At 41.8% G+C, this 144179-nt stretch overlaps 2 protein-coding genes across 6 annotated transcripts in view; both read right to left on the bottom strand.

Annotated features, from left to right (window-relative positions):
* Positions 1-50429: 50429 nt before the first annotated feature.
* Positions 50430-120945, bottom strand: DICER1 (dicer 1, ribonuclease III). 4 transcript variants are annotated; one of them, XM_032287507.1, is made up of 29 exons: positions 120732-120945; positions 105927-105992; positions 104893-104993; positions 97459-97647; positions 96642-96804; positions 95636-95766; positions 94005-94139; positions 93422-93582; positions 90547-90715; positions 88528-89000; positions 81936-82068; positions 80779-81021; positions 79971-80125; positions 77406-77538; positions 76477-76552; positions 75597-75736; positions 72602-72781; positions 72168-72381; positions 71894-72047; positions 70629-70811; positions 70246-70351; positions 69317-69492; positions 67545-68325; positions 64004-64159; positions 59994-60882; positions 58051-58319; positions 55392-55554; positions 55228-55303; positions 50430-54863 (listed from the first exon to the last, which is right to left on the bottom strand). In XM_032287507.1, the coding sequence occupies exons 4-29, from the start codon at positions 97600-97602 to the stop codon at positions 54698-54700; spliced, it is 5769 nt and encodes a 1922-aa protein (XP_032143398.1). In that variant the 5' UTR covers positions 97603-97647; positions 104893-104993; positions 105927-105992; positions 120732-120945; the 3' UTR covers positions 50430-54697. The 4 variants fall into 4 exon arrangements, with proteins under 4 accessions (XP_032143398.1, XP_032143399.1, XP_032143401.1 ...); XM_032287508.1 differs by having other exon boundaries at positions 104893-105992; positions 120732-120881; XM_032287510.1 differs by lacking the exon at positions 105927-105992 and having other exon boundaries at positions 120732-120872.
* Positions 120946-135117: 14172 nt separating this feature from the next.
* Positions 135118-144179, bottom strand: part of CLMN (calmin) — a 130710-nt gene continuing 121648 nt past the window's right edge. The window contains exons 13-14 of one of the 2 annotated variants that reach the window (XR_004271709.1): positions 141301-144179; positions 135118-136550 (exon numbers count right to left, since the gene is read on the bottom strand). The exon at positions 141301-144179 is cut by the window's right edge and continues 661 nt beyond it. The gene's annotated coding sequence lies outside the window, so the exon portion shown is untranslated. The other variant, XM_032287505.1, reaches the window with a different exon arrangement.

The following is a 144179-nucleotide window of genomic DNA, read 5'->3' as shown; positions in this document are numbered from 1 at the left end:
TTTGCTTTGTCAGAGGGTAAAATCTGTTGTGTAGCAAATGTCTCCGAGTTCACCAGTAATAACCCCCCAAGAGACCATGCTGAGGAAGTTATATGCTACCAAATAATAAAATATCCCCATCTACATTCAGAAGCTTTGGACAGCAAAGAGAGACCGCCAGAGCTCAGAAAACCTTCAGACAGGATCTGTCTGGCTTGTCCAGCCTTGCTCACAGTGACTCAATACATCACAAAAGGGGTTGGCAGGGCAGGGAAGCCAGGCACAGCCAGATTTCCTCCATGTAAAAGTCCATCAACTGAAAGATTTAACAACAGCTTTTGGAAGGGGGAGGGCGAGCAAAAAAACTCCACAGTGCCAAACATACATGAAGATGGAACATGTATCTGGACCAACAAAATGTTAAAAAGCGGAGGGAAGAGAAAGAACATCCATTTGTGCAAAGAAATTATGGCAGATTCCTGCCCCTTGAGACCTGCAAAGTCATCATTTCCAGCCCCCTCCCTGGGGGCATGCTTTTTAAATAAATCTCCAAAGATCAACATATAGTATGAATCACACACTCTAAATTAAAAAAAAAAAAAAAAAAAAAAAGGAATGCTCCAGTTCCAACAAATCTAAGGGCCCTGGACAGCTAGCGCAGCAAGAACCACAGTGCTCCGAGCTACACGCAATCTAATCTGTCCTCTGAGCCCCCTGCACTGCCACCCACCTCACAGAGCATCCCCACAGCCATCCAGCACTGACCACATGTCCCTGGATGAGAGGACTCTCGTGGAAAGGGAGGAAATTAACAAGCCTCCATGGAGCACAGGCCCTGTGTCAGCGTTTTGCCAGATGCTCTCATTGCCAAGACAGAACGAGACCCAATCCTCGCCCTCAGTGAGAGGAGATGAAAAGATGATTATCACTTGCTGAGTGCCTCTGCACCAGCCACTGAGCTGGGTGCCATGTATGTGATGTCCCCTTTGATCCTGGCATTGGCTGCACTGGATAATGATTATCCCCATTCTACAGACGGGGAAATAAAGGCTGGGTGAAGCTAAGTTGCTGTTCCAAGCACAAGCAGTCAGTGAAGGGTGGAGCTGGAATACAAACTCTGCCCTATCCCCAGGGCCTGCCACGCTACTTCTGCCACCCCATGCGTCTCTTTCCCCAGAACCCACAACCCAAAGAGACATCAGCAGACACTGGACAAGTACTCCACTCTGACACACCTCAGCCCTCAGCACCCCTTCCATGTACCTTCTGGACAACAGCCCTTCCAATGTATCCAATCTGTCCACTTCCCTTAATTTCCACTGATGAGCTCTCAGACAGGCCCCCATGGCCATGGTCATAGGAGACCACCATGACCTCCCAAATAGCTCTGAGCTTCTGTTATCACCCGCAAAGGTCCAGTCTTCACATGGCAGTCAGCTCAGTCTTTGTAAAACCCAAACCTGAAAATGCCCTTCCTCTGTTAAAAAATGCTCTAATGGATTCTCCTTGCCCTGGAGATAAAATGCTCCTCCTGGGACCCGAATGATCTGCTCACCTCTCTGGCTGTCCCTGCCTTGAACCACTGAATAAGCCTTGACATTTCTGCCTTCTCCTCATTCTTTCAATTTGTGCACCTTTGTCCAGCCTCAGAGCCCTCGCACATGCTGTTCCTGGAACACCATTCCCCTCCACGAGTCAAAGCCTCTTCATCTTGTTCCTTTCCTTGGACATGGCTGCAACAATCATCCCATCCAAAGTTTCATTCTCTCCCAGAACCCTGCTCCTCCTTAAAGTTATAACAGATATCTAGAATTGGATCTGCTTTGCTCACCATTGTGCTGTTCATGATGCGGAGTTGATGCCAAATAAATATCTTGAGTGAATGCATGAATTAATGAATAGAAACAGTGTTGCTGCTCACCATGATGTTTCCTTTGCTAACCAGCTGGGAGTCATTCCTTATCCCTGTATCTCAGGCAGCCACTCTCCAATCAATGGAGTTGACAATTTTGATGGAATTTGGGTCAAATTGTGGTATATTCATACCATGGACTACTACTCAATAATAAGAAGGAAGAAGCTATTGATGCATGCAACAATTTGATGAATTTCAAGGGAATTAAGCTAAGTGAGAAAAGCCAGTCTCAGAAGGTTACATACTGCATGATTCCATTGACATAACATTGAGAAAACGACCAGCTCACAGAGATGGAGATGAGATAAGCAGTTAAGGGGTTGGGCCTATGAGGACGGGTGTGACTGTAAAAGGAACACAGTAGGGAGTACTCTTCTTGGGACATTGTGTATCTTGATTGTGATGGTGGTTACATGACTCTATAGGTGGGATAAAATGCCACAGAGCCATATACAAACACATACAGAAAAATGAAACCACATGAGTGTGCATAAAAACTGGTGAAATCCAAGTACAGTCTGTAGTCTGGTTAATTACATTGTGAAGAAAGATGTCTGGTTTTGATGAAGCACTAGAGTTACATAAGATGTCGCCACTGGGGAAGCTGGGTGAAGGGTGCACATGACACTTTGTACTATTTTTGAAACTTTTTGTGAGTCTATAATTATTTCAAATGAAACAGAAAAAGAAAACGAAGGTGGAATCCGTGTGCCACCCCAGGCCCAGACTCTCCATCCCCACCTGCCCTACTTTCATCCATGGGTTTTGTTGGAAGCAGATGCTCGGTGCCACAAAGAAAAATTAGCATTGAGACATAGGATCTCTTAACAAAGCAATTTTTACTTCCTGCACTGCAGGAACGGTACCCTCACTTGCCCTCTTGCTATGACAGTACAATGAACAAAGGAAAAGCAGACATATTTATCCCTTATGCATTTGGGGTTGTCCTTACTGCTGTGTCTGATCTCCATTGGTTGGAGCCAGACCTCACAATCGAAACTAAAACCTGATTGGCTAATAACTTAAAACGTTTTGAAACAGGTAAGGGGCATAGGCTTTGAGCTGGGATATGTCTGTGACCATGTCCAGCACAGATATCTTGGTTAAAGTATAAGGACATAGAATATACTATGTGCCCATAAGCATGGCATGTTTAACAGCCACATAGGATAGGGCTTAACAAAGAGTTATTAGCACACTTGATTATTTATTCTTTAGCAAGAAAGGAAATTTTGAAGAGGAACTTTTAATTCCCACAGGTTTCCAGGTAATTTCTGCTCCTCCCACTGCAGTGCTCCCTCAGTACCTACCCCAGATGGCTACTTCTCAGCCAGGGCACCTGCAAACGACACAGATCTATGGACAAGTCCCACTGCCCCTATGGACAGAAGAGATGGGTACCCACGGCCACACCTCTCCAGTGTGGTTGAGTAATGCACACGTACAAATTAGGCACCCATGCCTGGCATCTCATTTTGCACCAGATTCTGAGGGAGGGTCCAGTATGTTTTCATGGATCTGCCTCTAATCAATTGCTACACCCAGGCTGGGGACCTCTCTCTACGTCTCAAAAGAGGCATTGGCAGAAATGGCCAGATGAGAAGCCTGCACTGGAAACCTTCCTTGCACACTCATCCTCATAAACCCAGAGATGAGGAATCTTTAATTGAACCAAAGAGGCCAAACCTTTCATCTACCAACTGTGCTGTAGGCCACAGGCAGAAAAGACACTGGTTTCAGTTAAGGGTAGAAACGGTGCCAGCGATCGCTGTATTAGACCTAAGACAACTACACGAGGAAGCCCGCTGGGGTTTGTGGCTCAGGGATGAGATGGCAAGTCGGGTTTGAGCTCAGTCCAGACTCTGGCAGGAAAAAGCAAGAAAAAGAAAACAATTCCCAACTTGCAGCCACAGAGCAAGCAGCAACTGCATTTACTCTAAGACGAGACTGTGCAGGCACAGCGCTGTCTTAACCCTTGGCTGGACTCTAAGCCTTGACTGTCCACACAGGCAAAAGGCTGACAGAGACTGGTGAGTGTCTGAGGTGAACCGGGTAACTGGATTGGCCTGGTATAGAGGAATGTGCCCTGGATGAGAGTCCACGGGATCCTACTCTTGGCTCTGCCCCGACTCACCATGTGATGCTAAGTGAGCCCCTTTCCTTCTCTGGGCCTCAGTTTCCCCATCTTCAAAGTGCACTGACTTCTGAGGTGTTTGTCAGATGTAAATGTTTACCAAACTGGGATTCTTCCACCACAGCTCTGTGGGCGCTTTGCGCCTGGTAATTCTCTGGTGGGGGCTCCCCTGAGACAGTCAGCAGTATCCCTGACCTCCACTCACTGGTGGATGAGCAATGTGTCTCCCCGGCCCACAGCTTGATAACAAGAAAACTAGCCCCAGACACAGCCAAATGTCCCCTGTGGGGTAAAACTGCCCTGTCCTGGACTAGTGGACACTCCTATCAAGGAGGAGGGAGGAGGTGCCGCGGACCCCTGCCTGCTGGAGGAAGCCACCCACCTTCCCCTCAAACTCTGGCTCCCAGCTCTGCTGTGACACCTCCTATGACAGGGGCTCCCAAGCAGGGTGCTCCCTCCGGGACAGCACTCTTCATTCCAAAGCTCTCAAGGTCCCTTTAAGTTGAATTGCAACGTTCTTCACTGTTTGTTTGGAATCATCTAGAACCAGCCTGGGCCCTCCCCTGTGTCCCAGGCCCCTGGCTCTCTGAAGACAACCCTTATCTTCTCCACTGCACCCCTGGGGGAGGGCAGGTGCACGTCACTAGAAGGAGGGCAGGAGTGGGGAAGCCGGGCACCCGCATGATCTGGTAAGGAGAGGTCGCCCCACGCCCAACTGCCCTATGCCAAGTTCTGCTGCCTCCTCCTGAGTTCGCACCAGTGGGCTCAGTGTCCTCACCTGCTGGTGCCTGCCCCGCCCTCCACACACACTGTGAGACCCCAGAAATGATAAGAAGCCAAAAAAGCTCTACAAACAAAAATACTGCACAAATGGGGTGAACGCTTCAGGGTGGTTCTTCTCCCCCGGTTTTGGATTGCACCTAAAATCCCCTGATGTGGAGCAAGAAGTAGGCAACCCAAGAAGTCCTTTATCTGCAGGAAGCAGCCCAGATCAGAGGGGCCCTTCGTGACCCCAAGGCCCCATCCCTCCCCAGGCCTGGCATTCACTGTCACCTGGCATGGAGCATCCACCTCCATTTCCATCTCGGTGATTCTCCGACTTCCCCATCAGGTCACTGCTGGCCCCATGAGGTGGGCTCCTTGCCTCATGGACACAGGGGAGGGCCCAGACTGGTTCTAGATGTTTCCAAACAGTGAAGAACCCTGCAGTTCAACCCAAAGGGACCTTGAGAGCTTTGGAATGAAGAGCGCTATCCCAGAGGGAGCACCCTGCTTGGGAGTGCCTGTAGTAGGAGGCGTCAGAGCAGAGCTGGGAGCCAGGGTCTGTCTCCCCAGCACCCTGACAACATGTCCCGCAAGAGACATATAGTACCCTTTGGTGACAAGAGTACACAAAACAGAATTCCTTGTGGCAAACAAATCTTCCCTCCACCGCGGGAAGTGGTCCAGGGGAAGCAGCAAAGTTAGAACAAAGGCCCCGTGGTGTGCGGCTTGGAGAACCCAGTGGGCTGTGTCCTAAGGATCGGGGTCAAACAAACCAGCCACTCGCAATCCTGATGCTGAAGGCTCGAGACACGCGGGGGTGGGAGCAGGAGACGGACCAACGCTAACAGCGGCAAAGACCCTGGGGGCTACCCAGCCTCTGTCCTGAGACATGCTGATGTATTTATCAGCTGCTACGACCCTGTAAATTAATATTAGTAAGTACATAAATAAGGATTTGAAAAATGTTTACTTTGTTCTAATGTGTGTGGTATAGAAACCAGGTGATATTAACTGCGGTGGAAATGGCTTAGAAAACCCTTCCAGCAATTGCCCAGTGGCGGTCTGTTTTCAGCAACCGGGTGATCCTTCCACGTGGCTGTCACTAACTCACGCCCCTCTCTGAGCCATGACTTGACATGGGAATCCCCAACTCTTCCAGCAGCCTGCCCTGTGAGAGCCACGAGAACCCAGGCCCTTCCGTGTGCTGCGGCCAGCAGGCGGATGGCAGCACCGCTCCTGCCCATGCGAGACCGTCGGACCCCCACATGCCCCTGACCCCCCCCCACCGCCGCCCCCACTCCAGCCCGCCCCCTGCCTGTGCTGCCTCCAGGCCTCTGCCTGGGCTTTTCTTCCTGCCTGGAGTCCTCTTCCTCGAGTATTTAGGTGAATGAGGTCCCCAGCTTTTCTGGGTTTTTCTGCACAGGTTAACATCTGTTCAACCTTCCCTGGCCATCCTTCCTGAAACCTTAGCACCCCCACTGCAGACACCCCATCCCTCTCCTCAGCCCTGTCTTCACCCCAGTGCGTATTCCAGCTGCATCCCACAAACTGTGAATGAGTGACTGAGGAACGCAGGCTGGGAGACTCCTCTGGGGACCCTAAAGGGACTCCGTGGAGAGCCCCGGGACCCCAGGAGAGGGTGGCTCTCCCAGAACTCTTAGGCCCACCATAAGGAAAGTGTAACAGGATTTAAAAAGGCAAGGGGAAGGGAGCTTTCTGGAGTGTCAGAACTTTCTAGTATTTCAGCCATTTTTCACAAGAACCTATGAGACAGGTGTTTCACTCCCACACCGGAGAGGTGAAAACCAAGGTCTGGAGAGCTTAGGCTCAAGGTCCCGGGCTCTGAAAACACAGAGCCAGGGGAAACTCAGGTGGCCCCGCTCCGCAGGCCTGCCCTCTCTCGGGCCCAGCCTCCACATCTAGGAAGCAGCAAAAGTGCAGAACAGAAGCCAAACCTTCCCAGGCTGTGAGCCTTCTTCTCATCCGCAAAGGTCCAGATCTTGGAGCACTGGAGAGCAGGGACCAGACACTCTGGGGCTGGAGACCTGTGTCCCCTGCCGACAGGAGCCAAAGACCCATGCCCCGCCTGGGACCCACCCCCTAAGCTGTCTGCTCCCATCAGGACAAGTCCTCTGACGTACAAAACCCAGGCCTTGCCTTGGGCTGGTTTCAGGTTTCTACAACACAGTAAATCGGCGTGTTTTTATTTCTCCATCTGTAAACATCTCTCCATCTAATACGGTAACTGCTGTTTATACAGAGCTATAAAAACAGAGGTCAGAGCACAATAAGATTATAGTCTTACTTCAATACATCCAATCCATAATAAAATACAATCTTACAAACGATCCAGAGGACCCGTTTAGGGGTTCCTTAAGAATTAATGTCTGTCATATGTAAGGATTCTATTCTATAATATTTTCCACAGCTGTCAGGACCCATTTAAAAGGCAATATCCTTTTGCTGGCATTTGATTTAGGCTCTGTTTATACCATGTGGAGGATTGTTAATTCCGCGATGTCTGACTCAGGGGTGTTTGATTACACGGAGGCCACCACCAACAGGGTGACACATGATGTGGTGTGAGGCCGAGGAGCAGGGCTGCAGCCAGGCCCCTGTCCTGATGAAGTGCGTCTGCAGGGATGGGACCCAGCGGTGGGGAAATGAGACGCTCTGTTTTCCAGGCAGCGTGGGCTGGTGGCAGGAAGCGCTCTGGCGACAGATGAATAGGACTTGCTCCAGCCATGTGCTCGGTGACGGGCATGAGAGTTCCTTTGCTGCTCAAAGACTTATTTCGCTATTAAGTGGAAAGCAAGCCCTGGACCTGAGGAGGTGCTCTGGGCTGAACTGTGTCCCCCTAACCCCCACCTTTCCAAAATATCTATGTTAGAGTCCTAACCTCAGCACCTCAGAATGTGCGTTTGGGGATGGGACCCTTAAAGAGGTGATTAAAGTAAAATGTGCTCATATGGGCCGGCCATAATCCAATCCGACTAGTGTCCTTCTAAGAGGAGATTAAAACACAGACAGGCACAGAGGGAAGACCCCGTGAAGATGGGGGAAGGCAGCCGTCTGCAAGCCAAGGAGAGAGGCCTCAGGGAAACCAGCCCTGCCAGTACCTTGGTCTTGGACTTCCAGCTCCTGAATTGTGAGACAGGACATTTCTGTTGTTTAAGAGCCCGAGTCTAGGATGCTTGGTGCTGGCAGCCCTGGCTAATGAACACTAAAGGATCTTGGGTGGTTCCAGGATACATGGGCACTGCTTTGCCTGGTGTTTGACTATGCTGTTGTCATTAGAAGCAGCGCTATCTGTGGGAAGGTGCCTTTTCTGCCCGGACTATGGAAGGAGACCACAAGTAGAAGAGGCTTTCGCTCCCCTTGAAGGGGAAGCCCTTGACCCTGCTGTCTTGACTCCCGTGACAATCTCATTCCATACCACACCCACTGAGGACCCCAAAATGTTTTATGCCGGCCCAGCTCTCTCCCCAGAGCCTCAGAGCAAACATCCCACTGCTGGCTTCACACGCCTTCCTGTGTGCCTACAAGTTCCTCCCATCCAAGGTGGCCAAAACCCCATTCCCAGGCCCCCTGCAAACCTCCTCCCTTTAATGGCTGTCACCATCTCAGAAATTGCATGTTTTATTGCTCGGGCCAAATACCTGAAAGTTCTCCCACACTCCTCCTTCCACCACACTCACTTCATCAGCACGGCCATCCCATCAGCTCCCCCTTCACCATGTGTCCAGAATGCAGCCACTTTCCGCCCCCTCCAAGGCACCATCCTCCTACAGCCGCCACCATCTGCCACCTCCTAACCCCTCACTGGACTGTAATACTTTCCTATTGCCACTAAAACAAGTTAACACAAACTCGGTGGCTTAGAACAGCACACATGTATTCTCCTACCCTCTGGAGGTCAGCCGTCCAGCATGGGTCTCCTGGGTCTGTATGTAGGGTGTCAGCAGGGCTGGTACCTTCTGAAGGCTCCAGGGGAAATCCAGTCCTTTGCTTCCTCCAGCTGCTAGAGGCTGCCCACGCTCGTGGCTCCTGGCCCCTTCTTCCACCTACAAAGCCTACTGTGTGCCCCCTCCTCCTGGGTTGTCACATCCTTTCCATGGACTCTGCTTCACTCCTGCCCCTCTGCAATGTCTTCACCACTCAGCTGCCTTTGTGATCGTTTTAAAATGCAAATCACACCACTTCCTGATGGAGAGAGCCTCCTAGTGCCCTAAAGACCCCTGGTGCTCTAACTCCAGAGAGCTGTGACCTCTCCTGACATTCACTCCTCAAAAACCCTTCTAGTTCTTTTGGCAACATGCCAAGCATGCTCCACCCTGAGGGCCTTTTTCTTACTGTCCCTCTGCACACTTTCCCCAGAAACTCCTTGCCTGTAGGAGTCTGCCAAAAAGCCCCTTAGTCAGAGAGTTCCTCCTTGACCACGCTACCTAAATTACAACCTAATCCTCCATCTGCCAGCTCCCTCCGTCTCTCCATCCTCTTCCATGGCTGCATTTTTCTGCATGGGATTTATTGTTGCCTGAGCATACTTATTTGCTGATATTCTGTCTTCCCCACAAGGGTGTAAGCTCCATGGGAACAGAACATGGTCCGTCTCCTTCCCACTGCATCCCCAGCTCTGGCTGGCACAGGGGGACATATGCTCATAGTTGTGGTTGAATAGACAGATGTGCATTTTGAATGATCTGTGGTTAAGGTTGAGACCTGAAAAAAGTCATTCCCGTGGTTCTTGAACCAGAAAATGTTTGAGTTAGAAGGCATTTCAGGATTGCCTTGTCCCATATAATCCACACAGGAACTCCCTTGGGGTTCTGCCCAGCAGGAGTCCACTTGCCCTCAGGTTCAAGAGCTGAGCTTCCCCACTGCTCTAGGATGCCCTGGAAAGCATCTTTATCTTTTGAGTTCTAGGATTCCAGTAAAGAGTCTGATACAGATTGGGTTGCATAGATAGATGGATGAGGATGTAGAAGGATATATTGGTGAAAACAAAATAAAAATGGATGGATGGATGGATGGATGTAAGGAAGGAAGGAAAGTGGGTGGCTAGATGGATGGAGAAATAGATGAAAGAAAAATTAGTATATGGATGGAAGGATAAATGGCAGGTGGAAAGAAAAGATGGATACATGGATGAGTGGATAAAAATGAATAGATAGGTGAAAAAGTGGAAGGAAAGAAGAAAAATGGATGGATGGAAGGCTAGTTGGGAGGGAGGATGGAATAAAGGAAGGAAGAAAAGAGGGACAGATGAATGGGTGAAAAACGGAAGGAAGGAAGGAAAGAAGGGAGGGAGGGAGGGAGAGAGGGAGGGAAGGAAGAAATAAAAGGTAGATGGGGGCAGATGGATAGATGGATGAAAATCAGTGACATGGAACTCACCCCATTCTAAGGCAGTCTCTGGTCTCTGGAGAGAACTGGCAGACAAAAAGCCCTTTTTGTGCTGCACTGATGTCTATTTCCCTGCCTTACAGAATTACTGTTTTCCCAACAACATCCTTCTTTTCCATTTTTGTAGGTTTAGGCAGGGATAAAGAGTAACAAAGTTTTTTCTCCATCCTCTGTTCCATGCTCCCCTCTAATACCTCGGTAGAGCACTTACCTACCGGGCTGCAAGGCTGTTGGGTGCATTGCCCCCCTAATACCACAGGCTCTCAATTTCTAGCACAAAGCTCAGGACACCAGGAAACATCTGGTGAAGGAAGGCTGAGGTCATAAAGGACAGCAATATCCCAGCCCATAGCAGGGTCCCCATACCTGGCCTACTACAGTCACTCAGTCGTGACTCCATTCCAAAAGGGGCCTCCCACAGGGTGGCCATGAGGAGACGGAGCTTGTAAGCCCCTTAAAATGAAGCCAAGGTCATATACTTCATGTCTGCCCATTGCAAGAGTTCATCAAGAAAGACAGTACTGGTGTGTATTAAAAAACCACAATGGATTAAGTACCAGGCTCACATTTTCACCTGTTTAACTCCCAGAACAAACCAGCATCACCACCCCCATTCTGTGGATAGGGGAAATGGAAGCTAGTTGAAAATGGTTTGCCCACAGCCAGATAACTAGTTTATGGTGGAACAAGACTTGAACCCAGGTCCCCTGCCTGGCTCTGTCTCCGCACCTCCACAGCTGGTGGAATGAGAGGTGAATCCCCAGCAGTTACGTGCAGAAGGGGCTGATGGCAGGACACCCTGGGCCATTTAGCCTTTACTCCCCTGGAGGTCACTGAATAGCCCAGGGAGGGAAGCCCCAAAGATGACCTGGCACAGGGAAGGTCCTGCACAGAGGGGAACCAAAGTACATGGCAGAAAGACGGCTGGCCATGGGCACAAATAAAAATGTGGTGGAAGTGGCCTGCTCATGGGCATCCTGTCCTCCCGAAACCACCCTGTTTGGCTGTTCTGCTCCTACCTTCCCTGGAGCCCATTTCATCCCTCCCAGCTCCCTGGCTGAGCCCCTCCTGAGCTACACCGCAAGGCCAGAGGGGTTCATTTGAGTCAGCCTCAAGCTGCACGATCCTGGGTTCTTCCTATTGGCATTCACTCCTGAGAAAGTGGATTAGTCAGGAGTATCCAGAGGGCAGAGAACAGAACCAATAGGAGAGGGGTGTGGGTGGGTGTGTGGGGGCGTGTGTGTGTGTGTGTGTGTGTGTGTGTGTGTGTGTGTGTGTGTGTGAAGGGATTTCTTCTAAGGAATTGGCTCACATGATTATGGAGACTAGCAAATCCAAAATCTGCAGAGTGGACCGGCATCCTGGAGACCCAGGAAGAGTTGGTGTTGCGCTTCAAGGCCGTGGGCTACAGAATCTCCTCTTTCTCAGAGGAGGTCGATTTTTCGTCCTATTCGGGCCAGCGACCAGTTGGATGAGGCCCACGCACGTGATGGAGCGCAGGCTGCTTTATTTAAAGTCCACCCATTTAAGTGTTAATCCCATTCAAAAACACCCCCACAGAAACCTTCAGAATAATATTTGACCATATCCATATCTGGGCATTTAGGCTGACACATGTGATTAACCATCACAAAAGGTAAAAACACTCATCCGATAAGCAGCTCCTGGGATCCTCACAAAACACAGGGCTCCACCCCTCACCAGCCGGGGAGAACCTTGGACAAGTCACCTCGGGTGTCTCCACTGTGCACTCCACCGACAGTGGGAATAAGAGTCCCCACCTTGAGGCTGGCCGAGGATCAAAGAAGATGGTGCCCCTATTGGTCAGCAGAGTGGCTGGCACACGGGGGCGACCAGGAGACAGACTCAGCAGCATCATGCCCCTTTGGCTGCCACGCAGAGGGCCACCCTACCACCCCCAGGCCCCGCCTTTCAGCTGCTGGTCTTCTCTGCCTCTGTCACCTGTGGCTGATTCTCAAGCTCCATCCCCTGCCCTCATCCTTCTCAGAAGTAAGCTGGCTGCAGCCCACCCTTTCTACTCACTCTCCGATACTCCCACCACTGGCTTCTGATTCAGCCCAGCCCTGAGGAAGTGTTTGTGTTTAAGACACCGCTTCCTGGCATCGCCCACATGGTCCACATGGCCACCAGCTCAGCTCCCCTTGGGCTGCCTTCCCCTGCCCCTCACCATGCAGGCACACAGACACACACATGCACACCCACACATACACACAAGCACACAGGCCAGGCTCAGCAGCTCTCCAGACTTGCAAAGAACATGTTGGGTGTGTAAAGCCCCTTTTAGTTGCCACAGTGACATAAGGGCTGGACCTCTTTGAGGACCGGCCTCCTGGACCAAATGCAGTCACTCATCGCTTAACAATGGGGCTACATCCTGAGAAATTCATTATTAGGCGATTTCATCTTTGCGTGAACATCATAGAGGGTACTTACGCTCTATGTAGGTGACTATCCACCCAGGCTATACAAGCTAGCCTATTCATTGTGCAACATGCTACCATACTAAATACTGTAGTAAGTATTTATGCATCTAAACATCTCAAAACATAGAAAAGGTACAGTAAAAATATAGTCTAATAAATAGGAAATGGTCCACCTGTCTAGGGCACTTACCACAAATGGAGCTTGTGGGACAGGACATTGCTCTGGCTGAGTCTGAGAGTGAGTGGTTAGTGAATGGGAAGGCCTAGGACCGCTCACTGCTTTAGATTTTATCAACACTGGACACTTACGCCACACTAAATACATCAAAAATATTTTCCTTTCTTCAATAATCATTAATCTTAGTGTACTGTAACACTTTTACATTATAAACTTTTACTTTAAAGCTTTTTTAGTCTTTTGTAACAGAACTTAGCTTAAAAGACAAACACATTGTACAGCTGTAAAAAATACTTTCTTTCTTTATATCCTTATTCCTAAGATTTTTTCTATTTTTAAAATTTCTAACTTTTTTTAACTTTTAAATATTTTTGTTAGAAACCAAGACACAAGCACATGCATTATTGGTCTAGGCCACACAGGGTCAGGATCATCAGTGTCACTCACTGTCTTCTGCCTCCACATCTTGTTCCACTGGAAGGTCTTCAGGGACAGTAACATGCACAGAGCTGTCCTCTCCTGTGATAACAACGCTTTCTGGATACCTCCTGAAGGACCTGCCTCAGGCTGATTTACAGTTGACTTTTTTAATAAGTAGAAGGAGTACACTCTAAGGTCGAGTGTGGTGGCTCACGCCTGTAATCTCAGCACTTTGAGAGGCCATGGCAGGCAGATCACAAGGTCAGGAGTTCGAGACCAGCCTGGCCAACATGGTGAAACACCGTCTCTACTAAAAATATCAAAATTAGCCTGGCATGGTGGCATGCACCTGTAATCCCAGCTACTTGGAAGGCTGAGGCAAGGGAATCGCTTGAACCCAGGAGGCAGAGGTGGCAGTGAGCTGAGATGGCACCATTGCACTCCAGCCTGGGCATCAGAGCAAGACTCTGTCTCAAAAAATATATATATATATATATATATATATATATATATATATATATATATACAAAAAATTAGCCAAGCATGGTGGTGGGTGCCTGTAATCCCAGCTGAGGCAAGAGAATCCCTTGAACCCAGGAAGCAGGGGTTGCAGTGAGCTGAGGTCACACCACTGCACTCCAGCCTGGGCGACAAGAGCAAAACTTTATCTCAAAAAATTAATAACAATAATAAAGAAGGAGCATACTCTAAAATAAGAATAAAAAGTATAGTGTAGTAAAGATATAAACCAGTAGCAGAGCTGTTAATTATCATTATCGAGTATTGTACACAGTCCACAATCACACGTGCTAGACGTCTATACCACTGGCAGCCCAGGAGGTCTGCTGACACCAGCATTGCCGCAGACATGTGAGTCATGTGTCATGTTACGATGTCTCTAGGCCGTAGGAAGTTTTCAGCTCCATGATCATCTCAGGATCATCTCATGTGTCATGTTACGATGTCTCTAGGCCGTAGGAAGTTTTCAGCTCCATGATCATCTCAGGATCATATATTCAGTATGTTGTCACCAAAACCTCATTATTGGATACATGACCATAGTTCTAAATATTATATAATTTTGTTCAAAAATTGTTTACAGACGCCTTCTCTGAGCCAGGCACTATGTGCCCTCTAGGCATACACCGACAGAAAGAAAAAGATGTGACGTCTTCTTCTTGGCCTCCTGATGACGCCTGCAGGGGTCATGCCAGCTGAGGGGCCAACTGGACGCCTGACACAGACCTGGGTCCTCCCAGGCCAGTGCCTGGACAGGTTGGGCTCACGCCTTCATTCCCTAGCCACTGAGACCCCGAGTGTGTAGGGGGCTTGGCGGTCATTGTCCTGGCCGTGAGCTGCCCCTTGGACAGGACCTCGGACTGTCCTGCTCTGACCCACCTTTGCTAGAGCCCCAACTTCAGGCATGGCTGGTCAGTGACCCCAGGAACGCTTCTCCACAGAGGAGTGGCTCCCTCATGCTGAAGACAGCAGGACACTAACTCCATGTCATCCGTCACCAAGCACGTGTGAGGGCATCTCTGTGCCAGGCCCAGGGCCACTAAGAGGTGTCACCATAGCCTGACTTTCAGAAAAAAAGGATGAAAAACAAACCCACCCAGTGGATCTATCCTCCCAGGGCTAGCGACTAAGTCAGTGCATTGGGTCAAATGTACCCACCCTTACCTGCACACACCGTGGGGTGTCTCCTCCAAGCCTGAGGCTCACAGATGCCTCCCAGCAAGCCCAGTGCCGCCCTTCCCACCTCCCAACCAATCACGCTTCCCCACTGGAGCACCAGGCCGGGGACCGGCTGGCATTTGGAGCTGCACTTTAGCAAAAAGCTGTGTATAATCCTCAGAGTCCATGGGGCTGTGGCTTCAGGAAGTTCCCAAGACCGGGGTCTGTGAGAGGGACAGTGGCCTCTCCACTTGCTATTTCCCGCTCACCCCCAGGCATCGCCCCTGATGCCTGCAGAGAGAGAGAGAGGGGAATTCCCTGCCGCATTTAAATTGGCTTTGAATCCCATTTTTCGCTGATTGTGAATGTGAATATAAAATAATGGCCAGAGAGTGCGATGACACTGTGAGTCCCCAAATCCCCATTCAGAGGAACGTGTTCTCTGATGTGGGTCACAGTTCTATATGGGTCTGTGATCTATTCTGTGATACTTTTGTGTATGAATGCACACATCAAGGGCTTCAGCTGTGCAGCTATGTCATGAGGGCTGCATTATGTAAAATATCTAACCTCACAGAGCCAGGTGACAAGGACAGCCATGGAGACCCCGCCACTGAGTGTGAGGATGATCATGTTACTACTCTCCTTGGGGTCTATATAAGGAGCAGGTGATGGGAGGCCCCCTCCAAGGCCCATCCCAGCTCTATCTCCTGTATACATGAAATGGTACAGAAAAGCTCCATGCAGAGCCCCATGGCCCATCCCAGACTTTGGTTAGGGCCTCAGAGACACACCATGATAGGTACGAGCCAGGCTCTGATGTCAGACAGACCTGGTTTCTAATCCTGGCTCTGCTACTTACAGGCTGTGTAACTTTGAGGAAATCACTTAACCACTCTGGGCCTCATTTCTTTCATCTGCAAAACAGAACAGATGACAATCACAGGTGACCACACAGGGTGGGGTGAGCGTGAAAACTGATCACACAGGTAAAGAACATACTGGTGGCCGGGCGTGGTGGCTCACGCCTGTAATCCCAGCACTTTGGAAGGTGGAGGTAGGCAGATCACATGAGATCAGGAGCTCGACTCCAGCCTGGCCAATATGGCGAAAACCCATCTGTACTAAAAATACAAAAATTAGCCAGGCCTGGTGGCAGGCACCTGCAATCCCAGCTACTCAGGAGGCTGAAACAGGAGAATTACTTGAACCCAGGAGGTGGAGGTTGCAGCAAGCTGAGATCACGCCACTGCACTCCAGCCTGGGCAACAGAGTGAGACTCCATCTCAAAAAAAAGAAAGAAGGAAAGAAAAGAGAAGGACATACTGGCAACTGCCTGGCACATAGTAAGAGTGGCCTACATTCCTTGTTGTTATTGGTATTGTTGAAACGTGCCCCCAGGGCGCATGTGTGCAGCCCCCATCTCCAGCTACCGGCCAGCTGCAGGCCCGAGTGGCACACAGCAGCGTTTTGCTTCTGAAAACATTTTGGTGCAATTTTCTGACCCGCAAAAATATTTTTACAGTGGAAACGCATGTCTGGCTTGGCACTGCTCAGTCTCACTGGCTTGTTTAGCTTCTCAGGAAAATAAACAAAGGTGAATTTGTGGACACGAGGGGATGGACTCAAATCAAACAAATGTGGCACTCGCCAGCCCCCCATGTACTCCCACCCATCAGGGCAGCAGAACCTCAGACCAGGTCACCTGACCCAGCAGACTAAATAACCTCCCCTCCCCACATCTCCTGGGAGGCCACTGAGCGCAGAGCCCCGCAGCCTGGAGAGCCGCCAGTGCCCCAGGGCATGCATCCACCTTTCATTTCTCAGAGCAGGTAACAAAGCCCAGGGTGGAAGGCGACCTACCCAAATCACATGGCAAGACTTTGTTGGCTCATTTGTTAGTTTGTTTAGATGTCTGATATAATTCACCGAGCACATGCTTAATCTAAGGAAGCCAGTGCCATCCCTTTTTTACAAGAGGAGAATGTGGTTTGGGGAGGTTACCCAACACGCCCTAGGTCATGGTGCACGCGGCCTGGAGCCTCTGCTTCCTTCCTTCCCTCTGTGGCTGCGAACCCTGTGCCCTGTTTTCCAATCAGCTGACTTTGTCCAGAAAGACGGCAGGAAATTAAAGAACAAGCAGAAGCCTTGACATAAAACAGGGTTCCCAGCATCATCATTTAGTAAGTGTGCAGCCAGGGACAGGCCACAAAGGCCTCTGCATTCCACAGGCATCCTCTCTAAAGTGACAGGTCCATCCAGTGGAATACTATGCAGCGAGGAACAGGATCCAGCTATGAGTACACACGTCAGCCTGGCTGACTCTTACAGACAGCACATGGAGGGATACACAAGGGACCCCACAGGGGCTGGAAATGGCTCACATCATGGTGTGGGGGTGGTAATCTGGGGTCTACATAGGTAAAAATTCACCCAGCTGTACCCCCCAGAGATCCACGCTCTTTAATATGTACAAATCAGGCCTCCATACAAATAATCACAATGAAATAAAACAATGATGACAAAAGCGCCTGCTTCTCAGTGGTGAGTTACGCCGCGGTAAGAAGGCAACGCAACACTTCTGTTGTCTTGATCAGCATTTTGAAGTCACACATTTTGCCCCTTTACTTCCTGACTGACTGAATGACGAGGTAGATTCGTCGGCAATTCCGCCATATATTCATTTATTTATTCACTCAGCACACCAGTGGGTCTCCACAGAGGGAACTCAGAGCAGGTGCAGACACAATCTGTGGGCATTGCAGCAAAACCTTCCTGGCCCCACTGGGACCGTGAGCAGGGGGAAGGGACCAGAGAGGAGGCCAGTCCAGCCGGGAAGAGATTAGAAGACAAAGTCTTGGGTCTTCAGGTGGTTCCTGGCAAGTCTCTCCAATTAGATCATCCATGTCCAGAGTCCTGTCGAGTCCTGTGAGGCTGTCATTGGCATGCTTGTGACCACGTCTCCTGCCCACGTGTTCCAGGGCCCCAGGGTTTGTAGACACTGAGACACCCGATGCCTTCAAGGCCACCCTGAAGGAGCTCCTGGGCCCTGCTACAGCCAAGCTCAGCTGGAGGGCTCTGCAGGGCATCCAGGCAGGCAGACCCAAGTGACATGAGGCATATGAGGGTCTGGACCAGGAGAGCCCTGGGGCCCTGGGTGGGTGGGAGGCGCTCCATGAACTGATTCTAGCAGAGATCCTGGAGGTGGAGGCGGATATTTGTTTCCTAGAACTGCTATGAAAAAAAACAACCCTCAAAATAAGCAGCTTAAAACAATTGAAATCTACTCTCTCACAATTCCAGAGGCTAGAAGTTCAGAATCAAGGCGTCATTATGGTATGCTGTCTCTGGAGGCTGGAGAGAATCCTTCCTTCCTTCTTCCAGGTCCTGGGAATCCATGGCAATTATTGGCCAATGGCAATCTCGCTCCAATCTCTGTCTCCGTCTCCCCATGGCCTCTCCTCTCTGTGTGCCTCTGTGTCTCCCCATGGCCTCTTATCAACAGACCCTGTGTTTAGTTCCCATCTTAACCCACTATGACCTCACCTTAGCGTGAACTACATCTGCAATCACCTGATTTCCAAATGTGGCCGCACTCACAGGTATCTGGGGCCAGGACTTCAGCATATTTTTCAGGGGACACCATCAACCCACAACAATGGAGGAGCCCAAAGCAAGAAGGGGCCAGGAGCCTCCCACACTGCTCAGACAGGCAGCCCACTCGCAAGCATGTCGCCTGCCCACCCTCGACATCTGCGGACCAGCTAGAGGACCGCCCTCTGTGCCACCTCTCAGGGCTGTCCAGTAGTGAACCCCTTGCCTGTAAACTCTGGCCCATTGGCTCTAAACTGTTTGTAAAGTTTTAAATAAACACTCACAGCCCTTCTGCAGTCTGGTGACTCACCACTCACTCAGGGCTTTGGCAATTGTCAGCAAACTCCACAGCCCCCAGACCCTGAAAACAAATGAAAGGGCAGAGCCACCCACAGAGGCCCAGGAGGAGGGTTCCCATGGTGACAGCTCAAACCAGTGTTCCTCCCAGCACCCTGCCAGGGCCAAACCCACTGTGGGGACCTAGGGATGCAACTGAGGAAGGTGGGGAGAAGCATGTTCCTCTTCTGGCTGAGATGCTGCCTGGAGGGTGGGAACTCAGTATCCTTCCCTTGCCAGCCTCAGTTTCCCATGTTGTACAGGCAGGTCCAGTTCAGGCCTGTAATGGGATGGTTCAGTGAAAAGTTCTGCATCCCCTCAGGTGGGCTGGGCCTGGAAACGAGCCCTTCTGCTTGCCGTAATGGAGGTCATCGGACCTCAGTTTCCCCATCAAAAAGGTGGATGACTGATTTACCCCGTGTCGCGTCTGGCCAATATCCTTTTACAGCCCCAGTCATAAGGTGACCACCTGTGTAAAAATTTAGACCCCAGATGGGGTTAGTTTGGCTGCTAAAGGGTGGGTTTTAAATGCTTTAAATATGGTAGCCAGTATTTTTAAATGGGGGAATTGCATATGGAAATCTGGATTTCAAGCTTTCCAGGAAAAATCGCATCTGGCATCAGGGGCCAGCATAGCCTTCTGGGCTGGGTTCAGCACCTGCTTCTTGGTGGGCACGTGCCAGGCCCCCTTCCCCAGGTTCCTCGGGCCTGAAGACAGCTCTGCTCAACTTTGTCCTTCTGCTGCTGTTTCCTCATCACCAGACACTGATGTGAATCTTTACCAAGTGGGAAAGCAAGCGCTCAGTTTAAAAAGCAGGGAGTTTCCTTTTTCTTTTCCTTTTTTTTTTTTTTTTTTTTTGAGACAGAGTTTCACTCCAGTTGCCCAGGCTGGAGTGCAGTGGTGCGATCTTGGCTCACTGCAACCTCCGCCTCCAGGTTAAAGGAATTCTTCTGCCTCAGCCTCCCAAGTAGCTGGGATTACAGACACCCGCCACCACGCCCAGCTAATTTTTTGTATTTTTAGTAAAGACAGGGTTTCACCATGTTGGCCAGGCTGGTCTAGAACTCCTGACCTCAGATAATCCACCTGCCTTGGCCTCCCAAAGTGCTGGGATTACCAGTGTGAGCCACCACGCCAGGCCTAAAAGCAGAGAGTTTCTAAAAGAGTGGTGAGATGGGAGGAATGGCTTAGATATTTTCTGGACATATAAGACTTCTTGTCAGTCACCCGGCCAACCCAGCAACGGCATGGAGACCTCCTAGGTTACAAGCCACCCACTGCTTTCCCCAGCATCATGCTTCTGGAAGGTTCCACCAAAGTGCACCAATCAAAGTGGCCATTTGCTAGAGGTTCAAGTACAGCTCCAGGCTCCTCTAGGAGTGGGAACCCCAGCCTGCACTCTCTCACTGCAAGGCCTCAGGCAAGTTGCTCAACCTCACTAAGCCTCAGCTTCCTCATCTATAAACATTCCCCTATATGTACAAGGGAACGAGAGGGTAGAGACAACTCATGAAAAATGATTCCCGCGCTGATCGACAGCTATGTGACTTGTTGTTACAGTTGTTTTTCTATTGCTGCCGTTGGAAGATGGCTTATGTCTCAGTGGCATCTGCCCAAATGCAGACTCTGAGACCAGGATTCAGTGCAGATATTTTATGTGTGGCAGAGGCAGGATTCCAGGAAATACCAGTAGAGGAGTGGGAAAATAAGACAAAGTAGGCAAAGCAGCCAGGAAAGTCACAGCCACTGTGTTGTCATTACCTCTGTGGACAACTGACATCCAACTGTGCTGGGGAGCTCCAGCCCAGGAAGCACTCACAAGTCACAGTTCTCCATGCACCCCAGCCTATGAGCAAGGGAGCTGCGGTATTGATACACCCACTCTCGACGCTCAGTGGCTGAAGGCTGCTGCCAGAGGTTGTTCATCTCCCGGCCTTCCTGGCCAGCACGGAGGTGAGCAGAGTGGGCTTCTGCAGCCAGAGAAAGCCCTCAAACACAGAAAGGATGCTGCCGAGTTTGGAGGCTGGGTGGTGAGCTCGGAAGTGCTCAGGGTGAGGAGATCTGGACAGGGCGCTGAGAACACCTGCTAGACTCACGTTTGTCATTTACATGGATGCAAAATTTGCATTCGCTTCCATCATATGCCCATGCTTGGTGTAATGTAACAGTATATCGGTCTCCCCTTCCCCACCACGGATGGAGAAAAGCTGATATTATAGAAAATGTCTATGCTTATCCTGCATCTCCTATACTCCCTGGCACACTTGCTGGACACAAACACACCTGAGAGAGCCATGACCCAGTGCAGAAAAACTGGATGTACCTTATCTCATTTGAAACCCCTGTCAATCTTGTTCAGTAGGCATGCTTTATCCGCATCTCACAGGTGAGAAAACTGAGGCCTAGGATGTTCCGTAACTTGCTCACACTATTGAAGATGTGAAAACCACCAGACAACAGCCCTTCAGCAGCAAAGACCCCATGGAACCCAGGGTGTTGAGTGGCTCCCCTAGAATCCTGTTCAGGGAAATAGCCCAGTGAAATCAGAGGTCTCCTGGGAGGGAGGAGTGGTGAGAGCTGACTTACGTCTTAGAAAGACCCCTATGGGGTCCTCCCTGCACAGGGAAGGGATCCAAACAGATTGAGCAGGGGCAGGAGAGCAGCAGGAGACACAGCTTCACAATCCAGGGAGAGAGGCAGCTGTCCTGGGCTAAGGGGGAGGAGGGCCAGACCAAGGCCTGTGATAGAGGAGGAATTGGCCAGTCCTGGGGATCCTTGGGCAGTAAGGAAACGATGAGGAAAGTGACAGGCATGACTCCCAGTTTCCAGTTTGGGCAGCAGGGAAGATGGTGGGGCCCATTACTCCAGGAAGCAGGAGGAGGAGGACGCATGGATCTGAAGGGGCTGCAAGGCGATCAGCTCTCATTGAATTGATGTTGGAGGCCTCCACGGGAGAGGTCCAGGACAGATAGGGGTCTGGAAACAAGAAAACTTTCTCTGTCCTAAAAACTCGGATCTGAGGATCCACTGGAGTAATTAAGGCCATAGGAGTAGAAGATGTCACCCAGAGAGAAGAAGGGGAGGGAGGGGAGGAGAGGAAAACCCAGGACAGACGCTGGGGAGCCTCCTCATCCAGGGCCAGGCTGATAATGTCTCCATGTGGGAGACTATGCTGGGGTACAGAGGCCCAGGGAGAACCCAAAGGCAGGAGGAGGTGGCCACCAGGAGCAGAGCGGTAGGCTCCTGGAACTCCCTGGGGCAGCACACAGCGGTTGCTCTAAAAAGACTTACTTGGCCAGGTGTGGCAGCTCACGCCTATAATCCCACCACTCTGGGAGGCTGAGGCAAGTGGATTGCTTGAGTTCTAGAAGTTCAAGACCATCCTGGGCAACAAGGCGAAGCCCCGTCTCTACCAAAAATACATACACACGTGTGCGCGCGCGCACACACACACACACACACACACACACACACACACACAGAAAAAAAAAACAAAACAGCCAGTCATGTTGGTGCATGTGTGTCTGTGGCCCCAGCTACTCGGCAGGCTGACGTAGGAGAATCACTAGATCTCGGGAGGGAAAGGTTGCAGTAAGCTGTGATCACAACACTGCACTTTAGCTTGGGTGTCAGAGCCAGACCCTGTCTCAAAAATAAATAAAAATAAATAAAAATAACTTTTAAAAAACTTTCTTGGTTGAAGGAATACATGTATGAATTGCATTTTCTTAGTGCTTTGCAGCTTCCAAGTTCTCCTATAACCACAGGCCCTTTTGACCATTATAAGAGGCAAGCAACACTGATTCCACACAACAAACTGAAAACCCTAGAGAGCAGCAACTGCAGGGCTGGGCGGAGAGCTGAGCTTGTAGGTGCTTCGCAGAGTAATTTCTCTGGTCTTAATCCTGCATAACAGTTGGGCCCTTCCTGGGCTCCCTGCTGCTCTGTCTGGCCCTGGGGGCCAAATAGGGCAACTAATTGGTGCTCTGGGGTTAAGCGCTTTCCCAGAGCCCAGCTCTGCACCCCCTCCCACCACCTCTCACACTCCTAAACACCAGGTTAGTTGCTCGGACCAAGTGGGATATTTGCGTGTGAGAACTGATTGGTTTTTGACAAATCCAGCTTGGCCTCTTTTTAGCACCTACTCATCCCCTAGGGGCTGGAAACCTGATATTTTAATGATTTGCTCCAGACCCTTTAGGAGGTGGGGAGGTGATTTTGTGGAGCTGAATTCCCCATGGAGGTAGGCCTGGTAGATGTAATTAGCAGGTGAGGATTCGATGGGCTGGGAAATCAGGTGCTGTCAGCACAGGCATGGCCCTTGCTGTTAACCCATTTCAAATACCTCTTCCTCTCATTTCCCAGCAATGGAGGGGTAGGCCTCCCAGCCCAGGGACAAGAGGGAGACTGTAGGAGAGGGCTGTTTTGTCTTGGGACTGGACAAACTTTTCCCTTCTGCTCCTGTTTGGTCCCAACTTGCCTGTTTTCCTTCAACCCTTTGTCTTTATTTTCTAAAAGATTTTTTCTACATCCTTTTGATTCTCTCTTAGAATCACAGAATCTCAGGAGAAAGAAGCTAAAGCTCCACCCCTTCATCTTATAAATGCAGAAACTAAGGTCTGTGAAGATAAAGAACTTATCCGACATTACAGTTAGTTAATCTGATCATTATCATCACCACCATTCTCATTATCACCACCATCATTATCATCATATCATCCTCACCATCACCACCATCATACTCATCATTTTACCACCACCACCACCACCCTATCACCATCACCACCGCCACCGCCACCGCCATCACCACCGCTGCCACCACCGCCACCATCACCACCACCAGCACCACCACCACCACCATCACCACCACCACCACCACCACCACCACCATCACCATCACTATCACCATTACCACCAGCACCATCATCACCATCACCACCACCACGACCACCACCACCACCATCACCATCATCACTATCACCATTACCACCACCACCATCACCACCACCATCACAATCACCATTATCACTATCACTAACATCATCACCACCACCCTATCATACCATCACAATCACTGTCACCACCACCATCATCATCACCACCATCATCATCACCATCATCACCATCACAATCACCATCATGACAACCAACCACCATTATGATCACCATCACCATCATCATCATCACCACCATCATCACCCCATCATCATTACCTCATTACAATCATTATTTATTTGTTTATATCCAACATTATTCCCCCCCAAATTTAGAGTGCCGCAGCCACCACAAGATCTTGGGTCTCCAGACTCCTTCCTTAGGGTGCTCCCTGCCTCAGCTCCCACACCCATTGCAGCTCCCCACTCCCACACCACCTCTTCTTCCTTCTCCCCTCTGCACACAGGAGGCAGCTGTACCCTGCACTTCTCCACCCACTTCCCATTTAGGTCTCTTGCATACACCCGGCTTTTGAAAATCCCCTCTGTCCTCACTTCTTCCTTTTGCTTAGGGGATGGCTGACACAGAAGGATCCCAGAGGAGAAGAATGCAAAGCAGGGAAGAGGAGGGGAAAATAGCAGACAGGAAGAGAGTGGTGTGTGGAATGAAGTATAAAGCCCCCAGGCAAGCAGCTCCCTGTCTCTACCATAGGCCGTGGGGCACATGAGCTGAGCCGCTCGCCCTCTCTGCTCACTTCCTTTGGTCTCTCATTTAGAGAATGGTCTGGAGGAGGGTGGAAGGTTGATGCTGGAGGATCTGAAAGCCTCGTACAGCTCTGACATTCCACAATTCCAGCAGCATGAGGAGGAGGGTGGAGGCCCCAAGTCAGGCATCCCCTAAGGACAGCAGAGGAAACACTCATCACAGTTCCCAGCCCCCAAAACATGCTCACCCCCGGGGCTGGGCTATCTCCACACTCCTCTGAGAGACTGGGGCTTTATCTGCCAGCTCTACTGCCAGGTCATTTCTTTCCTTGGGCGCCTCTCACTGGAGCTTTGTTGGGTGGGGCCAGCCCAGCTCACACATGGAAGTCACCTGTGCCCAACATCAGTAGGGACAGACACACCGACAGTGACGCCCTCCAGGCACATACCCTCCTGGGTGAGCTTCTGCCCCACTAAGTCCCCAGCCTCTCCTCCCCGCGCCCAGTTTCCCCACCACATCCTCTTCCCCACTCTCCATTCTCCCAGTCTGACTCTTTGCAGCCTGACACTTGGAAACACAGGATCAACTTCTTTTTTTTTTTTAAGACGGAGTTTCACTCTTGTTACCCAGGCTGGAGTGCAAGGGCGCGGTCTCGGCTCACCGCAACCTCCACCTCCCGGGTTCAGGCAATTCTCCTGCCTCAGCCTCCTGAGTAGCTGGACTACAGGCACGCGCCACCATGCCCAGCTAAGTTTTTTTTTTTTTTGTATTTTTAGTAGAGATGGGGTTTCACCATGTTGACCAGGATGGTCTCGATCTCTTGACCTCGTGATCCACCTGCCTCGGCCTCCCAAAGTGCTGGGACTTCTGCTGGGTTTGGCCAGAAAATGTCCATCCATCACAGCTGTGTCTTTGAAAGGAGCTTGAAGTTCAGAATCCCTCCTCCACGAGCTTCCCAGCAGGAAAGAAGGCTGGCTTCCCTCTCCTCCCCTTCTCTCCCATTCCCTCCCCAGGGTGATGAGCAAAGGGACACAGATGACTTCAAGACACCCAATGGCCCCTGTGAGTCTAGGGCAGTGACTCAGCCGAGGCCTGGGTTATGCCTGGCAGAGCGAATCTGACAACCTGGCCAGACTGCCTTCCCCTAATGAAGCCCTTCCTGAGAACAGGCCAGAGCCAGGATGACATCCAGAGACCTGCTCAGTCATGGAATAACTGACCTGGTCATGTCTCGGCCAAGAAATGATCTCCCAGTCCAGCCTGGCGGTTCTGGGCAGCTCTGGTTGGTGTTCATGGCTCCCAAAGGCTAAGACATTTGGGGAAAATGAATCCAGGGAAGCCCTAAAATAAATGAGGGCACAGCCAAAAGCAGCACCCCTTCCCCTCACTTAGGGGTTAGGGACAGCTGGCAAGTGAATAATCACCTGTGAGACCCAGAATGTGAGAGAATGACAGATACGTCTGTTTCACCTGCCCTGCGTGCCAGGCTCACTGCTGAGAGCTCAGACCAGTGCTGCTGCGGCTGTGGCAACCTTACAGGTGAGAAGGACACTGAGGCCTGGACATGTGGTTCCCAAGGTCATACAGGGGCTCAGTGGCACTGTGGGGACTCCAGCCAGCCCCGCCTGACTGCAGTGTTCTGCGGCTCCATTACACAGAGCTCAGACCACTCACTCCAACCAGCACACTCATCATAGCAACACAAGAACCAAGAGACCCTGGGTAAGTGGCTTGCCTACGTCCTACAGCAAATGGAGGTGCCCAGTGCTGTGCGGCCCATGTGGAGTGTGGGTGGGGTCTGGGGAAGAGATGGTTGAAGGGGGAAGGATGGAGCAGGGTCAGAGCTGTGGGGACCAGCTAAAGAGCTGGGCAAATAGGCTGTCAGAGGGGTACAGGGCACGGAGGAAGCGAGGGAGATGTCATCAAATGACAGGGGACTTGGCATGATCTAAGCCATGTTTTTTTGCAAAAATTCTGGCAGCTGCATGGGACAGGGTTGGGAGGAGAGGAGAGCTGAGGATGGGGTGACCTCTGGGGAGCTATGACAGGGGTCCACATCATCAGAGGCAGGGCAGAGCCTGGGCCGTGTCGGTGAGGGGGAGCTGTGACAGGGGTCCACGTAGTCAGAGGCGGGGCAGAGCCTGGGCCGTGGTGGTGAGGGACATGGTGAGAGCCATGACTAAGAGGAGGGGAAGGTGGCCTGAGGTTTCCAGAGATGGCAAAAAGCAGGACCGCTAGTCAAGCAGGAAAAGTGGCGGAAACAATGGGAGCCCCTTGCAGGCTCTGGGCTCAGGGAAGAGCTGGATAGGCCTTGAGAAGACCAGGCTTAAAGGCCAGGCTGGAGATGTGGCTTCAGAATCCACGCGACACGTTCCGCGCTCATTCGTTTACTCATTCCATAAATCACGTGTGGAACGTTTCCTGTTTCAGGCTCTGGACTAGATGCAGAGGGAGATGATGGAGATGCCTTGAGAATGGTCCTTGCATAGCAGGAGTTCAGGTCCCAGTCCCATGAGGGACAGAGAGTCCTCACCTCTTCCTTCCTCTCAGAAGTGACCCAGGAGCCCCTTCTCCATCCAACCCACTCTCCCATCCCCAGCCATTCGCTTCAGACCCAGGGAGCTTCCCTGGCTTCTCTGACTTTAGCCCATCTCTTCTGCTTTGACCAAACCCTTGGGAAAGCCCTTTCCTCCACCGTGGCTGCGGTTTCTCCCACTGCGTCACTCCCTGTGTGCCTGGGCACACCACATCCTCAACTGAATTGGGTCCCTTCTGTGGCAGGAGCCACCAACCCCCGCTCAGGGCCCAGGGCACCGAAGGCCCCCCAAAGTCAATGACCATCTTCCCTAGCATGCCGGGCACCTTCCGTAACATCCAGACAGTCATGACACTGTTCCAACGTTTAAATTTTTACTCACATATAATAGTTGTATATATTCTGAGGGTACCTGTGATATTTTGATATCTGTATACAATGCCAAGTTGTCATTTAAAAAAAAAAATCAAAGTAACCCAGCTTTCCAAAATTGGAGATGAAGAGCATTGTTTGGAACCAGCACCTCCATTTTGCTTTCTCACTCATTCCAAAGCTGACTCTGGTCGCATTAGGCAATAGACAACCCAGAGATGCAGAATCTACCCCCAAGTGGCTTAGCATGGAGCACCAGGGATGTAAAGAATAAGGCTGATAACATGTGACAATGCACTGAGGAATGACCAGGTCTACCAACATGAGGAATCCAGGAAGGCTTCCCAGAGGAGGCACACTGTCTGACGAGCTGGACAGGGTTAGCCAGGTGAAGGAGAAGGCATTTCTGCAGACCAGAGGCAGAGAGTTTGAAGCTGTGACAATGAATGGATTAGCTCATTTGGGGGACATCTGCCAACCTGTTCATAACATACAGACTAAGCTAGGCTATTGAGTTGATCAGACCCCGGGGTTCCCAATTGCGTCATTAGTTCAAATCGGCAGTCCTTCTTGGCAACATTCCCAGCCCTTAAGCCATCTGGCACTGGCACCCAGTCGGCTTCCTGAGTCTGAACTCTGCCTGGAGCACACCCTGCCCCCACCAAGACCCTGAAGTCCTGCCCAGCCTGAGGGAGCCACCCGCCTTCCAAGGCGCCCTCCTGATTCTACTCCCACCACCTCCCCCAGGAACCATCACTCCCTCCTTTCAAACTTTGGGACACCTTTAGTACCTTCCATGGGGTGCAAACTGTGTTCTGGTTGGTCATTCTGGATATTCAAGTGCTTCCTTACCCCTTTGGGGCAGGCAGCACAGCTCAGTGGATGAGACTGTGGGCTGTGGTCATAATGTCCGGGGTAGCGGGAGGGAAAGACTAGAAAGCTTCCTGGAGGAGGTGACCAAACTCTTGACGAGGGAATAGGAGTTTACAAGACAAAGGAGGGAGAGAAAAGGGAAATTCAGGTAGAGAAAGTAGCATGAGCAAAGATTGCCCACACGAAAATACTTGGCATATTTGGGAAATGGTAAGAAGTTGGGTGAGGTAAAAGCATGGTGGGGTTGAAGTTAAAGAGGACATAGAGTCCCAGGCCTTAGATCGAGGTGGACTGCCCGCACAGTGCCTAAGGAGGCGGCTACAATCCCGCCTGACCTGAGATACACTGTGGCTGCCCAACCTCCTGGATGGCACATGCCTCAGCTGGCTCAGCCACCCCCCAAACGACAATGGTCCCTCTGCAGGGTTTTCTGACCTCCCCTCACAGTGGGGGACATTCTCACTGGACCCAGCTCAGCCCTCCTTCTTCTGGGGGCTCCAAGTCTGCGATTCTATCAGCCCTCATTTTTTTTTCTTTTCATTCACTCACTGATCATTATCCTCCAACCCTTCCGACGCTTCAGACAGGCCGTCCGTTTAATTTTGTAAAACTAAACAGCATGCTTGGTTTTTTCAGGATACACTCTGAGCGTGATATGTTCTGCGGAATGTTTTTCAGAGCAGTGAAAAATTTAATTTCTTCCCCCAGCATCAAGATGTGTCAAACATAATTTATGCCTGGACATAATTCATCCCTAAAGATAAATATTGAAACCCAAGAGAGGAGAGACGGCTGCAGAATTTCCAGGGGTAGGGGGTTGGAGAGGGGGTCTCCCTCCTGATGCCACCACTGAAGGGGTAAAAAAAAAATTGTAAACTAAACGAAAGTAAAGTAGCTCACTCCAGGTCTGCTCCCAGCACTGCCGTGGAATTTTTTTTTTTTTTTTTACAGGCCTCTTTTGTGTCTGTTGAACTGTTGCTCTGTCTTGCATAAAATCTCTCGCAATAGAAGTCCTCAATTAAAGTCACCTGCTGGTCTTTGTCAGCAGAGCTTGACGCTGTCAAATAATGCGGAGTCCCTTAAGCCAATACAAGTCATTAAGGAGGAGGCGAATTAGAGATCCGACATGGGGGACAGGAGCCATCCATAATCAATTGATATCTTCCTCTGCTGGAGGCGGGGTCCCAGGGAGCCCCCGCTCCCCATCCTTATCCGCAGGGGCCTCCACCCCTGGATCCAATTAGACTGTGGCTCAGCGGGTCTGAGGTTGCGCTGAAAAGCCATCAGTAGGCGAGCCCATTAATAACTCGCCAGTGCCCTGCGTATTGTAATTGTCAGGCTGCAATTTACAGTAATCCTCCAATGCAAAAGCCTAAATCGCTGCAGCTGATTGGAAATTCATACACCCATTTGAAAGAGAAAAACACAAGATGCATGGGTTAAAAGGCCAGAGCATGCAAGTGTGTGTGTTGAGTGACAGACATTTTAGTACTAGCCTGGGACCATATTTTAAAAGGTCACTGAAAACTCTTGGCTTGGGCCCTCTGACAAACAATGAACGTTCCATATATTTATTTGCCATCTCTTTGTTTTTACAGCAAGCAGAATAAATGAGTTAAATGACGTTGTGCGGGCCTGCATATTGTCAGCACAGGTTATAAGTCATTATTAAACTCCATCAAATCAAACCAAACCCGGTCAAGGCAATGAGACTAAAAGTTATTTGCATTCCTTCTGTCATAAAAAATCATATCCCCTTACTGAAGACTTTCGTTTCTTTATTAAATGCAGCCACAGGAGTATTTCAGGTCTGGCTACATAAGCTCAGGAAAACCTTCCCGGTATAACTCAGTATAACAGCTTAGACCCGATTCCACTAAAAAGTCCCAGTTGAACGTATCTGGGCACTCAATCAAGACATACATATTACTTTTAAATAAGATTAGCCTTTTTATTTTGCTGCTTAAGTTAAAACTTTTCATGTCATTCTCTACTTTTATGTAAACTCCAATATAATTCTGTTTTAGCAAAATACTTCAAACAAATTAAAAACCTCAAGTCGAACGTGTCCTTAACAAAAACTTTCTTAATGGCATCTCAACGTGTCTGCTGACACTAAAACACTTTTAAATAAGATGGATTTTTCCTCCATTTCCCTGCGTTTGTAATGACGGCTACACGGCGCGCACCTTGGGTTACAATGGCAAAAGCAGTTATCTGTCCTCCAAATATTATTTGACCAATCACGTCCCAGCGACCTACACCATCTGTTTAAAAAATTGTCTTTCCCTACCTGTCTCCAGTTGGGTTCTACATTAATTGCAAAAAGGAAAGTGATCAGTGGGGGATATTTTGGAGGAGGCAGGTACAGGGAAGCACAGGGTGGGTAGGAAGCAGGGGAAAGTGTGGTTCCACTGAAGGGCACTCGCATGGCAAGGCAGGGGATTGTTGGCCCCCTATGTGAACTTCTTTCTGATATTTACAGTCTACATATCTGATATAAGCCCACTTAAAATTTGCCTCTATCCTACTAGTTTCTTATCCTAACATATATTCTTACATATACAAAAATCTACCTCTTGATTTGGCTGTGACTCTCAGTATTATCAAAGTATGATCATCTTTCTGTTGTTGAGAAATGGTTGGGATGAAACTACGGAGTCGATGACTGAGCAACGCTTCCATTTCTAATCCAAAAATGATGTCTGTGCCATTGTTGGGAACATGGGAATTTGGAAAGGCAACTGCCATGAAGAGTGAACCAGAAGCAGGTTCAGTGCCTACTCATTTTACTCTTTGATCAAAGGAAAGAAAATTGATTATTTGTCCATGGTGCCTTCCTTTTTCTACCCACCCAGTGTATGCAGTGGTATCTTCGGGCTGAAGCAGAAATACAGTCTTAGCTACAAGCCTACATCTGATTCTTTTATCCAGAATAAGGGTACTTCCTGCCCGCACCAGGGGCTTCTCAGCTTACTTCCAGATTTCTAATATGTCACCTCATTGCAGCTGATGACATCCCTCCAAGACAGGTAAGAATTATCATGCCCATTGGACAGTCATCAAAAAGAAAAGGCTCAAAGAGTTTGAGGTCATATTCGTGGCATGGCAGGCAGAATCTAAATTGGCCCAAGATTCCTGCTCCCTGATAGGCACGCATTGCATGTCTACCCTTTGTGTGCAGGCAGGACTTGGGAATGTGATGAGCTGTCCCTGCAATTGTAAGGTTACCTTATGAGGCAAAGGTGATAGAGTTTTGCAGATGTAATTAAGGTCCCTAATCAGCTGAGTCTAAGTTAATCAAAATGGAAATTAGCCTACATAGGCCTGACCTAAGCAGGTGAGTCTTTTAAAACAGAATTCAGGCCTTCCCTGAAAAGGGAGATTTAAAGTGAGAGAGCAGCTCTCCTGCTGGTCTTGAAGCAGCCGGATTCCAGGAGTTCTGCGTCTACAAGGAAATGGTTTCTACCAAGAACCATATGAGCTTGGAAGGATCTGGAGCTCAGAGGAGACCTCAGGTCCAGCAATACATTGGTTGCAGCCTTGTGAGATCCTGAGTGGAAGACTCCAGCTCAGCTGTGCCCAGACTCATGCCACACAGACAGTATGACATAATGAGTGTGTTTTGAGCCTTTAAATTTGCGGTAATTTGCTATGTAACAAGAGAAAACAAATACACCTGTGACCAGCAACCAAGCAGGCTTGCTTTAACATCCACACTGTGACATTCCAACCCCCTTTGTGAACTCCTTTTTGATATTTACAGTCTACACATCCAATATAAGCTTACTTTACATTTGCTTCTACCCTACTCTTTTCTTATCCTAAAATACATTCTCATATACAGAAAACCTACTTCTTGATTCGGCTGTGACTCTCAGTATTATCAAAGAGCTTTCTTATAACACACACACAAAGAAACTACAATAGTTTTTCTTTTCCAAGGGCCTTGAACAGCAGCATACCTGGCACCAGTATGAAGCTTTTTTGTTAAGCCCATAAACGTTAGTAAGTTATGAGAAAAGCCATACCTTTAAAAACACCTGACTAAATATTTCATAAATGCAACACACAGCAAATTCCTGCAGTGGATTCGCTGGATTTACAACCATCAAACTGCATTAAACTTACAATATCAAGATTTATCACCTATAAAATGGAGCCTCGTTTTGGTAGTATCTCACATTCAATCCCAAAGGATCTCAAATACCTTCGACCCTTCACCAGGGCACTTCACCGTAATTCATAACGAGGTAATCAAATACCTCACTGTAAGGCAGCCACCACCACCTTAGAGGATTAACTCACCTATCAAGGAAGTGTAGGCAGGGCTGGGACAGAAGGCAGCCGCTGCTTTACCAAGTGCAGAAATGGTACCAAGATCCAGATCGTAGGGGGCAAATACCACACAGAACCACGGGTGTGGAATTGGGCCATCCTGACAGGCTTCTGGTCCCAGTGGTTTCAGACATGAGCTTTTGGTGGTAGCACGCATTCTGCCCATACAATGTTCCAAGAAAGCTCCACCAATAGAACAGATACAATGGGAAGAAACAGCTCTGGCTGAATTAGGGAGAAGAGAGGAAGACCCAGTCACCACAGTGACTCTCTTCTGGACCTCTTGGCATTCTGCAGCCCATTGTTGGGGATTCTGTTTCTCCTTAGTGATTCCCCACTTTGGCTACACATGAAGATCATCTGGAAAGCATTTTTTAAAAGGCAGATGCCCGGGTTTCACCCCAGAGTCTCTGATTTTGTTGGCATTCACTGGTCTAGTTGGGCCCCATGTGAGCTTTAAGGAGCCTGAGATTCCAAGAGGGCAAAAGATTTGCTAAAGGGAGTACAGGTGGAAAACTACAATCCACAGAGAGCCTATCCTCAGAATGTTTGCAGGATGTCATTATGCACGCTGAGATTGTAACCTTGGGTTAAAATGTGTGAGTAAATTTTAAAGATTATAGTGATCACATACCTAAATAATTCCTCAAAAGCATTCAGGTCTTTGTGATAGAGGCGAATTACATGATCAGCATTTTAGGAGTGTCATTTAAAGAATAATTTGGTCTACTGAAGAGACCACAAATGTCCACGCCAACATGAACCAACAACTACTACGGTGAGACACTGTGAGAACTACTCATCCCTCAAAACCCGGCTCAAGTATCACCCTGACTGTGAATGCTCCCTTCACCTTCTGACCTTCTGTGCGCCCTGGTCCGTCCTTACTAGAAGGGACATTGGATTAAAATTATATGGTTATACACAATGATCCCCATCATAATTTGAGCCCGGAATATGAGCTCCATGATTCATTTTCAGGGATATCATTAACATCCTTATATGTCTTTACTCATTTGAAGAATGGAAATAACAGTAGTACCTACTCTTATACGAAATAGAAAAAAGTATTTAGAACATTAAGCACTCAATCAATGTTATTTATCATTATTATTTACACTTGGCTGTGGCTGTCAATCATATCACGCTATCTTATTGTCTTTAAGGGAAATATTATCCAAAACTAGCAGGTTTCCTTAAGATGTGTCGCCTTACTCCACTCCCCCCATCCCGGGGATGTAAGCTTCTAAGTACGTGACAGACATGTCTGTTGCACTAAATCCCACTGACTCTGCAGTGCCTGGTCACTGAGGATGCTGAGTTGCTATTTGTAAATGAAGAAATATGTTCAGTAAAACAGCAGCAAGATCATAACCCCGGCTTATAGGAACTTAGTCTTGACCAGACATTATTCAAATCTCCCTTTTTTTTTTTTTTTTTTTTTTTTTTTTGAGACAGTGTCTGGCTCCATCACCCAGGTTGGAGTTCAGTGGCACGATCTTGGCTCATGGTAAGCTCTGCCTCCTGGGCTCAAGTGATCCTTCCACTTCGGCCTCCTGAATAGCTGGGACTACAGGCACTCACCAGCATGCTCAGCTAACTTTTGTAGAGATGGGGTTTCGCCATGTTGGCCAGGCTGGTGTCAAACTCCTGAGCTCAAGCAATCCTCCCACCTCAGCCTCACAAAGTGCTGGGATGACAGGGATGAGCCACAATCCCTGGCCCAAATCTTCCTTAATTCTGCACTCACAAATTGAATTTTTGTGGCTTTGAGTATTATACTCTGTTAGTGGATCTTAGGGGCCAATCCCATTTTATAGATGAGGAAGGAGATAGAGGCCACGAGAGGCGAATACCTCGGCTGGGGAGTGGCATCTCCAGGGCTACTCCAGGTGCAGGGTCCCAGGCACAAGCGGATGCTCCTTTCAGTGTCCTGGTACAGGAGGGTTAAGTCAGAGTGTCCTGGGGCTGTGTCTGGGACGCAGGAGTTCCAGATGCCTAGAAATGCTCAGACCACGAGTTGCCAGTGCCTCCGCTTTGTCAACAAAATTGGCTTTAGTGAGCTTCAGTACTGGAAAACCTAGATTTTCTATTTATAAACATAACCTCAAGTTGGAATTCTGGCTTGTTGGGAGGACTGATTCAGCCCTTTATTCCAAAAAGGTAAATAGAAGTTGTTTTTTTAAAAAAAAAAAAAAAAAAAAAACCGACCGCCAAACGAAACCCAAAGTGGGCCTTACGGATCTTAAAACAACTTAAAGCTCAAACACACTTTCCCATAAAAGCCACTTACGTCCCACTGTCTGCCCACACTTGAGCCTGGCCTCTCAATGAGAGAAATCGAAGTGCAATGCCCCCTGTTGCACAAGAGCTGGCGGGCTGTCATCTCGCTTGTCTTCACAGAACGGCGTGTGACCTGGGGCTGTACCCCTCTAACAGGTCAGCCCGCTGGGATCTGACGGGACAGGGAGGTAACAGAGTTCAAAGCTGCGATCATAGAGTGCTTTCTGCCTCCTCCTTACGAACCACCTGGCTCACCTAGGTCCACTTCATGCCCAGTACTTAGTCACTGCCTCATAAATAAACCGAACCAATGAATCTGACCTCATTCCCAAGAGGAATGTGATGGCAACAGCACAACCACCTTTCCGGCACAGATGCTGTAACAGGAGAGCATGGACCGTTAGGTGAATGGGGCAAGGGGAAAATGAGAGGGTACTGCTAACAAAAACACTGGATTTTATTCCCATAGGATAACCGTATTCGTCTGTTTTCACACTGCTATAAAGAAATAACACTGCGTATAAAAGAAAGAGGTTTCATTGACTCACAGTTCCACATGGCTGGGGAGGCCTCAGGAAACTTAGAATCATGGCAGAAGTTGAAGGAGAAGCAAGGAACTTCCTCACATGGCGGCAGGAGAGAGACCAGTGAGCAAGAGCTGGGAAAACTGCCTTATAAAACCATCAGATCTCGTGAGAAGTCACTATCGCGAGAACAACATGGGGGAAAACACCGCGGTGATCCAGTCACTTCCTACCTGGTCCCTCCCTTGACATGTAGGGATTTATGGGGATTGCAATTCTAGGTGAGATCTGAGTGGAGACACAGAGCCAAACCATATCGATAATTACGGGTGGACTTGGCTGTGGTCCATCTTCCCCAGTGGGATGTAAATGTCTATAACGAGGGCAGGAACGTCGTGTTACTCATTGTTCCAGAAGAATGCCTGCACGTAGAACGTGGTTAATAAATATTTAAGTGAATAGATGAACTGAGTTACCTAGTAGTCAAAACATAAAAAGGTCTGCTACGAGATTCATAGTGTCCATTCAAACCAAATGTTTAGGAAAAGCACAGGCTTTTCTGGACATTTCTCCACTGGGCCCTCTGATTTTTACATGTCCCAGTTTACTACATCAGACTAACCAGAAGACCCCGCTCCTCCCACCACCCCTCCACACCGCCCTGCACCAGGGACCGCCACACACCGACATTTAGAAGGGTCCCAGGTCCCACGCCCCTTGGTGCAAACATTAAAAGAAACAACAACAACAAAACCAGAAAACTTCCCCACCCTCTGTACTCTGCTGGTTGCCCCTGCCCCAACCATGCCAGCGGACCACAGATAATGCACAAGTGAGCACTCTGAGATCCACACGGACAAGGTTCTTCTGCATTTGGGTGTGGTGGTGACTGTCACAACCCTTGTATTCCAGTGGCTCCCGGACATGTGAAGAGATGGTGTCAACAGGGTGAGATGCGTTGTGAGAAGGGCCAGGGACTGCAGCAGGGACCAGAGGGCAGGCTCAGGCCGAGGGTAGGATTGGGTGTGGGAAGATGGGCAGGACTGGATGAGGAAAGGGGTGGAAGGGGGAGGGAAGGGAGTGCCTCAGGCAGAGTCCACAGCACAGAGAGAGGTGCAGACATGGGGTCATTAGGAAGCCGATGCCCATCACCCTGAGAGGGTAGGGTGCAACTCCTCTGGGGAGGAGAACTTAGTGAATTACATTCTTTGCCACTGTCAGGGGTCAACACCTGGACACGCAAAACTAGTACAGAACACACACTTTGTACAGAACACACACTTTGGACTTGAAGCCTCAGCCTCACTCACTCACGGAGTGAAAGAAACCACTACCTTCCCAGTCACTTTGTCCACTGACCACATGACTGGATAAACCTCCTCGCCTTTCCCATCCTGCCCCCATGGCGCCCTACAGCCTAACAGAAGTGGTTTTACCGAGGTAAAGGAGCACTTCTTTTTCTTCAAAAAAGTGACTGCAAAACAGGATGGAGAAAAGCAAAGAGGTTAAAGCCAACACTGCTTTGGCAAGTGGGGTTTGGCAGACTATTATTTAAAGTGGCATGCCCATGGTTTATCTTACCAGGACTGGTGCACATGGCTCTGAAATGACCACCATGCGAGCTAACTGTTTGGGCTAATGGGGCATAGGGAACAGAGTAAGCGTAGGACCCATATTCAGTTCCCCTCCAATGAGGAAAAGTGTGATGAATCTTATCCTCCTTTGAAAAACAGAAATAAAAGACCCACATAAACCAGGGAATTCTTAGATGAGGGTTCAGATGCTTTTGTTTTGGGTGGACATGGGTTCAAGGCACGGCCCTGACTCTTACTGGGATCTCAGGCAAATTCCTTCAGTTCTCCATATCTCATTTTCCCATCTGTAAAGTGAGGACTGTAGTGACAATTAGCACTCATTATGGACAACTGTCAGGGCACTGCACCCAGCATCTTTTTTATTAGACTTTAAGTTCTGGGGTACATGTGCAGATCCTGCAGGATTGTTACATAGGTATACACATGCCATGGGATTGCTGCCTCTATCCCCCCATCACCTACATTAGATATTTCTCCTAATGTTATCCCATCCCAACCTCCCCACTCCCTGCTATTGCTCCCCTAGTCCCCCACCCCCCAACAGACCGCAGTGTGTGATGTTCCTCTTCCTGTGTCCATGTGTTCTCATTGTTCAACACCCACTTATGAGTGAGAACATGCAGTGTTTGGTTTTCTGTTCTTGTGTCAGTTTGCTGAGAATGATGGATTCCAGATTCACCCATGTCCCTGCAAAGGACATGACCTCATTCTTTTTTTTTTAAATATATTTTATTGCACTTTAGGTTCTGGGGTGCATGTGCAAAACATGCAGGACTGTTGCATAGGTACATACATGTCAATGTGGTTTGCTGCCGCCATCCCCCCATCACCTATATCTGGCATTTCTCCCCCTTATCCCTCCGCAACCTCCCTAACCCCCACTGTCCCTCCCCATTCCCCTCCAACAGACCTCAGTGTGTGATGCTCCCCTCCCTGTGTCCATGTGTTCTCATTGTTCAATACCCACCTATGAGTGAGAACATGAGGTGTTTGTTTTTCTGTTCTTGTGTCAGTTTGCTGAGAATGATGGTTTCCAGATTCATCAATGTCCCTGCAAGGACACAAACTCATCGTTTTTTATGGCTGCATAGTATTCCATGGTGTATATATGCCACATTTTCCTTGTCCATCTATTATCGATGGGCATTTGGGTTGGTTCTAGGTCTTTGCTATTGCAAACAGTGCCACAATGAACATGTGTGTGCATGTGTCTTTATAACAGAATGATTTATAATCCTTTGGATATAGTAATGGGATTGCTGGGTCAAATGGAATTTCTATTTCTAGGTCCTTGAGGAATCCACACTGTCTTCCACAATGGCTGAACTAATTTACCCTCCCACCAACAGTGTAAAAGTGTTCCTATTTCTCCACATCCTCTCCAGCATCTGTTGTCTTCGGATTTTTTAATGATCACCATTCTAACTGGCCTGAGATGGTATCTCAATGTAGTTTTGATTTGCATTTCTCTAATGACCAGTGATGATGAGCATTTTTTCCTATGTTTGTTGGCCTCATAAATGTCTTTTGAAAAGTGTCTGTTCATGTCCTTTGCCCACTTTTGAATGGGTTTGTTTTTTTCTTGTAAATCTGTTTTAGTTTTTTGTAGATTCTGGATATTAGTCCTTTGTTAGATGGGTAGATTGTAAATATTTTTTCCCATTCTGTTGGTTGCCGGTTTACTCTAATGATTGTTTCTTTTGCTGTACAGAAGCTCTGGAGTTTAATTAGATCTCATTTGTCTATTTTGGCTTTTGTTGACAATGCTTTTGGTGTTTTAGTCATGAAGTCCTTGCCTATGCCTATGTCCTGAATGGTTTTGCCTAGGTTTTCTTCTAGGGATTTTATGGTGTTAGGTCTTATGTTTAAGTCTTTAATCTATCTGGAATTAATTTTAGTGTAAGTTGTCAGGAAGGGGGCCAGAATATGTTTTCTGTACATGGCTAGCCAGGTTTCCCAACACCATTTATTAAACAGGGAATCCTTTCCCCATTACTTGTTTTTGTCTGGTTTCTCAAAGATCAGACGGTTGTAGATGTGTGGTGTTGCCTCTGAGGCCTCTGATCTGTTCTATTGGTCTATATCTCTGTTTTGGTACCAGTACCATGCTGTTTTGATTACTGTAGCCTTGTAGTATAGTTTGGAGCCAGGTAGTGTAATGCCTCCAGCTTCGTTCTTTTTTATTAGAATTGTCTTGGCTATGCAGGCTCTCTTTTTGTTCCATATGAAGTTTAAGGTGGTTTTTCCAGTTCTATGAAGAGGGTCATAGGTAGCTTGATGGGGATAGCATTGAATCTATAAATTACTTTGGGAAGTATGACCATTTTTACAATATTGATTGCTCCTAACTATGAGCATGGAATGTTTTTCCATGTGTTTGTGTCCTCTTTTATTTCCTTGAGCAGTGGTTTGTAGTTCTCCTTGAAGAGGTCCTTTACATCCTTTGTTAGTTGTATTCCTAGGTATTATATTCTCTTTGTAGCAATTGTGAATGGGAGTTTATTCTTGATTTGGCTCTCTTTAAGTCTGTTATTGATGTATAGGAATGCTTGTGATTTCTGCACATTGATTTGTATCCTGAGACTTTGCTGAAGTTGCTTATCAGTTTAAGGAGATTTTGGACTCAGACTATGTGGTCTTCTAAATATACAATCACGTCATCTGCAAATAGAGGCAATTTGACTTCCTCCTTTCCTAATTGAATACTCTTTATTTCTTTTTCTTGCCTGAACTTCCAATACTATATTGAATAGGAGTGGTGAGAGAGGACATCCTTGTCTAGTGCCAGATTTCAAAGGCAGTGCTTCCAGTTTTTGCGCATTCAGTATGATGTTGGCTGTGGGTTTGTTGTAAATAGCTTTTATTATTTTGAGATACGTTCCATTGATACCTAGTTTATTGAGAATTTTTAACATAAAGGTCTGTTGAATTTTGTCAAAGGCCTTCTCTGCATCTATCGCGATAATCAAGTGGTTTTTGTCTTTGGTTCTGTTTATGTGGTGGATTACATTATAGACTTGCATATGTTGAACCAGCCTTGCATCCCCAGAATGAAGCCTACTTGATCGTGATGGATAAGCTTTTTGATGTGCTGTTGCAATTGGTTTGCCAGTATTTTATTGAAGATTTTTGCATCTATGTTCATGGATATTGGCCTGAAGTTTTCCTTTTTTGTTGAGTCTCTGCCAGGTTTTGGTATCAGGATGATGTTGGTCTCATAAAGTGATTTAGGAAGGATTCCCTCTTTTTCGATTGTTTGGAATAGTTTCAGAAGGCATGGTATCAACTCCTCTTTGTATGTCTGTTAGAATTCGGCTGTGAACCCATCTGGACCTGGGCTTTTTTTGATTGTGTAGACTATTAATTGCTGCCTCAACTGCAGCCCTTGTTGTTGGTCTATTCAGGGTTTTGACTTCTTCCTGGTTTAGGCTTGGGAGGGTGCAAGTGTCCAGGAATTTATCCATTTCTTCCAGGTTTACTGGTTTGTGTGCATAGAGTTGTTTGTAGTAATCTCTGCTGGTAGTTTGTATTTCTTTGGAATTGGTGGTGCTATCCCATTTATCATTTTTTATTGCATCTATTTGATTCTTCTCTCTTTTCTTTTTTACTAATCTGGCTATTTTGTTGATCTTTTCAAAAAACCAGATCCTGGATTTATTGATTTTTTGAAGGGTTTTTTGTGTCTCTATCTCCTTCAGTTCTGCTCTGATCTATTTCTTGTCTTCTGCTAGGTTTTGAGTTTTTTATTTTTTTATTTTTATTTTTTTTTATTTTGCTCCTCTAGCTCTTTCAATTTTGATGATAGCGTGTTGATTTTAGATCTTTCCTTTCTTCTCATTTGGGCATTTATTGCTATAAATCTCCCTCTAGACAGAGCTTTAAATGTGTTCCAGAGATTCTGGTACATTGTGTCTTTGTTCACGTTGGTTTTGAAGAACATCTTTATTTCTGCCTTCATTTCATTGTTTATCCAGTCAACATTCAAGAGCCAGTTGTTCAGTTTCTGTGAAGTTGTGCGGTTCTGAGTTAGTTTATTAATCCTGAGTTCTAATTTGATTGTACTGTGGTCTGAGAGACTGTTATGATTTCTGTTCTTTTGCATTTGCTGAGGAGTGAATTACTTCCAATTATGTGGTCAGTTTTAGAGTAGGTGTGATGTGGTGCTGAGAAGATTTTATAGTCTGTGGATTTGGGGTGGAGAGTTCTGTATATGTCTATTAGGTTTGCTTGGTCCAGATCTGAGTTCAAGTCCTGGATATCCTTGTTAATTTTCGGTCTCATTGATCTGTCTAATATTGACAGTGGAGTGTTAAAGTCTCCCACTATTATTTTGTGGGAGTCTAAGTCTCTTTGTAGGTTGTTAAGAACTTGCTTTATGTATCTGGGTACTCCTGTATTGGGTGCGTATATATTTAAGATTATTAGCTCTTCTTGTTGCATTGATCTTTTTATCATTATGTAATGTCCTTCCTTGTCTCTTTTGATCTTTGTTGGTTTAAGGTATATTTTATCAGAGACCTAGGATTGCAACTCCTGCTTTTTTTTTGCTCTCCATTTGCTTGGTAAAAATTCCTCCATCCCTTTATTTTGAGCCTATGTGTGTCCTTGCATGTGAGATGGGTTTCCTGGATACAGCACACTGGTGGTTTTTGACTTTTTATCCAATTTGCCAGTCTGTATCTCAATTTGAACATTCAGACCATTTACATTTAAGTTAATATTCTTATGTGTGAATTTGATCCTGCCATTTTGATGCTAGCTGGTTGTTTTGCCCATTAGTTGACACAGTTTCTTTATTGTGTCAATACTTTTTACCATCTGGTGTGTTTTTGGAGTGGCTGGTACTGGTTATTCCTTTCTATGTTTAGTACTTCTTTCCAGAGCTCTTGTAAGGCAGGCCTGGTGATGACCAAATCTCTCAGCAATTGCTTGTTTGTAAAGGATTTTATTTCTCCTTTGCTTATGAAGCTTAGTTTGGCTGGATATGAAATTGTAGGTTGAAAGTTCTTTTCTTTAAGGATGTTGAATATTGGCCTCCACTCTCTTCTGGCTTGTAGGGTTTCTGCCAAGAGATCTGCTGTGAGTCTGATGGGCTTCCCTTTGTGGGTAACCCAACCTTTCTCTCTGACTGCACTTAACATTTTTTCCTATATTTTAACCCTGGTGAATCTGATGATTATGTGCCTTGGGGTTGCTCTTCTTGAAGAGTATCTTTGTGGTGTTCTCTGTATTTCCTGGACTTGAATATTGGCCTGCCTTGCTAGGTCAGGGAAGTTTCCCCTGGATAATATCCTGAAGAGTGTTTTCTAGCTTGGATTCATTCTCTCCATCACATTCAGGTACACCTAACAAACGTAGATTAGGTCTTTTCACATAATCCCACATTTCTTGGAGACTTTGTTCATTTCTTTTCACTCTTTTTTCTCTAATCTTGCCTTCTCATTTTATTTTATTGAGTTGCTCTTCAATCTCTGATATCCTTTCTTCTGCTTGGTCGATTCGGCTATTGAAACTTGTGCATGCTTTGCAAAGTTCTCGTGTTGTGTTTTTCAGCCACATTAAGTCATTTATATTCTTCTCTAAGCTGTTCATTCTCATTAGCATTTCATCACACATTTTTTCAAGGTTCTTAGTTTCTTTGCATTTCGTTAGAACATGTTCTTTTAGCTCAGAGAAGTTTGTTATTATCCACCTTCTGAAGCCTGTTTCTGTCAATTCATCAGATTCATTCTCCATCCAGCCTTGTTCCCTTACTGGTGAGGAGTTGTGATCCCTTGGAGGAGGAGAGGCATTCCGGTTTTGGGTGTTTTCATCCTTTTTGTGCTAGTTTCTTCCCATCTTTGTGGATTTATCCACCTGTCGTCTTTGTAGTTGGTGACTTTCCAATGGGGTCCCTGAGTGGATGTCCTTTTTGTTGATGATGTATTTATCTCTGTTTTTTAGTTTTCCTTCCAACAGTCAGGCCCCTCTGCTCTGGGACTGCTGGAGGTCCACTCCAGGCCCTGCTTGCCTGGAGATCACCTGCAGCAGCTGCAGAACAGTAAGGGTTGCTGCTAGTTTCTTCTTCTGTTATTTTCATCCCAGAAGGATAACTGCCTGATGTCAGCCTGAGATCTACTTTATGAGGTGACTCTTTGGATATATGGGGGTCAGGGAGCTGCTTGAGGAGACAGTCAGTCCCTTATAGGAGCTCAAGTGCTGAGCTGTGAGCTCTGTTGTTCTGTTCGGAGCTGTTGGGCAGATATGTTTAAGTCTGCTGCAGCAGAACTCATAACCACCCTTTTCCCCAGGACAGGTGTTCTGTCCTGGGATGGTAGGGCTTTATTTAAAGTTCCTGACATGCTGCTGCCTTTTTTTCAGAGCTGCCCTGCCCAGCCAGGAGGTAGCCTAGTCACAGTCTGCCAGCAGAGGGATTGCTGAGCTGCCGTGGGCTCTGCTCAGCTGCTGTGTGAACTTCCTTGTGGTTTTGTTTATAGAGTTATAGTTAGAACTGCCTCAGTGATCACAGTCGGCCTTGGTAATGGCAGACTAACTCTGTAATGGCAACTGCCTCAGTAATGGCAGATTACTTCGGTAGTGGTGGACTGCCTCAGTAATGGGGGATGCCCTTCCTCCAACAGAGCTGGACCGTCCCAGGTCCAGCTGTTCTTGCTGCGAAACTCTCAACCCAGAGCATTTCAGATTGCTGGCTTTGTGGGGGTGAGACCTGCTGAGCCAGATCACCTGGCTCCCTGTTTCAGCCCCCTCTTTTTCAGTTGAATGGGTGGCTCTGTCTCCCAGGCATTCCTGGTGCCAGCTGAAATGGCTGCCCAGATTTGTGTGAGTTTTTGTGCAGAGACCCACTGCACTGGCTGAAACAGCAGTGCTGGAAACTCATGGTGCTTTTCAGCCCAGGAATCTCCTGGTCTGTGGCCAGTAATAACTCATTTGGAAATGCAGTGTTCACTCACCCTCTGCATTGTTCTCACTGGGAACTGCACTCCAGAGCTGTTCCTATTCAACCATCTTGGATCTGCCAAACTCATTCTTTTTTATGGCTGCATGATATTCCATGGTGCATATGTGCCACATTTTCTTTATCCCGTCTATTCATGATGGGCATTTGGGTTGGTTCCAAGTCTTTGCTATTGTAAACAGTGCTGCAATGAACATACATGTGCATGTGCCTGTATAATAGAACAATTTATAATCCTTTGGGTATATACCCAGTAATGGGATTGCTGGGTCAAATGGTATTTCTATTTCTAGATCCTTGAGGAATCGCCCCACTGTCTTCCGCAATGGTTGCATTAATTTACACTCCCACCAACAGTGTAAAAGTTCCTATTTCTCCACATTCTCTCCAGCATCTGTTTTACTTGAACTTTCATCTAATTGGAATGACTCTTGGCTCCTTATTGTAAAGGCAAGGTTATGAGACTAAAGCAGGTAAAGTAACTTGCCCAAATCCCACAGTGCTGGAAACCAGATAGGCTGACTCTAGTCCTCAATCAGAATCTCTATGAGCCACTTTCCTCCAAAAGCAACCACTTTAATAATTGCTTTCAGGAATAAATGGCATAAAATAGATAAAACGTTGGGCACAGACATGGCACTTACTACATATTTGACAAGTCTTAGCCAGGTGAGCCACAAGTCTCTATATAAAATCCTTGCCTTGAGCCCAGTGTGTTTTGCAATTAGAATTTCTTGAATTTTAGAAAAGTAATTCAGTATGTATGCCGTCTATTATGTGATAGCCCCAGCAGCGTCTGCAGCAGGGCCAATAATGAGACATGTTAATATTGCTGTTGCCAAATCTAGGATTAGACACAGCAAATGGGACAGACACTATACGTAGGCTCAACTCAGTATAGGTCAGGTGTTGCTTCCATGTAAGTTCTGGAAATTTGATTTTCCGTGTGTTTTGGACTTCAGAATTATGAGCCTGTATTAGCACCCAAGACACCTGGTGTCCTTCCATATGCACGAGGAGGTATGTATGAGGGTATTAGCTACACCTTTGCTCCTAACAAATTAATGTGAGAACATTACAAGTACCTATCAGGGAATAAGCTAAACCAGTAAGGGAGTCTCCATACAATGAAATAGTATGTGAATGTTACAAAGAAACAGCTGGCTTTATGAGTGTGTGTTCATACACACATAAGTAAAAAGTCATTATGCTGCATGTATTAAGATTAGTGCACTTTATGCATTTACTGTATGTTTAACCTCAATTATAAAGAAAATAAATCCTAGAGAGATTTGATATGGAATGTTCTCAAATATGTTAGCTAAAAAAGCGATAGGTAGAAGTGTGCTGAATGTGCTACTATGTAAAAGCGGTAGGGACATAGCCAGTCACTTATTTGTGTAAAATGTCTGAAAAATATACTCAAAGAAACTAAGTAATATTGGTTGCCTTTGGGGAAAAGTACTACATAAAGAGAAATACTTTTCATGGTAGGGCTTTTTGTACATTTTTTAGGTGTTTTTAACCACGTGGTTGTAGTTCCTATAGGAAAAATATTCTTTAAAAAAAGCTTACACCTGTAATCCCAACACTTTGGGAGGACAAGGTGGGCAGATGGCTTGACTCCAGGAGTTTGAGACCAGCCTGGACAATATGGCAAAATCTTGTTTCTACAAAAAATACAAAAATTTGCTGTGTGTGGTGGTGTGGGCCTGTAGTCCCAGCTACTTGGAGGGTTGAGGTAGGAGATTACTTGAGCCAGGATGCTGAGGTTGCAGTGAGCTGTGTTCGCGCCACTGCACTCCAGGCTGGGTGATAAAGTGAGACTCTACCTCAAAAAAATAAATAAAAAATTAAAAGCTTACTACCTGTACTATTGAGATTGAGCAAGTTCTCCAAACCCACTCTCCCTGATCCAGGGAAGGGCAAGGAAACTGACTACAGTGGCACTAGGGTTGTGATCAATTTCCAAAGTTGGGGAGAACGTGCTGATACTCTGTAGCTTTGAGAGCTCAGGCCCAAAGATCGGGATGAATAAGTGTGAACGCCTAATCCAAACTACAGGGGCCTACGAGCAAGGTCTAGGAGGTATGAATCAGGCAGGGCACAGAGCTCAGTATAGGTTTTGAGTAAATATCTAAGGGGATAATGTGCACACACGTGTGTACGTTGCTCCCGGCTCCCCACCACTCAGCATCCTGCAGGTGACTGCTGATCTCCAATGCTAATTACCGAAAATGGTTGCTTTAGAGTCAGAGAGGTAAAAAGGAAAACAAATCATTTTTAGCCCTATGGTGATACAGTGCTCCTTATTTTAAGGTTTGGTTTAGCCACATGGGTTAGATAACTGACCATATATTCACATTCTCAAATTTGGGCTGGGTGCTTAGTACTGGATCTAAAGCAGGAAGCAAGATGAGGTCCTAGCCTCATGGGGCATCCTTTCTAGTATGGCGTGGGGGACAGCCAGATACAAAGTGATACAGTGCAATGCAAATCCATGATAGTGATGGGGGGCTACTTTATATTAATAAGGGCTGTCCTCTGAGAGTAATTGAACGGGACCCTGAATGATAGAAGCCAACCACGCTAACACATTTCCACTAAAGATGAGTGTTTTCTGGATGCCAGCTCTGCACCAAACGTCTTCCCTGCATTCTTTCACTTAATCCTCATGACCACCCTGTGGGTTCTAGTTATTACTATAGTCACTAATGTAGAGGAGTGCACAGAAAGTATTTTTTCCAAGGTCATACAGTCAAGGACCAGAGAAGACTTCACAAACAGGAAGTCCGACCCCAGAGCCTCCCATGAACTCTGTACTAGGATGAGCTTAGTGTGCAGTGAAACCAGGAAAATCCTCGTGACTACAGCACACCGAGAGAAGACGACTCAGCCATTGACAGGTCAGATCGCACACGCTTTGTAAGCCATAGGAGGAGTTTAGGTCTATTTTGATTTCTATTTTAACTAGATTATTCTGGCTACAAAGTGGAAAATAGAACAGAGAGGGGCGAAGGGTGGAAGTAGGAAGACCCTATTAGGAGGCTCTGACATAATCCAGGTAAAAGCAATGGTTGATCGATCAGGGTGCTGGCAGTGGAAATGGGATTATGCTTTACCTAGGAGGCCAAATAAACAATTTGCTGATGGACTGATAGGATGCAGGACACAAGAGAAGGACAAGAACCAAGTATGACCCTTCGTAAGCTTTTAGTTTGGGCAGCTGAGATGGGTGGCAGGACTGTTTGCAGAGCGCCCTTTCAGTAGGAGAGCAGTAGAAAAATGTGAGGGTTCAACAAATGGTGCTGGAGAAACTGGATATTCACATGCAAAAGAATGAAGCTGGACCATTACCTTATATTCTAAACAGAGGGTCCCCAACATATGATGGTCCAAGTGACTTTTTTACTTTCTGATGGTGCAAAAGTGATACGTATCCAATAGAAACCATACTTCCAGGACCCGGCCGGGTGTGGTGGCTCACACCTGTAATCCCAGCACTTTGAGAGGCTGAGGTGGGCGGATCACAATGTCAAGAGATTGAGACCATCCTGGCCAACATGGTGAAAACCCATTTCTACTAAAAACACAAAAATTAGCTGGGCACGGTGGCGCACGCCTGTAGTCCCAGCTACTTGGGAGGCTGAGGCAGTAGAATCACTTGGACCCGGGAGGCGGAGGTTGCAGTGAGCCAAGATTGCACCACTACACTCCAGTATGGTGACAGAGCAAGACTCCGTCTCAAAATTAAATATATGAAAAAATAAATATAGGCTTTGTGCTAGACAATTACGCCCAAGTGTAGGCTGATGTGAATTCTGAGCACATTTACGTTAGGCTACACTAAACTATGATGTTCAGTAGGTTAGGTGGATTAATGCTTTTTTTTTTTTTTTTTGAAACAGGGTCTCACTCCGTTGCCCAGGGTTAGAGTACAGTGGCACAGTCATGGCTCACCCCAGCCTTGACCTCCTCAGGCTCAGGTGATCTCTCCCACCTTACCCTCTTGAGTAGCTGGGACTACAGGCATGCACCACCACACCCAGCTAATGGCATTTTTAGTAGAGATGAGCTTTTGCAATGTTGCCCAGGCTGGTCTTGAACTTCTGAGCTCAACCAATCTGCCCACCCTGGCCTTTCAAAGTGCTGAGATTACAGGTATGAGCCAAATGCATTTTCATACTTACGATGGGTTCCCTGGGACATAACTCCATCGTGAACAGGGAAGCATCTGTACGAAAGATCAAAGACCCAATTAAGAGCTAAAACCATAACACTCTTATCCAGAATATATATATATAGAACTTCTAAAACTCAACAACAGTAAAAATCCAAAAATGGGTAAAAAGGACTTGAATAGATAATTTTCCAAAGAGACAAATGGCTAATAAGCCATTAAAAGATGCTCAACATCCCTAATCATTAGGGAAATGTAAATCAAAACCACAGTAAGATACCACTTTACATCCATTAGGATGGCTCTAATCAAAAACACAGAAACAAGTATTGATGAGGATGTGAAGAAACTGGAACTTGGTGCATTACGGGTGGGAAAGTAAAACAGTTCAGTCACTACAGAAAACAATACGGAGACTCCTCAAAAAATTAAGCATTATTACCATACAATCCAGTAATTCTACTTCTGGGTATATAAAGAACTGAAACCAATGACCCAGATATGTCTACACTAACGTTCACAGCAGCATTATTCACAATAGCTGATGGGTGGAAGCAACCCAAATACCCACTGGAAGATGAATAAACAAGATGTGGTCTATACATACAATGGGATATTATTCACCTTAAAAAGCAAATTCTGACACGTCATGGTATGGATGAACCATGAAGACTTCAGGCTAAGTGAAGTTAAGTCTGACACAAAAGAATGAACATTGTCTGATTCCACTTATATGAGCTACTTAAAAAAATTAAATTCAGGCAGGGTGATCCCAACATTTTGGGAGGGCCGAGGAGGGCAGATCACAAGGTTAAATTCCATCAAGACCATCCTGGCTAACAAGGTGAAACCCTACCTCTACTAAAAATAGAAAAAATTAGCTGGGTGTGGTGGCACACGCCTGTAGTCTCAGCTAGTGGGGAGGTGAGACAGGAGCATTGCTTGAACCTGGGAGGCAGAGGTTGTAGTGAGCCGAGATCACACCACTGCACTCCAGCCTGGGCAACAGAGAGACTCATCTGAAAAAAAAAAAAAAAAAAAAAAAGTAAATTCAGAGACAGAACAAAGTAGAATGAGGGGTAGCCAGGAATTTGGAAGGAAGGGGGATTAGTGTCTAATGGGTAGAGTTTCAATTTGGGATAAAAAGTTCTGGAGATGAGGGTGCTGAGGACTGCAAAACCCTGCAAATGTACTTTCTGCCATTAAACTGTACACTTAAAAATGGCTCAAATGGTAAACTTTGTGTATTTTACCACATACACACAAAAACGCCCTCTAAAAGTTGTTCATAAACTGCCTTGCAGACCAGTTAGAAAGCACTCTCTCCTGGCCTGCACATCTACCTGCTCCTTCCATCTTTGCAAGGCGCACAGACCTGAGCTGGCTGTGACTGGGCATTTACCATTTCATCTAAAACACACATTGCGCTCGTAGATCTGCACACACACAAATTCAATCCCATCTGGATTCTTTTCACGCACATCACAATCTGCAAAATGATACATTCAGCATGGCTGTGTTCTTTATTACCAGCCATGACAGCTGCAGACGTGAGCAGTTGCTTGTCTTGGAGGGTAGGGTCAATGCTGGCAGGAAGGACCTGTGGCCCTAAGGCTTGGCCTGAACTATCTAGAGAATTCAGGGCAGTAACACCAACACACACAAGTATGTAGCACTTGCCCAAATTCCTCAGGATTAAAATACAGATACTTTTTTCTCCTCTAGTTTAGAGCAGAGAGAGAGGAAAGGAAGAGACTAATTTAAACTTACAAAGGAAAACTAAACATTTTCTCATTCTAAAAAACTTGTTACCATCTTGTTCCTACAACCAAATGATTCATATTAGTGCTTGGTTTACTGAGTTACAAAAAAAAAGCTGGGTCAAAAGGCTAAAATGACAGAATTATTTTTTAATCAACGGTATTAGAAATGTGTCCTAAAAACTTGGAAACTAAACATTCTGTCCATTTGATTTTAGAAAAGCCAAGTTCACCTAAAGAATGTGTCAAACATATCATCTAAATAATCCAAGACCTAGAATGCATCAATCGATATGACAGAATTTCCAAAAAACAGATTGGCATTACTTAAGTCTTCAAAAAAGACAGCTGTTACTATATAATTCTACAGGCGGACATGAAGCAGAACTTGGTAAAAAAAAAATGTTGTATTATAATATGCATATGATTCACCATGGAATTAAAACATTATAAAGATCATTTCTGCTACTATTATTTAAATATTATTACCCATTTGAACTGAAAAAAGATGAAAGGACACAAAGTGAACAGACGATAACTTTATTGGAGATTTACTTGGCTACAATTATTACAAAAAAAAACAACTAAAGGTAATTGTGATCCATAAGGTGCAGACTGCAAATTTCTGCAGCACGATTACTGTATGAATTAATGACATCATGTTCCTTAAAAAACAGCTGCAGCATGTGATGGTAAATATTTTACTGTCAATCAAATTATATGCATTAGTTTTACTTGATTTTAGTAATTTTACTTCACTATTTACAGCAGAAAAGCCAGAAATTTACTTCCTGTTCACCTTTGCATTTTTGCTAAGTAACCTGCTGCTGCAGTGAATTCTTAGTGCATCTATAAAATTTAAATTGTCTGTGGTTGATGTCCAAATAAAAATGGACTAGAAAAAAAAAAACAAGTAATGATTAAAATATATTTACAAGTTAGTTGTGAAAAATCACTTTCGCTGCTAGTGGAAAATACAATGGTCTCAATGCACATTTTCTAGATATTGCTATTGGTGTCTCCAACAACTTTTAAAATCATTTTAATAGTCTTGGTCTTAAACGTATCTTTAAAACTTTTCATGTACAATATAAAATAAGGAAATTTATCTGGAAATAATTAAATTCCTGAAAAGTAATCAGTGGTTGGAAAAATACAATTATTCAAATGTAATTAAAACAACCATAGAGGTAATAAACACGATATGAGTTTCTCTTCTGCAGATAACGCAAATGGGTTAAGGACTCTTAACATCATTTCAGATGCAGTTTAAAAAAGGTATCAAGGTCTCAGTTTGGTGGCTTAAATTTTGTGTAAAGGGATTAGACACCCTAACAGAGCAAGATCCAATGTTTTAAATCACCGGGGCCTTGTGCATGAACTGCGCTTGGTCTGGATTCCAGGGGGCCTCTGAAGTCCCCACCTGCCTCCAGTGAGCCACTGAAGGAGCTGACTGCCAGGTGAACACCTGGATTCATGAACCAAAGCAGCCGCAAGCTTTGTGTTGTCAAGGCAGGGTATCAGAGTCTTTCTGAGGGCAAAGTATTATTAACAAATAAAAATATCAGTATATTAAAAGACAATTACAGGAGTGTTAGAGGTCATTCTAAATTTCATCACTTCACATAATATAAATGAAAAAAGAAAGAAATGTAACAAACATTTTAAAAACATAATTAAGAGTTCAGTTAACAAATCTTTTTCATACTTTCACGAACAGTAAAAATGCCACAGACAAAAATGACCTATTTAAGTTGTGCGAGTATATGACACATTGCAGGCATCATAATTATCTTTTTCAAATTCCATAAATCAAAACAGCAGCAAGGCCAAACCACATTTTTTTCCTCTCTGTTAAGCATATTTTCTTGAAATGAGGTAAAGCATGGTACCAAGTGCAATGCTTATCTGTGCTACATGAACAGAACAGAAGGGAAAAAGCTATTATAAAACGCAGCATAGTTAGGACTGCGGAAAGTATATTATAAAAGAAATTTTAAAAATTTTACAAATGAAGGTTTATGTCAACTAACTTGCACACAATCCTCATAAGGAATTTCTGCAGTTGCTTTTTCAAGATACGCCTCCCCAGTCCTTTACACATGTGCTCAGAGCATAACCACACCCCACAGGAAGGTTTTCCATACTACATTCGGTCTCACATTGCAATCACAGGAACAGAAGGATGGCATATAGGGTTGTACAGTGGGGCAACATAGAGTGACTTCTTTTTCTTAATTGACAGATGCAAAACATTTCAACAAGCTAAACAGAGGAAAACTTTACAGCATTAAAAATCAGCAGCACAAAAGCATTCATAACCATTTCATATGTCTCACTCATACTTTTTTGTTTTTTAACTTAGTAACCAGGGGATCATAGAATGCTTCAAACTGTGAGTCAAATTAAAATCCACTACTATTTTTCTCCAACAAAAAGTGAAACAGCTAAAGTTTGCTGTTGATAAAACATTTTGAATGGTAGAAGGAAATTTGAACCCCTGAGAATGTATGACCTAATCATGTCTAAGTCAGAACATTTTAGTACTAACAAAAAAATATTCTTCTTAAGGTTACAAATATATTGAGGCATTTTTCTTCCACTGGGAATCATCACTGTGAAAACAATCTGATTTTGGTGCCAGGAATCAAAAGAATCCCGTAACAATGGGATACATGCATCAGACACAATGCAAAGTCCTCAGCTCCTGGCATCAGGTAGTTTATAAATATTAAGAGATTTGTGATTAAACTTGATCACAAATCACCCTCACCATAAAATTCACATCCAGCCTTACTTGTTAACTGTATATTTTTACAGTTATATTCAAGAATTGCTTTGTTTTAACTGGCCATATCTTACATTAAGGTGTTTTAAAAACTCAAATAGACATCTAAGGTTCCAAATCAGAATTAAATATTTTTAAAACAAGTCACCTAAACTAATTTGCTCAAAAACTCATTTAATAATTTAGATCTCAATTTAAGTTTAAGATTGGAGACCACAAAAAACACTGGAGGAGCTCAATATCCCCCTCACTCAGGGTTCCTTAGAAAGCAGAGCTGACAGTTTTCTGTGGGTGCACTTGCAGAGAGGCATTTCTCTGTGGGTGGATGATGCAGATAAAGCAGGAAGGACAGTATTCAAATGTCACTTACACATAAATGCAGCATTCCACAAAGCATCAATTTCAGAATCATGTGCTGGAAACTATGAGACACCTTTGCTCAGCTTTCTTAAATTTCAAGCATAATTAACAGGGCAATTAATTGCAGCAAACCTCTACTGGTATGTTGATGGGAGTGCAAGACTGACCCACAGCTTTTTAAAAGGTAAATTAAGAGGTATTATAGTTACAGTGCAAAAAAAAAAAATTTAAATTTCAAGCATAATACATAAACATAGCACCAAACAGGGGAAAACGCATGCAAAAGAAAAGAAGAACTGAGGTATTTAAGTGAAGAGTGCCTACAAGTCTAATTAAAGAAACTTAGGCAAATGCCTAAAAAAGTTTTTTTTTTTTCCTTTTCCAAAGATGGAAATAATGAGCTAGTTTATCTAAATTAACGACCTAAACCACGTATCAAAATTATGGCAGTTTATCGCAAACGTTAAACGTTCATGGCATTAACAGCACAGCTTTGGTAGGTGAAATATGCATGCAACATTATGAAAAGTACAGTAAGAAATTTATGTGAGGAGACTAAGGGTAAAGGTGCTCTGTTCTGCTTCTTTAAATAAGTAACCAATCAATTATAAAATCTGCAGCATATTTTAGGTGTGATATGTCTAAGGTTTATTTTGTTAGAGCAACAGCCTGCAAGGCAAAATTATTTGCCATAAACATTTCCATCAGTGGAACTACCTAGCAGGAGGTCTTTAGTAAAATGGGGTAGTTAGTCAAAGGTCATTTTTATGATAAAAAATATCCATAGACTACCTATTCTGGTTTTTAAAATGACTTCAGTACACATATGACAGAAATTTTAGTATGATCTTGCAATAAGTTACAACTACACTAGTGAGTTGTAAGTATCACGCTGTCTTAACGTCTAATACATAAGAAAATGAAGGGAATGTAAAACAGTTTGTTCCAAAAAGATCAGAGATTAAAGAATATCCATGAAGGTTTTACTTTTAAGGCAAGAACCTTTTTTATGCAAGACTATGTGGCATCGGAAAACTAAACTGTGATTCACCAACATGCCAGTCAATGTTCATTAAAAATCTGTCCCTTACTATCAGGTGCAACAGCGACCAGGAACATCACCTTACACAGTATAATGTGGAAAGAAAAGACAACATTGGCGCACTTCTCTCGAAAACCTTATTCTATTCAGCTTATCAACTACTGCAGGACTGGCACTACTGCACACATGGAGAGCTGGAGAAGAATCTACATCATCCTAGAGACTGCTGGAGGTTTAAGCTCCACGGCCTTCTAACACTAATAAAAGCTGACATAAATTACACTGAAAAAAAAAAAGCCAACAAAAACCTGTCAATTATTTTGAACACTTGCTAAATGTCATCATTAAAGCACTCTTGTGATTTAAACAAAGCAGAAGTGAAGAAAGAAGATAAGATTGTGTTTGCGCAAAAAACTAAAACTACAATTAGTTCCAAAATTTTATACATATGTTAAATGTTTTATTCTGTTATCTATCTTGTTATTAAAGAAACGTTAAATTCTGCCTTCAACTCTTTCTGCTCAAAATCAACTTTAAGTCATCCTTTCCTATTTAAATAATTTTCCCCTTAATTTTTTTTGTTTTGGATTTAAAAAGGGGTTTCAGCTGTTGGGAACCTGAGGTTGATTAGCTTTGAGGCTTCGGAGGGCTCTTCTTGCTGCTGCAGATTTGGCAATCCTGTAACTTCGACCAACACCTTTAAATTTCCCCTTTCCTACTACTTCCACGGTAACTCTGACCTTCCCGTCGTAAGTTCTCTCAGCTGGGCTGTAAAAAAATCCAAACATCTCGAATTAGAAGTCAGAAGTATTTATTATCACTGTCAATCAGCATTTAGTGTGTACTCTCAGGCCCAGAGTGCCACGTATAAGCTGACACCACACAAAGGAAACACGCGTTACGACTTATTGCAATTGCATGCCCCCGACAGACAGGGCTGCCATCTAGTCTTTTTTTCAGCATTATTTCATAAAAACAGAAGGAAAAAAGGAAATCAATCAGATTACAAATAGAAAACTGACACCAGCACGCCACTGTGTAAATATTTCTCAGAATCATTACAGTATCTTTGTGAACTTTTCCCCCTTGATATTTTTAAGTTAATTTTTTTCCATGTACATTTTTTGCTTACCTAAATTTGGCAGTTTCTGGTTCCATTTCAAGCAATTCTCGCACAGGGGAACGGGGTACATTTGCAGAAAACTTTTCTGCAAACAAAATGAGAGAATAATATGAATATTATCTTTGAAGTTGTTTTTAATTTGTGGGTTTCTTTCTCAAGGGAGCCAATAATACCTATTAGTGGCCGCATCATGGGATAGTACACCTGCCAGACTGTCTCCAGTGACATCCCACTATCCATGTAAATGGCACCAGCAAGTGACTCAAAAATATCCCCCATGGCCTTTGGAACTTCAATATCCTCTTCTTTTTCTTCATCCTCCTCAGATCTCCTAAGCTATTAACAGAGAGAAAAGTGACTTGTAAGCAAAAAAGGCCACTTTTACAGGCAGTCCACAGATGTGTGTTTCTTTTCTTGGATATAATACGATTTTTGTTACTTCTTTAATAAGGGGAAAAATACAATTTATGGTATGCCTACTATATTGTAGTAGTAAAACAAACATCCTTTAAAAAAATGTTTTTCAAACTTCTCAAGAAAAAAATCCCCACCCCATTTACTATTCTGTACCCAGCATATGAAAAAAGATTACTTCTAAATTTAAACAACTTTAACACAGAATTAGAAATAGTGAATAAAAGTATGAAAAAATTCAAGTTCACTCATAATCAAATAACTGTACTTGAAAACAGTTCTACCCCCTAGCTGCTTGGCAAACATTCAACAGTATTAATTGGGTCTGGTGCTGCTATGGTTGGGGAGCAGAAATCGCTATTGTAGGGAATTAGGGGAATTCTACTTGAAAGATATTTTCCTCCAAGCTCCCTCTTCATTAAGCCACTAGATATGTGTTCACTATAACAGAATGTCTGACATAACAGGTATGCAAATTAATAAAATCTTACATCTGTATCAAAAGCCTTTGAAAAATTCACAATTCTTTGATGCAGTAATTGCATCTCTAAGAACTTATTTTGTGGAGGTAACTAGATACATAAATGTATTTATCACATTCATGATTATTAGACATCCTAACTAAAAACTACTTTACCCAGCCTTAAAGAACCCTTTAAATAAATCAGCCACGTGCTGACTGGCATGTAGCTCCTGAGCATCACGATAGCAATCAGCACGCAGAAAGTCAGCCACAATATATTACAAGGGAAAAGAACAGGCTATAGTATGCTACACCTAATAGAATTCCATTTTACATTTTACATATCTTTATATCTATAAACATCTGCAATTCATCCCAAAATGTTAATATGGCTTATTTCTGAGGTAGTATGATTGGGCAAATTTAATTAGCTTTCTTTTTATTTACTTGTACTAATTTTTCTAAAAATCAACACAAATCATTTGTGAAAGAAATAAAGAGAAAGTGGGAAAATACTAACTTCTAATAGGTTGTTTAGCCAAACAAAGTTCTATATAATACATTTATACTGCTAACTGCTTAAAAAAAAGACTTATTGTTCATATATTACGGTTTTGAGATAGAAAGGAATTTTAAAACTTACGAAGTTTAATTCTCTATTTTTACAGCTGAGGAAATGGAGGCCCAGAGAGGTAAAGAGACTTTCTTAAGATCAAATAATAAGTTAGAAATGCCAGACCATGACATTTCCCATCAGTTCTTGTAACTTCTATACATATGTTTATATAAACAAAGGGAAGGAAAGAATGAACAAAAACTAACAAAACCAATATGGCCCACTGACATCCATCTAATTTTAGCTAATTCCTCAAATTTCAAGCTTAACTATTTCTAAAGAATGAGACTAGATAACACTTGGAAGTCTACGAGATGTTCCTACCTTCTCGCCTCACAGCATTCCATGCTCTGGCTCAGACTGTTCATCTTGGACAAGAGCACAAAGGCACGGTGAAGTAAGAGCAGGGCCTACTAACTCCTCCAGTGCACATCTGGGCAGCTGGCAGGGTGTGACACTTGGCCCTGCGGCTAGACTTCAAACCTACTCTTAATTTTTCTCATACAAAGAGAAACTCACTACTCCCCAGCAAAAGTTTGGTGCAATTAAAAAGGGGAAGGTACGAACTAAAGCAAGGACAACTAAAACAGCTACTAGTGTAAAGGCTATATTTCTTGACTTCTTATAAGAAAATCCACAAAAATAAGAAAACCAAAGGAATTGAAATGGGAAGAAGAGGAAATGAGAGTCTCTCTGGGGGACACAGGTATGCAGATGAATGTAAGAGACTGGAAAGATCTAAGCAATATCCTTTCCTACAAAAACTCAAAATAGCTCACAAACACATTAGAATTAGCTCTGTCACCAGAGAGCCTTTGGCTGAACTTACAATAGAAGCCTCCCAAATTCCAATGGTCAAAAATTTAGAAGTTTGTTTTTTAAATTAGATTTTCCTACTTCAAGTAGAAGCAGAATGTACATTTATGATACTTCCCTGAGATATTAGCAAATATTTCGGATCCATTTAAAAAAGACGAAATGACACTGGGCTTTCACTAAAGTTAAACTTGCCTTGGGGCCAGGCAGCGGACGTCACTTCTTGGGCACACCTCCATGCTGGAAGCCCTCATGAAGGTGTGGGAAGAGTAAATAACTGAAAGGCCCTGGCTCCTTCTCTTCACCTGAGTGACCACGCAGCCCACAGTGGGGGCAGACAAGTTTAAGAGGCCTACCTGCAAGCTGCAGTTCACTCAGCACTCCCCAGAGAACACGCAGCACACCAAGTCCCACACCCCTGACCTCCCGATGTCCCTTTACACTACTATGCAGTCAGAACTCTGAAACTACTGAGACTCCTAGTCAGACTGCTTTTTTCAGCATAGTTTTGAACAGCACTAACCTCAGAATCCATTCCTTGCATTTCGTTCTTCTCAAGCTGAAACTGCACAAAGTCATCGATGACATGGAAGAGCTCAGGAGAGACAGCTTTGAAGTACTTGTGGTAGTCATACTTTACAGCCAGCGATGCAAAGATGGTGTTGTTGACCAGGGCAGACCGCAGGTCCGTCAGGACACCCGGGGAGTGCTGCCGCGGGTCTTCATAAAGGTGCTTGGTTATGAGGTAGTCCAAAATCGCATCTCCCAGGAATTCTAAGCGCTGGTAACAATCTGAGAGGATCCAAAGTGGAACCATGAGCTCATGCAGAAGCATTTACACTATCCCCACATGTGCAACTGATCCCCAAACCCCAAAAAGATTTGCATTTACATTTTCATACATATATTCTTCAATATGGAAATTATTTGACATATGATACTTACTAATAAAAAGCCTCTGGAAACTAAATTTTAGTGGCAAATTAAGCACGTTTCTTATATAAATTAGGGTCATAAAATCTTCAAGTGGTCAAAAGACTAATGCTTGTTAAGAAGGAAAAAAAACCTCACAAGTGCTATCATGATCACTGAACGCTTTTCTGTGGCACTGCGCTGTCTGGGCAGGTGCTGGGGCCTTCCTCTCCAGTCTCCCTCACACATCATCACTTCAGTGAAACCAGGGCCGCACACACCTCCCCATGTGGCTATGCTGTGCTGCCACCGCTAAAGTCTCGTTTATACTCTGGAATGTGTGTAATACCATTCCTGGTATACCACTCCTGGGTAATTTTTGTTACACAAGATGACAGGAAAAGGAGACCCTCTTCTTAACTTGAGCTATTATAGAAATGAATTTACCACAAACCAAGAGATTGAGAAAGAAGACTTGTGAAAGTGAGCAAAGGCAGGTAAACTGGTTAGCAAAATGTGAAAATGATTAATGTTAAATCAACACCTCGATTTTCTAGCTTCTCACAGTGATTAAAATAATCCATTCAGCTGACGAAACTGAGGCAGGGACAGATGGTGACCTGTCCCATAATAAGCAAAGAGTTAAGAGGCAGAGACTGTGCTAGGCTAGAACCCAGGTCTCCGAAACTTCCAACAGGGTGTAGTTGAAAGCCACGCATCATTTCTTCATCATGAAAATTAGGCTTCAGTTTCAACAGTCTTTCTAGTCCAGAGTCATATCGTTTTTCACTTTTTGGTTTATATATTTTGCTGATCACCTTAACCTACATTGTTTTTGTTACACAAATTACAAACTTTATACTTCGCTTTGGTATTCTCAATTCAGGCACTTATTCTTCCTATACAGAAATCTGTAAACGTCAGCTGTGTTTCACAAGCTGAAGCTGATTTGGGTCTGAGGGGCTTGTTCTCCCTTCTAATCTAGTGGATTGAGAGCCTATTAAAGGAGGGAAAAATACAGAGCGCAATGAGAAGTAGATGACAGCAGAGTCTCAGCAAGGGCCATGCAACCTTCTCGGGAAATCATTGCTTTTAATCTTTTAATCTATCCATCTCTAGAAAGACCCTAAGGGAGGGGTCTTTTTGTCCAGGAAGAACAATAAAAGGCTGTGGAAATACATCCAGAATATACAACTAAATCAAGAACCAAAAGCAGCACTGAATGGGCAAGAGAAAGGTATTTGGAGGATAAAATGGGGAAAACACACCAAAATACTAAGGCTCGAATTTCTCTAATTAGGCAGCATATAAAATGACATTGATCAGGGTATATAAGATAGCCATACACCCAACAACCAAAGTTATAAAGCAATACGTACTCCCCAAATAACAGGGAAAATAAAGAATTCTTTCTTTTCCTTTTGTTCCCCCCATCCCTCGAATATTAAGCACCAACACTGTACATGCATACATCACTTTTTACAAGGCCAACACAATGCAATAAACACAAAGTCTCATTTTCCCAGAAATGAAGTTTGGTCGTGGGCTCCTTACCAGTGATAGTATTGTAGTGGTAGGAGGCATGTGTAAAAGCCTGGAGAAGGTAAGCCTTATTCTTGAATCTGTAGTTGATTTTCTTTTCAAAATTTTCAAACCCCGATATAAGGTGATTCAGTGTTTTATCTGCATCTGGATGATCAAACATACATCTTGGTGGAATCTTCAAACAACCATATTCCAAGTCTTTCAATACAGAAGAGCGTGAACTGGCCACAGAAGCAGCAGCACAGCTCACTGAAAGGTTCTTTTGTTGGCTGTTGAAATTCTCCCGAGTAGGGCACAGGGCCTTTTCCCGATCAGTCCTTTTAATTACCGGGAGCACCTTCAGCCCCAAAGAACAGAGGAAAAGCTGAGCAGCCCTCTCCCCACAGCTGGTTAAATAGCAGCCCAGCAGGGCTTCCACACAGTCCGCTATGCTTTTGTCAGCAATACACTGCTCAGTGTGCAAGTCGTAAGAAATGGACTGCTTTCCCGTGTCAACACCACAGTTTTCTTCTGATGGATTCCAGAACCCCACCACAAAGTCATCTTCTTCAACAGCTTTGCTCGGATCCAGATAGCACATTGCATCCCAAGAGCTATAGTCAAAATCCTCAAAATCTGATGAAAATGGCATACTACCTAAGGAGGATTTTTTGGGCATTTTCCATTCATATGCAGAATCAGTGGTTGAAAAAGGAGAAAGAGAGATTTTCTTTACAAAAGCTCCTGACCCCATTAACATGTTATCTATAAATCTAATATGTTCCTGATCGTACTCCAGGAAATCATCCTCACAGTCAGCCTCCTCCTTCGGAGCCCTCCATATCAGGCTCTCCTCCTCCTCATCCTCCTCCTCGTAGTCCTCATCCAGTTTGCCATTCGCCAGCATGCAGTCTTTTGTCTGAAACAAGGGAGAATGGGGAAGGAGGGGAGACATAGCTGCTGTTTGTAAAAGGTTTTGAAATTCAATAAAAGCAAGGGTCATGGATAATTTCAAATGACAACCACAAATACTAAAAGGCAACTTTAAAATCATGGCCATTTGTTTTCAATTAACATAAAATAAGTTATTTAATCATATAAACAAAGTAAAACATGTTCTTTGAATGTTCGCCTCCTAAGTTATAAAATGACCTTTATCCAGTATGAAGCTTTAAGGATTTTGAACATGGATATAAAGTTAAAATTAATGTCCACAATGCAAAACTGCAACTAAGAAGTCTAACTCCAGCAGGATACACAATGAAAGCACTCATAAACTGATCACAGATATCTTCAATTTTGCTGACAAAGTTTGAAAATGTGGTAATTTGATTTTCAAATTAATCAAATGAAATTCTGGATGTAGAAAAGTATTACCTTTGCAATTAAGAATATAAAAACCAAATAAAATTATTTTTAAAACACTAAAAATGTACAATAGGATTTTATAATAAAGTTTTTGTCCCTATTTGTACTTCAAATCAAAGTAAACTTGCTACAATAAAAAACTACATTGCTTTGTTTAAAAAATAAAAGTGATCACTACACTAAGCTATGAATTTGAGAAATTATGCTTTTTCCCTCCACTCTGAGCTACAGTAATCAGGGGAACAGATTATAGCATAGCTGACAAAAATAGAAGAAAATTTAGACTAACATGAAACACAACAATCCAATTTCTGTCAAAAGATCTTTGCTAATTCCAATTTCTTTGGCAAAAGCTTATTTGTGAGTGACAATCTTAATAATGGGCTAGATTTTAGTAATGATGTAACTATTTTGCAATCCTAGAAAGATGCCAAATTTCTGTTATGCAACTTTTTTAAAAAAGCAAAAAACTTTACTTGGTGGATGGAGGCGAAGGGTGTGTGTCAATGTTGATTGTAACAACTTTCCAGAATGTTCTGACAAAAAAAGTTACAATCTTCAAGCATTTTTTAAATACTGCAAATATTTTATTTTAAACCAGACTCAAAAGAGGTATAAACACTATATTTGTCTGAAAAGAAATAGCAGTAAGCCAAGCCATAACTACATACCTTTTCATTGTTTTAATTAAGAAAAAAACACCTTTTCACAAACAAGGAAGAACACCAAAAGAAACTGCAGTGGCAGACCTCAGGGAACTATCTTCTGCTAAAAGTCTTATACTTTTCCAAGGCAACATGAAGATGCTTTTGATTACTGTTTGGTCCTTAATACAAAAAAGGGCTAAATTGCAATTTTTAAATAAGACACTATGTTTTTTAATTGAAAAAAAACAAAACAAACAAAAAAAAACCCTTCTGTATCTTTGGAAAGGTGCTACCATAAGCCAAAAGTGGCAGAGCACAAAAATCACAAAGGGCTGACTTTCATCACAAACTGTGTGATCCTGGGCAGAGCCTTTTAGTGCCTCTGGGTTTCAGATTATTCACCTACAAAAGAGTGGGGTTCTACCTCGTAAAATGTTTTTCAAGAGCACTTCAAGCCTTTTAAGAAAAAACAGCAGCATGAAATCCTTTTCTCTGACAGTTCAAGTCAACTTCGACACTCTCTTCTAGTAAGAGGCGTTTTAGCATGCAAAGGTTTCAGTTAAGCCCATTTGCTGAAGGGCCAGATAAAGGCAGGAAGAACAGCAATGCAACCAGCCAAAACCACGGTGTATCTTTTCAATATAATGCAAGGGCCTATATTTCAATAAAAATAAGTTACTAAATAAAAATCGGAACAGTATTTCTAATGAATTCCAATAACCAAAGTGCCAACAGACACAATTAAGAAAAATAAATTGAACTCTGCGTTGTATCTTAAAAAACAAAACAAAACAAAACATGGCATGCCAATGTCGCCTTTATGCTACAAGTTTTTAAAAGAGCCAAATATGTTATGAAAAGTATTAACAAAGAAGGACGACTACTACTGGAATGTTATTTGTAGAAATAAACTACTATTTCCAAAGCTCAAAATCTATACATTTTCCTCTAAGGTTCTACATATTTCTAAATTAATAACAAATAATTGTTCTGACATAACTTGCATTAAAATATTCCCTTAATGCTTTTCCAAATAAGTTCTAATTTTGTAATAAGACAAATATTACATGAGTTAAAAATATCCTCAATAAACACGTGAAAATCAGAATAGTGTCACAGAACATGATACCTGGAAATACTTAAAGGCAGATATATAGGATACATGTGTCAGAAAGTAGGCGTGAAGAAAATGTATATTCAGAAAATATAACCAGTGAAAGAAACAAATGGTATTATCATTGTTGGCCTGAAGTAAAAATGAAGTAATAATGAGCCAATTTATCTTTAATGCAAAATAAAACTCCAGGAAATGAAAAGTGTCTGAAGCATCGCCTTTAACTTTGGAAGAGGCAACAGAACTCTCCCAGTCAACCACCACCGCATTGACTTCTGCAGCTCAGAGGCCCTCCCAGGTGCCCTCTGGTGGCCTTCAAGACAAGACAAAATGAAGCGGCTGTTGCTGATATTTGGAGTCTTAAGTCACCAGAAAGATTTAAATTATTTCCAGAAAATAATAATCTTTATGGATGATTTTTTTTAAGTTCACAGGAGTCCTGACTGGGAAAACCCTGAGCTACAAAAGCAAGACTCAAGATAAACTGAAATGAATTATTTCACAGACAGACTGGAGATAACAGGTCACTGAAAAGTCATTTCACTGAACAGAGCTAAGGATCTAGGATAAACTGTAATAACAGCAAAGTGAATTTTTTTTTTTTTTTTAAAAAGCAAAACCCAAAGTCAAAACATCACATACTGTTATGCCTTTGGAAAATAAATAATCACATACTCTTATGCCTTTGGAAAATAAATAATAAAAATAATAAATAATTCCTCCATCAAAATTATAACACTATTTCTGAATTCTGTGAAAAGACAGTGTATTTGAAGGAATTAATTGAATATATCAAATACCTACTCTATTATAAACTTACCAAGAAAAGGAAACAAAAATTAATAAAACAAAATTCTCTGGCTCACCAAAAAGTAAATCCCTCTAGTTACACACACACACAAAAATCTTACCATTTCATCTTTTTCCCATTTATCTGTGTTGCTTTTGTCTTGATTTACTACATAACCAGGAGGAAGCCAATTCACAGGGGGATCAAATATTGACACCACCATGCGGCTGGGCAGTCCCTTCTTTTTTCCAAGGCGATACAGATTACAGTTGCTGACCTTTAGCAGAAAATGTTAGGACATGTATCCATAAATGATCACTGCTGGAATTCATTCAAGGCATATTAACATATCCTCAATTAAATGTTCTTCAAATTAATTAATTAATTATAGGTCATCAATTAATTATAAGGGTTCTACAGTTTTTCTACCCATTCATGTTATAAAAAGAGTATTATGTTATAACAGCCATGGAAACTGGCAACTTGGGAGCAGGGGCAAGGGTGCTAAATATTTCTGAATATAAGATGCAGAGCACAAAAAATAATGTATGTAACTATGCAAATTCCTTATGAATGACTGAGAAGAAACAGTTCAGACAATATCAAAGCCTTGAAAATACAACCTGATGATATAAACTGCAAACTGCTAATTGGAATTATCAAAGTAAAAAAGAACCCATATAAAAAGTCAAGATGTCACGATATCTTCAATGAAATGGGGGGATGATACCATCAGCTCTAGCTGCAAAGTGAAAACTGGCACCAAACAGAACTCAAAGAATGCTATATTCCTAGAATTGAAGCCACAAATAGGATTTCAACTGTAACGCTCTCTCAAATATTATTCCTTTGTTTTACAGGGGTTTTATTCAAATTTTTAAAACTGAAGCAAAAGGTTTCTGTTTATTCACATCAGTGAAACAGCTTTACTGTCTATCCTCTTGGACTGGTTTTTCCTAATGCCTCTATCTCCTTCCTAATTTGCTCACATCATTACTGTCAAGTTATTACTTGGAAACTAGGGTCTAGAATTGTCAATCCCATTTTCATAAGCCTGAGTTTCTTATTAAGTACTTCATGAACCCTCTTCCCATGTAACTCAACTACTGTTTAACAGACACCTACCATGAGAGGCACTCGATTAGGCAACCTCAAGGGAATCAGAGCAGCAGGACAGAGAGGCAGTCCTCTCGACACACAGGCTGGCAGGGAAAAGGAGTATACACGTGTGACCACTATGGCCGAAAGTACTCTGTCACTGCCTGAAATGTAGCAGGCTGAAATAAATGCTAGCTTCCCTTTCCAAGCTAAGAGAACAAAGCATCACCAGTGCCAAGAGGAGGATAAAGTGAAACGGGGACTCTGAAGGGAGGGAAATCACATTCCAAGTTGACAGAAATGATGGGCAGGATGGACAAGAAACAGCTACGTAAGGTCTCAGATATGGGGCAAAATTCCAAACAGGTATGACAGGGGTGAGCTCTCTGCAGACGGCAGGACAGAGCAAGGGCCCCAAGGCTGGGGGTGTGAGCGTGGAGTCCATCCAATGAGCTGCAAAGGGCTTCCACCTGCCTAGGATCCAAAACGCATCAGGGCTGAAAGAGCCTGAACAGCAGGCTGAGGGAGTGATCATTCTTTCTGCAGAAATAAGGAGTCCAAGGTTTCTGACCAGACAAATGGATGAGCTTTGTAACAGAAAGTCACCTCTGTCTTATCCTATCCAGCAGAGTATCCTATCCTACTGCCTATGCCACACTCGTCGATGCCTCTGATACTTTCTTCCTGCAACGACCTCTCGGAAATCTCACCCATTCTCAGAGCCTCCACATGACAACTACTCTACAAAACCCTATCTTAATCCCACAGCCTCAATTATCTAAACATTTCACTAAACATTTCCACTTCATATTCTGAGGTCTAAAACCCCAACCCTAACCTTGACTTCCCCTATTTCTCCCTACCTCCCTGGCCCTGGCCCTGGCCCTGCCCCCAAGTTTCGTTTCCATGGCTGTTATGGCTGCCCCTCCAGTCCACCTCAAGAGCATCCTGGGAGGCTTCAGAAACACTCCTGACTCTCCTGGGATGATTAGTTAGGTGACCCGACGTGAGCCTATTCGACTGTCTTTAGTGAGAATTTCTTCATCTGCAGAATAGGGATGTGTCGGCTCCTTCCCAGAGTCTTGGAGAAGATTAAACGAGAGAACACTTGTGAAATGCTTGGTGTGGCACCTGGTGTGACAGTACTATCAGGAATGGCTAGTGTGATGGGGAAGGGTGAGGTCTCCAAAGCCAGGCTGTCTGGATTCAACCCAGGCTGGGCCACTTTCACAAGCTAGCTTCTCTAGCCTATCCTCACCTATAAAATGGGGAAAATAAAAGTCAGAATCGTAAGAATTAAATTAGGTTTATATATATGTGTGTGTGTGTGTGTGTGTGTGTGTGTGTGATTACAGTATCTTTTATAGTGCAGAGTAAGCACTTCTAAAGTGTTAGCTGAAATTATTTCTTCTGAAATTCTCACTCACCTCAGCCCCTTCCTCTCTACCAGAACTCTAGTGCTATCCCATTTTCTGCTTCTGCTGTTGGTTTCGATTTGCTTTTCAACTCACACTACATTCTGCTACCAGATTAATCATTTTAAACTACCACTTTATTAATATTAATAGTTCCTTGCTCAATGTTCCTTCAACAGTGCCTTCTATTGAAGTTCCATTCAAAACACATGCAAACCTTAGCCCAGCATTCAAGGCCTCTCACACACAGCTTCACCCTACCTGCCTTTGCAAGCCTTTTCTCAGGTATTTCCACATTCCTGACTGCTGCCACAGCTGCTTCCCTCATGCTGACACGCTCTGCCATCTGTTCACTTTGCTTTTGCACTGTAAACCTGCCTCCTCCATTAATGTCATCCTTGATTCACAAGTGATGCTCCTTCCTTCCTTCTGAAGGCTGAGGGTGATCAGCAGCTTTCTAAGGTATTTGTCCAGGAGGCTCATGTTGCCTTATGACACTTTTTTCCACCATCACTTTAGTATCTTACCTTCATTTTTTAAGTCTTACTCCATGCTGAGTTTAAGAGCACACACTTCCTCTGAGCTATCGAGCGTTTATTACTCAGAACTCTGGTGTCATCCTCTTCCCGCTGGAGAGCTGCCAAGCTATTTGAAGCCTATTATTACTCTCTCCCCACCACTCTCCAAAATCTTGAAGATGAGCTCCTCCATAAGACCCGTGTCTTACTCATGTCTGTATGCCTTGTAAACCAAGATGTACCCTCTCAAGTAAGTGTTTAACTCAACAAAGCAGAAGCTCCTTGACTGACTACAATGCACATTTCTTCATAACACCCTCAGGATCAAGAGGTGCACACACTTTCATAGTTTCCTTTGAACTGGATTTCAGTCAATAAATAAGGCACATGGAGATCAGCTAAGCCCCAAAACCTGAATGTGTGATCGGTGTAAAGCAATACTCATGAACTGCCAGGTGGTTCTACCACAGGCTTTAGCTGGCTCTGGTGGAACAAGGGAGCAGCTGTGCTCGGCTGGCGTAGCAATTTCTGAGCATGATACTTTCTCATTCTCTGAAATTATCCAACACAGCAAACCACTTTCAGGTACACTAAATAATTAACTGCTCAAAATAAAAGAATCACATCTTACCTTTTTGCTTCTCATATATGAAAGGCGGCCCTCATGAGCATCAGGGTAAGTGCAAAATAGATATGTGGTGATGGCATGCTTTAAAAAGGAGTCGCCAAGCATTTCAAGCCGCTCCAGGTTAAATCCATCACTAGCGTTTGACAGAGTCAAAGCCTGAAGAATAAGTCCAGGATTGGGGCCAAGAGTCCTTGAGGAGTACCCAAGAGAAGGGCTCTGCTCAGAATCCATCCTGCCCTTGAGCACTTGAATAGCGTCTGTCGTACCAGGGATTACGGCCATCATGGGACTTCCATCTGAGGTAGATTTGTTAGCATTTCCATCAAGGTATTTATTACTCAGGAGAGTACATTCATCACTGGGCTGGGGCTGGTTCTCATAATGGTATAAATTCTGAATGGAATATGAGGTAGTTGGTTGCACGGGTATTTCCTGCTTGTAGTAATTCAGCTGATTTCCTTGGCAAAAGTCTCTGTTAGCTAAATCATAACTGCCATTGGCAAGATTTTGATTGTAAGAAAGACCATTAATTGCTGTAAGATCTGCTGAAACTTCCACATGGAGCTTACCAGGGGACTCGCTGAGCAACATTCTGCAGTTCACAGACATTTGGTCATGATTTTCTGGAGAAGAGGTTCTATTAGCACCTTGATGTGCAGCATTTTCAGGGACAATTGTGCTGTGCTTACAGTAATTATCATTTTCAGCTGAAGAGGAGTTAGAAATTGAGATGAAAGACTTGCTGTCGATAGATTTTTTCCACCCGAAGTCTAAGTTAGGGTATCTGCAAAGACATTTTTATAACTTTTCATCAGATTCTTCAAAACAGCTAGGCTGAAAGCGACAGCAATTTGAATTTAAAAACAAAAACAAAAACAAAGATGTCTATAAATGTACTCTCACTTTAGAAGAGAAGCAAGTTCCCAGGCCAGAAATTAACATTATTTGGAATTCAGCACAATGTAAATTATAAAGTGGGACATGGTTTTCTCTACTGCTTGAATCCCTGGCTCTAGACTATGGGGCCTAGAGCACAGTGTGGTAGTTAAGAAGGTCATGAAGCTTGGGAGCATCCTGCAGGACCTCATATATGAGGGCCTAGCTTCATGGGCTGGAACCCCAGGCACTCTGGTTCACCCAGACTAACTTTGGGCAACTTACATAAACTCTCTGTGCCTCAACTTCTGCACCTGAAAACAGGGCTAACAATTACTAACTCACAGCACTGTCTTAATGATTAAATGAGCTAACTAACACAAGGTACAGCATTTAAGCTAGTGTTTGGCACTGTAGTAACTACTTACAAATATTGTGGTTATTCCTATTATATTTTAAAATTCCTTCAATCCCTAGAATAGTCTTGGTATTGCCAACTGGATAACCAAAATTAATGGGAATCCTTAAACCAATAGTTTCTTTAGAATGCAGAGACTTTCTTCCCATTAGTAAATGGGAAGAAAATAATGAAGACAAAGAACATGCTGAGACTATTGCTTTTTAACATATATTTGGATTTTTAAGAGAAAAACAGACTGAAAATGCTGACACAGTAACAAAGAATGGTTTCATTCTCACTCCAGCCGTTATGGCTGAAGAAGTAATGGTTATTTCTGACCTTAAGGCTCTCATTTCCCTCTGAGACTTGACAAGAGCATAAGATATCCGTATTTTCTTTTTACTTAATAATTATTTATATACAATTTTAACTTAATTCTGTTCTTTTGCAAACAGGATCTCGTAATCTGTGTTCTTCCTGGCTGACTGCACAGGCATACCTAAAATCTGCAGGAAGTGATCTAACTCCCACACCAGCATCGCTGGCAGTCTGGGCTCTTAGCTCCTCTGCAGTCAAAAGGCAGTGAAGGCGGTAAAGTATGCTGGGGAGACAAACTGCTTTTCTCCACAGTGACGCTGGAATCGGATGTATAGCACAGAGCTCTGGAACCAGTATCTTCAAGCAAGGGGAAAAATGGACAGATAAATACAAAGCACACACACAAAAGAATTTAAAAAGGAAAAGATCAATTTCACTAATGGATAAAGAAAATCATAAATGCTAGTAAAACCTAATTTTAAAAACTATTTGTAAAAATAATCTAAGGTCAAATGGGATTTATTATAGAATTTATGAGGATGATTTTGTGCTACATTAATAGGCCAAGTATAAAAACAAAATTCTCAATACTTACCAAAAGGAGCATTCAAATAACATTCAATACATAATACTGATTAAAACAAAACAAAATCTGAAGATTACGTAACTTCTAAAAAATTAACAAATCATGCATTTAACTTGATAAAATTCAAACTTATCTTTTTTTTTTTTTTTTTTTTTTTTTTCTTGAGATGGAGTTTCACTCATGTTACCCAGGCTGGAGTGCAATGGCGCCATCTCGGCTCACCGCAACCTCCGCCTTCTGGGTTCAGGCAATTCTCCTGCCTCAGCCTCCTGAGTAGCTGGGATTACAGGCACGCACCACCATGCCCAGCTAATTTTTTGTATTTTTTTTTTTTTAGTAGAGATGGGGTTTCACCATGTTGACCAGGATGGTCTCGATCTCTTGACCTCGTGATCCACCCGCCTCGGCCTCCCAAAGTGCTGGGATTACAGGCTTGAGCCACCGTGCCCAGCCTCAAACTTATCTTTAATAATCTTTAATACTCAAACAAAGAGTGAGTTATGCTAGTACAATTAACCCATTACCTGTTTATTCTGCAGACTTTCCCATTTGGCTTTCCTCTTCTCAGCACTGCTTAAAGGAAGAGCTTTCCCCTTTTGATTCAAATGTCGAGGTGTCAAAAGATTAAGTCTGCAAAAATTCCAAAACAATTTTATCAAACACACAAAAATGAGTTCATGTTCACAGTGGTTCTTCAACTTCACTGTGCCCGAAAACCACCTGAAGAGCTCATTTAAACTACAGCCTCCTGGGCTACCTTGCCTCTTGGGCAAGTGTGTGTGCAAAGCATCTCCTGAATTCAGATAGTTCACGGGTGGGCAGGGGGACAGTGAACCTCTGCATATCTAGTGATGTCTGGTGAGAATGTCTCAAGTGCAATTCCAGTGTCATCTCTGAAGCCCATTACCTTGAAGATGTGTGGTCCACATCCAGCAGTGGCTGGTTGAGATTGGTTAGGTCAAGGTTATACTTTGTTTTATAATATTCTGCAAAAGTTTCATACTCAGGGGAAGGAAATTTACTGAGTGGTGTAAGATCAGTGTACACATCAGCTACATAAAATCGATGAGGCTGATCAAAATTGCGATATCTAAAAAAGAAAAACAAAGAACAGTTGCCTTTTGGTTTAAATCAATAATTTTCAAAACACAACTGTTTTTAGTATGGAGTCATGATTAAGAATTCAAAAGATTAAAAATAAGTAACAATAAAAATTTTAATTCCAAATATATTTCAATGATATAAGAACCATATTTTTATCAAGTAAAAACTGACACATTATTGTCCCACTTTATTATTATTCTTGTTCTAAATATCCACATTTTGATGACACATGAAGCTAAATGGCACCTTTATCTATTTCAACAATATAAAGAGCATAAAAAATTTACACTATCCAAACAGAGTAAATACTTTGTATATTACGAATGCTAAACATTAAAGACACTTGTCATATAAAATGTATTACTGCATCATCTATGACAGTGATAGTCCTGAAAACATTTAAAATATGGTTCTGAGGTGCAAAAAGAAAAAAAAAAAATGAAAGACTGAATTACAACCAGTAATATAATTATTTGAAAACTGCCTGTATTTAATTTTATTGCTCCAAAACTCTATTCCTCAAATTTTTATAAAATAAGGAAAAAAACATTCCAGATTTACTATTTTCATACAGCTTATTATTCCTTACAAAAATTTTAAGAAATGATATTATTTATAATCAAATTCTATAAGACTTTGGAGAATAAAAGATGGAGATTTTAAGAAGAAAGTCTATCAACTTTAGATTATCTGACCCTTTACAAAGTAAAATTCCTTACCTAAAAATAATACATTTTAGGTGTTATTTTTTAAGCAAGTAAACTAGAGAGAACATGTCCACCTTAATAGATTACTTACGTTTCCCACCCCCACCCATCTGTTGCCCAGGCTGGAGTGCAGTGCTGTGAACACAGCTTACCACAGCCTAGACTTCCTGAGCTGAAGCAATCCTCCCACCTCAGCCTCTTGAGTAGCTGTGATTGCAGCATGCACTACCATGCCTGACTAATATACTTCCTATTAGTAATTATAATGCTAAAGTCACAGCCCACCTATATTCCCATGTGAATACGTGCCTCTTTTAAAACAAAGTATCACCACCATTTTCCTTTCCATTTAAATACCTACCTTGGAATGATAACTGCATCTTGGTAATCTTCTAATTTAAAAACAAAGGGTGTTTCTTTTGAATACTTTGTACTGGGAATGCCTATGCGAGCTTCAGACTTCTCAATATCTTCCATGAATTTAAAGTCAATATCCAAAGTGCTGGAGTCATTAACTTAGAAGAGAAAAAAGACTCTTTAGCTTGTTAAAACATGATACAGTTGAGTTTCACACCTAAGCTATATATTTGTATATGTGTCTAATTTAGAGTTATCAAATGAGATTTTTTTCTTACCAACATTTAGAGGTAGAACACAGTAAGCTGAATCAGCGTCTGTAGGTTTAAATTCTAGTGCAGGTTTTTCAAGCCGAAGAATATGTGAGAATATATACTGGTGAAGTCTTGTAATCAACTCAAGCATTTGTAGAGACAACATGAAACCAGACTTCTTCAACTCAATGGATATGGTAACCTCTCCAGAGCGTGTGTACACAGGAAAGTGTGGAATCTTAGCAAAAGGAAAAACAAAGTACCCCTCAAAGTTAGCAGATATTTTATTCCATTACAGTTAACTTCAGAAGAGAAATTATGCTTTCCAGTGGAGAAATACAAGAGGTACCTTAATCTTTAAATATTAAACATACTGAGGTAACAAAAAGTACTTACTACTAGTTTTTTGTTTTTTCCTTTTCTTAAGCAAGATATTTTTGTCATTATGAAATATCTACCTGAGGTATGGGTTTGGCTGTCAGTATTCCAAAGCATCTTGTGGTATCTTCAGGAGGATAGAGTTTCCGCCTTCTAAAGTTGAGTTCATCAGGTAAAGGTGTAGTTAAAACCATTCCTATCACATACAGGTAACAGGGCTGATCAGGTTTGGGATAACTATCCCTCAAACACTCTGGAATCTAGAGTTGGAAAGGAAAAGTAAGCATCATGCTCAGTATAACACCCTCTTTTCCAGATGTAAGCAAGGAAACAAATTAATTCTGGCTTTACTAAAAGCTGATGAGACAAAGCCAAGAAAATACCCAAGGCATGACACCTCTTAATTACTTAACCCTGCTGGGTAAGTCAGCGAATCTCAGGCAGAGGCTGCAGGCAGAGGCTGCCGACAGTGGCCCAGGTTCACATACAATGCACTGTTGACTATATAGCTAATATCAAAACTACATATAACACAATTTAACACTGTAGGGCCTTTTTAAAAATACTACTCATTTGATCTCTTTTTGACAAGAAAACTCATCTCTTCCTTGGGCTTTTTAGGTACTCACTGTAGAGTATCAGAAAATAAAATTTAAAAAAATAATAAAGTTTTAAAAACCAGTACCAGAAAATAAAGGTAAAATAAAAATAAAGTTTTAAAAACCACTCAAAGGTAACCTTTATTAACATTTAGATATACTGTACAATTTCCTAGACTTTTTTCAATGTATAAATATATAGAAACATATACATTTATATTTTTCAATACAAATAAAATCATACAACACTGGTGTATATTAGGGTATATGCATGTCTGTGTGTGTTTGTGAGATAACCTGATTTTTATCCCCAGTTACTGTAAAGTGAATATCTGTCAGAGTCGATAAGAACCAATATCATTTGTAATGGCTCCCTCATTATGTGAGTGAACCATAATTAAATTGAGATTGCTGCTAGACTTTCAACATTAACACAATCGTTCAGATTATGGTCTTGCAGTTCCTGAGGTTCAATAAAAAAGAATTGCATCTGTAGTTAAAAGGTACTTAAAAATGCTAAGAGTAAGAGACAGTTACAATTTATAAAGAATCAGAAAATACAGAATGTATCTATTAACTAAAAGGGATGCCAGGCAGTACTATGCTTTTCTTTTTTTTGTAGAGACAAGGTCTCACTATGTTGACCAGGCTGGTCGCTGATTCCTGGCTTCAAGGGATCCTCCTGCCTCAGCCTCCCAAAGTGCTGGTATCACAGGTGTGAGCCACCACACCCAGCCAGTGTACTATGCTTTTCGAAACACTTATCATTAGCGACTTTATCATACAAAACTAGTCTCGTGAAAGTTCGGTGTGAGGGAAACAAGCATTTTGGGAAAATGGGTAATGTTCACGATTTTTAAAAAAACTAACATGATTCTGAATTTTGAAAATGCTAAGTGGGATGCAAAATTTTTTAAAGTAAAAACTCAGTAAAATTGCATAAGCAAAACCAAAGAACCACATATTTAGGCTAAGATACAAGCATAGCAGCCCCCCTTATCTGCAGCTTCCATGGTTGCAGTTACCAGAGGTTAGTCATGGTCCAATACATAAGTGTGTACAATATTTTGAGAGAGACCACATTCACATAGTTTTTATTACAGTATATGGTTATAGTTGTTCTATTTTATTATTGTGCCTAATTTATACCTTAAACTAACATAAATATGTATAAACCTATTTTTAAAAGCATAATATATGCTATAAGTCCTCAGTTAATGTCTTCAGCAGGTTCTTAGATACTGGCTAAGGGAAACAAATTAGAAAGAAACCAATTTTCCCACAGGCTAATTGACATAAACGAGTTAAGTTCCTCCAGCATATTTCTGGTTACAAGGATATCATCAAATTTCTAAATTAAAAAAACTTTTAATATTAAACATTAAAATAAATGTGAGCCATACAGACACTTAAGAAAGATGAATAAAAACCATGAAGATGATTATTCACCCACTAATTCCAGTTCAGGGCCAAGAGTACCAGAGTCTATCCCAGCAGCTCAGGGCCCCAAGTGGGATCCCGTCCCGGCCAGGACACCACCCTGTGCAGGGCACACACTCACGCATTCCCATGCTCACTCAGAGTGGGGCAGAGCAGATCAGTTGATGTCCACACTTTGGGATGTAGGAGGAAACCGGAGTAAGCAGATATGAGAACGTGCCAACTCCACATAAACAGTGGTCCTGGCTGGGAATGAATGCGTTTTTCCTCATCGACGTTATAATGAAACAATGGCGAGCTGTTAGAGGACTGGTACTATCTGCAGTTTCCACTGAGGGTCTTAGAACACATCCTCCAAGGGTAAGCGGGACTACCACACACAGCAAAATGCTGCTTTCGCTTGGGGTTCTTATGAGGTAAAAAATATTAACACATTTTAAAAATAAATGCTTCAGCCAATTATGGCTATTACTAGAAGTCACATTTAGAGATGCTTTCATGTGTGAACTCTGCTAGAATGCCCACAGATTGAGTTAGAAACATTCCATGGAAATAACTTATTTTGATTCCCAACAGCCCGCATCCTAACTCTTAATGAACATTTGTGCTTCTACCTTCCAGTGTACCTGTCATCTTGAGAGGGCATCTTCTCACTTGCTTATTTTATCACACAAATCCTCTTCCGTCTTTGCCCCAAATTATAAGTAAAACAAGAATCACACCACTAAAATGAATGAAACAAAGAATGTCTCTTTAAATGAAATAAACTCATTCTGTGTAGAATATGAGAGATGGGTCCAAGAATCCTTGAGGAGAAAAACAAAAGCAACCTCTGAAGTGGAAGAGCACACAGTGCACACAAGGAAGGAAAGGGACTGATCACAGAGAAGTTGTGAATGGGAGAAAGCAGCTGAGATCCAGAGTGGGCCAAACTGCAAGGATGTGGGAAGCCCAACAAGCAGAGGAACTGAGATGGGATGTAGCAGGAAATGAAGTCAGAAAGACTAGTTTTGACTCCGTTCTAACCAATACTAACTGCTTTTGGGTAGCACTGCCTTCGTTTTGTGGAACCTGGTCTTCCTGGAACACTGGTCTCTTCTTCATCATGCAAATCAAGCTCTTCTTCATACTTAACAGTCTCTTTCCCAACTGGCATCAAATGGTCATCCAGTTCGCCTAAGAAATTTAAACAGAGAATTAACATAATCCAGATTTTGCCTAATTAATTTAATTAGGCAAAATTAATTTTGCCAATTAATTTTGCCTAATTTATTTAATTAATTAGTAAATAATCTAGAACACAACTATGTTAGCAGGACCTGGAAAAGTAACGAAAACTAAAGCACCTTTGCCTTTTACAATATAAAAGTAATCAGATTCACGCTTCACGTAAAGTCTATTTTGGCATCCATATATTCAATACGGGCAGGACAGCAAATTCTGTCCTAAGGCTCAGAAACAAAAACATCTAAACATGACACTGGCACATATGAATGCCAAAAAGCCACAGAAAATGGGTCCACTTATACAGAAGGAGCAGGATTAAAAAAAAAGACTGAGTCTATTTTTTAAAAAAAAATTTCTATACTAGCGTAGACTAATTTGGAGACTGATACAATAAGACACAAGTGTTCACAGTATACGATTCAACAATTAAGAAAAGACCTTTACGTATGTAAAGGGAGACAGTGAGAGCAAATCAATGACAGTTGTCTGCAGTTAAGCTATGGAAAACAAAGAGCTCCCACAACACTGTAAGATCTCCAAGTTACTAACACACTTATATTCACTGACGTATTCTAAGAGCAGCAAGTGCATAGCTCTACAAAATCCTTAGAGATCTATCAAGTTATCTATATTTTTTTACACTGTTTGTAATTTAATTTTATTTGTATATGCTTTTCAAATGTCCTTACCAATTTTGTGCAGTTTTTCACAGCAAATGAGAGCTACAACTCTTTCAGCCAATCGTACACAGCTCATTGGTGGACCCTGAAAATAACAAAAACCTTTCCATTGTATATGCACATAGCTATATTACCTCTAGCACACAAAATACCTATGAAACTACGGCCCCAACATCTTTAAAGTTCAATTTACCAAAACAAAATTCTTTATTTTTAAAAATTCCAGAAAGTTTTAAAAAAATCCTTAATCTCCATATTTGAAATATTCATCTTTAAAAGTCCTGCCCAGTAAAAACTAAGTCATAATTAAGATTTTACAATTTTGATGACTTTAAATTTCAGTAAGATTTAAAGTATCTTATTTTTACTAATCGACAAATATGTAACAAAAAGACAAAATAAAGATTTATCAAGAAATAGCTATAACATTAATAGTATTGAGCAGCTTTTTATGTGTAATAGAAACTAGTTATCTTGAAATATTTGGAAATCAGTACTGAGACCATGAATAGTATTTATAAAAAGCGAATTTTTTGAGTCACCAACAAAATAACTATAACAATGCAATGATCTCTAATAAATTTTATATCACTCTAAGTGTCTAAGCCACAGTTGAATCATTCTGTAAAAAATGTGTTATGTTTGTAACATCTTGGAAGAAACTTCGGAGATCACCTAGTCCAGTTCTAAGTGTCTGTAAATTAGACAGACCGTTACAAACATGAACATCTAGATGACTACAAAAGAGTTATAGATCTACTTTTCAAAGTAAATTTGTTTTTCATTTTTATTTTTGATCTGTCAACACAAGGTTCTTGCTCATGAAAGTAAATTTTAAAATCAAATCTACCTGTAACTTGCAAGTCTTAGAAAGGCTCAAAAACTTCCACTAATGACATATTTTAAAAGATAACAATCATTTCTTTTTCTAAACTTACAACAATGGAGGCTCGAAGAGGTGAATTAATTGGCAGGTAAAGAGTTGAATAAAATGTACCATCAGGCAACTCTCGGGTCCTGCATTTAGGAGCTAGATGAGTAAACGGATCACTTGGTAATCTAGCACAGTATCTGTGAAGAAAAAGAAAAATTCTGAGGCTGAATCTACAACTGAGAAAATACAGATATTTACAATCTCAAGTTTGATTTGTCATGTGCCTCTTCTCTACTGGATTTGTATTTATATGCAGCATTTAAATTTCATTGCTTCAAACTTTCAACAAGACAGAATGGTGCTGTCTAACAGAACTTCTGAAAGATGTTCTGTATCTGCGATGTCCAACAAGGCAGTGGCTGGTGAGCACTGAAATGTGACAAGTATAACTATGAAACTCCATTTTTTATTTTATTTTAATTTGAATTTTGAATTTAAATGGCCACATGTGTCGAGTGTTACCATAACAGAAAGAGCACAAAGTATTGTTCTGAATCTGTAGGAAAACATACTGCCAGTGTTTGTTCCTTAATCATCTTACATTAGCCAACAACTACCAGGATGTGTAAGGAAGAGGGCAGGACAGCCCAGTGCTGTCACAAAACGGACAGCAGAGCAGCTCACTGAGCAGCAACACCAGGGAAGGTTGGAGCAGGGCAGAAAGCTAGCCAGAAAGGGATGCTGGGACAGGACTCACATCAGGAGGGTGCTGGGATGGGCAGCAACCCTGTGAGGTTGCAGCCTGTGCAGCAAGGCACCTGACCACAGTGGCAGCCCTACAGAGCAACAGACAGCTACATACAGGAAGACTGAACACTAATTATTCTGAAGACAACGGGAGCCAAACTTCTCACTATTAGAGAACGGAGGCACAAAGACAAAAAAGAGGAAATCTAGAATGAAACTTCTAGTGTCACACTAAAAATGGAGGTATCAACAGATAGACACTGAAACAAATACAGATGTAAACATGAACAAACAAATATTCTAGCTCTGTCCATTAAAAAAGCCTGGCAGTAGCAATATTCCAGTAGCAATGAATAAATCCAGTGTCCAGTTCTTGGTTTCTAACCACAACTGATTCTCTACGAAAAGGAACCAGACCCTTTTATGTTGAGGAAATTGCCGACATCAAGGCTGGGGCAGTCTAGAATGTCTTGTGCCATAAAACAAGGAAGTATTCAACACATAATGGTGACACGTTAAAAAGACACAGAAACTAGCTTTAAGGGGTTCCTATTGATCAAATATGAAACAATTTTAACATCAAAACAAATAGTAAATGATAATGATAGATTATAACTCATTAAATAAAACAGCAGTCCAAAAGTTCACAGACACCAAAAAATAGTAAGAATGAATAAATGGAGAGAATAAATGGATGGTAGAATGCCAACTAATAAATACAAAATAAGGGATTTAGAAAATCATCATTTAGCAGTCATCATAGTAATAATCAATTTGGGCAAAAAATATCAAAGAATGCTTACACTAATGAGTTAAACTGAGAAGAGGAATAAATTTTACATAGTTTCAAATTATCTCCCCATGAAATATTTACTAATTATAAAAGGGGTGAAAGGTAACTTTACAGTAGAAAAAACTGGCAGGCTTTACTCAAGTGATCTAAGTTACCACCAGTAAGGATACAAATCAACATGGTGTGCCACTTGGTAAGATGGGATGAGGGGAATACACCATCACTTCAGTGGATGTGCTGCCCAAAAATGTGTAACCTGGATCTGATCATGAGAAAATACCAGACAAACCCAGATTGAGAGTCAGACTACAAAATGACAGCCTGTCATCTTCCAAAGTTTCAAGGTCATTAAAGTGAAGGAGAGACTGAAGAATGGTTCCAAACTGAAGATTAGGAAGATGTGAGAACAGAGCATCATGACAACTCCTGACTCTACAGTGGATCTTTAGGCTTTGTAGAACATTCTCACAAAACTGGATGAGTCTCTCTTGGTGTCTGGGTGAAGGACATATGTGAATTCTAGTATTCTTACAACACTTTAAAGTTTGAAATTGTTTCAAAATAAAAGGTTACAAAGAAAATCTTATACTTGCTCCTTTATTTTGTCTCTGAATAGAAATTATCCTGATATATAATACGGGAATGCATCTGCTCTTCTTAGCTCTTAGAAATTTTATCAGCTCTGGACAAAGTAAATTACAATGTACCCAAAAATATAAATTAGTTTATCACAATCTTACTTTATTGCTAGGGGAAAATTCAACATTATCCAATTAGGTTACAGCACAAAACAAAAAACTTCAGGATTTAGAAAAAATTGGTTGACAATTATAAAATTAAATTAAACTCAATTTAAAATGCCTTCATTACGTTAGCCTTGCCAAGGAATACTAAACTTTTATTGTTGCATGATACTGTTTTAGCCTTTTGATTAAAAAAAATTTTTTAAAGAAACTTCTTTATCAAAAATACTACAAGTCTAAACGAAGACTGGCAAATGCAAAATTGTAAACAATACAAAATGTACAGGTTTAGACTTAAACTGTAAAACATTCCCAGACTTTTCACACAAATGATTTGATGCCATACCTATTGATATGTCCAATGGCAGTGTTGATTGTGACTCGTGGCCCACCATCGTCAGGCCTCAACACATATGGTGGGAAAATGTCATCATCATCCACAACAGGATCAATGTCAGTCTCACCAGTATCAACCGACTTGGAACACTTGTTTCTCAAGATCTGAACATTTAAAAAACAGAACTTACAATGAAAACACATGTCTTCTTTGCCATATGCTGTCTGCCACTGCACCTACAGAAAAAAATTCTCTTGAAAATCTCTCTATCTCCTAAACATACTTCAATACTCCAAAGTCACCGGCTGCAGACATCTTCTTCCAACGAATCCCTCCCACTTCCAGTCAAATGGAGACCCTCACCATATGGTACAAAGTCTATACTGTACTGTGCACGCACACACACACACGCACACACACACACGTGCGCGCGCGCGCACACACACACACACACACACACACGACTATCTTTCTGAATGTAACTACTATGTCATCACTTTCCAATCACTCAGTAACTCAAGCAGTCAACAATTACTGTCCGTATTTACAATGCAATTTCCCAGACATCCAACCCCAATAATGTATATAGTATTCATTTTCACTGTTATCTTATCATGCCCTTTCAAACCCTTTGTACAACACTGTTGGGTCTTTGTAATCAGTCTCAACTTCCTTACTATGTACATAGGGTGCACCTTTTTTGAAATTATTGCCTATAGATAAGACTCATCTGTTTCTATGCATACAAAGAATAACAAAGAAACCATATTAATTTTTGTTCCCAATCTGCCAGCACATATTAATTTGTTGATCTTACCTTTTCGATAGCTTTGTAGGTTTTAAGGTCTTCTTCAAAACTTTTTATTTTGTCTGTATCTGCTAACATTATATAATTAGAGATGGGTGCCCTTGCTCTTCCTTTAGACTGAACATAGGATCGATATTCTGTGGGCAAATCAAAACGAACCACCAAGTTGCATTTTGGTATATCAACACCCTCTTCTACAATACTTGTTGCAATAAGCAGGTTGGTTTCATGTGCTCGAAATTTCCTAAGTACCTGAAAAAAATCCACCAAGAAAAGCACTTCTAAGAAAATTTCCACACACACACACAAAAAAAAATATAGTAAAAGTAAATGACAACTGTCATTTCTGACATACATACTCTGGGCATTCTAAACCCTTAAGGCCAGGCTAAAGAAGATGACAGTATCACAGAAAACTCAGGATGCATGGACAAAGAAATTGATTTAATGACACTCTCCAATTCAGGATAAATTAAATGGTAACATAAGCTAGTTTTCAGACAGATCTATCAGACTGGCTCCTGGACTCTCCAAATTTGGGTATTATCAAAAAGCTACAATGTAAGGGCCTTCAATGGGAATTATTCTGTTAAAATTAAGTTAAATAATAAACTTTAAATAGGTTTTTGTGTATACGCCAGAATACACAAATGGTGTTAGGTTTTAGCATCTTTACAACGTTGTTTCCTGTATTAAGATCTTAAAAAGCACACAAAAAAAATTAAGCTAAATCTACAAAATACAGTGCTATTTTTTTTTTTAAGTATTCAAACAAGGTAACTCTTTAAATGAAAAAAAGAAAACACTTTCTAGGAAAAGATTTCAGTTTGTTAATTCATAGTCATACAGAATGTGTAAGAGTTATAGTTACATACGTGTTTTGTCTTTCCACGAAATGCAGTTGTGTGACATCAATCCAATCACAGAAAAGAAGTTGGTTGATAGCAATTAAGACAGAAAATTGGTTTTCCAGATAGTTATTCTAATTCTGAGCATGTAAATCACTATACAGCTACCTCATGGGGATAGCTGGTCTAATATCCGAGCAAGTAGTCTAGAATACAATTAAAAAAAAACCCATTCTGGGGAACTATGATAAAAGGGAGCCCCTATGGGCACTTTGTATATGTCCTGAAAATTGTTACTGTACACTTATTTTAAGTTACCTCTTCCTGTTTTCTGAATTCTGCTTCCATCTGCTTGTTGCGAGGCTGATTCTTCCCAATGCCATGTCCAGTTATAAAATTGCTGCTGATATAAGCCAGCTCTGGATCTTGTTTGCCAGCTTCCTTTATCAATCTAAAAAAAGTATACAAATTTGGAAGTTAAATGTTGCTGACAGAAAATAAACCTGTTTTTAAAGCCTCCTTTAAAAATGGAAGTACATGCATTTTTTGCCAGCATATCTAACAAAACAGTCTTGGTCCTTTTTTCCCAACTTGCTCAAAGAGAAATCACTGTCACTCCTTACCACATAGCTCTATGGACCAAGTACTTACAACGCCAAATACAAGATTGGTTTGTACTGACAAATGAAATGGTCACATTACATCCAACTGCTGATTTGGTGAGGATGACTGAATAGAAGTATGGGTGAGACTGAACGAGTCAGAGGGAAACATGGATCCTCATAGATCTTGGCGTCAGGACAGGATATCCAGTGAGAAAAGCTCAACTTATCACTCTACCAGTTCCACTCACTCATCTCCCAACTCAACACCCTTCTCGCGACCATGCACAGCTTCGGCAGCAGGCCTGGCCATACATTTACACAGCAGGCCCTGCCGTGCTTACACAGACAGGACCAGTGAACCCAACACCAAAGGAAACCTTCACCCCCACAAATGTAACAGAAGAGTTCCAGCTGCAATTTCTTTTCCTCTTATCCTACCACCTGATATCATTAGAAGCACAGCCCGTGGGAAAGAAATGTGTCCTCTCAATTCCTGATGCTTTCTGGTCCCCAGGCCACTGACCAAAGTTCTGCATAGCATAGGACGGGGCACAGAAATGGCAAGGCGTCCCCCACCCACCCTGTCACGAAAGAGGAGATTCCTGAGCTCTCTCTTCCTACCTGCTCCTCTGTATTATCCCAGAATGCCTGTAACTGAAAGCTGGCCTTCTAGCGAAGAAATGGCAGAGCTACAGGACAGGATCACATTACATGGGTGCAGAAGGTTAACAGTTAGTGCTGCCATTACAGCTATTTTGGAAATATCCACATTCAAAAACTCAGCACACGGGATAAATGGTTCCACACCTGATATAAGTGATTCCACATGGTTTCTCTGAAGTCATACTACATAGTATAAATTCCAAATAGAAAATTGCATTTTTAAGTCAAATCGTTCTTTTAAAAACAAAAAAAGTAGTACATGAAACAGACTAATATTAAAGAGCTGGAAGCAAACTTAAGTGGCCATCTAGAATCTCTCTTGCTCCCAATCAGCAGAACACCTGCATGTCTAGGTTAGTTTGGGAGTCTACAAACCACAGTTTGTAGCTCTAGCTCTACGGTTCTACAGTTCAAGTACTTAAATATTCACAATCAGAGGTTCTCTTATTATGTTCCAAGGTGTGTTTAATTATTTTAACAAACTCATGATGTAGCAGAAAGCAGTGTTACATACAAACAAATAATATGCTCAAAAGCCTAAATACAAAATAAATCACCTTAGAATATGTACTTCCAAATTTTATATAAATAAGCATCAATTTGAATATAATGGAGATTTAGAATGTATTTCAAGGCAGACTTCAATTAGCTAAGAAATAAAAGCACCAACAGTCAATTCATTTTTCCTTAATGAAATCCAAATCAAAACCACAGAGAACTAAAGAGACAACATGCACAAGAAATAAAGTTTCTTGTAGCCAATAATTACATGGGATATACCTATGCTAATAATGCTTAGAGAGAAAAATGTATGTCTCTAATTGGCGAATCTCAGTAATGCCTAACCAGTACCCATGACGAAGCTACAGGCTTCAGGGAAAACAAAGCCAGTAGTCACATGTCAATTCCCAGAGGACAGTGGACAGACAATGCAAACTGCTTAAAGATTTCATACTACCACAGAAAAAAATAAGACAAAGTATTATTTGTTTCTTTTGGTTTTTACAGGCTGTTGTTCACCAGCAAGCTGTCTGATAAAGTATACTGTTCCCTAATGCACAGTATTTCTGAAACTATCTGTAGCGAAGAACCAGGTTTTCTTTTTAAATTTCCAATCCATCAGAGACCAATAGTTTTGTAGAATTTCATAAAAGCGAACAACTAAGAAAATGAAACTTAAAAAGCATTAAAATTCAAGCACCAATTTTATTGTATTCAGCAGACATAAAATTACTGTCAAACCGCACTAAGAGTTTCTAAATGCGTACTTTCAATATCTGTACTTTTAACTTATAACAGAGGTAAAGTCTGGCACCAGTTCAAAGCCCATGCTTTGTGTATATATACATTGCCTCCCCAATTAGGCTAAAAATAACATAACCAAAAATAGGAAATAGGTAGGTTCAGAAAACTAGTAGACAGGTGTATTATAGAAAATTGTGATCTGAATAAACATGCTAACTAATGCAAACAACCATAGGAGGAAAAGAAATTCAAAGATATCAACACACCATTTGAAATTTCTGCCAGGTTCTTGAAATACATTATCAATAATTCCTTTAATAGTATCCCATATTCCTTCCTTATACTTTCTTGTCAATGTGAAAAAAACCAAATATAATTCCTCTGTGATCTCACTGAAAAAAAGATCACTGACAGGTACATAAGAGCATACTGATATTGCACCCCCTAGATGCGTGTATAAATGGCTGAAGAATTAGCATCTACTGTGTACCAGGTGATAAAACAGCCATTTTAAATACAAAGTTTCTTACAAACAAACCAGTAAGCGAGGCAGGTATTATTGCCATTTTACAGATAAAGATACTGAGACTTTTAAAAGTTAAATAACTTTCACAAAATATACATCCAAAAAGTGGGTAAAAAAGAAACCAAGGCTCCCTGGCAAAAGGGCTGATTTTAAGGCCAGGCAGGGAGAAACAGAAGAGCCCAGAGCACCCCTTGGTACCACAAAGTAGGAAAGTGCTCAAAAACAAAAGGATGGGGGTATGTCAAAAGGGACACAGGCGCTAACCTCAAAGAGCTCCTAGTGGCCACAGTTGGAACAATCTGAGCAGCAAATAAATAACATTATTAGATTATAGCCCAAATTATAAAATAAACATAAAACAATCAATTGAAATACATGATTCAATTAATAAATATAAGTCTATGGGCAAATAAATAGGATAAACTAGATAAGTTTTCCTTACAGAAGAATTCCAAATACATATAGATATACTCCTCTCTAAGCAAGTGGAGATGAATCCCTTCCTACCAGGGTGAGCTAGACTTAGAGACTCCCTTCCAAATAGAGTAAGAAAAGGGAAAAAGTGTATCTTTACAGTAGAGAAAGCAGGCAAACACTATCACAATCAATTGATGAAGTTTGACATCACTAGAGAGGTCTCATGGTTAATACCATGAGAGCCTGCTGATATAATGTGACTAGAAGGGCAAGTCACCTCCATGGTATTTTTCCATATCCTATAACCCCAGACCAGCCTGGAGAACATAAGAAAAACCCAAATGGAAGGACATTCACCAAATACCTGACCAGTACTCCTAAAGACTGTCAAGGTCATCAAAAAACAAGAAAAGACAGAAACTGTGAAAACTGTGACAGACAGAGGAAACTGGGTAGACACTGACAACTAAATGTGATATGATACCTTGGATTTAAAAAAGGACATTAGCCCATACTGTCTAATGGTTAGAAAAAAAATAAAAATAAATTTTTACAAAAGAGGACAGTAGTAAAAAAAATTGTCAAAATCCAAATAAAGTCTGGAGTTAATAGTAATGGACCAATGTTAGTTTTCTTAGTTGTGACAAACAGTGACCTGCGATATCATCAATGGGGAAACTAAGTGAGGCGCATATGAGAACTCACTGTACCATTTTTCTGACTTTTCTGGAAATCTAAAATTCTTCCAAAATAAAAAGGTTTTAGGAAAAAAAGGGGGGGGAGGTACAGACAGGATGTGAACCCAGGTTTGTCCAATGCCAGTATCACACAATATTAGTATATTACATGGTGAAAAGAACACTAGACTTGACACTAGAAGCCACTTTCTGCCACTTGAAGTTTGTAATTTGGGGAAGGTCACACACTGATGCTTGTTTTCTTCATCTATAATATAAGAACATCTACTTTCCTCCCCCATGGAATGTTGTGAATACATCTTAAATATATATAAAAGTAACTTATAAACTCCTATATAAGGTACAAAGAAACCCACAAATGTAAGACTGTGCACATACCTACACTACATGTAGAAGTGGCTATGATTTATTTTTTTAATTAGGAGAGCAGAAAACTGCATATGCATTAACAATAGCTTATATGCCCATGAAACTGTTCACTAAAGGAGAGTTTTTCCTCCCATTAAACTGATGGAAGGAAAGAATTTGGATTTCAGGAAGTTTTTCTAAGCTTATTAAAAAGCTTACTGGAACAAGACCTCTATTGTATATTTAATTAGCTGCTCATAAAGTCAACCCTCAGACCACTCTTGATTCATCATACAGCACTAAATTCCAGTCACATTTTATGAAAGTTGATCACAATTAATCTGATCCTTAAAGTCAATAGGAAGTAATTGACTGATTTTGGATAAACCTTTTCAGGCTAATATTCCTACAATAAAAACTGGTACATCTCAACATAAAAATACATGCAGAAAACAGGGGAAAGGTGGAAAATACATTCCCATTTCTTCTCTCCAAGCCCCAGAAAATTTATTTAATCCTTATACCATTCTAAATGGAGATAGGGAGTATGTCCACAACCAGGCTTAGAACTGCGCCAGTGTTAAACTTTTCTGACTTCCAAAATGCTTTTTCCCTGCTCTAAGAAAAAATCCCTCCTCAGTCACGCTCTCCCAGGTCTGTCTCCTGGCAATCTTCCCACTGTAAAGCACTGGTTTTTAGTGTTCTGTGATGCCCAGGGGCATTATGATGGTAGAAAGAACTGGAAACTAGGAGTCAGGATATTAGGATTCTAGAACTGTCTCTGCCGCTGACTAGCAATTTAACTTACAGCAAATCACTCTCTCTCCTGAGGCACTTTCTCATTTTTACAAAAATAAGTGGGTTGGATTTAGATAGTGAGGTCCCCTTCTAACCTTCAACTTCTGATTTAAGTGTAATTTGGTCTAAAGTTATTTTCCTTTGTATTCATCAGAAGGATCAGGCTCAATGACTATGAAAATTACCAGACTAAAAACTGCCAGATGACTACCCTCGAGTCCAATTTCTCGTTACTCAAAAAAGTTTTTAAAACCCCAAACATTCAGAAGCAGTTAAGCAAGCGAACGAACACACACACACACACACACACACACACACACACTCTCTCTCTCTCTCTCTCTCTCTCTCTCTCTCTCTCTCTCTCTCTCTCTCTGCCAAATCACCTTAGGAAACAAAGCTTAGTTCTTCCTAAGAGATCACTACTTGCAGAAAAGTTAAGGATAAACTGTGGGCAATTAATGGATCTCATAGAAAAGTAGATTGGCTTAAGTACAAAATAAGGACTTTTTTGGGCACAAAATAATAAGAGTATTTATCCACAAACCTAAAGGACAATACATTAAGTGACCGTCTGACAGAAATTTGAAGTGTAGCTCCCTGGCTGGTTCTATATTAGAAAAGTCTTTCATTGAAGAAGAAAGAAAGAGCTGGAATCCACGGCCTAAAATTTGGATTAATTATCACCTTTGCTAACAGTCTCAGAACTTTCCCTAACATTCTCATTCTCTTCTGATTCAGAAAATTTTAATATGCAGTCTATCAACCAACCCAAAATTGTACATTCAATTGTTCTAAACTTTTTCCACTGTGGCCTTGAAAACTTTTATTTTTGAGACAAGGTCTGGCTCTATTGCCCAGGCTGGAGTGCAGTGGTGCCATCTCAGCTCACTGCAACCTCTGGCTTCCAGGCTCAAGCCATCCTCCCACCACAGCCTCCCAAGTAGCTGGGACTATAGGCGTATGCCATCAGTGGCTAATTTTTTTTATTTTTTCTAGAGACGGGGTTTTGTCGTCTCAAGCAATTTTGTGTTTGAGACAAGATTGTGAGCTCAAACAATCTGCCTGCCTCAGCCTCCCAAAGTGCTGAGATTGCAGGCACAACCCACTGCGCCCAGCCTCACCTTGAAAAGTTGAATCAGTATTTTTAAGAGAAAAAAATCAACATAAAAAAAATTGGCCACAATACCCAGATAAAATTTATCCTAAGACTATCCGAAGGGGAATGCTTGGTGTGAAATGCTCAACACATGTCTAACACATAGTTAAGAATAAATATATGAATTGAATCTAAAATTGAATACAAAACAATACTTAACTTAAAGGTATACTTATTTTTTTAAACACCATACTTGTCCTATATTTTAGATAGATTAGAATGGATTACCATCCTTTAAGAAAAAAAAAAAATCTCAGCCATGTGAAAAGCAGCCTTCTGGGAAAACATCCTCTCTGTCAATCCCAGGACAGTATGACTGTACCTGAGATGATGGCGCCAAGTCAAGGACACTTACACAACCATCAGGCTGGCTCTTACAGCTGCTGCAGCACATCAATCACATCACAGGACGCCTCCTTGTTCTCATGTGAAATGGGTCAACTTAGAGATTTACCTGTTTAAGACAACTGCTGTGTATCTTCTTTCCACAAAAATAATTCCGCATAAAATGTTGGTAAATGGAGAAGGGAAATTTGTTTCTGGCTTCTCTTTTTCTTCAATTTCTTCATCCTCATCATCATCCTCAGAATCACTCCATGACACATAATTATCCTGATTCCTATTATTATACCACTCAACGCTTTCAAACTGCTGTCGCTCATATGGTTTATATTTACGTAAGATTTCGAGCAGTTTTATGACTTTAGGAGTTACAAATTTCAGGTCAAGTGAGGCAGGTGAGAAGTGCTCTTCACATAGTGCATGTATTTTCCTTAGGAAAGTGTCTGTAAACAATAAAAATTTCCTGTGCAGCTCCTCTTGCTCATGTTTGATGTATTTCTGTAGTTCTCTTACCATCATTCCAGCTACTTTATCTGCACACCAGGGTCCCAGAACTACCAATACTGCACGACAGTCTGATAGTATCTACAAAGAAAAGAAAAAACCTAATGCTAAACAATAATAATATACCATTCTCATATGGGGTTTAACTGGGATTTCAGTTGTCCTCAAATGGCTTCTTAAAGGTAACCCAACCTTAGGTTAACTCCCTAAAGATGGGGGGAGAGGCCATTAGTCTTCATGTTTATTTCATGTATGTGAACCATCTCTTTTCAATAAAATAATCAAATGGAAATTAAGAGATGCAATTGTATGAGGTTAATAAATCTTATTTTTAGATCTGATTAGTTACTATACCTGAGTCATTTACTTTCTGCCAAATTACATAAAAATTTATGCAGCATAATAGTTTAACTTCAGACATCAAGGAAGAGCAATATAATTTTCTTTGAACTTTATCTATGTACGATATCCCCTGGTATTATGTTTTCCACTGACTAGGAGCTGTGGATCAATTTTGGTGGATCTACAGTCAGCGCTTGTGGATGCCTTGGTTAGATTGTTGTAAAAACACCACACAGCTGTCTCTATTATCATTTCTTTTTTCTTTCTAAGTGGTAGAGGAGATAGGACAGCTGCACTGGGGCAGCATCCACATACTCCGGCACAGTTCTCCAAAAGTCCCTGCTATCTGAATTCAATGAAAACACCACCACAAGGTCAGGGCTCCTCAATGTTAACACCTCAGCTAAATCCAGACTCTGATCCTGGACCCTCCCAGAGTGCTGCATCTTACAACTCTAATTAAGAACTGAAAGTTAATCCATGGCCAGGCTGTAACTGAGGAATTGTGAGAGAAAGAGGGAAAAAAGGAAAAAAAGAAGAAAGAAAAGAAAAAAAGGAAAGGAAAGGGAAACAGAAAGGAAGAAAGACTTCAAAGGTTGAGAAAAATGTGGGCACTGCTGCTCCAGAAAAAAATCATCAAGAGAAAAACTAAGACCCACACTTAATACAGTGTTAACATTCACAAATGGTTGTAAAGTTCTAGGGCAGTGGTTCTCAAGCTTTGAAGAATCAGATCACTGGAGGGCCTTTTGAAATTCAAAACTGAAGACTCTGCAAACCATAAAATTCAGTTCTGAGGACCCCACCCAGATGCTGCTGCCCTGGAAGTGGGCCTTCCAGGGCCTACTCTGGAAGGATCACTGTCCTAAGGGATCTCTTCTCAAAGTAGTACTACTCAGGGACAATAGGCTCATATCCAGTTCCTCACACTAGGAAACTGTGGAAGAATTCATTTAGTTCAAGGGTTTGAGCAGAAACTAACTCATCTGAACATAAAACAAAAAATTGGACTTACTCCTTATACTTGCATAACCATGACACGAATCCTAAGTCACCTCCTTAAATAGGGGAAGTCTACACTTAATAATATAAATGTGCATCAGGTAACAGTGAACTCAACCTAATATGGTATGTTGAATGAAAAATGTCTAAGGAGATAAAGAGATAAAACCTTAAACTAAAATGTAGAGTAAAGAGCCTCATTAGAAGCATATTTTCATTTCAATATTAAAAATAAACAGAACTTTCAAAATATAATCACTATACGTACTTTGTAGATGCTTACCTGTTTTGAAATTAAAGTAGAATCTCTTTCTTTTGAATGAACAGATATATTACAGTCATTGATAAAATTAAGTGCTTCTTCTAATTCCATGAGCAGTCTTTCATAAAGCCCACTTCTGTCAGTAAATGGTCCACAATCTACCACAATCTCACATGGCTGAGAAGTATACCTTTAACATAAGAAACAAAAGGTATCAATATTGCAGTAGTGAGAATGCAACTTAAAAAAGGTTTTTCAAAAAGTGAAAAAAAGAGAAGAGATACTAAAAATAAAAATGCCAGAATTTAGCAGTGCAGTGAGATTTTAGGTATTTAATTATAATTTTTCTGTATTACCATACTTCTCCATAGTAAATAATGTATTTTATAAACCAGTAAACTATTGTTTAAAAGATGTTTTCAAATGGCAAAGGGAGAAGGGGGGAAAGAAAAGAATACAAATGAGCATCCACTGCATCCCCAAGCATTATGCTGGGAATTTACATATCTTTTAACTTAATCCACACACAAGGAGGAGGATGAAGGAAATGAAGGTTTAAAGATATTACATGATTCTGTCTAAACAAAACTCAGAACTGCCTTCTTCTGAGGGCTCTTTCAGCCAGACCCTGCTGCCTCCCCAAACACTTTTTGTTTCATTTTTAAAAACTCACTGTTATGATCCATTTATATATCTCCAAAAAGAGTCTTCCTAGTTTCAGTTTGTATATCTAATCAGTATAAAGGGCAGGCTTACAACATGTCTTCCTGAAGCAGTACTCACGTTTATCTGCACAGGTTGAGTACTCTTATTTGAAATGCTTGGGACCTGAACTGTTTTGGATTTCCAATTTTTTTCAGATTTTCGAGTATTTGCATATAAATAATGAGTTAACTTGAGGGTGGGACTGAGGTCTAAACATGAAATTCATTTATGTTTCATATTTACCTTACACATAGCCTGAAGGTAATTTTATATAATATTTTAAAATAATTTTGTGCATGAAACAAGTTTTGATGGCATTTTGACTTCAATTCATCATGAGGCCAGATATGAATGTTCCGCTTGTGGCATCATGCCAGCACTCAAAAGGTTTCAGATTCTGGAGCATTTCAGATTTCACATTTTCAGATTAGAGATGCTCAATCTGTACTGTTCACCTGTTAGGTCTCAAGGAATGACCACATGAGGCTGATACTCAAATAATTTTGCCAATAGATTTCATTATTATTACAGTTTTCTTTTGTTTTTTAGGCTTAGCCTTCCATCTTTTGCCCCCTTAGGCATTTGCCAGAATGAGGAGCAAGGATGTTCAAAATACTCATGAAACTCAACCATTTCTCAGAAGCAGAAATAAGAATGGGAAGATAGATCATGGTGGGGGAGTTTTATCATTAAATTTATCCATTTCCATATCTGCGTGAAATTTTTAGTATTTGTAACTATTGCTTTTATTTTTAATGTATTTTTAAATCCTCATAAGGAAAACTCCCCCACTTTCATTCATTTCTAATATCATTCCTTGGGTCTTTTATGGCTTTCATAAAAATGACAACCAGAATGGTACATAATATCCTAAAAGTACTTATAATAATTTTAAAAAGAAAAATAAATCTAGCAAAGACATACATAGTTCTTACTTTTCTGAGCCTAAAACAGTATTTATATTGAACCAAAGAGTTATTATTTGGAGAATTAGGTAATGCTTAATCAAAAGATTGCTCATAGTTTTACTTAAATGCTCTATTACTTCTACTTATCAACAAAACTTCAGGCAATACAAGCGAAGCACTCTAACTCAGGTCAGACAAAAGCACAAGCACAGCCTTATCAGTGTTGGCTCACGAAGTCAGACACAGCATGTTCTAGAGGTCACAAGATTTGTATTTCATATGGCATTTGGATACCTAAGTTTGATTAATCCCAAATGTTACCTTTTCTTCTCACACTCCAAAGAAAGCTTTCCTCAAATTCGTACTAAACGTGAGGCACATTGCAAGATTTTTCTCTATGTCTACTGATCATCAAAGAATCCCATGAAACCACTGTCAATGTCCTTTTACATGTGCAAGGAAATAAGTGATTCACTCAACGTCACACAGCTTACAATCAGCGGAGCTATATTCAAATCCACGTCTGACTCAACTCCACAACCTGAGAAATCAGTCTTCTCTATTTATTATAACTGTCCTAAGAACCACCACTAGGTAATCTTTAGCTGTATTTAAGACTGTATCTAGTAAGAACAGAAGAATATTTTGACATGAATCAAATTCATTACATTTGAAAAGCCATTTTCCTAACTTGTAAATCCTCCCTTCCACCAACTTAAACAAGTTATTAAGGTTGTGTGCGTGTGTGTGAGCGCATGCTTTTCAATGAAACTCAAAATAGTAATCCCCTCAAAAAGAGTCAAACCTAGAAACCACAAATAGCAACTTTCTCAGAAATCCACAACCCATTTTCAAAACAACAGGGTATTTCCAAATGTTTTAAAGTATATTCCTGGATTCTGTAAATAAATTAATGCACTTTGAAAGCAGCATGTAAGACATTTAGGTCTGAAAAACAAAGCACACATATTGACAAAAAAGAACACAAATTTACTGTCAAAGTTCCCAGTCCTTGGCAACATTAGCAAGCAGGAAATGCAGAGAAACATTGCCGTAATCGCTTAAGGCAAAATGCCTGTCTGCTACTCTCTGTGGAAACAAGGTTAGATTCTTGAACTCACAGGTAACTGTACTTACAGAGAATTCTTATCCTGGCCCATTCCTTTTTACTGCCATTTGTTCACTTAACTAGGTACTATCTGCGAGGTACTACAAAAAACACCAAAGACTTAATGTTGTTTTCAACTAATCTCGTTAAAGCCAAGTCAATCAGAAGTGCATACCTGTCTAAGACCACCAGGTCAGTTGCAGTTTCAGCATTACTCTTAAGAATTTTCTCTAGTTTCTGAATCTTTTCTTCCAATTCCTCTGGATCACATTTCCCATTTAAAATGGAAGCAGTTAGTCCCAAAATGCGAGGACATGATGGACAATTTTCACAGAGCTAACATAATAAAAGATACTGACAGTAAAGACTTCATTTTGCAAGGCCATAACAAGAGAGACATTGCCATAGTAAAACATCAAAATCACTAACAAATACTAAAAAATAATTTGTTTGGTGGAAATGCCACTACACCAAGAACAACATAAAATTACTCAAAGAATTACTGTAGTTTGTTTAAAAGATCTGTTTTTCAAAAAAGCACAAGTAGATACACTATGAAAATTATATAAAATTTATTTTTATTATGTTTAAAAGTTTACAGATTTAAATGAATACTAATTTGATATTTATTCATTCATACAGTGGAGCCAAACTCCCAATATTGATATCTAATATTATTGTTTTTGAAATCTAAAAAACAAATCTGCATATACTAAATAGTTTACCAACAATTACTAAGACTTAGATGTAAAACTTACCTTCATAATTTCTCGATAGGGATGATCTAGGATTGCAAGATGACACTCATCAAACACCAAAAGGTTAATGTCTGACAGTGATAAGTAACCATTTTTCAAAACATTCAAGGCGACATAGCAAGTCATAATGAGAACCTAAAATAAAATTAACATCAGTATACAAACATATCATTCCCTGCCTGGATATACTTACATAAAATCAGATCAGAGTTATTGTATCTTAGGTGAAGATTAATAAATTCATTAGTTAAAATTAAAACTAAAATACTAAATATATATAATTTCATACATTAGAACCAAGTAGGAAATCAGGAAAACATGGGAAAAGATGATGAGAAAAAAAATCTTGATAATGGAGAGCATGTTTTTATGACAAATCTAAATTTACTCCAGGTTCTTAGTTTCCCCAAAGCCATATTATGACTGATGAGATCTGTCAATTTAGGCAATTCACAAAACAAGTCACATTATCTTTATTTTTGTCTCTTGAACTGACATGGTTTTCTGGAAGAAAACTTGGACTAAATGTTATCTTTGTAGCGTATCATTATGTGGCTTTTTCAGTGCTTTATTAACGAGGACTTAACTCAGTATTTGTAGCACACTAGTAAGCTGGGCTGTTTCAGGTCAGTGAAAAAGCATCTCTTTTTTTTTTTTTTTTTTTTCTTGAGGCGGAGTTTCACTCATGTTACCCAGGCTGGAGTGCAATGGCGCGAGACCAGGATGGTCTCGATCTCTTGACCTCGTGATCCACCCGCCTCGGCCTCCCAAAGTGCTGGGATTACAGGCTTGAGCCACCGCGCCCGGCCAGCATCTCTTAACCACTGTGTATCCCCCAACGACCAACACACCAAAGCCCCCAGCACATGCTGGCTACATGGAAACATTCAGTTAGAGAAGCCTCCAACACATGCTGGCTACTCGGAAACATTCAGTTAGAGGAAGTCTCTGTCAAAGGCCTAAACGCCTCAAGCAAGAAATTTCTCTAGTTTCCAAGACATTTAACTCAAGAGTAAATTTTTTGAAAGCATATTATCAGCAAGTTGGAAATACGTCATAGGAATCTGTTTTTCAAGCAAGCAGATCATACTGAAAGCTATTTCTTTTCTACAAAGTTAAGAGCAACAAAAATCAGTAATTTTATTTATTTATTTGCTTATTTTTTTGAGACAGAGTCTCGCTGTAGCTCAGGCTGGAGTGCAGTGGCAACAAGTTTGGCTCACTGCAACCTCCACCTCCCAGGTTCAAGCAATTCTCCTGTCTCAGCCTCCTGAGTAGCTGGGACTACAGGTGCATGCCACCACACCCGGCTAATTTTTGTATTTTTAGTAGAGACACGGTTTCACCATACTGGTCAGGCTAGTCTTGAACTCCTGACCTCAGGTGATCCACCCGCCTTAGCCTCCCAAAGTTCTGGGATTACTGCCATGAGCCACTGTACCTGGCCTTTCTTTAGTTCTAAGATAAGACTTACAGTAAGAGAGAGTACATCAGGACTAGTTTCTAGGCTGATTAAGTACAGGAAATTAGTTTTCAAACCCAAATCAGACAACCAAGAATAAAGATTATCTTACAAACCAAGTCAAGGACTTGTAGGGATTTATAAAGTGAAATTTCTCTACAAGTCTTACCTGGTGCTTAGTAAACTCTTGGTTCCATCTCTCTTTTGTCCAAGATCCATTTACTTCTAGGTTTGAGTATTCCCCAACCTTGAGATCTGAATGAGTTCTGACAGCTGACACTTGTTGAGCAACCTGGTTTGCTGATTACAAATATAATACTCCATGTAAATATGAGCAATCTTGCCTAGTTGGCTCTCTGGACTACTAAAATTAACAGTCTACAGAAATCATCATTATTAGACCAACAACGCTTCTGATAGCCTCTTTAAAACCACAGTTCCAAGGTTATCCTCCAAAAAATGGCACCTACTAGACTTGCCACCTCACTTTTTGTCACTCGCTTCAGAGAACCCTACACCACCTTTCTTCTTCACAGCTGATTTCCTCTAAGCCACCCTCTTGTTTTCTTCAATAAAATCAGATGGAAACGAGACAGTCTAACACGTGTTTAAAGCACATAGTTATACTGAGACAATCTAAAAAAAGAGGGCAGCGACATGAATATATTAGAGGCCTGCAAGCTTGGGTTCCTATTTTATATTTTTTATTTTTACATATAATCCAAGCATATAAAAATCAGTATTTTAAACTCTTAACTGAATAATTTCTAAGCAGCATGTAACTTTCTTTCTATTAATACAACTGATATAGCAAAAGCATAAGTAAAAAAGTTACCTATCTATAATTAAGTACCTTTTCACATACTTGGTGAAGCTAAAACATCAAGAACAAAAATAAATGTAACAACTTATAATAGATTATGTCCTAACGTACACATGTTCCAATACTTATGTTCTAAACATAATCCATTCAAAGAAATACAGAACCAGAACATTTAAGAGAAACACCAAAAAGAAATAGGACAAAATAATTTCTGCCAGAAGAGATTCAAAGAGTGCATTATCCGTCAAACTTTCTTCAATAATTTAACTTCAGAAACACAGAGAAAATCTGTTTAAACATAAAATCCCATCCAATTTCCCTAGCACAAGTTGAAAAAATAATTTTTTATTACCAGAGTTGACCAAGAACACCGTCCTTTTTCCGTGTCTGTTGAAGTCTCCCCTGATCTGATAGGACAGCTCTTTAGTGAGTAGTACTGCAATAAATGTCTTCCCTGAGCCAGTGTTTAAACAGACGATGGTATTATGATCCAGAGCTGCTTCCAGCAGTTCAACCTAGAAACATGGTGAAAAAAAAGTTTATGCACTTCTTACCTAAAGTACAAAATTTATAAAATTGGATTTTATTTTAAATCAGGAAATTTCACTATTTTCTAAAATCTTCCTCCAATAAATTTACAACGACAACAACAACAACAAACCCACAGTCTACATCTTTATACAGGAACAACACTCAGAGGAATAAAATGCCTGCTATATACAACTGGATTGTGTAAATACATGTTGAAATGGCATTTACCCTTTCTTTAAACATTATTTTTGTATACACAGAATACTTCTCTAGAATAACATGAATGACTAAACTTAGAGTAATCATGGTTCTGCCAGTTCATGGCTGAACATTCTCAAACTAATCTAGGTTCCTACCCAGCTCACTAGGACAGACACATCCAAGTGAATATAAAGGAACAGTGAGGTTTTCAGAGGGAGAAAAAAAGGAACTTAACAAATAAAACTATCAAATCCAATTACCCAGCAGATGTTAGAAAAGAAAAGGACTATTAAGAATAAAAGTATTTTGAATGAGAAAATTAATCAGAAGTGGGAGGCTTGAAAGGGTAAATGAGTTTTATGTAAGTTGTGTCAACTATATGCTAATTTATTCCATTTTAGTGAAGAATGCTCCAGTATTAGTGTTCACATTAGTACCTGATATTTTCTTGGCGTATAAATGTTATCATGAATTGCTTCTTGTTGCCATGGCAGTCCAAAGAAAGGACCCATTGGTGAGGAAGCAGGGGTCATGAGCTGCAGGCCTGCCATGCTGAGGGGCTGCAAAGCAGGGCTTTTCATTCATCCAGTGTTTCTTTCATTGCATTTTTGTTCTAGCACAGCTTACTACAAAAGGGAAAAAGAATACCATTACACAACCATGCAGGGTTAAAAACAAAAGAAAGCACAGAAACAAGAGAAACATCAGAATATCATTCCTATGAGCCTTTAAAACTCTTCCTATAATTGTTTTAGCTTTTTCTTGATCTAAAAGGATCATTTTGGGAGTCAAGCATTCTGTACCTTATCCAGTGACTCTACACCTGAAATTTGTTTTAAAGAATGAATCAGGCAACTGCACAAAGACATGTACATAAATATTCGTTGTTGCATTATTACTTAAAAATAAGAAATAATTTTAAAATCTAGTAAAAAATAAGCTACATAAATTATGGTATGACTATATCATGTAATACTTGAATCCATTAAGATTATAACACATATCTATACTTCTTGACATAGAACAATGTCCAAAATAAACCTTTAAAAGAAAATAGGTACAGTATGCCTTGTTAAATATATGCACATATATAAAATATGTAAATATACACATAAATATATTTTGAACATTCTTTGTATATTCTATGACATTGTTATTGACAAAATGATAACGTATGGAAGGTACTTAGCACTGTGCCTGCACCAGGAAAGATTTAGACACCTGCTAAAATTACGTCACTTTATCAAGAGCCCATGAACACAGAAGGCCTTTTTCTCAATTGACAACCTATTATAAATGCACATATTTAAATATGTATCTTTAAAATTATGTATATCCTAGATAAATTAAAACAAATGACATCACTCTGTGAAATGAAAATTTTTCATGACATCTAAGCACTTTTCTGTATTTCATATAATTCTTCCCACAGATAAATTTGATGACGTAAAATGATAACAACTATCCTTAAAATTTCTAACCTTCAAACAGAGGGTCAGGGTTTGAAGTATCTGTGTGAAAGTCTATCACTGGCTTTACTGTCAGCAGGACTTCCTCGCCCCTCAAAAGGGAATTCCCTCTCTTGCACTGCTTTGGAATATTCATTGCTATTACTCTATGAAACTAGAAGAGAGAATTCAGCTCTTTGTTACTTAACAAACAAAACTTTTGAATTTCCTGACATGTTAAGTACAACACAAGACTTAAGTTGCTGCAACTAACTCAACAAGACGTCTCAAGTATAGGGTCTCTTACACAGAGGCACAATACTGAATTCTAATTTGAGAAATTAATTCCATTGACAAGAATTCAACATTCAGCTACCAAAAAGTACTATCTCAAATAAGCAGTGCAGGGGCACCCCAAAGCAGGAGCTGAGAGCCTCAGCAAGACAGCATATCTGTGGACCTGGCAGCACAATCACGCTCATCACTTTTCCAGAAGGAACAAGCAAAGTACACAGAGTACTTTATGAGATAATATTAAGCCATAATTTCCCTGGATCAAAGAGAACTATGTTCTTCATGAGAAAGTCTGTTCATTCTCTGCTGCATCAAAGCCCCAACAGCCATTCCTTTTACCCTAGTACCAGAGCCTAGTATGCACTTTCCTGAATTCAGGAAGCCCTGAGAGTTTGCAGGTTCATCAGTTAAACTTTTTTCTTAATAAAACTGCCAAGAACCCCATGTGGAAGTCTATTTTACCAACATTTCTGAGATCCTAGAGGCCACTAACTCTAGAAAAACAGTCTAAAAGTAAATTAAGAATGTTTTACTTTTTTAAAGCTGGGGAAAGTATACTCTTCAAAAATGTCAATGCTATAAAATACAAAGAAAAATATAAAAATGTTCCAGATTAACAAAGACTATATGGCTACACAAGGACATAAAGATGGAAGTAACACAGAGCGGGAACTCCAAAGGGAGGAAGGTGATAAAGTGGGACACGGTTGAAAAAGTACCTACTGGGTGCTACGTTCACTATTTGCGTTAACAGGTGGACTTAGAAGTCCAATTCCCACCGGTATGCAATATACCTGTGTAACAAACAAGCACATGGACCCCCGATTCTAAAAGAAGAAACAGAGACTATAAAGACACGTGACAACTACATGTAACACCTGAACTTAGACTGGATCCTATCTGAAGGAGAAAAATGCCATAAAAGACTTTTTTTTTTTTTAAATTAAAATGGGCAATATTGGAGGTATACAGTGTGATGTTTTGACACACATATATACAGTGAACTATTATAATCAAGCTAACTAACATATCCACCTCTTCTCATAGCTACAATTTTTTGGTGTGGTGAGAACTCTTCAGATCTACTCTCTCAGCAAATTAAAGTATTCCATACGCTGTTATCCACCATGGACCCCGTGCTGTATGCTGGATCTCTGGAACTTACTTATTTCACGTAACTGAAACTCTGTACCCTTTCACTAACAACTCCCCGTTTCCCCCACCCTTCTACCCTTCTCTTTTACTCTGTTTGTAAGACTTCTACTTTTTAAATTCACATGTGACATCAGGCAGTATGTGGCTTTCTGTGCCTGCCTATTATCCCTATTATTAGGTCCTCTGGGTTCATCTGCATTATTGCAAATGGCAGGATTTCCTTCTTTTTGGCGCTGAATACTATTCCTCTATGTGCATTTGTGTATCACAATTCCTTACCCATTCATCTGTTGATGGACACGTAGGTCGCTTCAATATTTTGGCTATTATGAGTAATGCTGCAAAGAACATAAATAATTATCTCATTCATAAAGGACATTATTAAGCCAATTTTTAAAACAAGATAACAGCAAGGTTAAAAGTTCCTAAAGGTGATATAACTGACTGTGGTTACGTAAGACAATACCCTTATTGTTAGGAAATACACATTGGAGTATTTAGGGGTAAAAAGCCATAATATATGCAACTTATTCTCAAATGGTACAGAAAAAGAATCTACATGTAGATAAACACACACACACACACACACACACACACGACAGACACACATACAGAGCTGATAAAGCAAGTGGGGAAAAAAGGGTACAGCACATATATTTGTCCTATTCTTATTCTTGCCAACATAAATATTTTTCTTCATTTTCTGCTCAAATATAAATAAATGTTTCAATCCTTTACGTATTCAAAACAAGGCCAGGCGACTCTGGCTAGCTCTCAAATACCCACTCCAATTCTTCCACAGGTAACAGCCATGCTCGACTCTGCTTGGTCTCAGTCAAACAGTGGCTCACTGAAGTCTTCAAGGATCCAGTTTCTTTTCCTTTTTTTCCCCCAAGACTGAGTCTCACTTGATCACCCAGGCTGAAGTGTGGTAGTACAACGATGGCTCATTGCAGCCTCAATCTCACAAGTAGCTGGGACCACAGGTGTGCAGCACCACAATTGGCTAATTTTTAAATTTTTTGTAGAGACAGGGTCTAACTATGTTGTCTAGGCTCTAGTTTCTTATTTTCTGCTATCTGCCAGACACCCAAACCTAAGCTGATGGGCCTATGACTCACCCTTGGCCAGAGGAATTGGTTCATGCTCATCCAACAGCAAAAAATTTAGGACTTTCATTGGATGACTGTAGAGGAGTAGTTCACTTTCTTTCCCTCTAAATATGACTCATGAAATTATTGTAGTTGCTCCTGCAACTATACTATGTAGACCCATGAAAACACCCAGCCTTAGGATGAAACTAGCACCGCAGACGGTAAAAATAAAGAACCTGGGTCCTTGATGACATCAATAAATCACTGGATCAACCCACCTCAAAGCCCAGCCTAATGGACTTTCCAATTACCTGAGCCAACAAATTCCTCTATTGTCCAAGCTAGCTTGGGTTGAATACTCTGGGATACAAGCAAACCTAATGACACTCTCTAAATCACTATAATCACTTACTGTAGAAGGTCTAGGTAGAAAATAGAAGAGGAAAGCAAATAACAAATATGAACAGAAAGAAAAGAAGGAAAGAAGGGAGAGAAGAAGGAAAGAAGGAAAAAGGGAAAGGAAGGGAAAGGGGAAAGGGAAAGAAAAAGGGAAAGGAGAAGGGAAAGGGAAACAGGAAGGAAGGGGGAAGGGGAAGTAAAGGGAAAGTGGAAGGAGAAGGGAAATGGGAAGGGGAAGGAAAAGGGAAAGTAGAAGAAGAAGGGAAATAGGAAAGGGAAGGGAAGGGAAAGGGGAGGGGAGGGGAGGGGAGGGGAAGGGGAAGGGAAAGGGGAGGGGAGGGGAGGGGAGGGGAAGGGGAAGGGGAGGGGAAAGAAAAGGGAAAGGAGAAAGGGGAGGGGAAGGGAACAGAGAAGGGAAGGTAAAGGAAAATGGGAAGGGAAAAGGAAAGGTAAAGAGAAAAGGTCAGGGACTAAAGCAGAAAGTCATTAGGTCAGAAATATTGAGACAATGAACAAATACTGCAGCCAGATCCCAACCAAGCTGAAAAGCTTTGTTTGTAGGAGAAAAGTCAAGAGTCTTTACACTCCAAGGAACCAGGGATGAGATCTACCAAGAAGCTTCTAAGACTGAAAATTATCCTTATTTGTCCTTATGAATATTTTTTTACTTTCTGCTATTAGTAAATTCTTTCTGAAACTGCAAAGTTTTGTTTCCGAAACAAACTGATGAAAAATCTGGACAGTTCTCCCTCTGCACAAGAGAGGGAGGGACACAGAGAGCTTCCCTGGCCTGCCTGTTTCCTTCTTCCCTCTCATAAAACCGCAAGGGAGAAAACAGGCAGGGAAGGGAAGCTGGCCCAAGACCAACGAAGACTCAATTCTATCTGGAAAATTAGCCCTAGGCCTCCACTGTTCTGCATGCTCAGTTTCACCTCAAGACACCAACTTCACTCAAATGTGCCGATCCTATTCCTACAAACCAGTAGGTAAAGAGCTTGGAAAAGGAGGAATTGGAAATTTCCCCAATGTCTGGGCTCTGTTCCTGGTATCTCAAAAGACAGGTTTTTTTTTTTTCTTATAAACACAACCGTTCTCATAAATGTCCCACCACACCCTACAACATTCACAGGGTTTAGAAAAATGTTAGGTAGCTGGTTCCTAAGAATCAATTTGAGAATAAAAACACCAGAGAAACAAAAGGTATGTATTTATCAACATTTAGGCTCTAAATAAAGAGAAAACAGATATGTTACATGGTAAAAAGAAATACCAAACAATAAGGAAATACAGAAATAACATCTGTAACTGAAAATATCTGAAAAGATAAGGTTTCTAGCACCTTTCACAAAAAAAACCACACGTAAGAAAATGATACAAACTATTGGAAGGGAATTCATTAAACAGCTGATATTTAAAAAGGAAATTAAGCAAAGCACATCTCTCTGTAATATCTAGTCCCAAATATAGTCTGAAGAGTACTATCCCCTACTCGTGAGTGCCTGACTTCTCCCACCTGTAAGCTTACGTTCAGATTATTGACCCAGCTTAGAATGCTATCCCTATTGCTGCCTCACCACCATTTAACAGTAATTTCCACAACGGAAGAACAATCCCTGTTGGCTGAAAGCCTATGGCATATTATGCATCCTCCCTGATCGACCAACTACAAGTGTTTAATCCTGTATTTCAATCCTGTGTGCTCAATCCAAGTGATCCTAGTAGTTATATTACAGAGGCTTGGGGTACAGTCTTAATCCATAAAGTGTACTACTGTAATTTTAGAAGAATTCTTATTTCTCTTAAATCTCTGTTCTCACTAAAATATGATCGTGGAGAATTTCCTTGGATCGCGGAGCTGCATATCTTACCCTTACCTTTATTACCCACTGTACAGAACCACACCCAGGACAAGGTAAACAAAAAACTGCAGGTTGTTAGAATGAAAACAATGTCCACCTGCATGACATTAAAGCCTCAAACAGCTTCTATTTGCCTTTCATAATTTATATCACAGATTTCTGCATCTATTCATAGACACATATACACAACGTACACTTTATTCTTTTACTGGAGCACAGCTCTGTAAGAACAAGACATGAGTCTCTCGCTTTGCACCTCTTAAATTTCCTGCTACAATGTTCCATATATATTTTTTTAATTAAATATTTGGCAAACTGAATTAGTGACTCATGAATGTCCACACAATCATGCATAGAACAGAATCATGAATGGATCAAGATATATTTCTATTTGATTTGGAAACACACATCTATCCCACTCCTACAAGCTCGGACAGATGAGTACAGGAAAGAGGATGTACACGGACATAAAGGGCAACAATTTAACCCTTCCAATTATATTTTCCATAAGATTACAATGTTTATATTAATTTTCATTCATTTAGTGGACAATGACTGGCCCCAGTAATGCACTTTCTATTTAGGGAAAACAAATTCAAGACTTAAAAATTCAATAGGTAATCTGTAATACGAAAACAGGAAAACCTATAATTTTGCCAATTTTTACTTTCTTGGCATGTTTAAACAGATTTTTAAAACTTGGCCTTAATGAAGGATCTGAATCCCTGCTGGCAAGCAAAGGTTCTAGTTTCACAGATAAACTGGCTGCCATTTACTGCTTTGGCAGAGCCAAAACAGCTCCACATGACGGTTTTTCAACTATAGATTTTAAATTTCTTTTGTTTTCTTTTTTTGAGACAAAGTCTTGTTCTGTCACCCAGGCTAGAGTGCAGTAGCGCAATCTTGGCTCACCGCAACTTCTGCCTCCTGGGTTCAAGCAATTCTCCTGCCTTAGCCTCCCAAGTAGCTGGGATTACAGGTGCACACCACCACGCGCAGCTAATTTTTTGTACTTCTTTTAAGTAGAAACGGGGTTTCATCATGTTGGTTGGACTGGTCTCGAACCCCTGACCTCGTGATCCGCCCACCTCAGCCTCCCAAAGTGCTGGGATTACAGGTGTGAGCCACTACACCCAGCTTTAGATTTTAAATTTCTGGTCAAACAACATACCCTCATGAAACTGGTGAGGTTGTTTCATAGTTTCCATGTATTAAGCACTTAGAAATACAGTCAGGAATCAATAATGATGTTTCAGTGAACTATGGTCCCACAAGATTATGATACTGTATTTTTACTGTACCTTTTCTATGCTTAGGTATGTTTAGATATACAAATACCACTCTGTTACAACTGCCTATTCAACATAGGAACATGTTGTACAAGTTAGCAGCCTAAGAACAGGTCATACCACATAGCCTAGGTGTATAGTAGGCTGTACCATGTAGGTTTATGTGAATTAAGTGCACTCTATGATGTTCACACAATGACAAAATCGCCTCACAATGCATTTCTCAGAAGATATCCAGTCATTAAGCAACGCATGACTGTAATTTAGCAAAAGAAAAGAAAGACACGAATAAACTCTCTTCCTCTTTCCACATATGATAAATCACAGATTTACCGTTTTAATGTTTGAGATCTCTGTGTTGCTGTTGTCTGAACTGCATTTTGACATTGTGATAGCAGTTTATTGGAAAATCACAGCATGCCCAAGCTTCTGCTCTAAAAATAAATGCAAAAATAGCCAAGTTTAAGATTCCTGTTAACTGAACAGAAACACATCTATAAGAGAGCCCTACTGATATGAAGAGTTGAATAAAAGGCCATTATTTTGAATTAAATTTTAAACAAAAGACATTTAGATTATTTTAGGATACCAAGGCTTACCCTAAAACAAAGAACACGAGCATAAGCTACAACAATAGCATGTCTAATTCCCAGAGATCTGGGAGAAATAAAAAGCTAGAGCCAGGTTCAAAAACTGATTTCAGTACTAAAAAGGAAATCAAACAAAGTAAATAAAGTCTAAAGAGAGTACTGTATAGAAAAATGAAACAAATTAGGTGTTATTTCCTAAATTCACATATATAAAGGAAATAAAGAAGATCACCAGATGAGGTACTTGGCTGCAAAATCCAAATAACCCAGTAGCAAGTCTTTAATAAAAGTATGAAATCCATTGGCAATTCTAATTTCCCAAAATAAAATCAAAAATACAAACTCAATGAACAGTTACATCTACACTACAAATTTTTACAGAATTCACATATGAATAAAAGAATTCAAGAATACTGTTAACTGTTAATGTTAGGCAGAAATTTAAATCTGGGGTGGCTCTAAAAGAGATTATGAATCAAAAACTAAGAAAGCATAAATGTAGATACAGAAGGCTTAATTTGATAAACAAATACTGATTTTGCTAGATTTGACACCAGACTTGGGTTTGCGCTCAGGTCTGAACCTTCTGCATTGCTTTCATTATCATAAGCTCAGAAAAAACAAATCAGCAGTGGTCTCTTTTTACTAGTGCCAGTCCTTTAAATGACATGCTCATGGAGGTTAAAATTCTCACTTCATACACAAATCTGTTTTGCCAAAAAGTCAACAAAGCAAACTGGGGCAACCTTAACACTACTTTAGCATGTACATATTTACCTCAAAATGCTGATTCTAAGTTCTTTCAGAGTTTCCAAGTCTGTATTAATTCATACCCTAGGTAACCTAAAAGTAATCAGAGAGAAATTTTAGAAGAGACAACTATTGATTGTTTATTGCAGTCAAGAGTTTTTGCATTTTTGGTTCTGGGGTACATGTGCAGATCATGCAGGATTGTTGCATAGGTACGTACATGGCAATGTGGTTTGCTGCCTCCATCCCCCGCCCCCTCACCCCATCACCTATATCTGGCATTTCTCCCCATGTAATCCCTCCCCAACCTCCCTACCCCTCGCTGTCCCTCCCCTAGTCCCCCCCCCCAACAGACCCCAGTGTGTGATGCTCCCCTCCCTGTGTCCACATGTTCTCACTGTTCAACACCTGCCTGTGAGTGGGAACATGTGGTGTTTGACTTTCTGTTCCTGGAGACAACTCATTTTTAAAAACCAACTTGAAGAAATGTTCTACTTTTTAAGATCCCTCATAAAATTTTTTATCTATTGGGCGACAAGACAATGCATGCCTAAAAGAACTGCCCTTTAAAATTTGGATATTATGTTCTAATGCAACCAGGAAAAAAAAAAAACTTATTAGTACAATCCAATTAGATATAAGGGAGAACTCTTGGCATTAAATAAATTACCTTTTCCCCCAGTAAAACTTGGCTTTAAAAATACTTATACACTTTGATAAATCAGTATCATGCTATATGTGAGCATATCTTCCTATCTCCCAATATGTCAGAGTGTGCATTTCATTTTTTTTCTTTTTGTTTTTTAATTTTTTTTCTATTTTGCAGAGCTGGAGTCACTCCATGTTTCCCAGGTCGGTCTTGAACTCCCGGGCTCAAGCAATCCTCCCACCTTGGCCTCCTAAAGCATTACAGTCCCATAAGATTAGCCAAATACTACTGTGTTTCAACTGCCTACAGTGTTCAGTACAGTACCATGCTGTACTGAATACTGCAGATTACAGGAATGAGCCACTGCATCCAGCCAAGTTTTTGTTTTCTAAGGCTACCTGAGACTTCATTTAATTTTTAATTTCATTCTATACCGCCACCTAGTAGGATGCAAAGACCACGCACACGAAGATGTCCTGCTGTGTCACTCTCTAGAGATGATTTCTAATTCAGATTCACCTCATTTCTAGAAATGCCGTAATCAAATTTCTAAGTTGATAATCCTTTAAAATTCAATGTAACTCAATGATTACAAAACTACTGCTAAGTTATCCGAGTTATTTCCACTGACTATTCCATACATACATTAGAAAGGTAGTAAGTCAAGTACAATGGCAACTTATTTTACACTGGTAAGTCAAAGCTAATAGGTCATTCTTATTTTAATTGATCACTGTGATGTAAAGTACAAACCTGCAAAATCCTGTTTCATAGGCCCCTTTAAGATAACTCTGAAACTGGCATGCCACATATCAGGCACTCAGTCAAGTTTTAGTTCAAACCAGCAAACGTGATCCAAGTTACCATCTAAATGCAGTAATGAGGCTGTATCTTTTCAAAGGCTAGTAACAAGAAATAGCTAACCACTCAGATCTGAAGTCTAAAGGCACCTAGAACTTCTTGCTGTGAATTTTCAAAATTGGTGACAGAATAATTCCAACTCATCCATGTTATTATGTGTCACAGATTCTGATATCATTAACTTTGCAAATATTACCGTCCAGATTTTATTCCTACTTTCACAAAGCCCAAAATGCAGTTTCCAGAAAGTCCCAAAAAAACCCACAATATAACCATGACATTAAAACACTCTAAGCAATACTCATGGTAAGCTAACAGAGAAAACCAAAAAACGTATGAAGCACTTTAAGTTCCTAGCAGCAAAAGTGCTGTGTGAGATAAGGCACTAACCACAACCACGCCTACACTACTTAGGACATACATGGTATAGATACAAAATACCAACTGTTGACATAAGGACAAATACAAATTCAAAATAAGAGGCATAGTTCTCCCTGTTGAAAATAAAAGGGAAAAGGTCCCTTTCCCTTTTCTTTTCCAGAATTTCTTTCTCCCTCCCTTTCAATGTACATAAATTTAAGTCTCTAGTCTTAAAACTTGACTATGTTTTCTAACGACCTGAAAGCCATCTCTGAAATGTAATCACCAAGGGAAATAACACTCAATCTCCTGGTTTCCTAGGAGGAGATGGGCCTAATTTGTCACCTGACTCCAAAGTGTAAAATCTACCTCTAGTCATAAAAACGTGAAAAAATTAGCAACTTTATCTTGAAAACATGGATGTAATGGATTGTAACCACTTAGTTGCATAAAACATAAGATCTCTTCCAGTCTTTGCCATCCCTTTAGTGACTGCCTGTGATGTGCACAGCAGTCTGATTTAATGCTCATTCAATAATAACCCTGATTTCTTTCTTTCTACCTTTGTGGAGCAATTTTCTGGGTTGGGAGATTTTGGTTTTAATTGCATTTCCCTAACTTCAGCTTTTTTATTTTTTAAATATAGCCCAATTCTCAAACAGTATTCACATCAAATAACAAAATTCCATTTCTCAGAACTTAAATACTGGAGAAGCCCTAAAACAGGCTGCCCAACTACAGCGAGGAATTTTTAAAAATGAAAATGAAAGTGGCCAAACAGCCACACTGAAAATGAATCCGAGTTGTGTGAAAACAACTCCTGCCTACTTCCCTTTTCTAAATTGCAGAGGGAGAAAAAGTCTCAGATGTTTTTAGCTAACTTCATAAGCAAATTGATGCTCTTGCCTCAATACTAATATAGATATTTATATCTATACATATAAATATGTATTTAATGTACATATTTGCCTCAAAACGCTGATTCTCAGTTTTCAGTAACATCTATACACTGTCACTCCCTCCTCAGGTATACCCGCCTATGCAGAAGGCACTGAGTAAGGCAACTGGGGATAAAGTAAGCAGCCTTTTTTTTTTTTTTCCCTTTGTACATATCTTTCATTTAAAAATTATCTTAACGCCAGCAAGGGGTTCAGATCAGAATACCAAGGTTTCAATTCAGACTCCGTTACCTCCCTAACATTGTTTCCCTGCCTATAAACATAAACACCTGATTATTATGAGGATTACACACGATCTTAAAACTGGTAGAGAGAAAATAAAATGCTTGGAACACAGAAAATCCTATTACTACCTCTACCTAGAACCATTTTTTAAAGCATAATTCTTAAAACTTTTAAAATTTTACAAAATCCTTAAAACCTAAAATGTTTCATTAACCCTAAGATTCTGCATAGAAAATGGATAATCATATAATGCATGGAAGATTTTATACACAATTTATAGCCAGATTAACCTGAAAAACCACAAACTCCTGAAGGGGGATCAGGAGATGCCACCCCCAAATACGCCACTTTGGTATATTATTTTGAGCTGAAAGCAATTAAAAATCAACAGATTCAGGAAAAGTTCTATGCCCTCCCTCTTTCTACTTAAAAGTAAGGTAAGGCATAAACTCCCCCTTCTTCTACACCAGGAAGAGAACAACAACCCTTACCACAGCACAAAGAGATGGCACCAAGATGAGTTTGCATAAACAAACCTTACTAAATAACCCTTTATTACCATTGGTTTCCTCCATACACCATCTAATCACCTTCCCACAGTTTATGAACCCTAGAAATCCAAACTTCTTCTCCTTTGTCCTTTCACAATTTATCACCCTTTGTTAAGATGGCATATGAGCCTCTGAATCTAAGTGTTTCTTTGGGATTTTACTTATTTTCTTTGATACTCCTGTGCACACAAAAATATTAACATCAGTACAAGCTGTAAACCTCTTCTGTTAACGTTTTTTGTTAGTTTAATTCACAGATCCCAGCAATAAAGCCTAAGTGGGTGGAGGAAAAGTTTTCCTCCCCTACATACCAACAAGCTAGCCATTACGAATTTACATGAAGATGAAAATGAACGCAATTAAATCACAAAATATGGTACATAACATAAAGTAAATTTAAACAGCTTTGTATTCACTAGTTCTCTTGAAAAACAAACAAAAAATACTGTGTACTACTTATTGTCTGGACAGACATCAATGAAAACATTTCACTGAACTGTTTCTTAGGCAATAAAATGTTCCACAGATAAACAAGAAATAACGATCATGAGTGTTTTGAAAATTAAAAAAAAAACTCAAAAGAAAATACCCACAGTATGTAAAACAAGTATTTCAAGGATCCATCAATTATTATTTAGTGAATATAGATTATGAAAAGATTAAGGTCAAACCAAGGATTAAGAGACTAAAAAGAAACAATAGTAATTTCAAGAATTTAAACATTGGTATCTTTTTATATTTAAATACAAAACAGAAAATTATTTATATTTTTACTTTGAATTGTCATTTGTCTTTCTAACAGAATTTTTTTTTTTTAGTTTACCCTAACACTATGGGTATTAACTTTACATTTCTGTCATTCTTAATTAAAATTCCCTGCACATTAACCTAGCCATTACCACACATACACACCAAAAAATACTTTATATAGAAATGCTCCCTTCATCATTACCATTTATAATAGCAAAGAAACGCTCCCCACCACCAATCTACATTTCAAACAATGAATGAGGGAATGGTCTGGTAAACTATGGTTCATTTTACATGGTGAAGTTGAATTCAGCCACTTAAAATGGCAAGTTTATAATGAACAGAAATGCTTATGTTATAGTGAGAGCAGCAGCAGGCAGACCAATGCCTAGGCAGACAGCGGTGGGTCCCAGGTAAAACACCACCTTCAAACCAAAGACTGTTTAAAGCATGATGGCCAAGCTACAAGTCTCAGATAAATCCATGGACCGGAGAACCTGTTTCCTATTTGGCACGCTTTCCTCTGATTGATCCTCACCCTTCACCTATCTTACATATACCTATGCTCCTCTAATTGGATTTTTACACTGTCATGCCCACCTTTGAGTGGTGCATTTAACTTGTTTTGAATACTCACAAACCAATCAGCACACACTCCCCTATTCTGCGCCTATAAAAGCCCACACCCCGCTAAGTCTTACAGAGTAAGACCCTGTCTCAAGAATAAATACATAAATAAAAGTAAAAATCTTCCCCATTAAGGCACAAAATGTGGTAAAATTTACCTGAGTATCTGAGTGGGAAAACACACACACAAACTGTTTTTCCTTTGTTCTCACACAACACATAAGATTTCTGTGACCAAATGTGTGGGGATTTCTCCCTACCAACAAGCAGGCAATCAATTCTACAGCAGATACCGGCTGGGTGTCTTCTATTAATAATTCAATTCCAACATTATCTACCTTGAGAGACCATTAGATCCCACAGGCTGAGGGCTCCAGTCCTCAAGACTGCCCCCGCCCTTCAATGTCAACTGCAAATCCCGTTATTTTTTGCCAGTGCTCCTGATCAATAAATTAACTATACACTGGGGTTCCTACAACCCCCTCCTAGGATTTAATTTGCTAGACCAGCTCACAGGCCTTGGGGAAAAATTTATTTATGTTTACCAGTCTATTATAAAGGATATTACAGGCAGGGTACACTGGCACAGGCTTGTAATCCTAGGACTTTGGGAGGCCAAGATGGGTGGATCACTTGAGGCCAGGAGTTTGAGACCACATCTCAATAAAAATTAATTAATTAAAGGATATTACAAGGATCCAGATGAAGACACGCACAGGGTGAGGTATGGAGGAAGGGGTGCAGAGCTTCCAAGCTCTCCCGGAGCAAGCTGCACTGCAGGAAACCTCCATGTGTTCAACTATCCAGAAGCTCTCCAAACTGTGTGCTTCAGGATTTTTATGGAGACTCATTACCTGGGCAAGATTAACCTTCAGCCTCTCTTTCCTCCCCAGAGGTTGGAGGGTGGGTCTAAGTTCAAACCTCTAATCATGCCTTGGTCTTTCCAGTAACCAGTCCCCATTTTGAAGGGGTGCTACCAGTCACCAGTCAATCATTAGCATACAAAAAGACATCACTTTGGAGATTCTAAGGATTTCAGGCCTTGTATGCCTACAAACAGGGTAGAAGACAAACCAATATATATTGTACAGTATCATACTACATACAATTTAAACCATAAATTCATTAGCCTTCTTTTCATGCACTACTCTCTGAACCAAATAAATTTCTGGGTTTCTCTAAATCTGTAACATAAATGTACTATGTTTAGATTTCAGCATAATCATGCCGAAAACTAGATTTGTCCAGAATTGAAGGTGAACACAGGTCAAATACCATCTTAACAAATTCCACTCAACAAAGATCTCCATATAAGAAATGTCTCTAGGCTACAAGCCAAAGGTCCGCTTACTACTTAGAGTACTTCTCAGAAAGATGACATTTCAACACATCAGAACAGCAGAGATACTCAGCCTCTACCTTCAAGTTACCGATAACATTTGCCCTACAGTTTTGTTTCAAGAGACATAAATACTTAACACATCACTAGCTTTCAAGGTGAGTTTTAAGGCTGACATTTGATTCCAAGTTTCTGTGCTTTACTCTTCTTTTTCTTTGTTTTGGAGACAGGGTCTTGCCATCTTGCCTGGGCTAGAGTGCCCAGGCACTCTATTCACAGGCACCATCATAGCACATTACAGCCTTGAACTCCCGGGCTCAAGTGATCCATCCTGTCACCTCAGCCACCTGAGTAGCTGAGGCTATAGGCACATAGTTTATTTTTAACACTGTGCAACAAGTGCTAGAATTTTGTTCAATTCATGACTATTCTCTGCCTTGACACCAAGAAAGAGCATCCACTGGGAAAAAGGAGCCACAATTTTCTCTATGTCAAGCTGTTTTAACATACATAACGTTAATACTTAAATACTAAAGGGAGGTCAATCCAGAGACAAAATGAACATAAGAGACTACTGAGTTAAGATGGATGTTTACTGAGACAGGAAAGCAAACATATTAAAAGGTCCAGGCAAGAGTGTGATGCACTACATCATAACTTCTGTGTAACATCTCATGTTCGCCACCTCTCACAAACCCCACCCCTCAACTTTCCCTAAAAACTTCCATCACTTTAGTCCCCTCCCCTCTCATTTAGCACACTTGGGCTAGCTATACCACCTAAATCATCGTGTGCTTAATTATATTACTGCCCCATATATTAACTGTTCCTGCCATTAAGATAAGTTCATACTTTACTTTCATTCATATTACATAGTTTGTGATTTGTTTAATTTTCATCTTATTGTAAATTTGTAACAACTAGGTAGTTTGGAATGTAGGAAAGTAAATATCCATTAATAATTTTTATTTATTTATGTTTTTGAGACAGAGTTTTCACTCTTGTTGCCCAGGCTGGAGTGCAGTGGCGTGATCTCGGCTCACTGCAACCTCTGCCTCCCGGGTTCAAGCAATTCTCCTGCCTCAGCTGCTGGAATAGCTGGGATCAGAGGCATGCACCACCACACCAGGCAAATTTTTTTTGTATTTTCAGTAGACATGGGATTTCACCATGTAGGTCAGCCTCCCAAGTAGCTGGGATTACCGGCGTGTGCCATAACACCCGGATAATTGTTTTTTTGTTTTTTTGTTTTTTCAGTAGAGACGGGGTTTCTCCATGTTGGTCAGGCTGGTCTCATACTCCTGACCTCAGGTGATCCGCCCACCTTGGCCTCCCAACAGGCATGAGCCACCATGCCCGGCCTAATAATTTTTATTGATTAATTCAAAGTTGAGAATAAGCTTTAATGATCTAACCCTAACACCTATGGAATTAATACAGCTTTTTATATAGGTCAAATATGAAACTCAAATTAGATACTTTCTACATTTAAAAGACTTTAAACAACCCAAATGTTTTAACAAGCTTAATGTCCTTGACCTTGGCACCCAAGCCCAAAAGAGTAATTCAGGGCTAACTAGAAACTGCTAAAGCTAGAGAGGTATCAGTTAGTTCGATGATAATGATGATATCATCTGATTACACCATTCTACTCTTCCCAGGTCTCTCAACAACTACAAAATTCTCTTCCACATTAATACAAACTAGCCTGAAGATGTTTCAGAAACAATTTTAATTTTAATCTTAAAGTTATAGGTGTAACTGGGAAAACCCAAAAACTCAAGACATTTCTCAACTTTAGTTTCTCATTTTAGAAATTGTCTTTTGCAGGCCAGGCATGGTGGCTCATGCCTGTAATCCCAGAACCTAGGGAGGCTGAGGCAGGTGGATCACTTGAGGTCAGGAGTTCAAGACCAGCCTGGCCAACATGGTGAAACCCAGTCTCTACTAAAAAAAACACAAAAATTAGCCAGGCGTAGTGGCTTGCACCTGTAGTCCCAGCTACTCAGGAGGCTGAGGCAGGAGAATCACTTGAACTCAGGAGGCAGAGTTTGCAGTGAGCTGAGATCATACCACTGACCTCCAGCCTGGACAACAGAACAAGACTCAGACTCAACAACAACAAAAAAAAGAAGCTGTATCTTGTTAGGTTTAAAATTCAGGGTAAAACTCTGTTGAATGTCAACTAACAAATGTAGAAGGAATGACAGAAAAGTCACCATTTTTAACCATCACATTAGTAATTGAAGCAAGAATCCTTAATGGATGCTAAAACCATTGGGTGAAGGTTACTAAAGAATATTTACATAGTCTGAAAGCATTTCTGCAGATTACCTACGAATTACTAATGAAAACTGGTATTTTTATTCAGTAGAAAAACCTGATAGATAGCACTTTAATCCAAATGACAAAGCTAAGATCACCAAAACTGGGACAAGCTGACAACACCTGCCTCATGTAGTTTTCTGACTAAAAGTACAAAACTTCAATCTATTTTTGCCAGGGGAAAGAGGAGAACAGGGTCTCGCTCTGTTGCCCGGGCTGGTATACAGTGGCACGATCATAGCTTACTGCTACCTTTAACTCCTGGGTTCTAGAGATCCTCCTGCCTTGGCCTCCCAAAGTGCTAAGATTATAGGCATGAGCCACCATACCCATCTAAAACCTGAATCTAATCATAAGGAAACATAAAACCTAACCTGAGGTTTATTTTATAAAACACTGGCTTTATGCGCTGGATTGAAGTGTGTTTTCAAGCATGATGTGTTAATTCATGCACAGCAGATGAAGAACGTGTTATTCAGGGAAAGCTAGAGACATTTAAGGCACTATTACACTTAGTATCCCTACTTCAGAGACCAACTAAGATAGCTGAGCCAGTATACATAATCCTCCTAGAAAACTTGTCTGTAAAATACTGTTCTCAAGCCCTCTTTTCCTTCATCTTCCACTTTAATACTAAACCATACATTTCAATATTAATTTGGGGGTTCACCATATAATCTAATCATTTTAAGACCATTGCATGTTAAAATTTTCTCTAATACACACATTTAAAAGAAAAATAACATCACCTAAATTTTATCAAATGCTAGTAACATGAGAGTTTAAGAAGCTCCTTTTTTTTCCTCAAAACCTCAAGAGGCAAACACTACCATGACAGTTTATAGACAAGGAAGTTGAGACTGAGACGCTGCCGTATGCTCAGTGCTCCTTGGCTATAAAGTTGAAGAATCAGGATTTGAACCCTGGTCTCACTGACACCAAACACTTCTTCTTAAGCATCTCTACAAGGCTGTGATAAAATATCAATATTTAATTTTGGAAAGTAGAAAGAGCTTAAAATACTATGAATCGAAGCAACTGACAGTGATGGTGAGGCAGCAGGATGCCTAAGAGGAAGAGAGCCTGTGTTCTCCTGTTAATCTCACCCCACTCAGGCTGTTACCAAAAGAGGAAAGACAGAAATCCTGCAATCTCAAAATATCTCAGAGGATTAAATACAACTACTGCCTTTTTCCCCCCCTTCAAACCCGGTCACTTATCTGACTTCTTAATCAAAGAACCTTCCTACATCATGTCAAAGATCAGTTTTTAAATTGGGAGTCTTCTCCCATTATTCAACTTCTCTAAGTACAGTTTGTTTTTTTAACATTCTGAACTGGTTAACTGACCTCGTTTTCTAATCCTCAAGAAGAATTGTTCAAATGTGTTGTTAAAATCCCTGCTTTATTGCATACACTGAGCTGTCACTTAAAGAAAGAACAAACACAACAGAGTTAGTCTGTGCCAACAATGAGAGTGCAATTGGGTAAAACTCCAATTTGACAACGATTTTCTCCCATGATTCCTAACACTTCCCCCAGTCTGCAATGTTTCTGTGCACATAATCATACGTACCTCACAAAGCAAAAAGGACCAAGCAGCATGATTTGTCCAAAATCAGAATAGTAATAATTTTAAAAGCCTAAATATGCAAGCAATACTCTTCTCCACAAAACTGTGTTAGCTTCTAAATACTTCAAAAAATATTATAAATTAACTTATTCACTCAACAAATCCGAGTGTCTCCGATACACCAAGCATCATGTCTGGTAATTAATATGCATGAAAAATCTAATCCTTACTATTCTATAAACCTTAATACAGCCAAGAGCATGTAACGCTGTTATAAACCTCAAAAATAAAAACTCTAAAGCCAACCTTAGGCCTGTCATGTCTTATTTCTAGTAACAGGTCTTACTGACACCTTCAGACAATGTTTTGTGGCATCTTCTTAGTCACTTATTTAAAATGTATAATGCAGCAACTGGATGTTAAAGGTATACCAACAATTCATTGACAATTTTAGATGAAAAAGTCATTTTGTACTCAGAATTATTTTTAACAAAGGCTTTGTTACATAACTGAAAATGTCAATTTCACCAGCTACATCTCAAAATTAATGCTTTTCTCTCTGTATTAATTCATCAAGTATACACCACCATACAAGCAGTCTTACTTTTTAGACCAACACATGTTCCTAAAGACTGGCTAAGAATTCCTATTTGGAAAATCCTCACTGCCTACGTTGTCCAGAGAGTTTATTCCTGAATGGACTGTTATTCAGCATCTGTCAACAGCCTGAATAAGACAACTGACATTCAAGGGACACCACGTGAAAGACAAATTAATGAATCAAACCACTGGAACAGTGCACACCTGTATTACTCAACCTTTTCTATTATGCCTGAGGCTTTTATCCATTTTCTCTAAAATGGCATGTGAAAAAAACGTTTCTCTATCATTGGTGAAATGTAAAACATTTTCTCCACATATTGCTAATGTTATTTAATGTAAGAATCCAAAAGATTGATTATTCTTCATACAAGAGAAAAATCTACTTCTCCTAATTGGTATGCTTCCTTTCATTAATCAATATGAGTTACATGTAGGCACTCAATTATCCTTGCCCTAATCATTGATCTAATTCTCTGCCTCCACATACTACACTACCAACCTTTACCATTATTTTCACAGTACTCTAATACTTTCCTATTATAAGATCATCTCAAATCCTTTCACAAAGTAGACATCATAAACTATTAAGTAAATGTACAATACTAGAGTCTTGGTAGAAATTTGGAAGAACTGAAAACCAGCCTTTATCATGCAAATAATTTGGTAAACATCAAAGAATAAGTAAGTAAGGACTAAAGGGTCCAAGCCCCACAGGCTAAGGAGGTAGAATACCAAGAAAATAATGCTGCCTCAGATAACTACAATCATTTGGCAAGTCATAAATTGCAAAGAAACCTGAATAAGAGCTATTATAATACATATCCATTGGGCTTTCAGGATGAGCTAAGCTCTTACACGTCCAAAAGGCACAGCAAAAGGTAAACAAAATAAATCACTTGGCTCCAACTTTCTCCTTATACAAATTAAACAAAGACCTCACCAATATCTTCCTCTCGTATTCAATAAAGCCTATCACTCCATGTTTGATCAGGTTTTCGAATACCTACTTGCCAGACAATACGATAGGAACCAAGATCATAAAAATGAGTAAATCCTGAGCTTCAGAGAGATTACAGATTTTGCTGACACAGAGGAGTTGTTTGTAGCAAATTATCACTGTTTGGAAGAACCCTGAGAAAACTCATACTGCAATAAATTCTGAGTCTAGCCTAGTGTTTTCATATCAAGAAACAATGTGACAACTTTTAAGTATATATCTAAAAGAAGGGAAAGCATGGACTCCAATGAATTATTTGTATACCTATGTTCACAGCACTATTGGTCACAGCTGCCAAAAGATGTAAGCAACCCAAGTGACCATGGACAGATGAATGGAAAAACAAAATGCAGTATATTCATACAATGAAATACCATTCAGCCTTTCCAAGGAAGGGAATTCTGACATGTACATCATAGATGAACTGCAGAGACACTATGCAGGGTGAAATAAGCCAGACACAAAAGAATAAATACTGTACGATTCCACTTATTGGAGGTTTCTTGAGTAGTCAGAGACAGGAAGTAGAATGGTGGTTCCCTGGCACAGAAGATAGGATGGAATTAGTAGTGTGAATGAGCACAGTTTAAGAAAGATGAAAAAGTACGGAGATGGATATTGGTATAAATAAAAACAATGTGAATGTACTGTATGCCACCTAGTTGTACACTTAAAATGGTTCAACGTTATGTTATGCATATTTTATCATGCCAAAAAAAAAAAAAACTATCTGAAATATTCAGATAAACATTCATTCACCTGAACATTTCAGGTTAGACACAACTTCATTCATTCCACAAGTCTCGACTGAGGACTCACTACATGTGATCCAGAACTTCCCCCTGAAATCCATTTGGAACAGCAATGCGATGCAAAGAGTATGCCTGCAAGGATTCTGAAACCGAACCACAATTGGACCTCAGCTCTGCGACTCTGAGATTCCTAACTCGGAGTAATAATCACTGACTCTTAAGTTTCCTTGCCTGTAAAATAAGTACAATATTGAGTTGATCGCGGGGTCACAGTGAGGATTAAAAGAGAATGTATGTGGAAGAACCTGAAATATTTTGGCATATAACAAGGAGGCACTTAATAACATGTTGTCCTAATCTCCTTTGCCATGAGCAAGTGGAAACGTGACCATGACATGGTAGGCTCACAAGTGAGAGAATGTCTATGAAATTTATCTACTTTCTCAAATGAAACAAGCGCCTCACATGTCAGATAGTGGTAGAGGATAAAACATGTCAATGCCATAAAAGTCATCCTCTCTAGAAGGCAGCACTGCAAGTACTGTACAATCCACTATATGACGCCACAAAATCACTGTCAAATAAGAATCATGAGCCACATCAAAAGAAAATGTCTTCTAAAACCAAGACAGTAAAGCTCAGTAAGAGCCAAAACAACCCAGTTACACAACTCACACACTGAGCCAGAGGCAAAATACAGCAGTCAACGCTTACCCTTCAAAGATGGGATGGAAGCACAAAAAGTAAAGCAGGCCCTTACTATAAAGAACAGTAGGAAAATGTCTTTTCTCCCCAAATTAAAAAGAACTCGTCTTTTCTTAAAAGAGCATTTTTAGTGTCATGAGTAAACCTATAAACCTATGTTACCATGATCAATGTTTATAGAGACCACGTTAAAATTTTTAGTTTCTTAATCTATTGAGTTTTAAGGAATATGCCCTAAAATGAAGCTTTGAAATAATTGTATATGTATGTGTATGTATACAGCACATATTCCTATAATATACACGTCTTCTTAAAGAAGACTTTGCAAAATAAACTGGCCATTTCAGAACCTAATTCCCAAAGATATCAGTAATATCCAAACTTACTTTTCTCTAGTACCTGGCTTATCCCAAACCCATCTTTTAATAAACGAAGTTTTTTGGTTAGGATGCATATTTTCATTTAGAAAACTTAATGTTTACACCAATACATTGTCAATATAGCTAACCTGTTCTAAAAGCACATTTTTAACAATATTTTCCGAGTTACTTAACTCCTACCTGAGGCCTTTTCCACTGACTGAAAACAAGCACCACGGAAAACACCTGACAATCACGACGACAAAGATTCATACTATTCGAAGACTGAAGCACAGACTCCAAGTGATCCTCTTTCATCAAATGAATGTTTTTAAAACCTGAAAGTCCTAAGAATACTTGAACATACCGTGTAGATCAGGAACGTGTCCCTTTAACCACAACTCTCTCCACAAAAGCACTGAGTGAATTCTACAGACCAAGGACTCCTCTCCACGTTTCCGCGGATCTTCAGGATCCTACGGAAACACTCAGTGGTTTGCCAGCTCTGACCCCCAGGCAGAGCCATCAGGGCAACTCAGCTTTTCTGGACAATCTACATAAATCTGACGTGATAACTTAAAACATACACTGATTTCCCCAAAATCAAAAACCCTGAAGAAAGACTCCTCCTCAGGGTCTAGGCACAAAAACATCCGAGGGGAGGGGCAAAAGAATGGCCTCGGCCCCTGTCTCGCGGGCCCGATCTGGTCCCCTGCCAGTTGTTACACTGGACCCTCCCGGGGGGGACCAAGAGCCAGCGGCCGGGTCAGAGTAGGGCCCGAGGGTGCTCCGGGTGGCCAGGCGCGCGTCTCCACCTCCGCCGCTCCCGTGCCACTTTCGCGCGCGTGACGGGACCTGTCAAGAGCCCCGGGGCCTCGCCAGGCAGGGGAGTGGGCAGGCGCCAGCATCCCCTGCCATGCTAAGGTGGCCCGGAAAGTCTCCCAGGGCTGCCTCGCCGGGAGGCGCCGGGGTCGGGGCCCAGGAGCAGAGCCGCGGCGGGCAAACGCCGGGCCCACAGGCCGCGCCGCGCGGGAGGACTAGGCAGGAGAGGCCGCGCCCTCCGCCAGCGCCCGCCAGGCCTGGACGCGCGGCTGGGGCCCAGGGCAGGCACGCGGGCCTCGGCGCGGAGGCGGGAGCGCGGCCAGACTAGCAGCTCCCCGCCCCGGACACAAAGCTGCTCCGCGGGAGCCCGCCTCACCTGCAGCACGGGGCGCCGCGGGCCTTCGAGAACCATCGGACCCCGCTCCGGCGCGCGCGTCACAGCCCAGGCCTCCCGGAGCCGCCCGGCGCCGCTGCCCCCGCCGCCATTTCCTCGCGCTCGCCGTCGCCTCGTCCCCGCTGTCAGGTTACTCCATTCACCTGGGCCTGCAACAGCCTGCGCCGCGCCTCCGCCTCGACCCCTCCCGCCGGCGCTTGCGGAGACTGCGCAGCGCCCGGCTGGCCCGCAGCCCGCGCACGGCCCGCGGCAACGGCGCACAGCCGCTTGGAGAATCCCACCGGCGCCCGCACCGCCCCTCCGTGCACCCACGCTCCGCTCGCCCCGTGGCGGCATGAGAGCGAGCCTGTGATTGGACAGAGCGCGGCGGTGAAAGGTTAATCCCGGCCCTCCAGCCACTCAGGAGCAGGGAGACAGCGGGCCGCGCGCGGAGGCGGAGGCGGTGTTTGCGGCCCAGCGCCGTGACTGGACCCTGCAGCTCTTGCAGCCGCGGCCGGGAGCCTTTGCGGCCATTGGGAACCCGCGCGCCGAGGCTGTGGTGCTAGCTAAACTTGGCGGACGCTCCGGGCTCTCGGAATTCGACTGCCTCCATTGTTGCTCCTTCTGACACTCACAGACCGTAACGTGGCCGTAGTTGTTCCCCGGAGAGGTTCCCTCCCCTCTGATCACCTCCCTCCCGTCTTTAAAGGACCGTCCTACTCCCCTGCGCTTCCCCGCCTTAGTGGTGCAGGGGCCTCCGCATTGGGTGAAATTTACAAACACCCGCTTCGGCTCCCACCCCAACTGGGATCCCCAGATAATGAGAAATAGACGGTAGCCCTGTGTATGTACACTGTCCATTTGCATAGGTCAGAACCGTCCACCACATCTTCTAGTAGGAATTATAAAATATTGGTGGGAGTTAAATAAGCGGCTGGCTTAAAGAGCATCGTCTTAATTTATGCCCAAATGTAGACATCTCTTCAGTGGACTCCCCGATGGGTCGGTTCGCTCCAGGTGAGGTGTGGTGGGCTTGAGCAACCACGTTTGAGCCCTTGGGCGTGAGCAGAACCTACTGGGCGCCCGCGCTGCCTGGGCTGCACTGTTCAGCTTGGGGCCACCAGCCCCACGTGGCTCCTAAGCACTTAAAGTATGGCTAGTCCGAATCGAGGTGTATGTGTTCTTTACCAAATAATGTTCAGCATCTCATTAATCATTGTATTGTTACATGTTGAAGTGATCAACTTTTTTTGATATATTGCCATGAAAGTTTCATTTTACTTTTTGGTTTTTTTTAGTGTGGGTTCTATGAAATTGTAAATGCCATCTGTGGCCTGCATTATGTTGCCATTGGGCAGGCTGACCTAGGGCTTGCATTCCTGTGATCCTTATGTGCACCCTGTAAGGTAGGTGCTGTAAACTTCGCGCACATTGTGAGACAGGGGCTGTAACTGCTTCCTTTTTTTTTTTTTTTTTGAATTGGAGTCTCGCTCTGTCGCCGGGCTGGAGTGCAATGGTGCCATATACAATCTCCATCTCCTGGGTTCCAGCGATTCTCCTGCCTCAGCTTCCAGAGTAGCTAAAATTGCAGGTGTGCACCAACACACCCAGCTAATTTTTGCATTTTCAGTAGAAGTGGGGTTTCACCATATTGATCAAGCAGGTCTCGGTCTCCTGACCTCGTTATCTGCCCGCCTCAGCCTCCCCAGAGTGCTGGGATTACAGGCGTGAGCCACCGAGCCCAGTCTGCTTCCTGTTTTAACAGACGAAGAAAGGAATGACTTCCAGCAAGCAAGTACCCAGTAAGTGAGCAACTGAGATTGCAACCCGGGTAGTCCAGCTTTGAGGCTCGTGTGCTCAATCATTACTGTGCTAAAATTTTGATAATGTATTTACTATGAATTGGCTTGAAGTTTGACCTGAAGTAGCATATTCATGGGCAAAATTAGGGAGTAGTCAGGATTCTCCTGGCAGACCGACGTATCAAAATGGTTTCTTATATATCAAGCACTGTGAGCATTTCATACCTATAAGTCCCCAGTCATACATATAAGGCTTTCTGGAGATAATCCTTTATGAGAAGGATAGCATCTCACTGAGGGGGCAGGCACTGGGCTCTACCGGCAGTGGAAATTTGTGGGCTGGTACAACTCCAGCCCTCTGGTTGTCCTCTCACAATATGTCAAGACTGGTCAGGCTTCTCTATCAGCAGGTCTATCTGATTTTTTTTATCAGTTTCAGTTCTTATTTTTAAAATAAGTAGTACATCCATATTGTTCATTTGTCAGAAATTCTATGAGACACACGGTGGAAAAAGATCTCCCTCACACCTGTCCTCTGTCACAAATAGGTGACCACTGTTTCCTGCTCATTCTTCAAAATGCTTATGTATATAAGAATCACTCCTTGTGTTCTTTGTTTACAAAAATGCCAGCACATCATACATATTTACTCCACCTTGGTTTTTTTTTTACTTAATATGTCCAGAAGACATGTTTATTATAGCAATACGTACAGAGCTCCCTGATATTGTCTCAACCCCCTTAACATATTATTGCAGATAGATCCATACCATAATTTACCAATCCTCTATTGATGGACGTTTAGACTTTAAGTCTTTTGCAATTAAATGTTGATCTATTTGGAATAGATTTCGTATATGAGGAAGGTATGGATCCAAATTAATTTTTTTGTCCAGATGGCTACACAGTCGTTTATTGAGTAGTTCACTTCTGGACTCTGTGTCTATTCTAATGGTCTATCTATTCATGCTTCCCTCACTGGTTTGTTTTAATTCCAGAGACATAAAACTCTGTATGGGATATTGTTTCACACTTTGGATCACTAGAAACCTTAGAGCTAATATTTCAGCCCATGTTAAGCAACAGTATAGTATCATGTGGTATGCGTTTTCTATGGGCTAATTTTTATTTTCCCTTAGCCCCAATTATTTCCACAATTTGGTTTCTTTTTGTAGAACAAGCCGGGATTTAAATATACCTTTGTTTAAGACTCTCTGTTTGCGAGTAACAGAAACCAACCTGAACTAGCTCAATCAAAAAGGGAGAATTTATCATAATGATGTAGGTGCTTCTCACAAATGCCAGGAATACAGCCACATCTTAGCAAAAACTAGAACCAGTACGTAACTGGAAAGCTTTCAGGAACCCAAAAGATACTCTCTGTGTCCTTCTGCTGTGATTGTTTTCTATGTATCTCTACTAACTTGTTCTGTCTGCTTTAATATCTGTATGGGAGAATATAGCCACTCCCATTTTGGACTGGGCTGTCAGCTCTGTGGGGAGTCTGAGCCCAAACAAGAAAGGTAGGGCAGCCCTGCAAGGTCAGACAGCTGATTACACACAGGAGAACTACACAAAGAAAAGCTATGTTGAGGGTAATGGGAGCCAGATTTCTCACTGTTGGAGAAAGGAGTTACAAGTACAGAAATAAGAAAAGCAAGAAGTTTGTGTGATTGGATTGGAATTGGAGGTAGTCATGTAAATTAATGGTTCTTAATACATGTAGATGTAAAATAAATGTACAAGCGTGTATATATGTATATTTTGTGAGATTTTGAAATACATATTTGATCTTTGACCTTATTTTCTGGTGTACAACTCCTAAATTTCTAACACCAAAGTGATGTCTTTTGTATGCTAATGAGTTGGCTGATGGCTGGGATCCCCTAGGTAGCTTTAGGATGGGGTCAGTCATCAGAAAGACCAAGGCAGGATCAGAGAGTTGGACCTTCAGCCTATCTCCAACTTGTTGGAAAGGAGAAGGGTTGAAGGTCAAGTGGATCACCAGTGGGCAACAGTTTAATCAGTCATGCCTTATATAATGAAGCCTGCGTAAAAACCCAAAAGGACACTGGTAGAGAGCTTCCAGATAGCTGAACGGGAACCATGAGGTTACTGGGAGGGTGGTGCACCCAAGGAAGGCATGAAAGGTCTGAGCTCCTTCTCCCATCTCATCCTATATATTTTTTCTTCTGTATTGTTTATAATATCCTTTGTAAACATAAGTGTCTCCCTGAGTTTTGTGAGCTGCTCTAGCAAATTAACCCAAGAGGAGGTCATGGGAACAACAACTTGAAGCCTGTGAGACATTGTGGAGGCCCAGACTTGGGACTGGTCAGTGGTCAGGGGCAGAGTGGGGCAGTGGGGGGTATCTTGGAGAGTGAGCCTCAACCTGTGGGATCTGATGCTATCCAGGTTAGAAGGGAGGAGGACACCTAATTGGTGTCTGCTGCAGAATCGATTGCTTGCTTGGTGTGTGGGGAAACGCCCCCTGACATTTGGTCACTGAAGTCTTCTTCGTCAATTATTGAGGGTGAGAGAAGAGGGTGTGTGATTTTTCCACAGATATGCACACACACGCACACACACACACACATATATGTATGTATAAATGTATGTACATATATTTCCCAGCTCTAGCCAATGAGAAGGCCTTGGTGCAGCAACACCACATTAGCCAAGAGAACACCTAACACCTAGCTCTAAACATTCTCTGTGAAAAGGAACCAGGGCTCTTTAGAGAAACGGCTGATGTTAAGGTTGGGACATATACTTTCTCTAAAGTATAGTATGAGACTGGAACATTTTATGCTAGGAAGTATGGAAATGCTCAAGAAATGGTGGAGGCAGTTCAAAAGGACAAAGCAATCAGCTCGAAGAGGCTCCTGTTGGCCAAATCTGGGACAATTTGAACATCAAGATGAATCATGATAGCAGGAGATTATATCCCATGGTTGTAAGGTCTTTTAGGCCGACTGACGGCCCCAGGGACGCCATGTTAACCTCTGTAACCTTCACAGACACTCCAGTTGAGTTCCTGGAAAATCTAAAGTAACTGGAAGACCATGAAAATAGAAAGAAATGATCAACCCCTGCAGCACGTACTTAAGTTTAAGACATTATTTTTCCTTATTCCTGCCCCACGGATCTTGGTCAACCTGGTGACTCCACACCCTACGACCCCCTCCCAGCTTGCAGACCTACAACAGCTTGCAAAAAAAACGCCCTAAAGTAACTTCTGTAACTTTCCACTGCCCACCCCAGAGTTACATGTTAATTGTATTTATATCCCTCAGAGTCTTTAGCAAAAGGCTCTGAGCAAGACATCACTTACAAAACTCCTAAATTCATTACAGAAGTAAGTCCATAAAGACAAAACCTGGAGACATCCAATTCAAAGTATTTACAGTAGATGGAGCTATCTATTTCACCATGTTCCGCTCTGTATTTCATGCATCATGTGAAGTTATTAACATTCTGGCAATTAATCAGTTCATACTTTTTGCAGAAGCATGTTAAAAACCATGAGACTTGCCCTGTTCCTGTAAGCTATAAATTGCTAGAAAATGTTATTAGTTTCCCTAAATATTGTAGTGTTATTAAAAAGCAATTGATGTAAGTAATTTAAGACAGTATTGGAAGCCAGAGATACAATGACATCTTCAAGACCTCAATAGATGAAATGTGCAAAGGACATTTACATTTCCTGTAAGGGCAGCCAACTTAGAGAGGTCAACCCTCCCACTTGTCATCTTTAAAAAGGCAAAAAAAAAAAGCTATTATTTTACCAATATATTTCTAAAATATGTTTTCTAAATTAATCACAAATGTAAGTTCACAAATCTGATAAAGTTCTGTTGAAACTGTTACATTCATAGTAATGACAATTGCTAGTTTTTTGGAAATCAGCTTGGTAGGAAAAATAAAAATCATCCTTCTTTTGAACTGCTGTGCTTTAAAAAATAAAAGGAAAAAGTCAAATTCATGAAGTCATTTGTTACAGCATTTTTTATCATAAAATAAACAACTGAAATAATATTAAGTGACTAAGTAAAATTTGATATTAGAATCATTTGACATTCTGTAGCCATTAGAATATGTATGCAGTCTATTTAAAGATATGGAAAAATGCTTATAAGTGAAGGGGGGTTGGACTAAACTCAGAATATAACCTTGTATCTATTCTATGTTAGGCGTTCTAAAAATTATACATAGATAAAACAAGGATTGAATTAAATGATGAAATTAAAATAGTATATGTGTGTGTGTGTGTGTGTGTTAAGTGATTACTAGTGAAGTTGTTTTTCTTTAAAATATTTTTGTTGCTATAATGTTTTGACAGTTAAAAAATTAGAATATTTACTTCATCTTTTTCAGTTTCCTTGCTAGATGGAAGCAGGTAGAAATTTGTTGAGATTCAGAATTTTGCATCTAATCATCTAATCAGATATAATAGAACTGTTGTTGGTCTTGGATTGCTCTGCTATTTTTCCATCAATAACACATATTTCTGTCCTCAATCTGGTATAAATTAAACACTAGACTACAAGATATTTAAAAAGAGGGACACAATATCTTATACATACGTTTTCCCCAGACCCAGCACAGTGTTTGGCACATAGTAGGCACTGAATACCACTTCTCCATTATCTATATTAAGTGACCAGGTGGCTAAATAAATTCCTAAAGAAGCTCTCACCTTGTGACTGTGAAGTTCATGGTTTTTATCCTGATTTATCAGACATCAAATAAGCTGTTGAGAGTCTCCATGTGCATGGGGTGTTCAGTGAGTGCCTTTTGAATGAATGACCACTTGATGTAGTCATAGAAATTGGTTCTAATATAGGACAGAAGAGATGAAATATCTCTCAGTCTAACTTGTATATAGTAAAGAATAAGCTTGTGAGATTCCAGGGCAACAAAAGGGTCAGGGTTCCATAATCCCTTTCCCAGTATTTCTGACTGCAGCATAGATGTGAGAAAATGGCATTCCCAGTATTTCTGACTGCAGCATAGATGTGAGAAAATGGCGAAGACCAGAGGAATATGTATACAGTCATTTCAACAGCAAAATTCATGAGTAGGACACATCATTTTCACTCAGCATCTTATTGGTTAGAACCTAGTCACATGGCCACACCGAGCTGCAAGGAACACTGGGAAATAGTCTTTCCACGAGACTGTGGCTGAGCTATACAGCTAGAATAATTCATAAGGTACAACTAGTAATCTGCCATCATAGGATATTTTAAAAATTTTTATTAAGGAAAATTTCAAGTTTACAAAAAAAGGTATAATGAACTTCAATGTATTCATCATAAATCTTCAACCATTACCAACATTTGCCAATCCTGTTTCCTCTCTCCCACATCTCATTTCCTCACCCACTATATTTTTTTTCTGGGTTTTTTGGTTGTTGTGAAATAAACAACATAAAATTTGGATTATTTTTAGCATGCCAGTTTACCCATGAATACTTCAAAGTGCATCTCTGATAATGCCCATTTTGCTTTATCATCTGCCATTTTCATACATAAAATTAATTCCTTAATATCTAATTTTCAGTCTAAATTAAAATTTACCCATATGTTTAAATAAATGTCTTTTTATACTTATTTATTCATTCAAATCAGGGGCCAAAGTCCATAAATTGCATTTGGTTATGTCTTTTTTTTTTTTTTTTTCCATAAAGATGGGGTTTCACCATGATGGCCAGGCTGATCTTAAACTCCTGATCATTCAAGTGATCCACCCACCTCGGCCTCCCAAAGTGCTAGGATTACAGGCGTGAGCCACAGTGCCCGGCCTGGTTATGTCTTTAAACAGTTGTAATTTTTAATTTTTTTAGAAATGGGGTCTTCACTATTTTGCCCAGGCTGGTCTTGAACTTCTTATCTCAGTCTCCTAAGTAGCTGGGATTACAAGTGCCTGCCACCACCCTTGGCTGGTTACCATGTCTTAGAAGTCTCTTTTGTTTTGTAACATCTCCTCCCATCCATTTTAAATAATGTCATCAATTTATTAGAGAGAGCAGACCATATTTGGGGAACAATAGTCCACAATAAATTTTAAACTTTGATTGAATTAGGTCTTCAGGAAACATTCTTTAGATTTCTAGAATGATCTGATCAAAAGGTAGGAACATCTCAGTGGCTCTCATTCACCACACTGACAAGTGGAAGAGTTTATCAAGTATAATGCCACCAGTTGGTATTTTCATATTGCATTCTTCACAGCTTGGTGAACACCAGCTGGCTGGTGTCTGAAATTGTATGCTAATTTAACATATGAGGTGTAAATCATACCTCAATTTATAATTTGTCAATTTAAAATGTGTAAAGTGTCTTACATTTCTTTATTGCCATTATAGTCTTTGTATTTATTTACGATTTACACTTTCTCTTAGGTGACTTGACCATTCATATTCTCTCCCTAGGGAAAGCTGGACCCCTCTAATCCCTTAGATGATTCTGTAGTAACTTCCTATTATGGTCATGACTCACTCTCCCTTTTGAAATTAAACAAAAAAAAAAAAGACTTCATTTTTTAGAACAGTTTCAGTTTACAAAAAATTGAGCACAAAGTACAGAGAGTTCCAATATGCTCCCTCACCCCACTCACAATTCACCTCTTTTTAACATCTTGCATTAGTGTGGAGCATTTGTTACAATTGATGAATCAATATCGATATGTTATTAACTAAAGTTCATAATTTTTATTAGGATTCAATCTTGGCGTTGCATGGTTCTAGGGGTTGTGCATAATGACATGTATTTGCCATGACAGTTTCATACAGAATAGTTTTACTGCCCTAAAAATCCTCTATGCTCTGCCTATTCATCCTTCTCTGGTGAACCTTGGCAACCACTGATTTTTTAGTCTATAGTATTGCCTTTTCCTTTTTAAAAAAAAAAAAAAATTTAAGAGACAGGGTGTTTCTCTGTTACCCAGGCTGGATGCAGTGGCACTGTCACAGTTCACTGCAGCCTCAAACTGCTGGGCTCAAATGATCCTCCCACCTCAGCCTCCCAAAGCACTGGGATTATAGGTGACAGCCAGTGTGCCTGGCCATAGTTTTGCCTTTTCCAGAAGATCATCTCGTTGGGATCAGACAACATGTAGCCTTTTCAGACTGGCTTATTTCTATTGCTGAATAATATTTTATTGCATGACTGTATCATAGTTTGCTTATCTTTTCAACTATCAAAGGACATCTTGCTTGCTTTCAAATTTGGCAGTTAAATAAAACTGCTAAAAACATTCAAGTATAAATTTTTGTGTGGACATCAGTATTCAATTCATTTGGAAAAATGCCAGGAGCGTGATTGTAAGATCACATGGTGAGTATGTTTAGTTTTATAAGAAATTACCAAACTGGCTTCCCAGTGGTTGTACTATTTTGCATTCCTACCAGCAATAAATAAGAATTTCTGTTGTTCCATGTCCCCAGTAAGATTTGGTGATTTGGTGTTGTCAGTGTTTTGAATTTTAGCCATTCTACTAGGTGTGTACTGGTATCTCGTTGTTTTGAATTTATGAGTCACTGTGAATATATAATGGCAGCAGCTTTTCGTGTGCTTATTGTTCATTTGCAGATCTTTGTTGGCATGGTGCCTCTTCAGGTCTTTTTCTTACTTTTTATTGGGTAGTTGTTTCCTATTGAGTTTCAAAAAGTTCTTTGTATATTTTGGATACAAGTCCTTTGTCAGGTTTTTCTCAAATACTTTCTCCTAGTCTGTGGTTGTGTTTTCATCGATCGCTTAACAGTGTCTTTCACAGTTAAACTTTTTGAGATAATTGTGGCTTTACATGTAGTTGTAAGTAATGAAACAGAGATGCCCTGTGTACCCTTTATTCACTTTCCCCCAAGGGTAACATCTTACAGAACTGTAGTGCAGTATCAAAACCAGGTTATTGACACTGATGCAGTAAAGGTGGAGAACACTTCTATCATCACAATGCCAAGGGTTTTGTTTGTTTATTCCATTTATATACTTAAATGCTATAAATCCCCCCTCCCAAAAAATTAAATAAATAAAAGGATATGGGACTGCTTGTAAAATGGCAGGAAGAGGTGGAGCACCTGACTTGAGATGCTAAAGCTTCAAGAACAATACCCAAATCTGATGGGAAAATGCCTGCAGGGTCCAGCCCTGCCGAGCCCTCTGGACCTCAAGAAAGAAAGAAAGGTGAGCTTTCTAGCACTGTGTTTATAGAACTTTTGCTACAAAACTGGAGAATCCAAAATAAAGCAGACAGCCACCTGAGTGTGGATACCAGATGGTTTATATCCATGAGTTAACCCATGAGACAAAAGCAGCCGAGGAACACAATCCAATTACAAAGGATGCGGGATTTGGAAGAAGAATCTTCAGCATGAAAATATCTCAGCATCAGCCCTTTGTAAACCAAAAACATTTTTGGTTTACAAAAATTCTTTAGGAATTAGAATTCTGGTAGACTTTTATTTAAGTCCCATTGGTCAATGCTAGAGAACAGGGCCACCCTGCCTGGGCTGCGAGGCCGGTGGGGAAAGAAGTTTTGTAGTTCTGGCCTCTGAATGGATTTCCTCCTAGGCCAGGGCACTCTTCACATTTAACCGGAAATACTGGTTCAAGCCATGAGGGTAAGTGGTTGCCCGACATGCCTTATGATAACTCTCCACCATTAAAACCAACACAGACCTTAAATTTGATAAGAAACATTTACAATCTATTCTCCAGGAAACATTTACAATCATTTTTCAGGAAGCTTGCTAACGTGAAGTCTTCATCTGCATGATAAAACTGTGGTCTCTGGCCGGGCGCGGTGGCTCAAGCCTGTAATCCCAGCACTTTGGGAGGCCGAGGCAGGTGGATCACGAGGTCAAGGGATCGAGACCATCCTGGTCAACATGGTGAAACCTCGTCTCTACTAAAAATACGAAAAATTAGCTGGGCATGGTGGTGCGTGCCTGTAATCCCAGCTACTCAGGAGGCTGAGGCAGGAGAATTGCCTGAACCCAGGAGGCGGAGGTTGCGGTGAGCCGAGATGGTGCCATTGCACTCCAGTCTGGGTAACATGAGTGAAACTCCGTCTCAAAAAAAAAAACTGAGGACTTAAAAAATAAAAAAAAAAAACTGTGGTCTCTATTGATAACTCTTCCAATTAGAAAAACTTTAAATCTGCCTACAACCTGGAAGCCTGTCACCTTCGAGTTGTCCCGCCTTTCTTAATCAATGTGTTTCTTAAATGTATTTGTTTATTTTTTCAAGATGGAGTCTTGCTCTGTTGCCCAAGCTGGAGTGCAGTGGTGTGATCTTGGCTCACTGTAAACTCCGCCTCCCGGGTTCAAGCGATTCTCCTGCCTCAGCCTCACGAGTAGCTGGGATTACAGGTGTACACCACCATGCCTGGCTATCTTAAATGTATGTGATTGAAGTCTCATGTCTCCCTAAAATGTATAAAACCAAGCTGCACCCTGACCACCTTGGGCACATGTTCTCAGGACCTCCTAAGGTCTGTGTCATGGGCCATGGTCACTTATATTTGACTCAGAAGAAATCTCTTTAAATATTTTACAGAGTTTGACAGTTTTCATTGATAGCCTCCTCTGAGGTGATAGAGTCAAGATGTCTGTTGAGTTATAGTGGAAAGTCAGATTTTAGGGACAGAGAGATCACGGTTAAAATTTAGACCTTGTCCCTTATTGCCTGTGGGTAGCCTTGGACAAGACACATTCATCAGCTCCCATTTCTTCATCTGTAAAATGGGGGTGGTAATAGTCTGCCTTCAGGGTTATTGCAAAGATTGAAGAAAAAAAAAATCACGAATCTGATGAACTTTCTGGTTTATAACAGTTACTTAATAAATGGTCATTTTATCAGGCATCCTATCAGGAAAATAATGAGGTCCATTCCCCAAGATGAATGAGAGACCCGAGCTATATCTGCCTCTCCACTATTCATTCTTTCCTTCCATTTTATTAACAGAGAAAGCCCTTTTCTTTCTTAGAGGGCAGAACTTAACTGCATTTCCCCACCTCCCTCGCAGCCCAAGGGTTGGCCCTGTTCTCTAGCATTGGCCAATGGGACTTAGATGAAAGTCTACCAACAAATGTCACCACGGCTGCTAGATGCTTGCTTCCAACAGCCCTTCTCACTTGTAATTCATTTAGCAGAGGCCGGAGCTGAAGGAGTGCCCAGGCTGGGAATGGAGGAAGGACGTGCTCAGGACAAGGCGAAGATGGGAGAGAAGCAAGATCTATGTGTTTGGGCAAAGGACACATTTGCTTACTCCATAGCAGTTGTGGTCAGTGGCTTAGCTCTACAAGGAGATGAGCCCATGTTTTGTGTGGATTCTTCTGGGAACTCTGAGAAGGCAGGGGCCATCCATCGCTGCCTCTCTTCCATTCTGCAGCATGGAATATGGATGTGTGGTCTGGATGTACAGGCACCATTTTGGACCACAAAGACAAGGACGATTGTCTAAGGATAACACAGCCAGAGAACTGGGAATGGCGAGGACAGGGGAGCTGCTGTGCCAAGTAGTACTGCCTCTCTCTTAAGAGAAAAATAAAACTTATTAGTATTTAAAGCACTGCTGTTTTGGACTGTCTGTCACATGTCACTGAAATTAATCTGAAACATTGCCGCAATTAATGGGGAAAAAACTAGCACTCCATCTTCACACTTTGAGCTTTTTATGGCATAACCACCCTGTCCAAAGTAATATACCACCAAGTGAAACATGATTACACTCAGCTGTTTACAGGCTTAGGCAATCTCAGTACAGGATCTATCTTCCTGTCATGTAGCCCGCCATCCCCTTTTTAATGTGGCCAGGTAGTTTGATGTGTTTTCTCCCCACATTTTCTCCATTCAAGTGGAGAGAAGGCTCTGTACATCCAGGGAGGTTCGTGAAGGGCCTCCTGTTATCTGTATTCAAAAGATTTAAAATGGAAATACAGCAGGGAGAATGGGAGACTCACCTCAGGGTGGCGTGTCAGAGTGGCAGTGGTAGGGGAGAGATCTGTGTGGGGGCTCCATGGACGCCATGGGAATGGCCTCATGGTACACTGGGGACCTGAAATTCCAAAACCTGTCAGAGATGCCCAAGTCCAGTCAATCACAGCATAGCAGCAGAGCAGCTATGGGGCTGCAGGGGCTGGACCCTACCAGTGAGGACAGAGGCACAGTCACCTCAGGGCACTTCACTGCCACACCCCAAGTACCCTTGGGCAGGGTGAGGGAAAGGAGATGAGCAACAGGCATCTCAAACTTAACATGCTTAGATTCAGGAACTCTGGGTCTTTCTCACAATCTGCTTCTCCACCATTTCCCCATTAGCCAGTGGCATCTCTATTCTTCCAGATGCTTCCACCAAAACCTTGGAGCATTTCTCAGTCCTTTTTCTCTTACACTCTACACCCAATCCATTTGCAAATCCAGAGGATCTACTTTCAAAACACATCCAGATTGAAATCACTCCGCCCCACTTCTCCTGCACCCACCATGCCATTGTCATCTCTCCTGGACTGTTGAAGTGGACTTCCACGGCTTCTGTGTTCTGCCCTTGTTCCCTGGAGTTTATTCTCATTATGGCAGCCAGGGTTAACCTGCTAAAATGTAAGCTGACATGTGCTCAAAACTCTCCAGTGGATCCCAGCTCACCCCAGGCAAAGGCCAAAGCCCTTACCACATCCTACAAGGCCCTATCTGGCCTCTCTTGTCTCACTCACCATGCATTCCCAAACCAGGCTCTTTGCTGTTCCTTAAAAACACCAGCCGTGATCCTGCCTCAGTGTCTTTGCACCGGCTGCTCCCTTTGCTTAGAAAACTTTTTCCCCAGGCATTTGAAGGATCTGTCCCTGGGGCTCTTTTAGGTCTTTAGTCAAATGTCTCTTGCTCAAAGAGGTCATTCCTGGTTGCTCTATGAGACTGGTGGCACCTCCCTGTCCTCCCCCAATCTACCTTCCTTCCCTTTTACTTACAGCACTGACGAATATGTACCTGACATACTACGCATCTTACCATTTTGTTTCTGTCTGCCTCTCCTCACTAGAGGGTCAGCTCTGGGAAGATAAGAACCTTGTTTTGGTTTCCTATTATATCTGCAGCAGCAACCAGCACGGTGCCGATGCCAAGTGGGTGTGTAATATTGGCGGCACCACCTTTTATTTGCCCTCCCTCTGTCCCCATCTCACTCCTGCTGCCCTTGTTTGCATCCCCTCTGCCCTCAAATGATGCAATCATCACATCAGCTTGGCCTCAGGCTCTGTCTTCTGAGGAGCCCTGGCTACTACAGTAACTTACTGGAGGTCATAGAGCTAGTAAAAGATCCAGGATTCAGACCCAGGCAGTCTCACTCCACAGTGGCAGGGCTGCTACTACCATTATTACTACTTCCTGGAGCATCACAAAGGCTCAAGGCAAGTTAATGTAGTTTAAAAAGGGCACATTCTCTACCATCTCTACCACTCTAAAGCCAACTGACTTTGCTTCGGCCCTGGCAAAAGTATGATTTGTTGGGACTGTTTGTTGAAAAGATAATGTAATTTCTGGTTGTCAAAAGCACAAACACACATGGAAATAAGTATCAATGAAATGGTCAGTTCAAGAAATTTATATTCAAAAATTTTCTTTAAGAATACAGGTAATTTTACAAGATCACTCATCATAGCACCAAGCCTAATATTCCTTAATAGAAAACAGTCAAATAACAAATACTCCAGTTAATTTCCCACAGGTATAAATTATGCAAATAGCCATTTATATTTTCATTTACAGTAATCAATAAATAAGACAGGACATTAATATATTTTTTACAAAGATCTCTTTCTTTTTTTTTACAAAGCTACAGTTATGTATATACTAGACAAAAATAATCCTTGTACTACAAAATAACATTTCATTTTCCTCAATAGTTTTTTTAGAGCTTTCAGTAAAAACTTTCAAACTTAGTCAATTAAGCCCTGCCATGACAATAAGGAAACATTAAATCTGCTAAATAGACCAGACTCCCCCGAAATAAAACACCCATCACCACCCAGTACAATATGGTCTGAACAATCGCCTGTCTCCAAGTTTTAGTAGTATGTCCTGAGGATGTACAGTAGGGAACAACAATTTTTCCATGTTCACAATTTGTCTTTGGCGGATAGTTTCAGCACCACTATGAGTGACACAGGCAGCATCTTATGGTGCAATTTCAAGGTCAGAGGGCAGGTGTCCCCTGCGCCACACTCCCCTCCCCACAGCTACCTCTCCTACCCCAGGGACATCCTACACCAGCATGCCAGCCGTCGGCTTAAGGGATCCTTGCTGGAATGCAAACGGCTCTGACTCTGAGTAGAATTTCAGGAGCCTTTTTGAGTCGTTATTAGGAAAGGGGAAAAGGTGAGGGAGTGGGAAGATCTAGTCCTTTACACCTATTTCTGCAGCTGAACTGTTGAATTTAAAAGAAATTCCCTTAAGAAACTCCCTCAGATGCTGACGTAATTTAAGGAGACCAATTTAGTTCTAACAGCCCTAGGAAGCAGATTTCCCAGGTTCTACCTCAAACATCCATCCCAAACCTGTAAGATTCAAGCTCTTCCCAAAGGCACCTTTCTCAGATACGAAAGCCAAGAAGCACTGCCCTAAGCTTTGGGGCTATAATACAGAAGTAAACTTGATTTGAGCAATAGGCCGCTTATTGAGATAAATAAAAACTACCTTGGTAACCTTCAGAGTTTTAAACCTAGAAAGGACTTTTAAAAGAGGTCTTCCCACTTCCAACCCAGAGAGGTAAATTCAAGGCATCTGCAGGTGAGCCAGAGCTAGGACGTGGGTTCTCCATACGCAGACCAGTGTTGGCCTGTTTTGGACAATGTCAGCTCTCCAGGTAATAGGCGCTCCCAGAGTTTCCTTTGAAAACGTGTGTAAATCCTTGCATGACATTTAGAAATACTGGCGTTCTGGGGCTGTCCTTTCTCACAGCATGGACTTGCAGAGAATATGCACCTATTCATTTTTGCTGGGGCTAAAGGAAGTGGTGGTAGCTGTTGGAAATAGAATACAAATATCAAATATTTTGCTATTTTGTTTTTTGTAACAATGCAAAATCATTACTTTTAAGCTTAAAATACAGGAAAAATGATAATCCCTGTCTCGGAGACCAATTATGAATTCATTCAAGTAATCGTGGTCTCTACCTCTCCATTTTAATTATGCTGTCTTCGGCCTTCTCTACTTTTCTTTTTGAAGGAGAAAGCCCAGTTTCCTACTCTGAGAAGTACACGTTACAGGTGCAGACATGAGCAGCTGGGGGCAGGACGTACAGTTAATTGAAGACCCTGAAGAACTGTCTTGGATGTTGGACACTGAGATTTTACTGCAAAAGACCCTTTCAGGGTGGGCATTTTGGTTGCAAATTTGCAACCGCAGTGAGGTTGAGAGTGCAAATCCATGTTAGAAACAAGAGACCTGTGTTCCCGGTTCTACTACTTATTAGCTCGTGCTATGACCCTGTTATTTTTCTGTCCTGTGCTTTAGCTTCCTTTCTGAAATAAACACCTCCCATGATTGTTCTAAGGGTCAAGTGAGTTAATGAGTAAACAATGGCTTAAACTTCCTCTTGCAAAAAGGCCTGAGTTAGATTTGAGACAGGGTAGCTTGGAAGAAGGTAGTGGATTGGAGAGAGGTTAGAAGAAGCGATGGTAAACTGAGGGTTAGGGAAAGAGGTATAGTCAATGCTTGCTTCAAGAGGAAGGATACAGAGAAAAACGGGTGCTGCTGGGCATCCGACAACTTCATAAACTTTCAAAAAAGCTATTTTTCATTCAACAAATACGTGGTGAATGCCAATAATGCACAGAAGCTCAGAGGTTAGTTCACCAAGATCACCCCGAGATCTGGTGACAGAGCTGGGGCTCTAATCTAATGTGGCTGACTCCCAAACCTGACTTCTTTCTCTATCCCATAATACCACCCAGAGAAGAAGGCAGTGATTAAAATGAAAACAAAAAAAAGAGTTCCTTTAAAGAGAACCCTGCTAGATGAAGTTAGCCTTGACATCTGAGTGTCAGGGATTTAAACAAGTTAGGAATGGGATTGAGGCTGGGACTGTTGAGGCATGTGTGTATTTAAAAACAAGTTGGTCAAACAGCACAAAATGCTGGTTGTCTTTTTTCCATAGACAAGAATGCTTTTTGGCATGCTGCTCCAGCCCTGGCTGCGAGGAACTGCTTGCTTGATGTGTTCTCAGCCAGGTTCTCAGAACAAGTTCTAAACACAAATAAGCCAGTATTCCCAGCATTGTGGGGTCTGGCAATTGCAGAACAGTCAGCTCAGGAACTCTGATAACTTTTGCAGGCTCTCGGGGAACCAGGAGCTCTGAGTCTCCAGGCTTCTGACCTACACATGACCAAGCTCACGCCATGCCCTGTCTCACACACAATGGTAGAGAAATGACAAGGTCTGAAGGTCACTGTAGGGGTCTTAAAAAAAAGTTACGGTGAAGGCCAGGCACAGTGGCTCACACCTATAAACCAAGCACTTTGGGAGGCCAAGGCAGGAGGATCACTTGAGGCCAGGAGTTTGCAACCAGCCTGAGCAACACAGTGAGACCTGTATCTACAAAAGGTAAAGAAATTAGGTGGGTGTGGTGGCATACACTTGTAGTACAAGCTACTTGGGAGGCCAAAGCAGGAGGATTGCCTGAGCCCAGGAGTTCCTGGCTGCAGTGAGCTGTGATTGCACCACTGCATTCCAGCCTCTGTGACAGAGTAAGACACTGTCTCTTAAAAAAAGAAAATCAGAGTGAAGAGGGCAGATGCTCATGTGGAGCCCAAAGACACAGGTGTCTGCACATGATGGAAACGGAACCTGTGCAAAGTCCATGCAAAGTCTGTGCATGGGGTTCACGTCCTTGAGTCGCTGACAGCTGTTCTCCAAGGAAATGCCTGGTGAGAGCAAGGCGCCAGATCTGTGGAGCTCAAAGGAATGCTGTGTCTCATGTTTAGCTCTCCCACACTGGCTGTTAGGGGAAAAGCCCACAGCAATTTTTAGCAAAGAAGCACGATAACTCCCATGCCAGCTCCCAGCCTTCTGCCACCCAGCCCAGGTCCTGGACCTTGTCATTAGGGCAGCCCCCTCACGAGCTCGATGGCCCAGAACAACCTGCTATTTGGTGGCAGCTCCAGATGGCAGATGCTGGCCGAAGACATTACATCTTCCCCAAATGCTGAGTCAGCAGTGATTATGCAATGTTGGGGAAGGAGAAATAACACACCTGGGCCTTGCAGAGCTTTGTGCCGTCTCATTTCCTGGCAAGCACATGGCTAAGAAGGTCCTGAGAAGCCAGGCTGACTGGAGGCTCCCACACAGCCCATTTCTGGGACCTCAGGACACAAAGCTCCACAAAGGAATACAGACAAGGAAAGCAGTGGAGACCCCTGAGGAAGGAGTCTCCAAGCAGAAAGGAGAGAGAGGCCATGTCTCAAAACTCCAGAGGCTTCTGAAGTCCTTCTGGAGAGTTAAGACAATCGGAGCACATGTGAAAGCATTCTTGTCATACAGCTGCCCTCCAATGGACGACAACGGAAGGAGAACAGCTCCTTACCAAAGCAGCCATGATGGATTCTGACATGTTCGCAAGACACACCTGTACTTGCTTATTCTGACTTTTGTTGGAGATGATCTCCATTCTGTTCTGAGTCCTTAGTGATAAGGGGTGGGGAGATTAGCTTCAGCAGCTGAGGCTGTAGTTTTGTAGAAAATGTAACTGGAATGAAGATGGCTATCCCGAGGTCACAAACTAGCAGGGTAACTAGTGGTTTCCCGTTTCTAATCTTTAGTTTTTCATCTCTTAAACGAGGCACTGAGTGCTTATGTAATTCCTGAGGTTTTCAAAGTCTGTGACTTACAGAGATCAATTACACAGGCTGCCCCCAATGCCTCCACCTTCCCTCTGTTCCATCCTGACAAAGGGCAGACACGCACTGCATGGGAAGAGGGTGGGGGGAGCTGTGCTGAACCCCACAAATGGAGAAGTCCATGTTCTGGGTGGCTGCCCATGGGGCAATGAGAATGTACTTCCTGCTTCTGAGCCTTGGTGGGAGACTATCTCCCCACAAAGGTCAGATCTGCCCAGGAACACCTGACCACCCTGATCATCAACTATGGCAAGATACAAACTTTGACAAGGAAATGTTGGCCAAAATGTTCAGCAGAGACCCATGCCATTTGTTTGTTGGCAAACACCTGTGTGGACTACTTGTTTCTGTATTTATTTTTGAGACAGGGTCTCGCTCTGTCACTCAGGCTGGCATGCAACAGCAGGATCAGAGTTCACTGTAACCTCGAAGTCCTTGGCTTGAACAATTCTCCTGCCTCAGCCTCCCAAGTAGCTAGGACTACAAGTGTATGCCACCACACCAGCTAATTTAAATTTAACTTTTTGTAGAGATGGAGGCTGGTCTCGAATTCCTGGCCTCAAGCAATCTTCCTGCCTTGGCCTCCCAAAATGCTGGGATTATAGGTGTGAGCCACTACTGTGCCTAGTCAGTTTTCTGTTTCTTAAATGAAGTGGGGTGGTAAAGAAAATCTAGAACCCACACGACCACATAGACTATGTCTTTGGGGAGGCAGGAGATCTCAGATCATTCACTTGGAGTAGGCAGCACAACCAGGTGGAAGGAAGGAGGGTAATAACTAATCATGGCATTCAAGCAGAACTTACCCATGCTATTTAACCCTTTCCTGCACTTGGCACAGCATTACACAAAGGCACTCAGTAGATCACAGCTCGACAGGATAGATGTTGCTACAGCCCCAGCTGAACACAGGGCATGTTCACAAACCACTCAACAGAGCAGCAAGCCCCCTAAGCAACCAATGAGAAAACGCAAATGGCATTTATGCATCAAGATGGTATACCGAACACACAGGCCCATTTCTTCCTTCATGAAACACCATAAGAATAAGAGCAAAGGAATGAAAGTTATGTTAATATAGCCATGAAGACAGAGGGATAGAGAAGAGAACAGTAGGCCAGAGCTAGCCACCTATTTACGCAGGAATGAAAGTGACAGAGAAGCGAGCAGGGCGGGGGATCCTAAAACCACATGCCTGCAGCGGGGAGGCCACAGAGTGGTCAGCAGAGATGTGCTGTGGCCTCCAGGAGAGGCTTGGGGATTGGAATGGGAGGCATGAGGTAAGACATGGGGCTGAAGACCAGTTCATTTGTTGGCTCTGAGGCCCCCTGTCCTTCCCATGCAACAGATGACCACCATGCTCCTACTCCATGGAGAAATCAGAGCAGCTCCCACTCAGGGACACCAGGCATAGCAAAGGTGGGAGCAACTTAATGAGTCTACTCATGGGTGATGAGGCTGCCTGCTCAGTGGTCAGAACTCAGGCACTCAGATATAGACCAGGGTCTCTGGATATGGCCCTACAGTTTGTGCATTGCACGGAGGCACCTGGCTAAGTAGGCCAGTTAGGAGTTAAAATCCAGCCTTTGCGTTGTTTCTCAAGCATTGTCCAAGTTCAGGGCTGCGTACGCCTGGAGGAAGGGGCAAAAGGTGTCCTCTGCCAGTCAAGCCAAGTGCTCATGGGGGCTCTGCCCAGATGGGACACCTTTTCTGAAACTCCATGAGGGCTCAACGTAGGCTAAAAGCAGCCCTGTGTATGCCCGTTTCCTAGGTAGCAGAGTAGTGGGAATATCTCTAAAGAAACAGAATGAACCCCAGAGAAAAACCTGCAAATATTGACATGCAGGGTTCTCCAGTGATGAGTCCAGATGCCCACCTGGTAATCCTAGGGAAAAGCTGACCAGTGGTGCAGAGCTTCGAGTCAGCTTTTGGATGCCTCACTCTTAAACATGAACAGATCCACAGGATGTCTGAGAAAAGTTTATAACATGAAAGAGACTGAGACCAACCAAAAGAAAGAAAACTTGAGAAAACAAGGGCAACACAGGGAGCAGGAAAGAACTTCCCCTCAACACACAATCATTAACATCCACAGAGAGCTAAGATCTGCATCCACTAATCAAGAACAGGACACTATAAAACAAAGACAGGACAATGACTAAAGGTTTTGTTAATTTGGAAAATAAAAATTCAATAAAACCTTCAGATTAAGAAGATAAAAACAAATAATTCTTCCTGAAGATCAGAAACATAGATGAAAAATAAAACAGAAAAATATCAGAGCATCAGCCTGGGGGCAGGGGAAGATCCAACATTGAAATAATAGGTGGTCAGAAACAAAGGATGTGAATAATCACAGGAACATTTAAGAAATTTCCCATGAGGGCCCAGCACAAGGTTCAACACTCAGGATACAATGCCATCATGGCAGTTCAGAACACCAAGAATAAGGAGATCTTAAATGTTTCCAGGGAGGGTGGATAAAAAACCTAAGTCACATACAAAGGCATGGGAATCAGAATGACATCCGAAATCTCAACCACCCCACTTGGGAGGGGATAGGAGAAGGTATTGTTTTCCACCTGGCATTCTGTGCTCAGCAGAATACACAATTTAAGTCATGCAAAAATCTCCAAATATTTACAACCATATTAACTTCCCATGTTCTCTTCCTCAGGAAGTTATTAAAGAATGTGCCACGCCAAAAAAAAAAAAAAAAGTAAAGAGAGAGAATAACAAATTAAGGGGGGAAATTTGGAGGACAAAGGACACATTACCATAAGGCAGTGCTGGGCTTGGGAGTCAACAATCCTTACGTGCTCCAAGTAATGTCAACACCTAACAGTAATGTACTAAATGATGTGATCTAGCTACACTGGAAAACCAAAACACAGTATGGTAAGAGTGAAATTCTCATCTACTGTGATAGCAAGCCAGTAGATGTTTCTAATTAATTAAAACATGCAAATATAAGAGAGTTGAAAGTGGCTACTTCTAAGGAGCAAGACTTAGGGCACTGCTAGTTCTTGTTAAAGGCTGGCCTCAATGTCCTGACCTCAGCTCTCTTACTGTATTTATTTTAATTAAAATAAAATTACAAGCAATGGGTGGTTTGTTCTGCAGACTTCCACATCCATTTTCTATATCCAACTTCTTCCATAGAAGTCTATATTCAAATGAGACTTTCTTTTCCTTTTAAAAAAAAATCAGTTGACAGCCAACCAGAACCAAATGACTTTTAGGCATCTTGCCAATAGATGTTTTAAACAACATTACAAGTTGTAATAGGTGAGAGAAGAAGCCTGCAGAGGTTTTTCTGAACAAGGTCTAGACCCATAAAATGAAATGATGCACATTTGGGTCAGCTCTTCCCAGGCTCTTCGAGCATCTAATTTAGGCGGGGACCACGTGGTGCCCAGGGTTATAAACTATCACACACATAATCTTTATTATCTGTACCTTTGCGCTTTCACTGATGCCAGGGAGCTCATTAACTAGCTCATTTTCCATGGGGCTCTTGGCCTTCCAGATGGAATCACTCCAAGCTCCCAACAGCTTTCTGCTTGGAAGGCTGAAATTCTTTCAGGAGGGGAGACAGACTATAATCAGACTGGTTTAGAGGCCAGATTTTGGCTGTCATCAACTCAGATGTGCTATGTAAATTCTTCTGGCCATGCTGGAATTCAGTAAACTTGAAACCCACTGCTTGAAATGAGCAAGCCCTTGGCTAGCAAAGAAAGAAACGTGATTCCTGGAGTAAGAACGATGCTTGTATGTCAAATGACAAGCTGTTGCAGCTGTCAAGGGTATTACAGAAGGAATCGGAGATGAGTTGAAGGTGAATAAGACTTCCTCATGGGAAAAATACAAGAACAAAATAAATGTCAATAGTTGGCGTAAAATTTTCAGTTTTGTTTGAAGGTGGACATTTTAATCTAGTCATTTAATCTTTTTCTCAGGACACTGGCGTGCCTGGTGGAAGTCTCCTACAAGAGGGGACAGCTCTGGACAGGGCATCAAGTGCCTGTATGCTCACTGCAAGTCCATCCCTGATTGACTGTGTGACCTTGGGCAAGATGCTCTGTCTCTCTGTGTTCAGCCAGACAAAATGCTCTCTCAGTTCTCTCTTGACTCGTTCACGATTTCATAAGGTTGCCTGGTACATGCTTTCTGAAGGGGAGAGCAAGGGGAGGAGAAACCGATGCACAGACTCGAGTCTTGGGAGGAAGGAGTGAGCAGATGGAGCCCAGGGCTGAGGGAGATGGTGGGAAGTGCGGCTGGGTGGGTGCTAGAGACACCTCTCTTCTCTCAGAAACCTCCTGTGCTGGCCTGCTCCCGGAGTGCTGTCCAGAAAGCCTTTTCAAGAAGCCCACTGCAACTGACCACAAAGGATACCCGTGCCAAGACATGCATTCTGAGGCAGGTGTGCACCAAAGCTTTCATTGGTAGGAAGTTGCCGCAGCGTCCAGCTGCGGCACCAGTGGGAGCTGATTCCAGCCCAGCCACTCCGCATGGCCTTTACAGGGCCCTGTGGGGCCTTTGAAATCATGGCTCTAATCCAATCAATGGAAAAGTGAATTTAAAATGCATCTCCCCTCAAAACAAAACAAAACAAGGTGAAAAACCGAGGTGAAAAAGAGCACACTATGGCTCTCAACACAGCTTTCAACTTCCTCCCTGGATTCTGCCATTCCGGGATGTGCTTGCACAGAGCCGGCTGCTCTGGTTTCCCCAGTAAATGCAACCAGTTACCAG

Source organism: Sapajus apella, unplaced genomic scaffold, assembly GCF_009761245.1.
Source record: "Sapajus apella isolate SASKATOON/1434 unplaced genomic scaffold, GSC_monkey_1.0 scaffold20, whole genome shotgun sequence".
Classification (NCBI taxonomy): Eukaryota; Metazoa; Chordata; class Mammalia; order Primates; family Cebidae; genus Sapajus; species Sapajus apella.
This window is presented reverse-complemented; position numbering and strand designations above follow the sequence as displayed.

Coding starts and splice junctions, on each gene's coding strand:
- DICER1 (XM_032287507.1), bottom strand. CDS start 97,602: ATGAAAAGCCCTGCTTTGCAGCCCCTCAGCATGGCAGGCCTGCAGCTC. Junction 93,583..94,004: donor CCTATCGAGAAATTATGAAG/GTAAGTTTTACA, acceptor TTATTATGTTAG/CTCTGTGAAAATTGTCCATC. Junction 76,553..77,405: donor CTCTTCGAGCCTCCATTGTT/GTAAGTTTAGAA, acceptor TGTTATTTTCAG/GGTCCACCAATGAGCTGTGT.